This window comes from Martes martes (genome assembly GCF_963455335.1).
Source record: "Martes martes genome assembly, chromosome: 1".
Classification (NCBI taxonomy): domain Eukaryota; kingdom Metazoa; phylum Chordata; class Mammalia; order Carnivora; family Mustelidae; genus Martes; species Martes martes.
Window position 1 is genome coordinate 126,790,634 of NC_137888.1, and position 144,179 is coordinate 126,934,812.

Consider the following 144,179-nt stretch of genomic DNA (forward strand, 5'->3'; position numbering starts at 1 on the left):
ACTCATTCGGGTATTATACACTGAGTGTGAGGCACTATGCTTGACACACACATGGGGACATACTACCTCTGCTGCCCGGAGCTGTGCAAGCTGTGTACTGTCAAGAACTGTTTCCTGACCGTCTACTGGTCTACAGCAGAGGGGAGAGGGTTGGAGAATACTCCTGTCCTTGCACCACATGCACTCAACCATTTACACGCTGAAGCTGCTCTGCGCGGATGTGGAGTCTCACACAGTCCCTCGGTTAATTCTTCTCCTTCCACTTCTCTGTTTTCTGGTGGTGGAGATTCAATTTCTCTTATTGCCCATGGTCCTCATCGTTATCCTCCCTAGAGAACACTCACTCATTCTTCCACCAAATGCCAAAGCTGCCATGTACATCAACTGATATATACACATGCTCATGGAGAGGCACGTCCCCTAATGCCACCCGCCGGGACCATTGTAGACTCATGGCCTCCAGGTCATCCAGAACCCCCTCAGAGGTCAGGAACACTCAGTGGACATCACCAAGAAAAGTTTCTTTTTTCTTTAGGAGTATTTATTCCCGGAAGTGGGATAATTGGGCCAAAGGATTAAAAATTTTTTATGGCTCTTAATTCAAGTTGACAAATTGTTTTCCACAGTTTGGATGGTGGATAAGCACACTCTGTAGTAATATCAGTTTCTTGCCCTGTCACCAGGATGAGGAATAACCATTGTTGTAAATTTTATCACTGTGATGGATGAAAATCATACTTTTTCCTTGTTTTAATTTGCATTTCTGTGATTACCACAGGCTTTAATCTTTTGCCATATGTATTTCTAAAAATGTTTTTACTTATATGATTTATTAGCACAGACGTTGGTTTATTTATTGATTCAAAACATTTTTTATAAGTTCTTTATATAACAAGGATGTTAGTCTTCTGGCCATGGTGGTTGCATCTTAGAGCCTCCACTCCACCCTACAACCCCTGTTCTGGTCTATTTGCCTTTTTATTTTGGTTATTTTATTTTCATTGTTTTTGTTGTGGTACAGACGTTTAACATTTTTTTTTTTTAATTCAAAGTTGTCAGTCTCTTCCTTTGTGGTTTCCTCTTTCTTTCTTTCCTTTCATTTTTGTTTTCATTTCATTGATTTTGTTTTCATTTCAAAGCTTGCAAATATATTACCTGTCCGTCAATAGGGGACTGGATAAAAAGTAATCAGAAATATCAATATATTTTGCTTTTTTATATTGGGGTATATTGTTAAGTGAAAAAAAGCAATGTGTAGAACAGTGTGTATAGTTTGCTACCTTTACTTTAAGAACAGGGCAAGAGAAATATGGAGATGGATAACTGTATCTATCTATCTACTTAGATAGATAGATTTGGTTGTATGGTATTTTTTAAAAAGGAAAAAATGGAATAATAAACCCAAAACTAAAAGAAACCAGGGCACTTTGGAGAAATGGCTAGGGCAGGAAATTATAAGACAAGTCTGAAATATCTTGTGTACCAGAAAACAAGGAAACTGTCAGAGACTGTTGGGTTTGTGCCAAAAGCACACAATAGTCAACAGTAAGGACTTTCCACTAATCAAAAATGGAGTAATTTGAATATTAAAAATAAACAAACAAAAAAGTCTGAGAAAATAATGACATATGTATGTACTTGATTAAAACATAATAAACATGTTAAGATCATGAGTTCATAATGATACTAAAAAATAATTCACTGGCCAGGTAAGTGGATGCTAGGACATCAACTCATTATTTTGAAAAGTAGTAAAGAAAAGAATAAAGAATTTATTTTGCTTCTTCTACACGAACTCTATTCCAGAGTAACCGAGTAGTTGATGAAGATGAGATTTCCATTATAGATTTCCAGCTAATACATGCAAAGGAATGTGGTAGCCAGTCTCCAAGATGGCCCCCAACGATCCTGACTTTGGGAATTCACACCCTGTGTAGTCCCCTCCCACACTGTACCAGGGCTGACCTGTTTGACCAACAGCACACAGAGATAATGATATGCCACCACTGAGATAAGATTATAAAAGATTTTGGCTTCCATCTGGTTCTCTCATTTTCTTCTCTCTCTCCTTTTCTCTCTCACTCTGTCTCTCTCTCTCACTACTCATTCTGGGGCAGCTGTCATATTGTGAGACATTTAAGTAGTCTATGGAGAACCTCACTAGATGAGGAACTGAGTTATTCAGTTAAAAGCCAGTAGAAACTAAGGTCTGCCAACAACCATGTGAGTGAACTTGGAGGTAGGTCCACCAGCCCCCAAAGATTGGAGTCCCAGTTAGCAGACTGACTGCAATGTCATGAGAGACTCTGAGGCAGAATCACCCGGCTAAGTCACTCTTGGATTCCTGACCCACAGAAGTTATGAGATAATGCTCATGTTTTAAGCTACTAAATTTTGAAGTAAGTTGTTATGCAGAAACTGCTAACTAATAAAAGGGATGACAGAGTTAGAATATAATAGATTTGTACTGCCTCATAATTGGATGTAAGCAATGCTCATCAGTGACTGCTGAAACCATAAGGTGCATACTAAAGGAGAACTTTATAAATGATGGGTCTATAGGCTGTCAGTATCTGAACTAAGGAATGAAATTTTAAAAATATTTATTTTCATACTCACAATTACGGTTTATTATGGTAAAGAGTACAGAACAAATTCAACAAAGGGTGAAATCCAGAGGAAACCGAGCACAAACTTGCAAGAATCTCTCTCAGTGGAGTCACCCAAGACACACTTAATTTGACCTGCAACAAATTGTGACAACCCCTGCAAAGTGTTGTCAGTCAGGAATACTGACTCCTGAATCTAGGAGTCTAGGGTCAATTACTGAAATTTATGCTGCCTATGTGACCAAATGTATCACTGGAGTTCCAGACCCCGAGAAAGAAACTGTTTTTACAAAATATCCTCACAGTGTGAGTGATCAAATTTTTAAAAACAACTTATTAAATTTTTGTTTAAACAATTTTTTTGTTTAAGAATTTTTTATTATGTACAATTTCAAAGATATAAAAAGTATAGACATTAATTGGCTGGATTCTATACGCCCATCACTAATGCATGAACAATTACCAGCTCACGGCCAATCCTGTTTCATCCATAACAGCACCCAACCCCCTCACTCCATCACGGTACCAGGTACCTTAAAGTAAATCCCAGACACCACATCATTTCAGCCACCAATCAATCTTAACATTACAAAAAGAGAGACAAATAGACATTACTCATCTTCTGGTGTGATGTAATTAGATGTCTGCACCATTATCTATGAAGTATTATTGCTAAAGAAAAAAAAAAAAAAAAAGGAAGGAAGGAAAGGGAAAGACCTGAACTTGAAATCAAGCCCCAGCTACAAACTTACCAGAAATACAAAGGATATGTAGGAAACTCTACATATAAGTGACCTAATTTCTTCAAAACACAAATGGCTTGAAAAAGTGCAAAAATAAAATTCAGAGATATATTAACCCCCGCGATGTGTGGACTATATTAGTCAGGGTTCTTCAGAGAAACAGAACCAATGGGATCTATGTAAGAGAAGCTTTATTATAGGTATTGGTTCACACAGTTATAGAGACAGGCCAGTCCCATGATCTGTGTCTAACATCTACAGACCCAGGAGAACTGGTGGTATAATTCAGTCTGACTCTAGAGGCCTAAGAATTGGGGATGCCAATGGCATAAGTCCCGGTCTGAGTATGAATGCGCTGGAGTCATGAGTGACAACGTCTGATGGCAGGAGATGGACGTCTCCATCCAAGCAGAGAGAGCAAATTTGCCTTTCCTCTATATTTTTGTTCAGTGCAGGTCCTCAGTAGATTGGATGATTCCCACTCCAAACTGGTGAGGGTGGCCGTCTTACTCAAGTCTACTGATTTAAATGCTAATCTCTTCTGGAGACAACCTCGCAGACACAGCCAAAAATAACGTTTCACCAGCCATCTGGGCATCCACTAACCCAGCCAAGTTGATAACCAACATTAACCATCACATGAACCCTATTCGGAAATCAATTCAAACAAGCCATCTGTAAAAGACATTGTGAGACAATCAAGGAAAAGAGAACATGAACTAGATATAAAAGGATATTAAGGAATTATTAGATTTCATAAGGTGTGATAATGGAATTCTGTCGTTTTTTCATCGTTATTATCTATAAGGATACATATTGAAGAATTTATGGATAAAATTAAGCTGTATGATGCTGGAATTTGCTTTGCTCTTCATGATTTTTTTGTATTTTTACTTTCTAAAATATCATATTAAAATATTACTTATCTTGATTATGGAGTTTTCCTTTAGTTTTGGGCCCAAGGCAAGTGTCTCGCTCGACCCGCGCTAGACCTGGGCCTGAAGAGACCCAATGTAAACACAAAGGTCAAGAGGTAACCAACGGAATAGCAGAATGGGATGAACACTATAGAGGCAACTGTGGTAGAGAATCGCTGGGGAATGAAGAGAGAAAGACTGGGAGAACGCGTGTATGTGTGTGTGAGCATGTGGATAGTGGTGGATGGTGGAGGCAGGGTGGGGAAATAGGGAGCTTTTCAAGGAGTGGTTGAAGCTAGAGAGAAGTAGAGGGAATTCAGAATATGTTTTCAGGATGGAAAAGATGTGCCTTGCTAACGACTTAGAAAGAGGAGGGGAGCGAAAGGTAGGAGATTGGATTCAGCTTCAGTAATGGCGAACAGGGGGGATACCTTTAAGTGAGGTGAGCGACACTGGGGAGGAACAGCATTTGAGGGAAACCAGGTTTGACTTTGAACCATATTAACTATGAGCTGCTTATTAAAGACACACATAGAGCTGGAAAAGCCACTCACAAAGACAGGTAGGAAGAGATGAGCAAGAGATACAAATTTAGATGAGATCACTTAGGGGAAAAAGAAAAATGGACCAGGCAGACAGCTGAGCTCTGGGGCCACCCACACCTAATGGTCAGGTAAGAAGGGGGAGTCAGGAAATGAGGCTGAGAAGGAGCCTGTCACTGAGGTAGGAAGCGACCAAGGAAAAGATTTCCTAAAGAATCATGTGATATACTGCTGAGGAGTGAAATAAACTGAAAAAAGAACAAACCATTGGGTGTGGTAACAGGCCACCAAGATGTAGACAGTTTCCAATGAGTAGGGAGATGAAATCAGAATGAACTGACAAATGAATCTGAGAGAGTCAAGGAAATGAAGACGGCGAACCTGATAACGCATTTAAGCAATTCTTCAAGGAGAGAACAGAGAGGCGGCTTGGAAGAATCAAGTTGGGGCATAATCCACAACCCTCAGCTCTACTCCCTACCTACAGTATTTTGTATTGAGTACAGCTCTGGTTCAGGAACCTGCGGAGATTGATTTCATGAGTATGGAGTACTTTGTGAGAAGATTATCAAAAGGAAGTAATTCGTTTTACATTTTGCACATATTTTTTATATATTGTCTTTTAACCAGCTATGACAATGGCAGAGAAGGACATTAGCTAAAAACGTTAGGTCTAAATCAGGGGCTGAGTTTTTAAAAGCAAGAATCATTTCTTGGGGCTCCGGGGTGGCTCTGTCAGTTAAGCATCTGACTCTTGCTTTTGGCTCAGGTCATGATTTCAGGGTCGTGAGATCGAGTCCCATGTAGGGCTGCACTGGGCTGCACTGCTTAAGATTCTTTCTCTCCCTCTCCCTCTGCTCTCCCATCCCTCAACATGCTCACCTTAAAGAAAACGAAATCATTTCTTAAGGCAGGGATCTAGGGTACAGGTAAGAGAGGGATGAGGGAAATTGAGCCCCATTTCTGAGCAGCGCATCTGATGGCTGAGATGGGGGTCTGCCTACCACCACCCACATAGTGAGTGCCCTAATTGAGTGGACAAACCCTTAAAGTAGCCTTGAGAGGGAGTAGCCTCAGTGACACTTTGCACGTCAGAATTTGTAAGCAGTGTGCCATTGTCCCTTGTCTTTCCCACAAGAGTAAAGCCAGAACTATCCCTGATGGTTCCAGTCACCTATGGTGGGTGGGGAGTCCTTCCCTCACCAACAGAAGCACCAGAGGTGCCATGTCTTCTCCCCCTCCCCGCAATTCCCTTGTTCTCTAGGGAAGACAGGGGGAGAGAGGAGAACAGTAAACAAGCCACAGACCTCACCTCTCTGATCCACTTCATTTTCATTAAGCTCAGAGGGAAAAATTGCCTGCTTTGAGAGGTAAAGAAACTTATTGTGGGTTTTGAATTCTAAACCCAAGACACCAGGTAGTATGCTCTCCTTGATATAGCCACACCTGTGGCTCTTTTTACATTTCCTTCTCAGACTTGGGGCGATTGCTCAAATGGGCATACATTTCTGTATTTTAGACAAGGAAATGCAACATTCATGTAGTCAGCAACTTTGGCGCTCTGTGGCCACACTTTGCCCAGAGAGACATCCAGAAACACACAAATCCATCTCTAAAAGCTTATAGAGGGTTGCCTGGGTGGCTCAGTCGTTAAGCATCTGCCTTCAGCTCAGGTCATGATCGATCCCGGGGTCTTGAGATCAAGCCCCATATTGAGCTCCCTGCCCGGAGAGCCTGCTTCTCCCTTTCCCACTGCTTGTGTTCCCTCTCTCACTGTCTCTCTCTGTCAATAAATAAAATCTTTAAAAATAAATAAATAAATCTTGTAGAACAAGACAGCTTTTACTGAATGTTCTCCCCAAAGGGGCAGTGAAAGGAGAATTATGTCACCCAACACAGCAATCTGTCCCAGTACCTCCTCTTGAGAAGTTATCTCTTCCATAAAATGTCCTCACTTTTTCCTCTGGCCACTGGCTCCTCACTGCACTCTCTTCTTCCTCGCTTTCTCAGGAAGGCCTGCTGTCAGCTTCTGCCACCTTCCTTTCCACCCCTCACCCCAGCAGTCCTGACGGTTCCTGACCAGAGATTTCCTGCTCTTGAATATTATCAGTCAAAACAGGTGTATGGGTACACTGTCCCTTGTGATAGGACTCTCATTTTAATCACCCAGGCCCTTGGAGTTCAGATTACTTTCCTATTGTTGCTGTAACAACTTACCACAAATTAATAGCTTGAAACAACACAAATTTATGATCTTCGGTTCCATAATTCCTCACTCCTAAATGGGTCTCAAGGTGTCAGCAAGGCTGTGACCCTTTCTAGAGGCTCTAGAGCAGAATCTGGGTTTTGCCTTTTCCAGCTTCTAGAGGCTGCCACATTCTTGGTTCTTGGCCCCCTGCCATCTTCAGAGCCAGCAACCACATCACTCCGATCTCTGCTTTCTTCCCTATATCTCCTATCTGACTCTGGTTGTTCTGCTGTCTCCCTTTTTCACATTTAAGGAAGCTTTTAAGTATTTTGGCCCTGCCCTTATAATCCTGGATATTCCCCCTATCTTCAGCTGATGAGCAAACTTAATGCCATCTGCAAACTTATTTCCCCTTTGCCCTATAACAGAACATATTCACAGTGTGGGGGGATTAATGATATGGACACTTTGGGGAAGCCATTATTTGTCTACCACAAAGTTCAAAGGCCAGTGTGGCTGGTGGTAGTTTGTGGGGGAATGGTCTCCTCTTCCTTTAGCCAAAGGCTACACAGGTGAGATGTTGTGCTGAGCCCTAAACTCAACTCAAGTGAGTGGCTAAGGGCTTAGCTAAAGTCTTCCTCCAAGTTGAGCATCATGTAACCCTCTCTCAGTTTTAGCTCTGCTGCAATCCTTGTACTTTACCCCCATGTTAAGGGTGGTTGGGCAAGGATGGGTGGTAAGTGATCTTCAGAAGAAACACAGATAAGCAAACACTTGAGCTCTAGTCCAGAGACATTTTCTCTCCATGACAGCTTCCATTCTCTCCTGGAAACCTCTTGGTTCACAAACACTGAATCATCCAGATTTTGGTGGACATCCTGGCATTTGAACATTTAGCCCATCCCAGGTTAATGCCAGACTAACATTAAATTCTTCTTATTGTATCAGGGAGGAGGGGAAGCAATGTTTCCCTGGGGCTCTGATTTGCAGATGAGGAAATACAGGATGGCCACATATTCTGATCTGGGAGTTATCATCACTCCAGATTCCAGGTTTACACAGTATGAGAAGATAGTCTCTGAAGATGGCTGTCATTAATTCTTTATCTCCCTGAATGCACCTGCTGCTTCTCACATCAAGATGTGGAGTCTAATTCCCCTGCCTGGCTGGCCTTAGTGACTTCCTTGACCAATAGAATGTGATGAGAGTGATATTCTGGGTCTCTCATGGCTAAGTTACAAGGGCTTCGCTCAATCATCTTGGAATCCAGCTATAATTATGTGAGAGCCCATGTCACGCGGAGACGGCAAATGTAGGCTCTCTGGTTAATAGGACCTGCTGACCTCCCAGCTGAGAGCAGCCTCAACCACAAGCCACAGGAGTGAGCAGTCTTGAGCATCTAGCCCAGCCAGGCCCTCAGCTGACTCCAGCCCCACTTGTTGTCTGAATGCAAGAGCATTCAAGGCCTTCAGTGTGAACCATCCAACTGAGACCAGCCAACTCTTAGAACTGCGAGCAATAAAAATAGTCATTGTAATCCACTAAGTTTTGAGGTGGGTTTGTTACAAAGCAATACACATTTAGGGTACATGTATACCCTTGGGGGAACCCAGAACAAATCTAGGTAGTGTGATGCTGGGGAAGCTGTTGAAAAATGCCAGATACTTATAGAGAAGATATAAAATGTGTGGTCAATAAATAATAAAGACAAAGTGCCATAGGATTTTGGAAGAGGAAGATATCACTTGTGGGGAGCTTATCAAGGAAGGTTCCCTGGAGAAAATGGGATTTAATCTAAGTCTTGAATCCTGGGTAGGCTTTAACAGGTAGAGAATAGGGATAAGAGAGAATATATTCCTGAAAGAAGTAATGTGGATAAAAACGGCCAAACAAAAGAATTAAGAGTAGATGAGAAACCCAAGCAGATTTGCTAAAAACATTCGTCTTTCAAGATTCAGGGCAAGGGTGCTCCCTCCCAGGCAGCCTCCTCTGCTTCCTCTAACTTTCCTGCCTTTGGCCTCACTTGAACTGATTTTTCTGGTTTTGTCATAGCACCAGGAATACTCTGGGCTCCACTTTTTTTTTTTTTTAAAACACTCCAATTATGATTAGGCTAAAGGTTAAGTGTCTATAACAGAGTTCCCCAATACAGTGGCTTAAGCCATGAGGATAGTTCTTTTTCTCTCCCATATAACAGTTTTCAGAGGAGACCTGCCCCTCATGGTCATTCAAGGACACAGCCCTTCTAAGTCATTGCTCTGCTATTCCCTTGGGCAATGTCATTAGCTTGTGCGGTCAAGACTTGGTCACCAGCACATCCAGGCTCCAGACAGTCTGAAAGTGGGAAGAGAGGTAGAGAGGCGGTAGGCCTGACATTCCTAACCCACTACTGGTGTATATTACTTCCTTCACATGCTTTTGTCAAGAACTTGGTCACATGGCCTCACGTAAGCCCAGGGGAGGCTGGGGATGTGGGGTCCAGCTGGACAGCCGCATGGGACAGTTATTCTATCACTAGGGAAGGAAGGGATTTGGGGTGGGCAGTAGCAGTCCGTGCCACAGGTACTCTTCTTTCTCTGAGTCTAGGAGCTCTTTCAGGACACAAGCCACACTTTCTTCATCTCTGGTCCCCTCGCTGAGCCTCCTGGCTAACCCACAGTAGTATTCAATCCATACCTGCTGAAAGGATAAAGCTATCACAGTGAATGGCCTCTGCTGGATGTGATAAAGGAGCAGGCGGCATGGGGACCTGAGAAAGAGAGGACAGATGTGGAAGTATTTAATAGAGAAATGCACAGGGCTTGATGGAGCTTGCCAGCACAGAGAGCTTTTAATGTTATGATCTTTTGTGATCTGAGTTGACAGCTCTTTGGCACAGGTTTAAAGAGCTTGAACTGAATACCTCACTTAACAGACATTTATTGAACCCATTCCAAATTTAAGAAATTCCTCAACTGTTTCAAAATCCCTTTAGGAAGAAGTATGCCTCGAGCTTGAAGACTTTCAGGGTTCTTTCTCAATACTAGCCTCTGTTACAGTGACTGGGTTCGAGCGTCTAACCACACAGCAGCGTTTTTACCGGGCAACCTTTCCATGCCATCGACCCTACCTTCCTGCTCCGACACCACCTCTCTGGGGTGCTCACAGACCCCCAGAAAGTGAATGTGTGTGCTCATTCACGGATGTCCGGACATTTTCTCCTTTCTAGAAACCCAGGCTCTGTGGCTGAGGGCAGTCTAAACATGTTATTCTTCAACATCAGCCCAGGTCTTGGAATCAGTACAGACTGAGTCTGAATTCTGGCTCTGCCCTTTACTACTTACATTGGTGGTAGGTTCAAGTTATTTCATCTGTTTAAACCCCAGCTCCTTCACCTGTAAAATGGGGATTGGAATGGGGCCATGTCACTGGGTGTGTGAGGATTTAATAGGGTTCTGGGTATAAAGCACTTGGTCCTTAGTATTGCACTCAATAAACAATAGCTCTTCCACTATTATGACAAGTAGGTCTTCAGGCCTCCGTGGCTTCTCACATCAAAGGCTATAAACAGGTGTAACAGAAATAATAGCCGGTTATGGCTGTGCACAAAACTCAAGGGTGCAAATTGGAATCTTAGTAATTTCTTGACCCAGCCCTAAATTCTGACCCCGTGGCTCTGTCCTAGCCTCTAGAGGACAATCTGATCTTGGTGCATGCTGTCCCAACCCAAGATTTCTTGGCCACACTTGGAATGATTATCAAATTGGAGCTGAGAGTTCCATTTTTATTTTTATTTTTTACATTTTACACTCCTCCCTGGTGCAGCATAACCTGACAGCCTTACTCCTCAGCATAGTCACCATGTAGAGGGAGAACTGGGAACTCTTTTTGGTCTTCTATGCTTCTGGGACCCATGCTTTTTGTTGGTTACTGATGTCCTGTGGTTGTGGTGCTCCCTCAGAGATGATACTCTGAGAGAGGTGGCAGCTCTAGTCACTGGCACATTTGGTTTCATCCCACGGACCAGGACTGTCCCTCTTACCTCCTGGGACAAGCTGAGTTCACTCCCCATACCCTGCCAGGCTAGCTGTCTCCCATTCCTAGCTAACTTGTGGCTCATCGGAAGCTCATAGAAGCTCTCTAAGCCATACTTGGTTCTATGAAAAACCGGGTCCCTCTCATTGTCCAGACGGACAATGCCATTTTCCCTCTTGCTTCCTGTAATCAGAGGTGCAAGACCCATTCGAGCAACTGCAGCTGGGAACCTGAACCCCTATATCTTCCTTCCTGTTCTATCCCCCTGCCCTTGAGGACATCCCTTCTCTTTCTCCTCTCATGAGAACTCATGCTGAGAGGAGGTTCCCACCACTCATCATCTTGTTCTTCCTATATAGCTCTGCTTCTCCATCTCTGTCCTCCCCAGCACAAAGCTCCTTCTACATAGGTGGAAGGGACTTGTACATGCGCGCACACAGAAACCAATTCTCTGAGTTTGTGCATACTTTCCAGACTGTCTCCCGTCCATCAGAGAACAGAAGTTCTTTGAAATGATGAGCCAAGGAGAGTCTACTATTCCTGTTACCAGAGTGGTTTTTTTTTGTGGTGGCTGGGAGGAATGAACATGCCATTTGATGTCTCAGCTATCAGTCTGTCACAAAGTAGTACTTCATGTCTTATCCTGTCTCGTGAGTTACACAGGTTTTTACCAGGTTACTGCAATTGCAAAGGAGCGCCACCGGCCTGCTCAGTTCTCGGAGCGGGCTGAAGCCCCTTCGTGGTGCGCCCCTTGACCCTTCTATTTCCCATTCCAATCTTTTCATTTAACTTTTATCAAATCGAAATTACACATATAATTTTAGAAGTCAAAAAATCTTCTAGACCATTAGAAAAGCGGCAGTCTTCCTGGGCTGGCTTCCTCTCCTGTCCTCCTGTCCTCCATTCCATTCTCCCCTTAGTCCTTTAGCTGGTTCTTTTGATATTTGCCTCTATGTTCCTAAAATTGGGATCATATGGCTGCTGCTCGACTTATAGGCATTATTTACAGATTTCAAAGTAGGGAGATGAAGATAGCACTTCTTTTAAAGACTCCCACACATACTAATTTGCCCTCCTTCTATCAATACTTAAGGTTTACTTTGTTTTCACGATATAAATGCTAGTCACCGGTGAGCCAGATGGTAGAGTTTAATTGCCTTTCCCTTCTCAAACAACGGTTTGTTTTCCCTGGAGCTCATAAATGCCCTTTTCCTCCTCTGCTTAGTTTTCTGTGTAGTTTTCTTACATCTAAATTCCTGTCCTCTCCTTGGGGACTTGGCTCCCAGATACTTCCACCTAACCCTCTGGACCACAGCCTTCTTGGCCTATAGCACAGCTCCCATCTCTTATTTATTCTCTCATCTTCTCTTATTGGCTACCTCTACATGTTTATTCTACTTTCTGGGATATTTCTTTGGCCTTTTATTTCAACTTCGCTATTGGCCTGTAAGTTTTTTTACTGTCATGGTTTATTTTCTGAGTGCTCTGTGCTTTTTGACTTTTTTTAAAAAAAAGCAACCCATTCCTATTTCACAGATTCTATGTTATCTTTAATTTCTCTGGAATATGATTAATTATCATATTTAAAATATTTATTCTTTGCATTGTCTCTATTAATACAGAGTCCTTTTTTTTTTCCTGTTTATTTTGGTCTTTGCCTTTCATGTTGAAGGACTACCTCAAATGTCTAGTGGTCCTCACCTTAACCTTTCATGTTTGGGAGTGCCGTGCTAAAAATCTGATTGTTGACTAGCAGTCTTGACCTGGAGTAATAAAGGTAGAGGGAGCAGTAGGTGTCAGTATCTTTTGTTGGTTTTTCCTGGCCTGCTCAGATTCCCTGTGGAATGATCTCCGATCTCCAGCCAACATCAAGGGAGCTGAGTGTAGGAAGAGGGCTGGAGAAGAGAGCAGAGTGGGGAGGGGGCCATCTTTTCTGGTCAGTATGCAGACTTGGACTTTATCTTCCTGTTTTTAGTACTGTATCTCAGCTCTCATCAGTGCCTCGCGTCTTCTAGTTCAAAGGCCTCTGTTTTATCCTTCCCAGATATAAACTTTTAGTTTTGTGCTCAGACTGGGACTAAGACCCCAGGATCTATATGCTCCTCCATCAGTCCTCCTGTTCTTGGCCCACCCTGCATTTCCCCCTTCCTGAGCTACCTGATGCCTCAACTCCTGACTTAGGTCTTAGTGAAGTCAATTGCCACTGATCATCTGCTGTCAGCTTCCAGAATGTAGTGAGCATTGTCCCTACCCCCGCTTTCCTTTGTCATTTTTTTACACCCTTAAGAAAAAATCCCTTTCCTGCCATTTTAGTAGGGTTTGGGGAGAGTGAAAAGATAAAAACTGTGTACAATCTGCCATCTTTAAGCAGAAGTGTCTCATTCTATTTTAGTCCTTTCTGCTTTCACTTGGGAACCATCCAAGCTAGATGCTATGATGTAGCATTTTAAACATCCTCTATAATCCGACTCCTTTTTCCTTCCACTGCTCTGGATCTGCACCCAAATGGGGATTATCCCACAGGCCATCTTCCTTCCTCTTACAAACAGACTGCTCAAGACACAGATCAGCATGACCTCAGACACGCTTGTCAGTTTCAGCCTCACTCTCAACAGTTGCCCAGAAGAGCTTAAAGATCCCTGGTCAGTACCATCTTCCATCCACCTTAACAGCAATTGCAGACATTCAACCCTTTTACCAATCCCCCAATTCTATCCTACTTCTCTGTGCTTGATTTTTTTTTTTAAAGATTGTATTTATTTATTTGACAGAGAGAGATCACAAGCAGGCAGAGAGGCAGACAGAGAGAGAGGGGGAAGCAGGCTCCCTGCCGAGCAGAGAGCCCGACGTGGGGCTCGATCCCAGGACCCCGGGACCATGACCCGAGCCGAAGGCAGAGGCCCAACCCACTGAGCCACCCAGGCGCCCCAAGTGCTTGATTTTTTTTTTAAAGATTTTATTTATTTGTCAGAGAGAGAGAGAGAGAGAAAGAGAGCAAGAGAGCACAAGCAGGGAGAGAGGCAAGCAGACAGAAAATCAGGCTTCCCACTAATCAAGGAGCTAGGTGCGGAACTCAGTCCCAGGACCCTGGGATTCTGACGTGAAGGCAGACACTTCAATGACTGAGCCACCCAGGTATTCCTCCTCTGTGCTTTAATCCAAAAATGACTTTCCTTCATATTTCAGGAAAAAATGGAAGCAACCAAATGTTGATTTCCTTAACTTCCTTCCCCTATTCGTCTACCCCATGAAGGATCTGTGTCTGAACCCATCCACAGCCCTCTCTTCAACACACTTAGGGCCAGTACTATAACAGGTTCTGCTTCCAAGGCTGCCCGAGGCATTCCTCCCACCATGCTGACCACACTGTGGCTTTCAAAAACGCAGCCCCGCCTGCATCTTTGGGACTTACCGCCTCTGTTCTGTACCTCTTTGACTTCTCTCCGTGTTTTGGCACATTCCTTTCAGCTTAGAAACAACTTAAATGTTTCCACTTTAGAAGAATCTCTGTAAATCCCCATTTAGATACTGTACTCTCTTTCTCTCCTTACCCTTTCACTGGGCTTCTTGAAAACACTGGTGCTCATTATCTCCATTATCTCCACTTCCTTATCTTTCCCTACTGCTTAGACCTTTGCACTCAGCCTTCCGCCTGCCAGTCTCCCTCACCGATGCCCCCTTGGTGGACACATGTGTTGGGCATCCCGCAGTTCTTGGCTTACTTGGCACTATTTAGCAGGCTAGGCCAACGCCTCCCTGATCCACCAGTTTTCCTAGACTGCACTACTTCTCTCCTGGTTCTCCTCACTCTCTGGCCACTCCTCCTCTACTGTAGTTTCTCTTCCTCTCCTGTCCTTGATGTTCATGTGCCCAGTGTTCCATCTCAGTCCTCTTTCCCTCTCCTTCTCCATAAGCTTCCTACATTCATCCCATACTAACCACCTGGTCTCTCTTAGCACCTCTGTGTGGATGGCTGTCTCTCTACCCTAGTTTTTCTGCTGAGCTCAGACATGGATTTCCATCTGCGGGCAGGACATTTGTTCCAGGATAGTCCACGGGAACCCCAAACTCAGCATACCCCAAGACAAAACCACTATTTCAGAATCTAAACTTGCACGAAGTGCTTTTTGCAATCTGTGAAATCTTGGAGGAAGTTACTGCATTCTCATCTGGGAAACTGGGTGATAATACATTCCCTATAGGATTAAATGGTCTCATTATGTCTATAACGTATGTCTTAGCAGTCATGAGAATCATTGACATACTGTCCTTGCTCAACAAACGGTCTCATCATTAGTAGTAGCAGAAGGAGAAGGAGATGGTGAGGAGGGTTAGGCACCGCCATTACCTGTTCCCAGTCCAAACACCTGGGATTCACCCCCAGCCCCTAGCCCTCACCCACACCTCCACCTCACTGCCTCCTGCCAACCTTACTCAATCTATCATCAAGCCTACTGATCTTATCCCATAAATATCTCTCATACCAGGTGCCTTGTTCCCATCCTCACTGCCCTGGCCTCCCTGTTCAGTCCCAATCCTCTCTCACCTACGTACTGAAAAGTCATGCTGCCTAGTTTCCCAGCCTCTGATCTTAACCATTTTCCCTCCAGTCCATCCTCTAAATCTTCACCAAAATTATACACCTAACATGCCTGTCTGCCTGTCACATCTCTCCCAAGCATGTTTCAGTAATACTTATAATCATAGCAAAGAGGGAGGGAAGCTAAATATTTAAAATCATAACTGACTATACCTGCATCGTCTCCTAAGGCATGCATTTCTCCTGAGCACAGGGCTCTGGTAAAACACCTGAGTGGATGCAGAAGGTGAACAGTTGAGAATGTAACACAAAGAGATAGCTGAACTCTTCTGCAGAGGAAATAGACTGGAATTAGGAATTTGGAAGGCAACTAGAAGGGAAAGAAAGTTGAGGAAAGCCTTGGGGATGGGGAGATCCCAGCTCACTAACTCAGTGGGTGGCTGGAGAGAATTGGGCTATGCTGAAATGGGGCTGCCACATAAAGATTAGAGGTGTTGAATATATCCTCTCAAGATACGGACGGTTCTGTGCTGCTCTAGAACCCCTCCCATTCTGCCCTCAACCCCACTGCGCTTTGGTCTGCCTGGAGGCAAAGTTTTGGCTGGAATGCCTGGGAATGGGGAGTTGGGGTGGAGATTGGTGTATCTGGGGCTGAGTTTTCAGCAACCAGGGCCAAGAGTTTAATTAATAATGGAAAGATTGAGCAAATAAGCAGATATATGCAGATAATGGGAGTCAGGTTTCTTACTGTCGGAGAAGAGTTACAAATAGGTAATGAGGAAGGAATGGTGTGGGATTGGAATCATGAGTACTGATATGAACTCGTGGATTTTATAGATCTATATGTGTATGTAGGCATGTAAGTACACAGAATATACATGCATAAATATGTTTATTTCCATACTCTGTCTCCTGAGAGGGCTTAGAATCAATTATATCACAGTAGCAATTTAATCACACCTAGCTCCCAAATCTTGGTTTCTAAATACCATTCTCCACTAAAGGGAACTGGGGCACCTAAGAAAAAGCAATGATTCCAGGCTGGGACAGAAATGTGTAAGAGAAGACAGGAATATTTTATTGTTTTGTAAAGAAAGGAAATGTTCAATGAATGCTAGAGACCTGGCAAAAGAACACAGGAATGAGCTGAATGAGTTCTCACTGGCCAAATCTGAAATATCCCCCAATACATTTTTTTTAATAAAGTATTTTTTTAAAAGATTTATTTTATTTATTTGACAGAAATCAGAGCTAGGCAGAGAGGCAGGCAGAGAGAGGGGGGGAAGCAGGCTCCCCACTGAGCAGAGGGTTCGATGCGGGGCTCGATCCCAGGACCCTGAGATCATGACCTGAGCCGAAGGCAGAGGCTTAAACCACTGAGCCACCCAGGCACCCCTCCCCAAATACATTTTGAGGATGAACACATATAATGATAGTAACAGTTTATAATCCATTGAATAAAATAAGAATCCATACTGATATAAATAAATGAAAAAGTAAATAAGAGAAAAGAAAAAGGCCTCCCTATGGTTAAATGCCAAGTAAATATGAAAGGAATAGTTAAGTTAGGAAATCATCAGTGGGTGATCAAACTAGTGGACAAAAGTTTGAGGAGGAACCAGAAATGTACATAATCTCAAAGTATCTCCCCCCAAATTTCTTATTAATTACAAAGGGAAAAATAGTAACTTTACTGCAAGAAATGTATCAGACAACATATTAATGAAGTGGTCAAAGATAATATCACCAGTAATGGCCAGAGTGAAATCATGTGCTGCCTTCTTTTTTTTTTTTTTTAAGATTTTATTTATTTATTTGAGAGAGAGAGTATGGTAAGGAGGGGCAGAGGGAGAGGGCGACATAGTCTTAAGAAAACTCCACACCGAGTGTGGAGCCCAACGCAGGGTTCAATTTCACGAACCTGAGATCATGCCCCTGAGATCAGGACCTGAGCTGAAATCAAGAGTCAGATGCTTAACCAACTACACTACCCACACACTCCAACATCATGTTCTGACATGATATACTGAGAATACATAATTTCAATGATATTCCTGTTGAAAATGCATTACCTGAATCTAATCATGAGGAAACATTTGGCAACATCAACGAAGGGACATTTTACAAAATAACTGGTTAAAGTCAAGAACTTCAGCAAAAGAAAGGTTGAGGGAATTTTAAAAGAGATGGGGGAAAAAAAAGAAAACTATGGAAAGAAACTAGATGTCCATTGACAGATGAATGGATAAAGAAGATGTGGTGTATATACATGCGTGCGTACACACACACACACACACACACACACACACACACACAATGGAATACTATGCAGCCATCAAAAAATGAAATCTTGTCATTTGCAATGACTGGATAGAACTAGAGGGTATTATGCTAAGCGAAATAAGTCAATCAGAGAAAGACAATTGTCATATGATCTCACTGATATGAGAAATTTGAGAGGCAGGGTGGGGGATCGTGGGGGTAGGGAGGGAAAAATGAAACAAGATGGGACTGGGGAGGGAGACAAACCATAAGAGACTCTTTATTTCACAAAACAAACTTAGGGTTGCTGGGGGGTGGGTGGGAGGGATAGGGTGGCTGGGTGCTGCACATTGGAGACGGTATGTGCTATGGTGAGTGCTGTGAAATGTGTAAGACTGATGATTCACAGACCTGTCCCCCTGGGGCAAATAATACATTATATGTTAATTAACTGCCCCCACTCAAAAGAGAGAGATGGAAAAAAATACCTAAAAAGACATGACAAAAAAAATGCAGTGTCTGATTCTAGATTGGATCCTGGACCAGGAAAAAATAGTTATAAAATACTTTATTGAGACAACTGATGAAATTTGAATATGGACTATGGATTAGAAAATAGTATTGTATCAATGTGAAATATTTGTATTTTGAAAATTTCACTGTGGTTATGAAAAAGAAAGTCTTTTTTTCTTAGAAAATGCACAGTGAAGCATTTGGGGGAAGGGGGCATTAACCTATCAGGGGTAGGTAGGGGTCTCCAACCTATTCTCAAATGGCTCAGAAAATTGCATATCTGTCTATCTATCCATCTAACTAACTATTAATGATTAAGGAAATGGAACTGAGAATTTCCTGGAATTTTCAAAAGACACCAGATCCAGGAATCTCAATAAATTTCAAGCAAGTAAATGGAAAGATAGCCACATTCACATATATCCTGATAAAACTGCAGAACAACATTAAAAAAAAGCTTAAAATAGCCACAGAGAATAAACAGAGAGATAATGTGTCGAGGTGGCAATTAGACTTACAATTGACTTTCCAACTGAAATAATGGAAACCAGAAGACAGGTAAGGAAGAGTATGTCTGGATGACATGAGATCCCTTAAGGGGTCTCTTAGTTTATCATGCCCTGCTAATTAAGGTTAATGGCAAACTATGACAATTCAATCCAGGTAGGATCAGTAATGGCCAGACCCGTTAGGAAAAAAGATTTGGGTCACGCCCACCAGGTAAAGAACTAGGACCAATTGTGAAAAGTGTATATCAGCCTTTAGGAGGGCAATTCAAGAATCTATCAACATTATAAAGTAACTCTCTTTGATTCAGCAGTTCCACTTCTGAGAATCTACCCTTCCAAATATATACAATATGCACAAAGATGCCTGTGCAAGGATGTGTGGGCCATCTCCAGAACCATGAAATCTATCACGGTCCATCCCAACCAAAAGAATACCGTGGATATACCGCTCTATACTATCATGCAAGCATCCTTAAGACCTCAACTTATTTTGATCAGTGAAAATAGCAAATCATGCAGACCATTACCTTTTGTGCAATTTCATTTCTATAAAACTGAAAGCACGCATAAACCCATAGTTGCATGTCTAAACACATATACAGATACGTGTGTGTGTGTGTGTGTGTGTAAATACCGAGAGAAAGGCCTATAAGAACATACACCAGACTGGGAGGTGGGGAAAAGACATGATGATTTGTATCAAGGAGGATGTTATCTTACTTCATGTAGTTCTTTTTTTTTTTCTTAAGGTTTTATTTATTTATTTGACAGACAGAGATCACAAGTAGGCAGAGAGGCAGGCAGAGAGAGAGGAGGAAGCAGGTTCCCTGCTGAGCAGAGAACCCAGTGTGGGGCTCGATCCCAGGACCCTGGGATCATGACCTGAGCTGAAGGCAGAGGCTTTAACCCACTGAGCCACCCAGGTGCCCCAACTTCATGTACTTCTGTGATGCCTGAGTCTTTCACAACACAATGGGTTAATATATTACTTGTGGATGGAGAACATTTAAAAGTAAACTGCTCTAAAGTAGACAGAGCAGCATTCCCAACAGCTCCTTGCAAAGAAAGGGGATGTTTTCAAAACTTAGAGCCATCCCTTTCTAGAGCCCTTCCCTAGCTGAGTGAACTCAAGGCACAGGGAGAAGTATTGTTCTCGGGGTTCTGTGAGCAGGCATCTTTCCTCTTGGACACGAGCTGGGACTCTGCGTGGAGCATCAGACTCCATGTGTGGAACAGCCCAGTCATTTCCATTACCTGGGAGGCCTCATCCCAGCATGCCCCATCCTCCCAGCACTGGCCCAGGGCTCCCATTCACCCACCCTGCTGCATATCAAGGCCAAGCCTACCCTTCTTTAGGAATAGCGAAAGAAGCCCTGATGATAGTGTTTTCCAGCCCTCTGAAATTTGTCTCGTGGGGTAGAATAAGGTCAACCGCAGTGACAAACAAAACCAAGAACGAGGCAGTGTGTAGAGTATGGTGATGATTGCGGTTTTCATTTCCTCTAGACAGAGAAACCTCAGGAGGCTGAAGTCAGGGCTTCCCAGCATTTTTATCCTGAGACTTACTAGGAAATTTCAAAAGTTTAGCCCCACACTTTGGTGGGGGACAGTTGGGGACAGATGATTCCTTATCCAGGGATGGGATGGGGATTGTAGGGAGAACTTTGTGTGAGACCAAATACCCTGTAGAGACAGGAGAGACTGGGAATTGGTTTGTTCTCTAGGGAAGTTAAAAGTGTTGGGATGTTTACAATTTTAAACTTATTTAGAAGTTAACATCTGAATACAATTTTGAAGAGGTAAGAGATGCAGCCTTGTGAAAGTCAGAAGGACTAGTACTCCAGGTACAGAGCCAGCAGGGCAAAGGCACAACAAAGAAGTCCTTGTGGGAGGGAGAGTAAGAGATAAGATCAGAAGGGAAGGAAGGAAGATGGAGAATGAGAACTGCCTTGACAGCTTGCAAGGACTTTGCTGTTTATTCTAGATGAATTAGGGAGCCCTCAGCAGTCTTACGAGCCAAGTAGCAAAATGATTTGGTTGTGTATAATAGGATAGTTGTGGTTGCTATGTTGAGAATGGACTAGATGAGTAAAGGAGTAAGGGGAAAGCAGGGAGGCCAGTGAGGCCTACAACCCAAAGGAGAGCCAGTAGAGTTCAGATTTTCTTGACAGAGTGGCTAGTATCACCTGGAGGGCCTGGGATACTCTCTGGGGGACAGGGACTCCTTAGAACAAATAATGAAATGTATATACCACCTCTCTGTGTTTCTACCCCCTGAGATTGATACTTTTATTAGTCAGGGGTGTGGCCAAGGAATTTGCATTTCTACACATTGCCTGGTGACAGTACCGCTGATCTGGGAATCATACTTTGAGAACCATCAACTTTTTCTTCACAGCCCTGACGAAAATGTGCAATGAACATGTGTTTATCACCCTTACTCAATGAAGCATCTTCCTTACCCCTCTGTCCGGTTACCAAGCATGATGCACTGAGCTCAGCTCTAGGCCAGGCATAGTGATGTATGAAATGAAGTTCTTGAGCATCTCTGGTTTCAAAGGTTTTTTGGTAACTGGTGATTAAACTTTTCAGGAAATGGTCATTATAGGGAAGGGATTCATTGTAATAACAATAACAATGGGTGTGACACTTTGCCTAGGGGTTTTACTCACATCTTCTCCAGTTAAATCCTACCGAAAGCCCTGTGAGTCTGGCATTATCGCCCCTCTTTTATGAATGAAGAGACCAAGGCTTGGGGTTTAATTTTCCCAAGGTCACACGATTAACAAGTACCACAGCCCAGCCAGGCCTGACTGACCACTCTGCTGTGTTTACATCGCAGACTATAGTCATGAAGTCACTGATACGAGGAGATTGCCTTCAAGACAGGAGCTTCCTCCCTTGGGGACTGTGAGCCATTTTGAAAAATGCAGGGAATATGCCATCCTTTAAAAAAAATGCCTCCTGTCTGAATTGACATCCTTGTTCACACAGCACATTTCCAGCCCCAAGCTCTTCTTAACAGCGCTGGTCCCCCAATAGGTAGCAGCGGCTGCCCCAACGTAAGGCTTTTTCCTGACCTTTGTGATTTTTTACCGTTCTCTGGGGCAGCACGTTTCCTCAGCTCTCACTTTCTTCTCAGCCTCCTCCTATAGGAAGATGGACACAACTCCGGGACTGAAGCTTGACAAATCAAGGCTTGCCGATCTCTAAATGGAATCCATCGCTCTCACTAGAGAAGGAGAAAATAAAGTTCCAGGACTTTCCCGCCTCATCAGTCTCTCTCTTCCCCCACCCTCCCGGGAGGGTAAAAATAGCCGCCTCAAAAAAAAAAAAGAAAAAAGAAAAAAAAAGCCGCCTCCCGGGGCCTCCCTGCGCGAGCAGCAACTGCGCTAGGAAACTGGGCCTTCTCCACGAGCAGCCGCGCAGTGAGGCGCAGGGCCGGCGGGTGGCCAGGGGTCAGGGCGCGGACCTGCCCGCAGGGGCGAGGTGAGCCGGCCAGGAAGGGACGCTCCGAAGTCCCAACCAAGAGGGGGAGCACCTGGAGCAAGTGTGAGCGCGACGGTGGGTGCTCACATAAGTGCACCAGAGACCTGGAGGTCCGCGCATGGGCTCGCTCATTCCGCAGCCTTTCGAAAAACCGAGGTGTATCCGCGATTCTTACCCTCTTTAGGGGGCCAGGACTCGGTAGAACAAATGATGAAACGTACCTAGAGAAACACAGACACACACTACAGCACACCACAGGTTAACAACCCCAGATGAGGGTTGATAATGGGGACGCAGAACGACTATAAAAAGTAACGTGTAAGGGTAAGGTTACTGAAGTTTGCTGAGCAGGATCTCTTTGGAGAATAAATGCATATTTACCCATGGAAGTGACACAGAAATCTTAACGGTGACCTCCGATGGTGGGATAAAAGGTGCTTTCTATTTTCCACCATTTTCTCAGTAAGAAAAATCAGGTTTCTCTGTTGCTACCAGAGCGGCTGCATCCAGGCATTATCCTGGATCTGGGGAGCCCACTCAGTGGCAGCCCCGGCCCGGGCCTAACTGTCTGGACTCTGTGTCGCGCGCGGGGAGAGGCGTGTGTTACAGACAACGGGCGAGCAAACATCAGGCTGGTGACAGCATGGGACGGGGACGGGCTCCTTTTAAAGGGTGCCCACGGAGCCCTCGGCCGACACAAGCACTTGAAACCCAAACCGCTCCCATCCTGGTCGCGGCCAGCAGGGAGAGGACGGTGCGTGCGTGCGCGATCTCGGGGCAGCGGTGGCGCGCACGGGCGCGCCTCCGCGGCCAGCCCCCGGTCCTAGACGATGCCGCCGAAGAGGCGGCGGCGGCGGCGCGCTCCGGCGATCTGAAGCGGCGTCCGGCTGCCACGGGCCGGCGGCGCGATGAGCTGGGCGGCCGCCCCCGGCTCGGGGCTGTGAGAGGCTCGGGGCCGGGGGTGGGTGGCGGCGGCGCGGCGGGCGGCCAACGCTCCTCCTCGGCGGCGGCGGCGGCCATGCGCGGGGCGGCGCGGCCGGGGCCGCGGGGCCGGGGCCGCCTCCCTGGGACCCACGGCCTCAGGGCCCCGCCGCCGCCGCTCCTGCTCCTGTTCGCACTGCTGCCGCTGCTGCCCGCGCCGGGCGCCGCCGCCGCCCCGGCCCCGCGGCCTCCCGCGCTGTCGCCCGCGGCCGCGGGGCCCAGCGTAAGCCTCTACCTGAGCGAGGACGAGGTGCGCCGGCTCATCGGTGAGTGAGTGGGGCCGTCTGCTTCGGGGTAGGCAGGTCGGGCCCGACTCCGGCTGTTTCCGGCCGTCCGCGGCCCGGCCCGAGAGCGGGGACCGCGGCCAGGTAGCGTCCCAGCACCCGGGGTCGTCTCGGGGCCCCGGCCTTTGCCCCGTCCCTTGCCCCGTCCCAGCACCCGGGGTTGTCTTGGGGCCCCGGCCTTTGCCTGCCTTGCTGGCCAGGAGGTGTGGTCCCTGCCCGGCCCCCGGTCGGGGTCAGCCTTCCGGCATACCCCCTACGTCCTCGCTGTCCCGCCGCGACAAACCGGGAATCCACCCGGTTCCGTCTTCCCCGCAGCCTCTTAGCTTTTCGCTCTATTCCCTCTTCAAAGCGCCCCAACTTTTCTTCGGTGATGCACCAAGTTCCTTTGACCCTTCCTAGGCGTGTCATTGTAGGGCCCTGGATTTTAGATATCTCGAAGTCCACGTTTTATTTAGACCAAGCCTGCTAATCCCTGGCTGTGGTTTTGATGCCCCAGTAGAGGCCACAATACTGTGCTCTCACTTTCTGGTTATCATACTTGTTTTTAAAATTGAGGTGAGGGGAGGGGAGAGGTTAGAGGGGCACTGCATGTTCGTGGCAGTCTCCAAGTCATGTGACGGATAAGCATATTTTTAAATGGAGAATGAATCTCCGGGTAGCAGATCTGCTAACTTCTTCAGTATCTTTTCGGTTCTTGTCTTGGATGTGCTGGACTGTAGACCGATTTGTATTTCAGGGCCACTCTCCTACTCTGAATACCTTGTAAGGAAAGGAGAACTAGCTTTGGGTCATTTGGTTGTTCTGTTCCACCTAATTAGCTTTGTCGTTTGGGGAATTAATTTGAAAAATAATGGTGTTTTTGTGCTGAGGCTGTGGATTCTGGAAATGAGCCCTTAGAGGAAGGTCTGATAAAAATGGCCCCAAATGGGAAGTCTTTGGTAGTTAAGGATACCTAGATATTCTTTCTGTATTAGGCTTTCTTTTGTGTGTTGTGGCACAAAATAACATTTATTTAATCTCAGGTTTGTGGTACATCTGAGTGATGGTTTTTTTTTTTTTAAATCATCCATTATCTGTCAGTTTTATTTTTATTTTTTTAAGTTTATAAGATTTTCCTGAAGTCGACTCAGTGTTGGAATGGTATTGCTTTTAGCAGTCTTGTTTAGACATTGTTACATATATGGTTTGTAGCCTTTAATCAAAGAAGAATGCTGTGTTTTTGTAATGTTCTGCCCTTCTTAATCCTCTTTTTAGTCTAGTTGAATTAGCTAAATTTAGTTGAGATGAATTAAAACTGAAAATTATATTAATACTTGGAGCACAAGACTAAAGTTAAGGAAAAATAATGAATGCTTACAAATAGACTCCTGTCACATAATTATTTTAAAAATATTAATGCATTCTGCATGGTTTTTAAAGGTTTTTTGGTTAAAAGCATGTATATAATTTGTGACTTTGTTTACATAAAAGAGTACATGTTAGAAACCAGCCAGGTGGGAGTAGGGGTTAGGGAACAACCAGAGGCTGACAGTGATTGAGTGCCTGCCATTTACTGGCCCCTGCATGTTTTATACACATCATTTCCTCTAATTTTCTTGTGACCCAGTTAAGTAGGTACCATTACTCCCATTTTAGAGTTGAAGAAAGTGAGGCTTTAACCTTTTCAAGGTCACACAATTTTTAATCATTAAAAAAAAATTAAACATAGTGTTGACATAGGCCACAAAGTTTTATTAAATTTAATGAAAACTTTGTTTATATAGAAGTTTTGTCATTGCTAATTAATACTTGAAATAATGTATATATATTTGTCACCTGACTGATGAGCATCCACCTTTTGCCCAGGAATGGGCAATTGGGAGGCAGAGAGGGACGGGCCCTTCACCGATCAACTTCTGGGACAAGAGGGACTTCCAGTGGTATTTTTTCTAATACAAATAGAGTTGACCTGTTAAATTTTGATTCTTCTTGCCAGATCAAGCTGGGGGAGTGGGGAGAGGGAGAAGCAGGCTTCCCACTGAGCAGGGAGCCCGACTTGGGGCTGGATCCCAGGACCCTGGGATCATGACCTGAGCCGAAGGCAGATGCTTAACCCACTGAGCCACCCAGGTGCCCCTTTACCAGGCATCTTGAGTTCTCAGACTGCAGTTTCTCATAAAGTGTTTAAGACTACTTGATATAATAGTGTGTACTGTGTGTTTGCATCATTATAGGTTAAATGCCTCTGAAAGCTGGTCTGGGAAACTAAACATCATTTTATAACATTTCTAAGACGATGAGTTTGGAATTCCAAGTAAGAAACTTATAAATAGGGGCCCCTGGGTGGCTCAGTGGTTAAGCCTCTGCCTTCTGCTCCGGTCATGGTCTGGGGGTCCTGGGATCGAGGCCTGCATCGGGCTCTCTGCTCAGCAGGGAGCCTGCTTCCACCTCTCTCTCTGCCTGCCTCTCTGCCTACTTGTGATCTCTCTCTATCAAATAAATAAATAAATAAACAAATAAATAAATAATCTTTAAAAAAAAAAAGAAACTTATAAATGAACTTGATAGTGACAGGTTTATAAATTGAACTAATTGCCCTTGATATAAGAATAAGTTGTTTTAATCCAATTAATACGTGTACACAGTTTAAAAATCAAATAGTTCTAAAAGGCTTAACATAAAACACAGCAGTATCCTACCTTTGGCCTTTTTATCCTTCAGGTGCTACTCTCCAGTGGAAGTGACCATCTCATAGGTCTGTTTATTTATTTATTTTCCTGTTTTTTACTTTCATATTTTGAAATTAATGTAGAATAAGCATTTGATTGCCTAATATCATAATTGAGCACTTGCCCTTTTCTCTGGTCCTCTCGGTATAGCTACATAACAATTTTTGGTAAAACCAACAATCAGTATTTACATTGTTGCATATATTCTTATTGCTCACTTCTTTTTTTTTTTTTTTAAGATTTTATTTATTTGACAGAGATCACAAGTAGGCGGAGAGGCAGGCAGAGAGAGGGAGGAAGGGAAGCAGGCTCCCTGCTGAGCAGAGAGCCTGATGCGGGGCTCGATCCCAGGATCCTGAGATCATGACCTGAGCCGAAGGCAGAGGCTTAACCCACTGAGCCACCCAGGCGCCCCCTTATTGCTCACTTCTGAGTTAAATAGTGATACCAGGTTATGGGGTTTTTTTTCCCCCTATACTTTTATGTTTTCCCTGGACCAAATAATTGCCTCCAACTTTTTGATTAGTTTTTCATATATCTATGGCTACATTCCTCAAATACCCCGAGAAATAAGTTCAATGCATTTTGATGTTTTTTTTTTCCAGGTAGCACAAATCATCTCTCAGTTCTCCTTGGTTTCATCTTAGAGACTCCCTGCTTGGGAGCCTTCCATCCTCTTATTCCAGTCTGGACAGTAGGATTGTTTTTCTTGTGGTGTTTGTTCCCTTCTCTCCTGCCTTGGAGCCTGTTTCCTGAATCACTTGTTTTCTTTTTCTTGGTTTGCTTCATGTTGCTAACAGGTATCCTCAGTAGCTTCCTAAGAAGGGATGCATGGGAGGTAAATTATTTGAGGCTTTGCGTGTCTGAAGGTATCTACCCTAGATGCTTTATAGATGATTTATAGGTCCTTTATAGATAATTTGGCTACACTTAGAATAGTAGGCAAAAAGTGTAGTTTTTCCCATAATTTTGATGGCATTTTCACACTGTTTTTGGATTTAAGGGTTTCTGAAGAGAAACTCAGAGCCATCTGATTGTTTTTATTTTTCTGTTTTTATTAAGGTCAGGGTCTTTTTCTCTGGCATTCTGAAATTTATTCTTAAAAAGATTTTATGTATTTATTTGAGAGAGAGAGAGCACAGAGGGAGAGGGAGTAGCAGACTCCTCACTCATCAGAGAACGCAATAGGGCTCAATCTCAGGATCCTAAGATCATGACCTGAGCTGAAGGCAGACGCTTAACTGACTGAGCCACCCAGGCACCCCTGGCATTCTGAAATTTTATAAACTTTTGTGTGGGTCCTTCCTTCTGTTCGCTTGTTGTCTATCTTGTTTTAGTAGGCCCTTTGGATCTAGAGGCTCATATTCTTCAGTTTTCCAAAATGTCTCTTATAACTTCCTACGCTTCGTTTTTTGTTTTTTCTTTCTGAGACATCTATTGGTTTGATTACTGAATCTCCTGGAATTGATCTTCAAATACTCTTAACCTGTGTTGCCTCTTGTTTATATCTTTGTATTTGGAGGTAGAAAGTATGTGGGTAAGAATTGTCTCAATTTTGTCTTCTAAACGTTTATTTTTCAAGTTTAATGATGATGTTTTTAAGTTTCAGGGGCTCTTTTTCTGTTTTCATTTCCACTTAATTTCATTTTCTGTTTACATTTTATTCTTTATGGATGTATTGTCTTTGAGGTGTGTGTATTTTTCATTTTTTCTGTGCGCTTAATATGTTCTTAATATTTCTTCTCCTTCCTCCAGTGTGCTTATTCATTTCAGGGTTCTTGTTATGGTTGTTTAGATCACAAACATCTGATCATCCTTGGCTGTCTGCAATTAAGAGTGAGATGCTGAAAAGTTGATTAGGAGAGAGAGTGTGTGCTGGTGGTGGTCTAGTGACTTTCTTTCGAGTACAGGTAGACTTTTCATTGCGCTTCTACCCCATAGATCCGCGCCTTCACATCTTACCTGAGAACAGTGTCTGCAGAGAAGATACTTCGAATAGTCTGCCTCTGATGTGTTTGGTAATACACTGGCTGCCTGGGTTTGGGTTATCTGGTTGAGGAGGGATGCCACCATTCAAGCTGTAGACTTTGACTTCCCTTTACAGTTCTCCTGCCTCTGTGGTTCAGTTTCTTCAGAAAAAACTTAGGGTCTTCTGTTGGATCTGGTGGCCCACCCCTTTTAGATGCTCCCCTTTGTCAAGCCTGAGCCTCAGGCTGGCCTTTGGTGCCTCAGGGGTCCTGAGGTGCAGTGACTCCCCTCTTGGAAAAGTTTGTTGAAGTGTATACTATGTTGTCTTCTTTCCCTTTCAGTTTCTCTTTGTGGTTTAATGTCTTTGTGATTTCATTAGTATCATTCAAAGGAGTTTGGGGATGAAATGGGGATAAAGGTCAGTGGTCATTCTGCAGTATATAAATGACAGTTTAGGTAGGGCTTTGAGTATTTTTTAAAAAATATTTAATTTATTTATTTAACATAGAGAGAGATCACAAGTAGGCAGAGAGGTAGGCAGAGAGGAGGCGGAAATAGGCTTCTTGCTGAGCAGAAAGCCCGATGCGGGGCTCCATCCCAGGACCCTGAGATCATGACCTGAGCTGAAGGCAGACACTCAACCCACTGAGCCACCCAGGCACCCCTGGGCTTTGAGTATTGAAGAGCTGTTGATGTGTAGCAGGTTTTTTGGTTTTTTTTTTTTTGTAATAATATTTAGAAGAGTAGTAGTTGATAACTTTTTAGAATGCTACTGGCAGGTAGCAGTCTTTTGCCTTTCTTTGTCAGGCACGAAGGTAATTCCTGTTTTAAGTATATATTGTTATTTTAATTTTATAGATGAGGAAACAGACTTGGAGGAAGTATGTAGCTAACCCAGTTCCTTGGTTGTGGGGCATATAGTCCTGATGGAAGTCTATCTGTACAGAGGCTCCAAAAGCCACAGAGGCTTTTTACTCTCCATGTGGCATTACTGTGTCCCCAAGCCCAGTTTCACTGCTCTCATTTAGTCTTCTTAACAGGCTGCAATGTAGTCATGTATTTCCCCATTTTTACTGGTGAGGAACGTTGATTTGGGAGCCTTTGGGCAGTGAGTAAAGGGTCCCCTCTTGACTCAGTCCTGCTTGAATCCAGAATCGATCTTGCCTCTTTGTCAGCTCTGGAGGAGCCGTGATTAACCAAAAACACTCGAGAAGCAGAATCTGAAAGCCCGTGGCCACATGTTCGTGCTCTTGACCATAATCTGCATCTTCCCATGTTCCCGCTCTAATTGTATTAGATAATAATACGTAATCCCATGTATCCTAATAATAGTTCTAATAGTATTGAGTTCCCTGGAATCCAGGGCTTGTGAAACTTGTATGTGGCTGGGGCAGTGCTAGGAGTTTGCTCCAAGTGAGATGCTGAGGGGTGAGGGCTATTGTATAAACTGGTAATGGCAGCAGTGGTGGTAGTGATAGGGACTCTGTAAGGGTCAGAGGTCTTCTAAGAATAGACTATGCCTCCTGCCCATTATGCCTCACTTGGGGTAACTTGCTTTTCTATTAAAGTAAATACCCTCTGGAAGTTAAGCATTGTTCACATCTTATTTAAAATCAGTTAAATACAAGTTGAGATCAATGCTCCTCAGATCAGTCCAGTAAAAATCTTTGAAGCCCAATCATATTTTGTCGTAGAAAATGGTGACTCAAAATTATTAAACTCCTTTTCTTGAGGAACTCAAAATTTCGGAGGGGAGACTAACAGTTATAATGAGGACTGTAACAGTGAGAGAAGAGTCACACTGCTGACTGACATAAGTAAGTTATTGTAGGAGTGATGACTTTGGACTCTAGAAAGGGGAAGGGGAAAGAGCCTTAGAGCGTTTAGGGAAAGTGTTCCAGGAACGGAGACATTTGAGCCTCCTCTTGAGGATGAGTTTGATAAGCAGAAAAGAGGAGCAGTTCTTGCCGAGGAGACATTTGAGCCTCCTCTTGAGGATGAGTTTGATAAGCAGAAAAGAGGAGCAGTTCTTGCCTAGTGAGAAAGCAGCATGAAAAAGCTACAGATGTATGAAAGTAGATGGGTGTGAAATCAGGAAGTAGGAAAAATCTAATGTGGCTAAAATGAGAAAAATTGGCAAAGCCAGGGCGTGGCAGAATGTAAAGCTGGGAGGTAGGTTGAGATTGGATTAGGAGTTTGAATTTCATCTCTTAAGTAATGAGGAGCTGTTGGACGAATTTAGGAAAGGAGAATGTACAAACAGGACTGGGTTTCAGAAAAAGATGACTTTTGGCCCCCAGTGGAAAGGGGGTTGGAGAAAGACAAGCTGGATTTGGGAATGGGACAAAGTCAGCCTTGTGCTGATAAGAGGGATCAACTAGGGTAGTGAAGGAGTGGGATGGATTTGTGAGGAATGTGCAGAGAGTTTGGAAAAGACTTAGTGGAGGAGACCTGACGTTAAAGCAAAGAGAGGAGTTAGAACGCCAGGGTTCAGATTTGGGCTGCTGAACTGAGGGACTCTTTCCATTTGGGAGGTGGTTAAGGAAAAGAAAAATAAAATGAGCCATGTGTTCCTCTCCTCCCAGCACCTCTCTCTCCTCTTAAACCTCAGGCCAAGTGCTTGATGGGGGAGGGCAATGAGAGTGTTCTCTCTACTGATGCGTCTGGCATAACCTGAGAGGTATGGGGTGCTTGCTGGTGGAGTTGGTTAGCACCCCGCAGCAGACTCTTAACCCTGGGCATTTTGGGTGTGGTTGGTGGCATTAATGCAGCATTAATTTGAGTCCATGTGTTCTTCATTGGGAGAGCAAGTCTGAGACATTGTGCAATTGTGGGTTTTGAGTTTTTTTTTTCCCCTTCTTCATGCTACACATGCGGGAGAACTCTGTCCAATTATGGCTAAACCTGTCCCCTATGAGTCACATCCTGAGTTGACTCGTCAGTTCTGAAGGTGCTGCCTAAAATACTGTTTGGATTTTAAGGGTCACTTTAGAAACAAATGAAATCTGAGGGAAATTTTTTGAGCATCCTGAATTGAGAAGTTGTATGGCATTACTTTTGTGGCCTAATGCAGTTATGCCAGTGTTGTGAAAAAACTTGCCAGCTGTACCTACTGAAACAAAACAAAGCAAATACTTAGACATGAAACACAGCCTTTAGCTACTCTGAAATTATATTATACTTAAAAGTGCTTTTTTTGTGTCACCCTTGTTGATGCAAATCAGGTATAATATTTTCTGATCAAAATGTTATTAAACAACTCTCACTTATGTGTGACCTCTTAAGATGTGATGTGCCAAAACAAGTGTGTGTATATTGCTGAGTTACATAAAAAATACTTAGTGAACAATTCTTTTACTGTGCCCAGCAAATGTTACTGCTGAGTGGTAGAATATTTCTGAAAAGTAATTTCATAGGTCTCATGCTTGTTCATGAGATAAATATGTTATGTCTTGTTTATAAAGAAATACATTCTTATATAAATATGTGTGTTTTAGTATACCTCTTGCTAAATGCCAAGTACTTCACATGTGTTCTCTTTTTGTTATATCAACCATACAAAGTAGGTGGCATTGACTTTTTTTTTTTTTTTTAATAGATAAAGCTGAGGTTCTGGGAAATGACGGAATTCACGAGAGGTCACAGAGATGTCTGGGGCTTTGTGACTCCAAAGTGCATACTTTCTCTCTATGCTGCCTCTGAAGGTTAGCAGTTTACTTAGTCCTTATCTCTGGAATCATCTAAGGGGCTTAAATAAAATATGGATTCCTAGACCTTTCCTGAGCAATTTATTTAGGAGATCAGAGATGGGGCCCAACTCATGACCTTTTTTGAATGTTATGTTTCACTGATTATAAGGTGTCCAGTTTTCCCATGTTTGAACATCTCTGAAATTGGAACCATTTTCCAATCAATGGTGAGTCATCAGTTAATTGACAGTTCTTTTTTATCTTTCTTAGTGGCACAAAAAATAATGGTGCAATTTCGATTAAATGAAATATGGTATTGTAAAAGGATTGCCACCTTCCTGTTTTGGGGGCTGTGGGGGGATACCTCTCAGAACTCTTTCAGAGTTGTAAAATTCACTGAGGGTATTTATTACTTGCTTGTGCTAATGGCTGTGTAATAATGTCCTTGCAAGGAAAGCAGATGATGGCAGTGAAATACTACCATTTAGTTTACAAGCAATAGTAACTCAGTTATCAGCTAGGAAGTTGCTGGCAAAAGAAATATCAGTGGTTCTCAACCTCATTTTGTCAAAGTCTTCTGGCCTTTCTCTAGACAAAGGCATGGATACCCAGCTGTATTAAGTTTTGTGTACTGTGCTGACTTAGACTTTAGGGGCTTATGATGAAAGTTTATGGTTGTATCTTGTGTCCCACAAAAGCTGTTTCTGGAAGTGGGCATATTACATTCTGTATTTCATCCTGGTATTCCTTGACATCCTCCACAAAATTTTAAAGATTTGCATACATTAAGATTCACTTAATTGTGTTGTATGAGTTTTATTTATTTATTTATTTTTAAAAATTTTAAAAAGATTTTATTTATTTATTTGACAGACAGACATCACAAATAGGCAGAGAAGCAGGCAGAGAAAGAGGAGGAAGCAGGCTCCCTGCCGAGCAGAGAGCCCGATTCGGGGCTCCATCACAGGAAGGCAGAGCTTTAACCCACTGAGCCACCCAGGCGCCCCTGTTGTATGAGTTTTAACAAATGTATAGTATCATGTACCCACCATTGTATCATATAGAATAAATTTACCACCCCAAAATCCCGATTTATTTGAAATAAATTTGCTTTTAAAAATGTATTTATTATGGAAAAGTTCAAACATTCAAAAATAGAGTGATAGAATGAACCTATGTGCGCACCCATCATCCAGCTTCAACAATTATCAACTAATGGCCAATTTTTTTTTTTTTTGGCCTGTATCTCTCCACTTCCTAATCTACTCCTTTGCCTTCACTGCCCTGATTCCTCACTTGGATTATTTGAAGCAAACTCAGACACATAATTTTGTAAAAACTTTTTAGTGTGTATCTCTAAAAGATAGGGACTTAAAAATTTATAATAACCATTATCACACCTAAGAAATTAACAGTTCATAAATATCAAGTATCTATGCTGTTCAGATCTTTCTGATTAAAGATTTTTTATTTTATTTTATTTATTTATTTGACAGAGAGAGAGAGAGAGATCACAAGTAGGCAGAGAGGCAGGCAGAGAGAGAGGGGAAAGCAGGCTCCCCACTGAGCAGAGAGCCCAATGGGGGGCCTCGATCCCAGGACCCTGAGATCATGACCTGAGCCAAAGGCAGAGGCTTAACCCACTGAGCCACCCAGGTGCCCCCAGATCTTTCTGATTTATAGATAAATGTTTATATGGAGACTCTTGCCTGCCACCTCTTTCCTCTTTTATCCCCCTTTACCTCCCATGTGTTCAATTCCTCTGGTGCCAAGCTCTTTCTCACCCTAGGTTCTGCATTTGATGGTTGCTTTGCCTCGCACACTTTCTCCTTATCTTTACAGGCCTGGAGCCTTAAATGTCACTGCCTCAGAGAGCCCTACCTTCCTGGGGTTGACCCCCAGTGCCACTGTGTTCTTATCACCCTGTTTTATTTTAAGCATGTCATACTTTTGTTGTTTCTGTCTCTCCGTATACAAAAGTTAGTTCTGTTTGAGTAAAGCCCTTTTATATTGTTCCACTCTATATCCCCAGCACTTAAAACAATACCTGGCATGTAGTAGATGTTCAGTAAAAGTTCAGTGAATGAATAAATCATATTTCTTTTAGGGGGAGATTCACTGTCTTATGCCTTATGGGGTCTTCATTCTCTTTATCATTTCCCATTGCCTTCTGAGTTATTATCTAAGAGGGGAGTTGGGCTGGACTTAACTTGTATTTATGAATGGGAGTTTAAGTAAGTTAGTTTTTAATACCTTATTTTCTTTGAGGTTGCCTAATCTTCCCATCTCTGTTCTTTGTAGCCCTCTCTCTGGGTGCGGTGTCCCCCATCTTGCCTTCCATAGCTCTACACTCTGTATAAACAAATCAGTATCACTATACCTACCACGTTCTGTCTTTCCCATATACTGCACTTAAGGCCACTCCAAAGCTTGACTAGCAACTCCTAGCAGGCTTCTGGTCTGCAGGACATTTGAAGGATGGAAAGTATTCAAGAGAGATTCTGGCAAAAGCCTTTTCCCATTATTAAAAGCTGGGAAGTGTAGTTTCTCATCTTCTCTTCTGAAATGCTTAAGCTACTCTTAATTCTGTCCAGTGCATTTTTTCATCATACACATTGCAGTTTTTACCTGTAGAAGATTGATTTGGGTCCTTTTATATCTTTCATGTCTCTACTTTTGACCACTTGAAGTACAGTTGTAATAGTTCTTTAAATGTTCTTGTCTGCTAATTCTAATGTCTGTGCCAGTTCTGGATTAGTTTCAATTAATTTATCTATCATCTATCTATTCATTTATGTATTTTCCTTTGGGGGGAGGGGCATGTCTGGTAGCTTTTGAGCAAATGACAGGCATTGTGATTATTAGTCTGGTAGGTGCTGAATATTTTTGTATTCCTATAAATATTCTTGGGTTTTGTTCTGGAACTCAGTTGAGTTACTTGGCAGCAGTTTGATCCTTCTGATCTTGCTTTTTTGACTTGTTAGATAGGACAGGAGCAATGCTCAGTGTAGGCTAGTTATTCCCCACTACTGAGTTAAGACCCCTTTGTGTACTTTCTCTGGTAACCTGTGTGAATCATGAGGTTTTCTAGTCTCACTGGTGGGAACAGGTGATATTCCAGATCCTATGTAAGTGGGTTTGTACATTTTATCCTTTCTTTGACCTTGTATAGCTTCCTTATCCATCCTCTGATCAGTACTTAGCTGAAGACTGGAGGGCAACTGTCTGCAGATCTTGGAAGTATTCTGTGCTGCTTTCTCCTCTGTGGTACTTCATCCTGCATTCTCTAGCTGTCTTTGTCTTTCTAAACTCTCATATTTTCTATGGTTCTTGGCTATCTCAGAAAGGGAGTTAGTCTGGTCCTAATATTCTATCTTATCTAGAAGTGGAAATAGTCAAGGATTATCTTTATGATTGTTTGTATCTTTTCTAACATTATTTGTCAAAAGAGAATTTAGTCCAAATTAAAGAAAAATATTTTATGGTTTGTATATGTATGTATGCACATGTGCACAAATATGGGAGTATAGTAGATAATGTGGTGTGGGACAATACTGAATTCTGCATTTTTAAGTTTTAATTTCATTTTGTGGCATATGTATTTAATTAATGTGAGTGTTGGTTTCTTTATATATAAGACGAGATGCTTTTCAACTACAATAGGATATCTGTTATCACAGTTGGTATAATGTATGTGAAAATGCTACATAATCATCAAAACAATTTATTTTAGTTATTGGTGAGGATTTGCATGGTTTTAGCTGAAAACTAAAATCATAGAGTGTTTGAAAGAGAGGTCACTTAGACATTAACTTGGTTGATTGATTATCTTTATTAGCAACACTTAAAACTCAAGCTCCAAACAATTATTTACTGATGCCAATTTACTAGGCCTTATTTTAGGGGCTTAATATATTTTAATAAATAAATAATATTTTAATAAAACAGATAAATATCCCTCATGGAACTGACTTCTAGCAGAGAGCTAAGTGACTTTCTTGAGAAGAGAATTTGTGTAGCTTTGTAACTGGACTTCAAGTTAGCACTTTGCAATGCAAGTCGCTGGCAGGGAGAAGTGACTTTTGTGAGTTCTCCATTGTGCTTTGAGCCCTTTGACTCTGAGTTATTAATAGGAGTTGGCTATGAAGTATGTTGAATGATGGTCACATCAAACGGTAATTTATCCCATCTCTATTACGGAGCTGTACCTGCAGTGCATGTTTGAGCTGGTCAGAGTATTTTCTTTTTCAAATAAGACAGGAACCAATGATAAATTATTTTCTAAAGTATCTTTTGACCAGATACTGGAACATTGTAGTGTTATGGCAGGGCATGCTTCATATGTTATGCTATAGTGCTAGAGATTATGGGTTGTTTTTGTCTCTTGTTTTCCTGGGATAGGATTTGGGAAGCACTTTTATCACCTCTGCAGTTGTGGTACAAATCACATCTTTCGAGGCATTCTTTTATGGATTTTTTTTTTTAGATGACAAATATGTTGATTAGACCCAAAATCTTGTCCTTTATCTTCTATTTTAGTGTCTACCTCTTTTTATAATTTCTTACAGTATTTTCATCTACTATAGTATTTTCAGATGGGGAAGGTGACATTCATCATTTGAGTCATCCATTTGAAATCAAAAGTGACCTTACTCTACCTTTGATTCCACACAGGTGATATCATCACAGATACGGGAGAAATAAACCTGAGCACAGTATTTATGATGGATAGCTTTGGGCTTCCATTTTCAGGGATCATGGAATTATATTGAAAGCTACTTTCCGAAATGTAATCTCTGGAGGAGAGGGGAGGAGAGGTGCTTAGTAAAATACATCTTTGCACCCTGTAGCTTCCTGATCTGTTAAATCAGTGGCAACAAATAGCCACTTCAGTGGATTGTTTTTAAGTAGACTGTTGATTTTGACCATGTTATCATGTTTATTTTCTGAAGTGGCAAAGTAAGGAAAGGTGCTCTATGATTGCAGATGCTTGGCTTTTCCTTGGGAGGACCAAGAGATTCCCTTTTGTGAAGTTTACTCCTTAGTGATACCTCAGGGACCAAGAGGGCGGGCCTGCTTGCCTTTCCTCCCAGGAGGCCAGTTTTAGGCAGGAGATGAGGAGGTAGTCTGGAGGAAGGGAAGGGGGGGAGCATATTTACTATTGGCTTCTATTGTTAATCAGGCATACCGTTTTCTCTCTTCAAAGCTCACTTTTATTCTTTTTCTACTCTCTCTGTGTACGTGTATATGCTCTCAGTTGAGTTCTGTGGAGATGCTTAAGGTTGTAGAAGAAAGATTGGAGGAAAACGATGAAGTGGTAGAGGATTACATGAAAAATCTTATTTAATCTATAAGAGATTATGGTATAAACAGTTACAGAGATTGAAGATTTATATGCTTTTTCTTTTTAAATTATGAGGAAAGGATGCCCTTTTCCTTTAGTCTAATATTTGTAAATTCCTAGTCTTATGGTATAGTTAAATATTAGGTCTCGGCCAATTTCCTAGTTATAATTTGACTATAGCTAGATTTATTAGATTCTAATGGGCAAATTATTTTATTGTATCTATTTCAGCTTATTAGTTTCCATAAACCAGGAATATTTGAAATAAGATCGCCTTATTTATTTTCTTCCAGCATTGATTAAAATACAGAGTATTTAGGGGTTTCATACATAGTAAGTGATGTTGGCTTTTTTTCCTCTGGCTCATGTTCTACACTATACTCAGAACTTAGATCAACTTGACTAAATAAATTTTTTACTTGAGTTTTGACTAGCATTTAGAAACTGGATGATATCATAGAATTTAATAGAGGTTTTGCTGACATTTGGAAATCATAGATGATATCATAGAATAATAGAATTTTGTGGCTGGAGAGGGACATTAACCTCATCTGGTTTAACTCTCTTGTTTTATAGTTGGGAAAATTGATGCCTAGAGAAAGTGGTTAAATAATTGATTGCCAAAGTTCACTCAGTTACTTATTTGTAAAATCTCTGCTTTAGCTCTGTTTCCACTACATCACTTTTGTTTTCCTCCCTTAACTGATTCCGGATGTTTTCTTTAAAATATCATTTCCCTTAAAGTTCATCTTTGATGTAGTTAATTTTTTTTTATTAATTTTTTTTTAATTTTACCTATTTATTTGACAGAGAGAGAGATCACAAGTAGGCAGAGTGGCAGGCAGAGAGAGGAGGGGGAAGCAGGCTCCCTGCTGAGCAGAGAGCCTGATGTGGGGCTCGATCCCAGGACCCTGAGATCATGACCTGAGATCATGACCAGAGGCTTAACCCACTGAGCCACCCAGGCATCCCTGATGTAGTTGATTTTTATCAACAGGCTGCCATTTGTGCATCTAACATTTGAATAGCTACAAATATTCTAAGACCCCAGCCCTGCTTGTGAGGTGTACAGGGTAATAGGGAAGACAGATGCATGAACAGCTCCTTGGAATGTATTTTATTAAGTGCTGTTAAAGGTAGCTCTTTTTATAAAGGGAGGTGGTTTCCTCATTGGCACTATTCAGCTGTTGTTGTGGCCTTGAGAAACTAATAGTTAACTTTTAAAATCATTTGGAAAATTTTTTGAACTGTTGAATTATTTGAACTTGAGCTAGACAGGCCAGATCATGTAGGACACAGGACTTGAATTAGAGTTTGGACTTAAGGGACACCTGGGTGGCTCAGTCACTTAAGCACCTGCTTTGGCTCAGATCATGATTCCAGAGTTCTGGGATCCAGTCCTGCACTGGGCTCCTTGCTTAGCTGCGAGCCTGCTTCTCCCTCTGCCTGCTGCTCCCCCTGCCTGTGCTCTCTCTCTCTCTGACAAATATGTAAAATCTTTAAAAAAAAAAAAAAAAAGTTCGGACTTAAGATTGTATAGGGAAAAATGAAATTTTCTTAATGAGAGTTGAGAGTTTTGGGAAACAACTTTGGTTTCTCGGCTTGGAATTTAGGTTGTTTAAAAATAAAATTATGAACAAATGCCATAATTTCCAATAAGAGCAACGTTTCTACTTTGCTGGAATTGGCAGTGAAAAATTTAAGTCTGGTTATTGTAATCAAACAGCTGAAACGTTCTTTGTTCTTTATTAGAACAGAAAAATTACACTTACTAAAATAAGAAAGTGCTACCTCTTCAGTCTGTGGCTGTCCATTCTTACTCCTGTCCATCTTCCAGCAGCCCCTATATCCTTCAACCCACTCTACTTTGCCTGCTCTGTTCTCTTTTCTGCTGGCCCTTTCACTTTATCTTGCAGAGCTCTATTCAGTTTTGAGCTCCTTTCTGATTCTTTTCATAATCTCTCTTATCTCTTCAGCTTAACTGAGATCTGATTTTCTCTTGCGATAGTTTCCCCATAATTCTTTCCAGTCACTGAAAGCCAATTTTATTATACTCCCTCCCCATTTGTGCAGGAAGAGGCCAGCTCTTTTTCTTTTCTTTTTTAAAAATAACCGTTTATTGAGGTGAAATTCACATAACATAAAACTAACCATTTCAAAGCAAACAATTCAGTGACATTTAGTACATGTACCATGTACAGCCACTACTTCTTATTCCAAAACATTTCCATTACTCCAAAGTAAAAACTCCTTACCCATAAAGCACTCTTCTCCTCCCCCTTCCCCTAGCCCCTGGCAACCACCAATTTTCATTTTGTATCTATGGATTTATTTATTCTGGGTATTTTATATATTGTATTTCATACAATGTGAGAGTTTTGTGTCTGGCTTCTTTTATTTAGTAGCCTAATGTTTTGGTGTTTCATCCACATATAGCATGTACCAGTACTTCATTCTTTATGTGGCTGAATAATACTCCATTCTGTATATATATATATATATCAAAATTCGTTTATCCATTTGTCTGTTAATGGACTTTTGGGCTGTTTTCACATTTTTACTATTATGAGTAATGCTGGTATGAATGTGTATAAATGTACTTGACTGTCTTCAATTTTAGATATATACCTAGAAGTGGTATTGTGGGCTATATGGTAGTTCTATGTTTAACCTTTCTTTTCTCTCTCTCTTTTTTTTTTTTTTTAAGTAAGCTCTACACCCAACCTGGGTCTTGAACTAACAACCCTGAGATCAAGAGTTGCATACTCTGCTGACTGAGTCAGCCCAGTGCCCCTATGTTTATCTTTTTGAAGAACCATCAAGCTGTTTTTCACAGTGGCTGAACCATTTTGCCTTTCCACCAGCAGTGTATAAAGGTTTCAGTTACCCACATCTTTGCTAACACTTCCTATTTCTGGTTTTTTGTTTGTTTGTTTTAATTAAAGCTGCCCTAGTGGGTCTGAAATGATACCGTGTTGTGGTTTTGATTTGCATTTTCCTAATGACTAATGATGTTGAACATCTTTTTATATGTTTGTTGGGCATTTGTGTATCTTTGAAGAAATGTTTACTCAAGTCCCTTGCCTATTTTTTGAGTTTTGTTGTTGTTGTTGACGAGTAAGTCCTTTGTATATTGTAGATACCAGACCTTTATCAGACACATAATTTGCAATTTTTTCCTCCATTCTATAAATTATCTTCACCTTCTTGATAATGTCTTTTGATGTACAGAAGTTCTAAATTTTTATGAAGTCTAGTTTATCTACTCTGTTGCTCATGCTTTTAGTGACATATCCACTGACAAATTCAAGATCATGAAGATTTACCCCTATGTTTTCTTCTAAGAGTTTTATAGTTTTAGGGTTTGTATTTAGGTTGCTGATCTATTTTGAATTGTTTTTATATATGGTATGAGGTAGGGGTCTAATTTCATTCCATTGTGTGTGGCTATCTAGTTGTACCAGCATAATTTATTGAAGAGGCTATTCTTTTCTCATTAAGTGGTTTTGGCATCCTTGTCAAAAATCAGTAAGCTAGAAATATGCAGGTTTATTTCTGGATTCTCAGTTCTATTGCATGGGTCTACATGTCTGTTGTTATGTTGATACCATACTGTTTGGGTTTCTGTGTCTTTGTGGTGAGTTTTGAAATCAGGAATTGTGAATTCTTCAACTATGTTCTTTTTCAAGATTGTTTTGGCTGTTGGGAGCTATGTGCAATTCCATATTAATTTGAGAATCTGCTTTTCCGTTTCTGAAGAAAAAAAGATAATTAGAATTTTGATAGAATTTGTACCAGTAGATAGATCCCTTAAGGTAGTATTGCCACCTTAACAATAGTGAGTCTTCCAATCCATGAAGATGGATGACTTTCCATTTATTTAGGTCTAATTTAATTTCTTTCAGCAGTGTTTCATAGTTTTCTTTGTTAAACCTTTGTTCATATTTATTGTAAGGTACTTCATTCTTTTGGATGCTATTGTAAATGGAATTGTTTTCTTAATTTCCTTTTTGGATTGTTATTAAGGGACCAGTTTTTTTTTGTTGTTTGTTTGTTTGTTTTTTAAAGATTTTATTTATTTATTTGACAGACAGAGATCACAAGTAGGTGGAGAGGCAGGCAGAGAGGAGGGGGGAAGCGGCTCCTCGCTGAGCAGGGATCCCCATGCGGGGCTCGATCCCAGGACCCTGGGATCATGACCTGAGCCAAAGGCAGAGGCTCAACCCACTGAGCCACCCAGGCGCCCCTAAGGGACGAGTTTTTATCATGCATTACATCCTTCCTTTCCTATTTTGATTGTTTTGCCCAAAGACCCTGACGTGACTCCGCATACTCTTCCTTTTTGAGGTCAGTGGTATTTACTTATATGATCTTTGACCTGTTAGGGTTGTTGGAATCACCTGACTTCTATAAGATGATCCTTCATAACTTCATACCCTGAGTTGTTCTTATTTCTCTCTCTTATCCCAAAGGACATTAAAACCTGCCCAGATTTTTTTCTCAGCTATTATTCCTTTGACCATGTTGGTGTTCTAATTCCTAGGTCTATTTTCCAAATAAGACACTGAAATATGGCCACTTTAGACTTGGTCCAGGTCTGCTTCTTAGCCCTTGGAACTTCCTTTTTCTCACCAGGGCACACCAACCTTCTTTCTCAATCTCTCCCTTCTACTGAAACCAGGCTCTGTGTCCCGGTCTCCTAGAGTTACATATTTCCTGGCTTGCTGCAGACTGGCTTAATAAAGCATTACTGAATAGATTGTTTCCCTTGTTGCCTATCTAACTATTCCCCATTGCCCACTTCGCCTCTGTGGAGCCTACCACACCTCTTGCAGACAGTTGTAACTCCTGTCATCTGCTACTTTTGCTTTGAGACTGAATTTAATTGCTTTTGTCATATTTGACAAACTAATGATTGGTAGCAGTTAGAAAAGAGTTAACTATCTAGATCCCATCTTCATTTGTCTTTTACTTTTTTTTTTTTTTTTAAGATTTTATTTACTTATTTGAGAGAGAGAACGTGCACAAGAGAGCACAAGCAGTAGAGAGAAGCAGGTTGCCCATTGAGCAGGGAGCCGGATGCAGTGCTCAATCCCAGAATCCTGGGACATGACCTGAGCTAAAGGCAGCCCCTTAACCAACTGAGCCACCCAGGCGCCACCCTCTTTCACTTTTCCTTCAAAAAAATTTTTTGTAAGGGGTGCATGGTGGCTCAGTCAGTTAAGCGTCTGCCTTCGTTTCTGGTTGTGATCTCAGGGTCCTGGGATGGACCCTGCATCAGGCTCTCTGCTCCGTGGAGAGTCTGCTTATCTCTCTCCCTCTATTTTTGCTCTTGCTCTCTCTCAAATAAAAAAACTAAAATATTAAAAAAATTTGCAAACATATGATGGGGAAGGAAAGAGAAAGAGTATATTAAAAAATAAAGCATGATGTTCTCCACAGATTTTATCTTTTCCAAAAATCAGCTTGTTGAAAATTCTTCTATTTCATTAATTATATTTTCTGATTATCAAGGTAAAAACATACTTTGTTATTTGGAAAGTGTATAAAACCATAAAGAAGAAAAATACACATTATTTTACCATGCCTTGGTAATCTTTGGTAAATATCTTTTCAATATTTTTTCCATGTTCTCATTTTTTTTAATGTAGTTGAACTTTTATGTAATGGTTAAGAATATAGGTAACTTTTTGAGGTAGAGAATACTTCAAAATTTGTAGGGTTAAATTTTCCCTTCCTCCTTGCCTCCTTCTTAATGCCCTGTGGTCAGATTGGGGCCTATACATTTTCTGCTTTAAAAAACTGATTGTGCTTTCCTTATGGCTGATCACTTTTTCTGAGTCTCTTACAGATCCTTTGAAAGAATTGAATTTCCTATAAAGTGCTTTCTTGGTGTGTCTATATACCTACCATATTAATTATAGCTGTGTGTGTGTATATATATTTATAATAAATATATATATTTAAATATAAATATATATAAATATATATCTATAATATATACACACATATATTATAAATTATGTACCCTATATGCTAGTATCAGTCATAGACTAATAGTTTTGTACCATGATTATACTTAAATTGGGTTCTCTCCATATTTCTAATATTTGGGGAAGGTTTTACTTCCATTGGGTTCTCTTTGTCTTTCTAATATTTGGGGAATTTTGGACTCTTCTTTTTTTCCTTTTTTAAGATTTTATTTATTTAATTGACAGCAATAGAGAGACGGTGAGAGAGGGAACACAAGCAGGGAGAGTGTGAGAGGGAGAATCAGGCTTCCTGCTGAACAGGGAGCCCGATGCAGGGCTCGATCCCAGGACCCAGGGATCATGACCTGAGCTGAAGGCAGATGCTTAACAGCTGAGCCACCCAGGTGCCCCAGGATTTTTGGATGCTTGACATTGTGGTTTAGAGCTGTAAAGATTGAGGATTATAATACTTTTGCCATGAATTATACCTCTTCTCAGTATACAGTGCTTCTTTATCTCCTGTTTAAAATAAAACTGTTATTAATATCTCAGTGTTTTAGAGTAATTTTTTGCGGGGGGGAAAGAATGTATAATTGGTCTATTTTCTGAGGGCTTCTCATAATCTGTTGCCTTTACATCTGATGAAAATTTGTCTGGGAATAGAATTTCCAGCCTGCTTGTTATTCCCCTGAAAGATAATGCTTTATTGCGTTCCCTGTCATGTTCAGAGTTTCTCATATTATTGTCATTCAGATAGTGAGCATGGGTATTCCAAGGATTTTCTTCTCATTTCAGCCCCATTGTTAGTGTTGCATGTGAAAACTCTTTGATCTTCTCTTTCCAGTTCTTAGTGCTTTACCAGATTTTACCTTTTGGTATACCTGGGTATTTTAAGGGAAAGAGGAAGGTGTTTTAGTCACTAATAATTTATCATTACTAGTGTTATATTACTATATCAGATACTATCTTTGCCAATGTGGTTTTTGTTGAATTTCATTTCTTGAAGGCTTTCTCTCTAGTTCTTACTGACCTTCATGGATTACTTTAGGCAGTAACTGGATTTTTGTTCAGTGAATTGCTACAGATGTATGTGTATTTCTTTAAACATGTTTTTAAAAACCAATTTTTTCCCATTTTAACTTTCATAGGAAATTTAAGAAAAGAAAAAGAATGAAAGTATACAATAAATAATCCATAATCCACCATTTATAATCAATCATTATTAATATTTATTGATATTTCCCTTCTTCTCTGAGAAATGGAGTGCACACATCATTTGTATACATATACATTTAACTTTAGTTCACTGAACATTTATTTAACGCTTATTACATGGATGACGTATTCTAGGTGCCACATTGTTAAAAATGTGCTGTATATGGTTTGTGTCTTTCCTGTTTTTTTTTTTATGTTGCAGTCTAAGCAAAACCCAATTTATTAAAATGTATTTGTAACAGTCCTGTTCATGACTTCTTAGTGTTTTTTAGCCACTAAAACCTGTCTTCAAAGGGGAAGCCTAATATATCACATAGATGAACAGGGAGAGATTTGATTGAAGGGGTGTAATGGCTTGGGGTACCACCTCTTTCCTTCTCCAAAGAAAGAGAAACTCGGGACGCCTGGGTGGCTTAGTTGGTTGGGCGGCTGCCTTCGGCTCAGGTGGTGATCCCAGCGTCCTGGGATCGAGTCCCACATCGGGCTCCTTGCTCAGCGGGGAGCCTGCTTCTCCCTCTGCCTCTGCTGCCACTCTGCCTGCCTGTGCTCGCTCTCTCTCTCTCTCTCTCTCTCTGACAAATAAATAAATAAATAAAATCTTTAAAAAAAAAACTTTTAAAAAAAAAGGAAAGAGAAACTCTTGAAAACTATTTTCTGTTATGGATAGCATTATAGTTTATTGATTGCTGCTCTGTTGCTGGTCATTTGTTTTTGTTTTTTCCATTTTATTTTATTCTTTTTATTTTTTATTTTTTTAGATTTTATTTATTTTTTTGACAGAGATCACAAGTAGCAGAGAGGCAGGCGGTGGGGTGGGGGGACAGGCTCCCTGCTGAGCAGAGAGCCCGATGTGGGGCTCAGTCCCAGGACCCTGAGATCATGACCTGAGCCAAAGGCAGAGGCTTAACCCACTGAGCCACCCAGGCGCCCCGTCTTTTCTTCAATTTTAAATACTGTTTTGATTAATATCTTCATACATAAAAATTTGTATCTGTATTTGGTTTCCTTAAGGTGGATTCTTAGAAGTGGAATGACTGGGTCCAAGAGCATAAATATTTGTAAAACTTTGATATATATTCACAAATTGTTTGCTTGCTGTATGCTAACATTCAGAATTATAGTTAAAGAATATAAACGTTTCTGTTACAACATCAAATGCATTCCTAAAAAAAAAAAAAAAACAACCCTTCAGGATTGCCTGTTCACTAAAAATAATAGGACTTACGGGAAAAATAAGGTTAAAGGCAGACCATTCAAGACCTCTGCAATTTTCAAACCAAGTACTAACAAAAGTATAATTGGTACCTTATGAGATAACTTGGACAGCCCAGTCAAACCACTTCGCACAGCTGAGACTGCCTCAGAGGAGAGTTAAAAGATATTAAAATGTAATAGGTTGGAAATCGCTGGTCTGTATGGTCTTGAGATAGTGCAGATGTAAGTAGATTTCTAAGCCAGTGGAGCTGCCATAGAGGTAGGCACAAGAGGAAGTACAGCTTGCTGTGTTCCAGGAACTGTGTAGGCTGGCTGTGCTCCTCTGAGCAGGAAGCCCTGGGCGCAGGTACTCATTTTTAGTTTTCTTAAAATAGGGCAGAGAGGGCTCCTGCCTGGCAGTAACTGAGGCTGATTGAGGGTCTTTTATTTTTCCACAGGAAGTTGAAATTTTTACCTCCTAGCTCCATTCCCCTTGCCTGGGAAAATTCAAATGTGAACCATCATAATTTTTGTGTTATACTGGCATTGTTATTTTATTTAATAACCACTTACAAGCTAATTGGTGTTATAGGAACCTATCTTATGACAAAACAGACTATTTTTGTTAATTTGATAAAGAAATGTTTTCAAAATCTGTAGTCGGAAAACATCAGCTCTGTTTAACGATCACATTAGAATTTAAATACCTTAATCTAGAGTAGTAAATTTCAAAATTTCCAATTTATTTTGGTGGCCATTAAGTGTTTATAGATATGGATCCCAGAACTCCAAACTGTCAGCAGTTTGTGGATATTATTTGTTGAGGGGAGAAGATATGGTTTTGTAGTGACTTTCATGTGTGGGAATGGCTTTATCCGGGATTATGCAGCACTCAGTTACAGCAACAGAGAAGACAGAGGGTAGGGAAGTCAGGTCAGTTCAAGAATGGCTGTTTTTTAGGGTTGGGTATGCATGTCTTACATAGGTTGGTGGGGGAAAATTGAGAATACTACTGAGGAAGTAATTGAGGTAATTGGGGTTGAGGCCATTAAGAAGAAAATGAAGAAACAATTGGTATAATAAAATGAGAGAAAGAAAAGGATTTTGGATACTGGAGAACTTATGAGCCCAGAAAACAGCAGTTATGACAATGAAGGGAAAGAGCTGAAGAGCTGCTAGTTATTGAGATGTTACGGTTCAAGATTTTAGAGGTAGAGCAATTTACATATTGCTACTGCCCCTATATGGAAATGGGTTGCTTTGTTATAGCAGAAGGTTGTTGGGAGTTGAGGAACAAAAGGAACATTGAAGGACAGGTTGAAGAGTGCATTGGTCTCAAGGACAGTGGGAACCTGCCATAACAAGTCAGAGAATAAGGAAGCATAGAAATTTTATAAACTGGTTCCAGAGTCCTCAATGAATGAGATCGCTAAAATACTAGGAAGACTAGAAGGTGGCATAGTTTGGTGGTATATATCTGAAAGGTAACAGGACTTTTGATAAGGGTACTTAAGTAAACATCTGAAGTGGTTCTAGAGATTCAGGGCAATGCCCACTGAGGGTGGGAGAATGAGTCCTTCAAGGCTCTACAGGGTCAGCTATGCCTGCCTCAAGGGGAAGAAGTTGGTGAAAGTCCCAGTGGTTTTAGGGGATGACGGTATAGAAAAGAGTCAAGGGGAGGGGGGGAGGGTCATGGATGGATGAATAGGGTAATAAGCATGCCAGCACAGGTTGAGGTCCAAATAGGTTTTTGAAGCTTGAGAAAGTTAGCAGACTCTAGTCTGAAAAAACCTTCTATTGCAGTGTTGTGTAAAAATCGTTCTGGTGTCTTCAAAGAAAATGTTTTCTAGTTAGGAACCTTGGTTTCTGTCTAGAGTTTGAATTGGTAGAATTGGAGAGACCTTGAGCGATTTGGGGAGAACAGGTGCCCCTAGGATGTTGGAAAGGGAATTGGCCATATATATCCCTGTCTCATCTTATGAGAGGTGAGAACTCAGAGAATTTTTAGTAGGTCTAAAATCATGAATTATTAAGGACTGCATGCATGGCTTGAGGATGTATTTGCTTTCTTGTTTTTTATTTCTTTTCTGCTTTTATAGCTCTTTTTCATCTGGCTTTATAGGGAGTTGAATTTACAGAACCCATAGATGTTTTTGATACTTTGAACGGTGTCTGGAAAACTTAAATATTTATACATTATTATTGTGATGATTACTATTGTTATTATTACTACTACTACTACTGCCACCACCAGTAATAGCATTACAATTGTTATTTATTAGAAACAGAGTTCTTTATTTCTCTGTGAAAGATGTATTAAGTTTAAATTCGGAAGTTGTTGATCACTTTAAATTATTTTTTAAAACTTTTTACCTTAGTGCTACTGACATACTGTGGTATGCAAGCTTTCTGAGATTAGAAAAAAGGAATAATTTTTTTCTAATTTTATTACTATTATTTTATTTATTTATTATATTTTATTTATTTAATTTATTTTTATTATTTATTAATTTTCTAATTTTTTCTATTGTTTATTTATTGTTAATTTTTTTCTTCCTCTTTTGGAAATTTTAGGTTAACTTTACATAATGAAATGCACAAATTTTAAATGTACAGTTGACTGAATTTTGGGAAATGCATACACCTATGTAAACACTACCCCAGTTAGATATATAGAACATTTTGATTACCTGGAAGTTCCCTGATGCCCCTTTGCAATCAATTCACCTGTCTCTCACCCCCTTTCCCAGGCAACCACACTGCCTGCTTTAGAATTTTATATAAATGAAATTATATAGTATGTAGTCTTTCACATATGGCTTGTTTTGCTCATGTAGTCTGTGAGATTCATCCCTTTTGTTACAAAGTCTCAACAGTTTATTTTCATTGTCAAATAGTATTCTGTCCTATGAATATACCACAGTTGGTTGTTCATTCATCTGGTGATGGACATTTGTATAATTTACAGCGTTGGCTCTTCTAAATAAAAGTGCTGTCAACATTCACATATAAATTTTTTTTGTGGACGTATGTTTTCATTCTTTTGGGTAATGACCTAGTTTTGGAATTACGGGTTCATAGGGTATATGTATATTAACTTTATACAAAACAGCCAGTTTGGGGATCCTGGGTGGCTCAGTCCGTGAAGCGTTTGCCAGGTCCTGGGATCAAGCCCTACATCTGTCTCCCTGCTCTGCCAGAAGCCTGCTTCTCCCTCTCCCTCTCCCCTTGCTTGTGTTCCCTCTCTTGCTGTATCTCTGTCAAAAAAATAAAATCTTTAAAAAAAAAAAGTGCCAGTTTTACAAAGTAATTTAACATTTTCATGCTCCCAGGGATGTGTGAGAGATAGAATAGCTCCAACATGCTCACCAACCTTTAGTAATTCTTATAGGTGGAAATAATATCTCCTTGTTTTAATTTGTATTTTTCTGATGAGTAAGATGTTTGGCACTTCTTCATATGCTTATTTTCCATTTTCTTTTATTTTCTTATGTATGTTCACATCTTTTGCCCAATTTATTTAATTGTATTATCCCTTTATTTTTGGTTTGTAGGAGATCTTTATATATTCTAGAAACAAGTCCTTTTTTAAAGAAAGTCGTGCTATGGATATTTTCTTAGTTTTTTACTTAAACTTCATTTTCTTAACAGTGTCTTTTGAGGAGCAGAAGTTTTAAATTTTGATGATGGGAAATTCATCTTTTTTTCTCTTTTGGCTCATGTTTTGTGTGACCAGTCCAAGAAATCTTTATTTACCCTAGGTTGTGAAGATATCCACTACATTTTCTTTTAGAAGCTTTATAGTGTCATTTTTTATATTTAGGTTTATAATCTATCCCAAATCAGTTTTTGTGTGATATGTAAAATAAGGGTCAAGATTTTTTTCCCTTTACTTTTATCAGTTGCCTTAGCATCACTTTAATTGAATTGCCTTAATACTTGTTGAAATTCCATTGGACCTATATCTGCAGGTTTATTTTTGGGTTCTGTTCTGTTCCGCTGATATGTCTGTCTTTTTATCAGTAACCACAATCTCTTGATTACTATAGCTCTAATCATGTTATGAAATAAAGTCATGCAAGTCTTCTAACATTGTTTTTCCTTTTTCAAGGTTGTTTTGGCATTTCAATTTCGTTTTAGAATTAATTTGTTTTTTCAAAAAGGTCTGTTGGGATTTTCACTAGGATTACTTTAAATCTGTAGATCAATTTGAGAAACTTGACATCTTGACTATTGAGGCTTATCTAAAAGAATGATTATCTCTACTTACTTAGGTCATCTTTAATTTTTCTTAGCCGTGTTTGGTAGTTTTTAGTGTAGAGGTCTTACATATCTTTAGTTAGATTTATTTCTAGGTTCTGGTGTTTTTTGTTACAGTATTGATTTTAAATTATATTTTCCAGTTGTTAACATGTAGAAATACAATTCATTTTTTTATATGGGCCTTGTAGTCTGAGACTTTGCTAAATTCACGGATTGGTTTTAGTAGTATATAAGTAGACTTTATAGTATTTTTTACACACATAATCCCATGATCTGTGAGTTGTATTAGTACATCCACTCCAACTTTTATGCTTTTGTCTTGTTCTTATACATTGGTTAGGACCTCCACTTCAAGGTTAAATAAAGGTGGTAGAAGTAGGCATCCTTGCCTTGTTTCTGATCTTAGAAATAAAAATTTAATAATTTACCATTGAGTATGATGTCAGCTGTAGGGTTTCTTATGGATTTTTTTTTACTAGACTGAGAAAGTTTATGTCTGTTCCTAGTTTGTGGACAGTTTTTGTCATTAATTTTACCAGATGCTTTTTTGCACCTACTGGGATGATCTGGGTTTTTCTCTTTTATTCCTTTAATGTGGTGAATTAGTTAATTTTTTTGAATTAGTGATTTTTCAAGGTTAACTTCTCATATACATTTAATCATATGTAATTATCCTTTTTGTATATTGCTGGATTCAGTTTACTGATGTTTTATGGAGAATTTTATGTCTCTGTTCATGAGGGATGTCAATCTGTAGTTTTCTTATGTTTCTGTCAGGTTTATTATCTGTGATGCTGGCCTAATAAAATGAGTTAGGAAGTGTTTTCTTTGATTATTTCTGAAAGTTTATGCAAGATTGGTATTATATCTTCCTTAAATATTTGATAGAATTCATCTGGACCCAGAGCTTTGGGTTTTTGGTTTTTTTTTTAAAGATTTTATTTATTTGACAGGCAGAGATCACAAGTAGGCAGAGAGGCAGGCAGAGAGAAAGGAGGAGGAAGGGAGGAAGGAAGCAGGCTCCCTGCTGAGCAGAGAGCCCAATGCAATGCGGGGCTGGATCCCAGGACCCTGAGATCATGACCTGAGCTGAAGGCAGTGGCTTTAACCCACTAAGCTATCCCGGTGCTCCTTGGGGGGGATATTTTTATTATTTGGATTTTTAACAACTTCTTGTCAATTTTGCTAAATTGTGTTTTACAAGAATTCTTCTGTTTTACCAGAGTTACTGAATTTATTGTCATAAAGTTGTTCATACTGAGATTCTATTTTTTTAACATCTGTAGGATTTGTAGCAATGTTTCCTCTTCATTCTTAATATTGATAGTGTTTTCTTTCTTTTTTTCTTAATCAGTTTTGCGAAGGGTTTAACTTTCATCAATCTTTTAAAATAATCTTTTGGCTTTATCCTTATCTTTAGTTAATTTCTTTATTATATTTAAGAAGGTAGCCTGTATTATGTCTAGTTAGAATCCATTTTTTAAAGATGTGTATGGTTTAACTCATGATTAACAACCCCATGAGTGTTAATCAGATGAGGGGCACTAACTGTGGGGTGTCCCAATTGGGTGGGGGCTGGCAGTGGGGGCAGTGAAAGAATTCATCCAAGGCAGAACAAGAGATAGAAGTTTATGGAGTATGCTGCAAGGAAATGGCCAGGCAGGACCGCAGAAGAGAAACTGCTGCTTGGCAGTGGTAAGGAGCCACAGTGGTGAGGGCAGAGTGAGGGAGAGTGGGGGCAAATGGAATTTTCCCTTTTAGATAATCTGAGGAACTGTGCCTGTTTGCATTTGGTCACTTACGGCCTATGGCTTTTTCAAGGTGGGTCACTTAATGAGCCTGTCTGCTCTCAGCCCAGTGGTCTCTGTGGGCCATTTTGCCTTGCTCAAGTTTCCATTGCCCAAACCTGTTGCTTAAAAGAGCCTCTACAACCCCTTTGTTTTATGTCCCATAATTACATTGTTCAAAGAATATTGTAACCACAATAACTTGAGTTGGCACCTTGGTGAGGGAGAGACTACACCAGGTGGAGTTGTCACACAAAGGAAACTATTTGCAGCAAATAAGGAGATCACCAGGAATAACTTCCAAAGTGGATTCCCCAAGCAAGACATGCATGTCATGTTAATGAGGCTTGTCCTCCTCCTGGGGGGAAGATTTCAGCATTCTAGTGAGGTAAAAGTAACTGTCACTCCATGTTCTGTCTGTGCCGGTGTGAGTTGGGGTTTGAGCTCAAACTGGTCTGGGTGGTCTGGGCCTGCCAGAGCTTCGGCTGAGCTGTCATTTTTGCTTGAGAGGTAAGTTTTGGTTTCCATCATGGGATGCTGTGCCCGTGGGTTCTTGGCTTGAGTTAAAAGATAAGCTGGAAAGAAGAGCTTAAAAATGTGAAAGAAGGTCAGTGAGTACATGTAGGTGAGCAGTAAAGGTCAGGTTTCAGAGTCCAGCTGGTGACAGAATATCCACACTAAATTTCTCTTTTGATCTTTTGTTTTCTGAAATAATATTGGTCTCCAACTATGTGAGATCTCCTTCTTGACCTCTTCATACCATAAGGTTTCAGGCTCACAGTATAGACTCACTAATTGGTTGATCTCCCCTGTACCCTTTCCCTCCAATGTGTGAAATATATATGTCATACATTACTAGAGGGACACCTAGATACAACTTTATATAACAGCAAGTCGGTTGAGAGAAAGTAACCATGTTTTTATTTATTCAGTTCTTTTGGATTATCGTGGAGAAAGCTTCTATTTGATTCTTTACATATATCAAATACTTGCTTTTTGTAAGTAGTGAACTGGACTCAAGCCCACTCACTGCGTTGCTAGGCACCAGTATTTAGCTAGAATTTAGTAATATTTTGTTTTCCCTTTAAGTAATTCTTTTTGCTACCTTATTTTTTCACAATAATTACTAATTTTCCACTCAAGATAGTAATTAAACTTTGCCTTTAAAATTTTTGTTTTAAGGAGCACCTGGGTGGCTCAGTGTTAAAGCCTCTGCCTTCGGCTCAGGTCATGATCCCAGGGTCCTGGGATCAAGCCCCGCATCGGGCTCTCTGCTCAGCAGGGAGCCTGCTTCCCTTCTTCTCTCTCTGCCTGCCTCTCTGCCTACTTGTGATCTCTCTCTGTCAAATAAATAAATAAAATCTTTTAAAAAAATAAGATTTTTTGTTTTAAAAAAAATGAATCAGTGTTAAAGGAAAATGTTAAATACAGGTAGGATGAAGGGGAATGAAAGAATTGAAGAACGTGGTGTATGTTGGAGGTTGGATGTGGCCCTGATGGAAAAGATAATATGGGAGTGAGTGAAATTTGGAAGTTGCTTCTCCAGCATTTCTCAGGTGTCTTGGTTATTTCAGCTTTATCTGTGGAACTGACTTGTTTAATTGGTGTTTTCTGAGCATCTGCTTTGTGCAGATAAGTGTCCTGAGAATATGAGGAGAAATCTGCTGTTCTCCACCTTGTAGTCTAGGTAGGGGAGAGGGCATGTGTTGGTGTGGCTACTAGGGTGAGTGTATGATGGTAAATGCTGTCAGAGTGAGTGGCCAAGATGTCTTTGCCTGGGAGGAAGGGGAGGTCATCTCCGGCTGGGGTCTTGAGGCCGTGGCTCAAACTAATGTTTTCACAAAATTACATGTCTTTCTTCCTTCTGTTTTGAATCTCTTTTCCTAAATCCCCATCAATTCTGAGGGGAGAAGGGGCTCTTGTTTGTAGGAAGGACTCTGAGAAGAACTGTGTCCAAAAGAAAGTCACGTTGATTCTCTGAAGACTGAGTGGCTCCCAGAGTTCTGGATCTAGCACACCTGTGTTTAGTTGGATAACTACTTAATTGTTTTGAGTCCCAGGTTCTTCTTTTTTATTGATGACAGTGTAGCCCAGTGTCTTACCTGCTTCATTAGACAGCATATGTGAGAGACATTTATGATGTACATTTGTACTTCCATATTATTTCCACTCTTACTAGTATTTGAAATACTGATGGTTAATGATTTTGAGTGCATTTTAGGTGTTTAATTCTTTTTTCTCTTTTTTTCTAGGTCTTGATGCAGAACTTTATTATGTGAGAAATGACCTTATTAGTCACTATGCTCTATCCTTTAACCTGTTAGTACCCAGTGAGACAAATTTCCTGCACTTCACTTGGCATGCAAAGTCCAAGGTAAGAGAGTGGTCAACCAGAGATGCCAAGACAGGACCACTCAGGCCCAGAGGCCCATGTATGGGCTATATCTTAGGGATGGGCTACCATCTAAGGGCTAACTATATCTTAGGGATGGGCTACCATCTGTATAAAAGGGTCTGTGGGTGGTTGGCTATAGCAGCACTGGGTCTTTTCAGATTAATGTTTTAAATCTTTAGCCTATTCCTTTTTTTTTTTTTTTAAGATTTTATTTATTTATTTGACAGAGAGAGCACAGCAGGGGGAGTGGCAGGAGAGGGAGAAACAGACTCCCCATTGAGCAGGGAACCTGTTGTGGGACTCGATCCCAGGACTCTGGGATCCTGACCTGAGCTGAATGCAGATGCTTAACCAACTGAGCTACCCAGGCATCCCTCTGTATCCTATTCTGTTAGACTTTCTCAAGTCCTTTTAAAATGAAGGTAGCCATCATTTATGTGACTAGCTAATGATAGAACATTTACATCCTTTCAGGCTTTTCAAGCAGGGATGCAGATCTAGTTTGAAGAGGGAACATTTGGACCTGCTAATGACTGCTGTTACTGTGAACTGATAGGAGTGTAGGATGGGGAAATTGATGGGATAGGTGCTTTGGACATGTTTGATGTAATGGCTAAAGTTCTGCCATCTATGGAGAAATGGTAAAAATGAATATAGCAGACACAGGCACCCATATGGGCTGTGGCTAAGCTCCTTTAATGGTAAGGGTCTTTCTGCTTGCCTTATTGTTGCTAAATTCTTCACATTTTCTCTGACTGACTAGACTCCCTGAACATGATAAATTTTTTCATAGGTCAAAGAGTGGGGGCTGAGGGTAGAGCCCACCTCCTCTAATCAACTTTATTTTATTAACATTATAATAAACAATAGGATTTTATTTGGGAAATAAAAATAGTTTTGCTACTAAAATCTCTTTGAGTTTTATTTTTTTAAAGAATTATAAAGTGGTGTCTGTCCTGATATCTGTTGCATAGTTGTTTAAATTTGATGACTTTAGTATAGATCTTTTTATCTAATTAGAAAATATTAATGAGTATTAGGAAAATTCAAGTATTAGTAGAATTATTTTTAGAACTGTTGAGACTTTGTAGATCTACACCCCAAAGTAATCATTGTTTATAGTTTGGTATACTTCAAAACTCATTTAAAAAAAATTTTTTTAAACAAAAAGGGGATTTTATCATACCTATATTGTATGATATTTTCCCCCTTACACTATATTTTGGCATCTTTCCATTTCTCTACTATTTAACTTGTCTTTAATGGCTTGATAGCATGATATTATATGGATATATGATTATTTCTTAAGTGCCTCATTGACACATAGATTTTTTATAGCGTTTCACTATTTCAAACAATGCTTCCTTTCACTGTTAGAGATAGTTTACTTCACTTCATCTGGCAGGCAAAATCCATGGTACAGGGTTGGGGAAAAAAATTGGTAGTTCATCTTTTCTTGCTGTTTCTACTTGTTATTGATGAATATAGAAACAGAAAATATATGTGTGCGAATGTGTACTTGGGTGTATGTGTGTATGTATATATAGGTGTGTATGTATACATACATTGAAAAATTTTTGTGCACTTGTAATTATTTTCGAGTAGTAATTTGTCACCAAGTAGTGAAATCGCAGGGTCATAGTGTGAGTGTTTAAAATTTTGGTAGACATTGCCAAGTTATTTCTCTCTTCCCTCTCTCAAGATGGTACCAGTGAACCAGCACTCCTTATCAAATGAATAGGGGTGCTTACTTCTTTAATTCACTTGTTAACACTAAATATCTTAAGTATAGTTGTTTGCTAATCAGATGAGTAAAAATGGTTATATAACTATTATTATTATTACAGTTGACCCTTGAATTACATGAGGGTATATTGGGTACTGATAGGGTACCAATGCCCCCCCATAGTCGAAAATCCATGTATAACTTTTGACTCCCCCCGAACTTAATTACTAATGGTCAGTTAATGCATATTTTATATGTTATATATATTTGTAATTCATGCAATAAAGTAAGCTAGAGAAAAGAAAATGTTAAGAAAATCATAAGGAAGTAAAAATCCATTTAGGGTATTAAAGTATAGAAAAAAATCCATGTAAATGGACCTGTGCAGTTAAAACTGGTGTTACTTAAGTATCAACTATATATATATATAGATTGAAGCATACATTATAGAAACATTATACGCATATACATAGAGGCATTAAAATATAGCTGCAGTAATGCGATTAAAGTTGACTTAGCTTGGATTCTTGGTAAAACATATATGCCTCGTGGTCTGGAGCACCTGAATCACCCAACATTGTTGCCTTGGGGTATCCAAATATGGGCCTACTTTTTTAGTGGTGGGTTGATCTCTTTATGGTAAAAACTGCAAAAACAGAGGTCAAGAGTGAAAATTCATGTGAAACAATTAAGAACATTTAGTAAATGGAAACCTGGATATGCTGAAGTGCCAAAAGGTGCAGATAATTCAGAAAAAGTTCACATGAGACATTTAATCTGAGATACGTTGGTTTCAATGAGTAGGCACCTGAGCTCTTCAAAGAAACTGTGCTAACACATTTTCCAGTGTTCTTATATAAAACATTATGTGACCTTATTATTTAGGGGTGGGGTGACTTTTGATAATTTGATAATTTTTGATAATCTGATAATTTCCAACATAAAAATTACAAGAATAATAGAAAGAATTCTCCTATATCCTTTATCCACATTCACTGATTGTTACTGGTTAGCTTCATTTGCTTACTCTATCATTAATTTTTCTCCCCACCCTCATGTACACACAGTTTTTTTCTTGATTTGTATGAAAATGAATTGCAAGCATCCTGTCCCTTTAGCCTTAAATAATCTATGTATATTTTCTAGGAATAAGGGCATTCTTTACATAACCAGAGGACAGTGATCAAAATCAGGAAACTTATTAATATTGATATAGTACTGTTATTTAATGTACAGTATTCACATTTCATCAGTTATCCTGATGATGTTCTTTATAGTTCTTTTTTCTGTCTGATTCAGGATCATGCAGGCAGTTGATGTACCTTTAGTCCTCTATTAATCTGGAACATTTCTTTGGCCTTTCTTTGTGTGCCTTGACCTTGACATTTTTGAAACACACAATCCAGTTATTTTGTAGAATGTCCCTCAGTTTGAGTTGTCTGAGGTTTTCTTGTGATTAGATTCAGGAACATCTCTTCGTTAGTAACACCACAAAAATGCTGTCCTTCACAGTGCACATGATGTCAACTTGTCCCATTATTGGTGATCTCTGATCACTCAATTCACAGGTTTCTCCACTGTAAAGTTTTCTCCTTAATAATGAATAAGTAATTGTAGGGAGATTTTGTGATATTATATTAAAAAATTCCATTCCTTATGCTTTCAACTACTAGTTTCTACATCTGTGTTTAGAATTAGTTTTCACTTTTTAGCCAGTGTTGTCGAAGAGATTAGTATGTTCCTTCTCACTGGAAGAGTCAGATCCACATTTGGTAAATATTTGGTGGGAATGTTGTAGAGGGAATGGAAATTCAAACATTTGTGGAGTAGCTGGTCTTGAATTTTAAGTTCCCCTGCTGCTCTGAGATCCTGTGTTCTGTGAACATCTTTCAGTCAGAGAAGCTTCTTACAGCCTCTAAAAAATTGATATTTCATCCTTTGTTACTTTTCCTACTTATAACGTTGATAAATATAGAAACAAATGATACGTATATTTTGAAGTAGTGAAAAATCTAATGAAATAGAAAATCTACTATTCTACTAACCTTGACTAGGGTGTGATTATTTCTGGGCCTACTTAAGGAAAAATAATGATACATCATGAGAATGGTTCCTGGGCAAGTATATGGGTAGTAACTTGTGAAGAAAAAGGCAGTGTGGCATGTGGCAGTTAGAATTGAACAGATTTAAACCTTCTCTTAATCATTCCTTTTCAGGTATACACATACATTGGATGTTTTTATTTGGAGTGAGTTTCAGGGATCTGATATTGCTGATAGTGGATGTCTGAGGAGTTTTAAGAGCCTGTCACAGGAGGAAGTTGGAGTGGAGGAGAGGAGAGAGGAAAGGGTTCAGATGAATATATATATATTCATGTATGTATGTATATATACATATACACATATATACACACACATGTATATGTATAATATGATGTGTGTACACACACACATACACACATTTGTACTGACTTGGGCACAGGTTGGGTCAGGAGGTGCCCTGGTATAGCCTATAGTCTTTCCAAATTCTTTATGAATAATTTCTAAACTACTTCTGTGTCAGGTTTTAAATATCATCATTAGTGCACATTGAACTACCGTTGCTGGTATGATATTCCTAGTAAGGCAGAAAGATATTCCCTGACTTGCTGGAGGGCATCACCACATATTTACACATCTAGCCAGAATCCTAGAAGGGGTCATACAGTTCCGCTATACCTGCCAAGTCCATTTGACTATCTGTGATAATTATACCTTAAATTCATCTCCTTCTTTCTGGACCTGATGCCCCATGTGTAGTTTGGGCCTTCATTGTTTCTTAACAAGAGATGGAAATAGTTTTCTAACCAGTCTCCTTGCCTCTGGATTGACTTCTTGCTGTGCTGCTGCTTCACCTCACTCCACATGCCCTACCCACCCAAACTACTTTAGGGCTCTCAGTTGCCACCAGAATAAAGTTCTGATTTCTTAGGAAGCCTTTATGATCTTGATTCTGCCTTTCTTTTCTACTTCCTCTTCAGCTAGTTGACTAGTGCCATTTTGTTTGGTAATTTTTTGAATGTCCCGGAAGTTACATTGCTGCTGTTTGCACTGCTAGAAATGCCTTTTCCCCATTCTTTACCTCATGAACTCCTGTTCATCTCCTAAATCTCAGACCTGGTGTCACCTCTCATTTGGCTGTGTCAGGTGCTCCTTTCTGTACCCACGGCACCCTTGTCTTTCCTCCCTCATAGCCCTTGTCATACTCTAAGAGTATTGTAATGGTTGATCTTCTTTTCTATCTCCCTTCTAGATGCAAATCACTTCAGAGGGAGGAACTTCTTGTCATCTGTCTTTGTGTTCCCTGTGCTTGGTGTATAGCACCTGGCACTTTGATACAGGTGTTCTACTGACTACAGAAGAGATGCGTAGGTAGAAGCCACAGGGCACAGCTCAACAAACGGGGGTCTTCTGAGTAGTTAGAGCTTTTTAAAGTTGGAATGTATGAGGAATGGGGAATTTCCCGTTTCTAGATGTGTGAAACATAGGCTGGGTACACTTGACACCAGTTGTCCAGCTGCGATTTGTCAGGTATTTCACTGTGAATAAAGTTATAAATTTGGAGACATGAAGGGAATTCAAAGATTGAGTATATAGCTAAACTAATTTCACAAGTTCATCTGTAACAGGATTTACAATTTAGGGGAAAGTAATCATCTTCTATCTTAAAATATTTTATAATAAAAATCTAAGGAATATGTTTGTGTTAATCCAGTTTCAGGCTTTGGCCGCCATTGCAACTCCTAATCCCGACTTTAAGTCATAATCTCTTTGGTAATTTTAGCACAGTTGAGTAATTGAACTTCGTTTGTTTTAAAAATTGATTTTTTGGGTAATGATGTATATGTATGGTACAAAATTCAAAAGGCATAAGGTGTATACAGTGAAAAATAAGTCCTCTTAACTTTGCTGGTACCATCCCCAGCCAATCTAGACACTGAGTTGCCCTTCCATTGGCAACCACTGTTACCTGATTCCTGTCTCCAATTCTAAAGATAGTCTGTACACAGATAAGCATCTTTGTGTGTGTGTGTCTGTGTGTGTATTTTAACAAGTAACATACTGCATACTTTCTACAGTTTGCAGAGCACTGAACAACATATCCTGGTAAAGTTTCTCTGTCACTGCAGATAGAGTTGAATTTTTTTTTCTTTCAGATCACTAAAAAATACATTATATGGTTATAATTTAGTTTATCGATCAGTTATTATGAGAAAAAAAAATAAGACCCAGATTTGGGAAGGGACTTGCTTAAGGTAGTAGAAGCAAAAGACAAAGGACGTAGAGGTGTCTTGAAATGGGAAGGTCTCACAAGGGACAAGAGAGACCTGGCTTCTTCAACTGAGAAGACACAGAAAGTTCTTCACCTGATTCCGTTGGCTCTGGGATGCAATCATGAACTTTCTGGAGGAAGGCCACAGCTCCTAAGTGCTAACACGTTATCAGAAATTCTCAGTTCTTACTTTTTAAGGTATGCCGGGAGGTAAAATATTTGCTTCCAAAGATCTCCAGGCTCTCCTTGATATGTCCATTCACACTGTTGATATTTTAATATTAGTTTTCACACACCAAAGCTTTTGCCAATAGTGTTGTTTTTCAGTGTTTACTTGGTTGTTTTGTCTTGCCAAATAGACTGTGGTCTTCTGAGAGGCTGAAGCTGTATCTTATTCTTGACATTTGTGTCATATAGCCTTAGTGAGTAGTTGTTAAATACTATTGGTTAATTGCATTTGCAGGTGGGATGAGAACTCTGGTATTTCTTCTCTTTCACAAGACCACATGATCAAAAAAAGCCAAGACTACTAGGTGGTTTTAACAAATAATTAGTTTCTTGTATGGTCCAGAACATTCTCTGATATCTGGGAAAGAAGCATGCCATTGGATCTGTTAAGTGTCAGTAGATATTTTAGGTATCTGGAAGGCAAAAATATACCAAAATATAGCAGAATATTCCCCCAACTCACATCCACTCTGTAGCTGTTCTCTGGTTTCAGGAATTCTTCATCCTTGTCAGGACGGTCTGCAGGGAACTTGTCCAGAGTTCCTACAGCAGCTCCAGGGGCCAGAAAGCAGTATCTCCTGCAGAGTGGGATTTCTGTGAAAAAGGTAGCACTTCTGGTGAATTCAGAGAAATTAAAAAGCTATATGGCTATAGGCAAATGTATTCACTTTAAATCTATACCATGTTCCAGAAGGAAATCGCTTTACTTATCAGCTGCCTATTTGCAATTGCCATTTGTTTCCAAGTAAGGGAAGATTACCAAAAATGTTTATTTTTTAGCTTATTCAAATATTTACATTTTCTCCGGCTTCTTTTCTGAAATATTTTGGCTCACTCTTTTTTCTGATAAACAACTGCTGTTCAGATTTCCTTTGTTCCAGCAGATTATGAATGTTAGCTTTAGAATGGATCTGTTCTTCAAAGGATCACTGGCAAGTGAGATTCCACACAGATCGATATATGGCAAAATAAAGAAAATTGGACAGTGATAACTGGCAGTTTGTTCTCTGCCCCCCAGAAACTGCAATTTAAAAATTAATATCCTAAGGATTTCAGAGAGAGGAGAATCACCTTGTGAATGCCTCACATGTTAGGTAGTCCCTCAGAAAGGGAGCAAGCAAAGGGTAGTCTTCCGTGCTTTCATACTCCTTATTCCTCCAGGCTGCTTTTCTAGCCAGAGGGTCAGCCTTCTCAGACCTCCTATCCAGCTCCATTCACAAGCTCATTTCTCTTCCCCTTGCCTCTCTGAGATACTCGGGTGCTAATCTTGTCCCCTGCCCTCTGCATTGCCATTAGGGCCTTTGACCTCGTTTGCCAGTCTCTGCTTTCCTAGAAGTTTTGGTCCCTGGTCAGCTGTACATCTGCTTATAATAACTGAGACCTAGAATAAAAGAATAAATGTAGGGAAACATGCATTTGGCCTTGAATCTGTTTGAGAGCTATAAGATTATAAAATATATGCGTCTAGTAGGTAATTGGGCATATTGGAGAGATTGAAGGTATAAGAGAGTGAGGGACCAGTGGGTGATACGAGATCCCATCAGTGATGAAATGGACTAGAACCTAGTATACTCGGAGAAGAGAGTTCATTTGGAGAGGAGGCTATAGCTTTCCATGGGACTGGAGTACAGAGGTTGAGTGCTCTGACAGACCTCTGGTGCTGAAAGAATGACAGAAAGGAGGTTCCTGTGGGCTAGCTAAAGGAGATGAGGACATTGTCTGAAGAGTGAGGAAGTGGTGAGGGCAGCAGGTGGTGAAGTGGTGAGGTCCTGTGATATTTGAAATGAGTTGACTAGGGAGGGAGAAGAGTCTGTGAAGAAGGGCTTGCTGACAGGTTTAAGGGCTAACCCTGAGCCTGGAGGTCATCTTTGTGTAGAAGCACCCTTCTCTTCAGGGAAGTGATTTCCTTCAGCAATGGGAGATATGATCCTCCAGCAGTGCTGGGCAGGAGTAGAGTTAGAGATCGTTAGGGTGCTGGTGCACCCCTCTGAGGTATGAGGGTGCCAATATGAGTGTGTCAGTAACATAGTCACCTTTGGAGCCCAAGCCCTGGGAAGGTGAAACCAAGTCACTGGCTGAACTGGAGAGGAGGGAAATAGCTGAATTGGCCATTGCATTCCAGCTCTGAGCACAGCCCTTGGCTTACAGATGTGCTTCATAAATGTTGGCTGAATCAGAGTGGTGGAGACAAAGGACTGGTTTTGTAGGGATCAGAAATAGTGATAGGATCTTTGATTGGGTGGGATTTGTGCATTTGTTCTGGTTCTGGAGTAATTCTTTATTATGTAGCAATACTGAATCCTTAATATTGAAGCCACCAGGAAGATGCCAGGAGACAAAGTGAACCAAGGGCCAAGGCCTCTAAAAAAGTTTTTGTCTGTTGTTGATGTTGATGCTATGAGAAATAGCCATTTTGAGTAGAATTTGTGAGCTTCAGGATATAGGGAATTTTGTCTAGACCTAATGATCCTAAAAGAATGCTGACCCTACTGTCTGGGCCCTGAGGGGCAGGTGTTGTAAGAATTGAATGATAGGGGAAGAGAAGACTTCTGAGGAAAGCCAGGTTGCAGGAGAAGGTGGGGAAGACAATTTTGAAAAGCCCAAGAGTGTAGGAGGCGGTTCTAGAATAGTGAGGGCCCTGGGATGGAAGACAGAACAGAATAGCTACAGCAGTGTTCTTGTCAGAGCACAGGAGGCTTGTGTCAGAATGTTGGATCAGTAGTAAGCTGGTATTTATGGGGAATGCAGTGGGGCCATAGGGTAGCTACTCTGGAACGACTGAGGACACTGGGGTCTGCGGTTATCAGAGGGACCTGTCCCAGAGTGATGGGCGTGTTGTATTAATTATCCTACTTGATCCTCCTAATGCATTGTAGTAGCCCCATTTTACAAAAACTGAAGCTCAGAAAAGTTCATTTATGTAAGGGTCGCACAGTCTCATGGGTCCAGTCCAATCCTTGCCTAATTTCTTTTGTGCACTTGCCCTTCATGTGTTGTCCTATTCAAAGATAGCATGGATTTAGGAATATAGTGAGTCCATTTTCTTAGTCGTTGAGTATTGCTGCAAAGCCTGCTCCTTCTTGGGCCAAACTCAACCAGGGTGTAGCTAGCTCTCTTGCACCCCCTGGTGGCAGTGACAGTGTTGTGACGTACTAAGGTAAGTGTGAACACTCTCTAGCTCAAGGAACCACTAAGTCAGTGATATGCAGCACCAAGAACATTTTTCATTGTTGTGAACGTGGCACTTGAACAATTGTTTGTATGTGTATCTTACTGCAAAGTAATAATATGATATTTGTATACCCCTACAGTGTTCAGGGACATTCAAGTATGAAAGTGTGAAAAAAGACCCACTCATACGGGGAGTTAAGTTCGTTGGCATGAATGCTTCTTATCCATGGGTGGACACCCTTTGCCCCAGCCTATCCCTTTCTCTGTAAACTAGGCTGATACTCTTTTCTTGTTTCTTTTCATCTTTGTTATGTCCCATTTCTTTGGCTTTTTTCATTAGCATAGAAGCATTCATTTATTTACTTATTTATTTATTTACTAAATTTATTTATTTGAGAGAGAGAGAGAGAATAAGAGAGAGAGCATGAGAGAGGAGAGGGTCAGAGGGAGAAGCAGACTCCCTGCCGGGAAGGGAGCCTGATGCGGGACTTGATCCCAGGACTCCAGGATCATGACCTGAGCCAAAGGCAGTTGCTTAAACCAACTGAGCCACCCAGGCACCCAACCCATTTTAATACCTCCCATTAAAGAAAGAAAGAAAGAAAAGGCTCAGAATCTGTCCTCACCTCCCCCCACCCCAAAACTGGTTCTGTTTTTCCTAGTTAAGTTTATTAAAGAATGGTTTCGTAAACCTTCCTACCACTCTTTTCCCAACCCATTCATTGCTCCTTGGCTTCTGCCAATTCTAGCTCTTCGCCAAAACCAGCCTTGTGACCACTGAATGGGAGAGGGGTGCTGTTCTTATCAAGACCCCAGCGGGTTGTACAAAGAGTAATGTTAAATAAAAGTCCTTATTGAAGGCCGTGAAGGTGGCAGCTGTTCTGGATTTCAGCTATTGTTTTACAGTCTGAGCTGTTTCTTCCGTGACCATCAGTCTAGCAATAGGACAGTATTTGTTGATGCTGGTTAGTTTTTTTTGTTTTAAGATTTTATTTATTAATTTGACACAGAGTTAGTGAGAGAGAGTGAGCACAAATGGGGTAGCTGCAGGCAGAAGGAAAGGGAGAAACAGACTCTCTACTGAACAAGGAGCCCGATGTGGGACCCATTCCCAGGACCCTGGGGTCATGACCTCAGCTGAAGGCAGACACTAAACGACTGAGCCACCCAGCCACTACGTAGGCCAGGTATTGATAGTTAATACTGGTGTTCCATTTACATCTTTGTAATCACCTCTTTTCCTTTCTGGATTCTGAATTACTTGAGAAATAGATGCAGAAATTAGATGGGTATCCAAACATAAACTTTTTTTATGGTGAGAGCTAGACTAGAGATATTCTATGAGAAATTTGTGCTTTGTAATCTGTGGAGTGGGTGGATCTGCAGAGTAGAGCCTCATCTGCCAGCCATGTGGAAGCCCTCAGAGTCTGGCATTTATCAATCAGAGACTGTGTTGGTGACTTGTCAGTGGTCTGTAAATGACACATCTCAGCAACTTGGCTCTTCATATCTATCTCTCCAGGGCTGATCTGTCAGTGGCTGTGTAGTCGTCAGCAAGATTTCTGAATCCTGCCTAGAATGCAGATTCTACAGGAGAGTGATAGTGCTGTTCTGGACATGAAATAGAGGGTGACTTACTGGGTTGAGTTTTGATCCAGTTGAAAATTCCTAGGACTGCTCCTGACAATTAGAATTTTGTTATAGCTAGATTATTTGTACATATGAAAGACTCGTGCATCTACTAGTTCACGAGCTAATAAGTGAAGTCAAACTGTTAGTGTCCTTTCTATTATCACAGATGCAGTTTGTTTATTTCCACATTTTACAGGTTGAATATAAGCTGGGATTCCAAGTAGACAATTTTGTGGCTATGGACATGCCCCAGATCAACATTTCTGCTCAGGGGGAAGTTCCACGAACTTTATCAGGTGAGTCTGAAAGAGTTAACATACTGTCTTCAGTTGCGTCCCCCATATCCCAAAAATAACAGTTTAATAATTGATGTGTAGTGTATCTTACTTGGTAGGTTTAAGATGTGTAAATACTTTGGAAAGTAATTTTTGAAAATCCTGATTATTTGCAGTGTGTTTTAAACCATTTTGTCTTTTCCATCCCTTCCAGAGCTGTCTGTGCTCACTTCTTCCTTGTCTCCTTTTCTGCATTGCTGGCCTTGGCCTCCACATGGGTCTCTGTGTCTGGTCTTGTTCCTCTTCGACTAATTGCCACACATGGCATGAATCATCACTGAACACTCATGTCTGACCTAATGACATCAGGCCCATTAGGGCCCCTACCCCCATCAACTGAGTACATTGCAGACTCTCTGTCCAGCCAGTGTGCTGTATGTTTATCCTCTGGCCCTGTTGTTGCATTTGCCCCAGCGTTCCAAGGACACCATACTACATGCAGTTTTGACATCCTTGCCTTTGCTCTGTGTATTTGGAACCACCCTTTCCTCTTTTCTGCTTATTAAACTCATTATACTAAATATTCTTCAAGACTCAAAATCTGTGCTGTCCTTTTCTTGCTTCTTTCTCTCCCTCCAGTTCTTAACTCTTTCTTCTGTTCTTCCTACCCTGTAGGATCTTGTAATTTGACTGTTTTTGAACTGATTCCCATTGTAATTCTTTGTGCTTGTCTCTCCTTGCTGGCCATTGGCTACCCTGAGGGCAGGAGCTGTCTTTTTCAGCCATCTGCCCTTGGTGCCCAGCACTGCCTCTGCACAGGATAGTCATGTAATACATGTCTGACTAAATGATTTAAGTGTCATATATACCCCAGTTTAACTACTGTTGAGCTAGCCTTTTGAGAAAGGCTCCTAAAGATGTGAGATTTTAAGGAAAGCCAACTGAGCTTCTTCAAACTTGAAAGTGTAAACTGTCATCTGTTATTAGTGACATACACTAAGCTTTAGGAAAGTATAGGGAGGCTTGCTCATATTTATGGGTCAGTTTCTGTTTAGATTATTAAAGCCAGTTTCTGTTTAGAGAGGTTTTTTTTTTTTAAATTCATAGTTGATTAATTTATCAGGTTTATCAGTTTACAGGTTTATATTTAATCTCTTAATTAAGAGCAATACATAATTGCATTTTGGTGTTAAATTGTCTCTCCTTTTTATTAAGTAATTGTTGTTTCTGTTGCTGATGTGACTGGTAAGGTAGCAGGGTTTGCCCTACTCTGTAGCTTTACTGTATTATAATAGGACTTATGAGACAAAGTGATCTATTAAAAATCATGAGCAGGGGCGCCTGGGTGGCTCAGTGGGTTAAAGCCTCTGCCTTCAGCTCAGGTCATGATCCCAGGGTCCTGGGATCGAGCCCCACATCAGGCTCTCTGCTCAGCAGGGAACCTGCTTCCTCCTCTCTCTCTGCCTGCCTCTCTGCCTACTTGTGATCTCCATCTGTCAAATAAATAAATAAAATCTTAAAAAAAAAAAAATCATGAGCAAAAGTTGAAAATAATCTCTTCCTTTATGTCTTGGCTTCTTTAATGATAACTTTTATATCTATAATAAATGAAGAAATAATGTCTAAAGCTGTGTAGTCTGAAGGTAAGTTCTCTGAAAATTTCTGTTTAGTATTATGTAAATGAATTACTTTTAGTTTTATGCAACAAAAATAGAGAGTTCTAAAATACTTAGTAGGTATTAATGTTGATTTTTAGGAAAGTAAAATACCTTTTCTTTTTTGTTTTTTAAACAGTGTTTCGAGTCGAGCTTTCCTGTACTGGCAAAGTAGATTCTGAGGTTATGATACTAATGCAGCTCAACTTGACAGTAAATTCTTCAAAAAACTTTACAGTCTTAAACTTCAAACGAAGGAAAATGTGCTACAAAAGTAAGGCATTTATTTACCAGAGTGTGTGTTTTATATAGATGTGATGAGGTAAAAAATACGTTTTGTCATCTTTCTACAGATTTGTGACCAAATCTTGATGTTAGTTGCCAAGTGAGAAAACAAAGAGCACTAACAGGAAATACTGAGATAATTGCCAGGTAGCTTGTTGCCAGGAATCTCCCTTGGGCCCCTCATTCTCAAAATCTTTTACCAGAATTGCTAATTTTCCATTAGGGATATGAAATTGTACTCAAGTAGCTGGTCACGTAATTGTGGTAGGGGGCCCCTGAATAACTGAGTGTTCACTGTGTTTTCCTTATAGAGGTGCTCTTGTACAGAAGCATTCCCTGGGGCCAGATGGACTGGGCCTGAGATGGGGGGGCAAGTCACTTAACCTAAGTCTTAGTTTTTGCATTTGTAAACTGGGTATAATAACCTGTTTCAGAAGCTGTTCTTTCTTTTTTGTTTGAGATTAATTGAATCAAACCTAAATCTTAGAATGCCATGTGTGGGTACTTAATAGATGTTAGTAGCTTTGGTTTTGAATAATCGGTTACTCAAGAAATTATAGTGGCTATGAGAATTCCCAGCACACAGGCTGTAGGGGAAAGAATTTTAGAGTTTCTCCTTAAAGGTCATCTAGTCCAGCCCACTCACTTTAAGTTGCACAAAGGTAAAGTGACCTGAGTTTGCATGGTCACTGAGGTTACTATTTAAGATAGGGAAAATAAAGCCCTCTAAACATACTGAGAGCCTACTATCTGATGGGCACTTTACTTCTGTTGAGCCTAGTTAATCCTTACAATGACCCTAGGCAGTAGTTCTCTCATTACCTTCTTTTTCTTAGGAGTCAACTGAGGCTCAGAGCATCTGAGCCACTTGCCGAAGTCAGACAGCTAAGTGGTGCAGCTGGATGCAAATTTGAGCTCTTAGCTCCATTGTTAAACTCTCTCTTAATACATTTCGTAATTGAAGTTAGTGCTGAGTGTTATGAAAGTACTTAAGGCCAGCAAGTGAGTTACAGTGGGTGCTGTCCAGATACATGCCAATCAAAAAGCTCTACTGCATTGGAATGGACATTTTTTTTAAGTGGGAACTGAGCAAGCACCTTTTAGCTTCACTGTTTTGTTTTGTTTTTTTTTTAAAGATTTTATTTATTTATTTGACAGGGAGAGAGCGTGCACAAACAGGGAGTGGTAGGCTGAGGGAGAGGGAGAAGCATGTTCCCCACTGAGCAGGGAACCCGATGCAGGGCTCGATGCCAGGACCCTGGGATCATAACCTGAACCAAAGGCAGCCGCTTAACCGACTGAGCTACCCAGGCGCCCCTAGCTTCAGTGTTTTGATACATTTTTCAGTTCTAATATATTCAGTTATGTACCTACTTTCATGTGACTTTAAAGCCAAAGTGAACTTTAGAGTCTCTCTAGTTCAGTCTAGTCATTATATAATTGATACGAGGAGACTGGGCCTAAGTTTGCACAGCCAGTCAGTGAGGAGTATAGAAGGCCTGATTCCTGATCCCTAGGGAGGGGATATACCTGTACTGTGGTGCTTCGCTTAATACCTAAGGCAGGATGATGGCAAAGGTGATGTGATTGATGGAGCCCACCTCTTAGTAGCCACTGAGGTTAAGGATCAGCTGACATTCAGAATGATCCCATACTTTCTCCATTTTCTTTATGTGTACATGAAAATTAACATTAAAATACAGTTGGTGTAATTTTCTGCTGTTTTAGACTTAAGTTTTATATAGTGCCCCCTTTTCATTTGTTTGTCATACTTCTGGCCACCCCAGTCATCCAGTTCATGACTCTTACTTTAGAATGTGATCCTAATGGTTTTCTATCCTATTATGTTTAGAAAGTTACAACAGAAAATATATCTGTACTATATCGAATGTTAATGAGTGTTACTGGCAAGAAAATGTTCCTTTTTTTTTTTTTTTTTTAAAGATTTTATTTATTTGGGAGAGAATGAGAGAGAGAGAGCACATGAGTAGGGGGAGGGTCAGAGGGAGCCTGATGCAGGACTCGATCCTGGGACTCCAGGATCATGACCTGAGCCGAAGGCAGTCGCTTAACTGAGCCACCCAGACACCCCCCAAATGTTCCTTTTTTATGTGAGAGTGGGGACTGCTTGATCAGGTAAGTTTCATAACTTAAGAACTCCTTAGAGCCTTTATACTCTGCTAGTATGAATTATGCACCTCCATAGAGATGAAAATATATGTTTTCCCCCAAACTTCTTGACCACAGAAACCCTTTTTCATTGAGCATCTATAAGCAACACCCATAGACTAGAGATTGGTGATTATAGTGATGATTATCAGAATAGTTAATGTAGCATTAATTATCTTGTAACAAGTACCTTATGACTTACTTCAGGCAGTGTTCTAATAGAACACAAAACTATGTTAGAGAAAATCTCAGAAAATGTAATTAAAGTATTTAAGGGTTTTCATGGGAAAGGAAGAATTTCTAAAGCATCTTTTATCTTCTTTTTTAAATTCAGAACTTGAAGAAGTAAAAACTTCAGCCTTGGATAAAAACACTAGCAGAACTATTTGTAAGTGTTACTGTGTTACCTTTCTCCATCAGAGGGAAGAAAAATGGCTGATTGCAAATGCATGGAATTATATGAGGCTCAGAGGCCTTGTAGTGTCCAGTTTGTCAAAGATACGTGAGGTCTTGCTATTCACTGATGTTTTGTAGATTGGTATGTAGTCAGGGGAAATGATTAGAATATTGACATTTTTGTGAAGCAAAATTCGTACATATTTTATAACAAGTGATCTAAAGCAAGACTTTATATTATGTCATTTTGAATGGTTATAATTCAAGTGTGAACATAAAAACGTGTCAGATTCTCATTTCAGTAGCAGAAGTTAAGAAAATCTGACTTGTGACCTGGACCGGTTAACCCTCAGCTAATTTTATATATTGTCAACTTTTTTAGAATATTTCATTTGGATTTATCTCTGAGAAGAAAGAAAAACTATTAAAAAAAATCACTGCTCCCCAAATTTACTTTGAAAATTCTGGTGATTTTACCCATTTCTTTTATGCTGGTAGGTTATTATAAAGAGACTAGAATACTGCGTATTCTTGGTCTCTGGCTGTCTTTTCCTCAATACCTCTCTCCTTCCGTCCCTTTCTGTCCATCCATTCAACATCCGTTGAGAGTCCGAGATGTGTCAGGTGGTAAGATTAAAGCAGAGGGTTAAACTGAGCCAAACAGACCCTGCCCTTAAGGGCTTGTACTGTAGTGGATGAGATGGACAAGGCACTAACACAGTGATAATAACATAGTATGGCAAGCTAAGATAAGGCAAGTGCAAGGTGCTTTGGGAACCCTGCAGAGGGCCATATAATCTCTGAGGGAGTGAGGGACAGCTTCCTGAGAAAAGTGTATCTCATCTGAGACTCGAAGGGTGACCAGGCGGTGGCAGGTGAGGTGTCCAAGTGAAGGAGTGGGAACAGTGCATTCACAGGCCTGGAAGTTGGAGGTAAAGAAGCAGGATACAAATAGGGGGATCTTCACAGCAGAGCAGTGTCCTCTTCTCTGCCCTGGTGTGTGCTTGGATTGATACTGCCAGCCCCGACCTTTGGGACCTCCCTTTTCTGTCCCTCCCAACATTGAACAGCCCATGTTATCCTTGAGGAAAGTCAGGCCTTCATTCAGGCTGTGTAAAGTCTAGCTGCCCTAGAAGCTATTTGGTCTCTTTGCTTTAATTTGTTCTGGTTTATTGTTTGTTGATTCAGTTTAAATTTTAGAAAGCAATTTTAAAAGTTTTTGAAAGCTTTAGCTTTTCTTTTTTGTCCTTAGCTATCCCCAGAACTCTACATTTGTATTTCTGTCAACCACGTAGATGTGTACTGGGTACTCGTAGATCTAGCAAAATTCTTTATCATCTCGCTTTCTTCCCCCAACCTGCCTTTTTTCCCCAATCTGTATAAAGGTACCCTTATCCACCTAATTCTTTAAGCCAAAGTTAGCAGAGTCTGTTGACAGTGCTTCCAGTCCATTAATTTACCTTCAGTAACACTCTTGCCCACACCACTGCTGTCTCTTTTTTGGACTACTGTAGTAACTTTCTAACTTGTTCCCTGCCCCTGTCCTGGTGCATTCCTCAAAGCATTCTGTACACAGTGTGCAGTCAGCTTGGTTTTTTTTTTTTTTTTTCAAGTCTCATCATGTGTATCATTCCTTTGCTTAATAATGATTTCCTGTCTTACGTAGGATAAAACCCAGATTCCTCAGGTTTTATTCAATAGAATTATGTGAGTACTCATTATCAAAACTTACTTGATGCCTTGGTTACACCAGTTCTGCTTCTATTTCTCTGTCTTCTCCTGTGCTTGCTCAGATCACATGTATCTATCTCTGTGCATCTTCTCCTCAGTTTGTGTGTGTGCCTGTGTGTGTGTGTGTGTGTGTGTGTGTGTGTGTGTATCTGTCTGTCTCTCTTTGAGTTATTTCCCCCATTGCCAAGGTTTGCTTTCTCTCTCCCTCTGTGTTTTGAATAATACAAAATTGAACACTATATTATGAGTGGGGTCTTATTATCCTGCCCTTACCTTTGAAAATAAATAAGCAAAACAATCTGTTACTCTTAGAAGAGAAAAAGACTAAAAGTTTATTTTTTTTTTTAAAATGTGTGGGTCACTCTGTTGTATATTCCTTCTGTGAGTCAGTGGTTGGCAAAAAGATGTCTCATCTTTCCACTTTAGACGTCACTGTTGAAGAAATATGAAGGATATATAGATCTGTGCTGTCCATTGTGGTAACTGCTAGTCATGTGTGACTATTTAACTTTAAAGTAATTAAAATGAAATAGAATTAGAACTTCAGTTCCTCAGTAGTACTAACTACATTCAAGGGCTTCATAGCCACAGGTGACCAGTGGCTACTGTATTGGACAGCATACTGTAGAACATTTCCATCACTGCAGAGAGTTCTTTTGGGCAGCACAGCCATACATACATGTAAAACTTGGGACTTTTGTACTCATCAATGGAAATTTTTGTTTAAAACCCATTTTAAAAACTTAAACAACATTTAAAGAATTTTAAAAATTGTAAGGACTTATCCCAACATACCACTGGTGACTGATCTTACCAAAGAGGGGCACATGAAATGAAAATATTTTTTTTTACAAAGAACAGGATACTCATTGTTTATATTGGGTCATAGAGCAGTTGATAATATTGGTTTAAAAAGCTTAATATGCCTTTCATTTTTATTTTAGATGATCCTGTGCATGCAGCTCCAACCACTTCTACACGTGTGTTTTATATCAGCGTGGGCGTTTGCTGTGCAGTGATATTTCTTGTAGCAATAATATTAGCTGTTTTGCACCTTCACAGTATGAAAAGAATTGAACTGGATGACAGGTATTATACCTATTTTGGGAAAGGAAAAAAATTAAAGTGGTTATCTGCATTTACATGGGAGCCCACACACACCCATGTGTTGCGGTGCACAGGGGAAGGAGGGAGGATGATCAGGTCTTGCCAAAAGAAAAACTGTTGTTCTTGTGATCATTGTCATTGTGTTTTTCTGAGTCTATTTAAAACATTTTTTTGAAGACAGAAATTACAGTTCTAAGAAGTGAGGATCACATTTTTGTTCCTGTCCCCTTTAACGTGACTCTATTCCAGATTCCTTGTACCTTTTTAAAATAGCCCTGTTTCTTCCTCCTAATTCATCTCTCCATTGTTATCCATCCATCTTCCACCCATCCATCCATCCAGTAAACATTTATTGAGAACCTGCTGTGATTTAAACCATTGGTTCTCAACATGGTTGCACATTATAGTCGTGGGTAAGCTTTTAAAACATGGGTCCCACCTTCTAGAGATTCTGATGTAATTGGTCTGGGGTGGTGTATGGGCATCACTATTTTTCTTTTCTTTTTTGGGGGGGGGGGCATCACTATTTTTCTTAAAGCTTCCTGGATGGTTCTGATGTGTAGCCTTGGAGATATGCTGGGTTAGATTGCCCAGTGCTGGGAATATTAAAAAATTGGTGGTATACCTTATAGCTTCAAATATTCATCTTTGACATTAACCTGTAATTATGAAAGTTTAAAAATTTGATGATAATGATTTGTGTAGTATACACACATTTTTTTCCCGGTACCTAATTCTCACTTTCCTCCTCAGTGATTCCCACTTGATGATTGAAAGATTTCCAGCTTTGTGACTTGGCTTTCTCCTTTTTGTGGAGAGGTATCTCCCATATTCGTTGAATTTTTCTTGTTTTATTACTGTACCCCTACTTATGCTGCAGTCACATGATTTTGCGTTCTGCACTTTGGCCCTATGTTTTGCCCGTTGGGAGTTTAGTTCTTGCTTTCCTTTTGCCCACAGGGGTCCCTGCATTTTCCACCAGTCCAAACCTGTTCCTTCTTCAGCTCTCACCTCCCCATTGCCATTTCTTTCATGAAGTCTTTTCTAAGCCTCCCAACTGTCCATTTCTCCCTTCTTCGTTTCTCTCTCTCTCCTACCCTATGCCTCTCCTCTTCCCTCCTTCGCTCTCTTTCTCTTTGGTAGCAGTTACTGTACTTTTTTCTCCTATAATAATTTTTTGTGTACTTGTCTCTCCCACTAGACTGTAAGCTTTGTCCAATTAGGGAGCAGTATGTCTTACTCATTGCTGAATCCGCAGGCCTACATGTTGTCATACACACAGTGGATAGGCATATTTGTGGCATAAACAAAAACACAAGGGGAGAGGGAACTGGCTGAGTTTGATATCTGCCCCTAAGGTTTCTCTGTCCCCTCTGTTGTACTTGCTTTATCTGAGTAGAAAAGGAAGAGGAAGGAGGTAAGAATGAGAAGAGAAATACATGGGTGATGTGTTTCAGATTTTGTGTATATGGTGATGTTGAAGTTAGAATTACAGTTGGAAGCTTCTGAGTGGGAGTAAAGTAACAGGAACATTTAGATAAGACTTTGAGTAGAGTTAAAGGAGTTAAAGGAGTCATTGAGGAGCATGGCATTTAAGAGTCTTAGTCCACACACTTTCCTTGAATGGTTACATGTGTACTAGGGCTTTGAACACACATTGGACAGAGTTGTGCAGAAACTGTCAGATTATATAGGGCGTATATGTTAGTCTGCTAAAATAATCAGTTACCACTCATGCTTTGGGTGTTCCGCTTCTTTCCATTTTCAGGCAAAGTTTTCCAGACATTGAATAAAAGCAACATACATTATTTCTTGTTTTCAGAGTTTAACCTAGCGGTTAAGACCATGGACTCTGGAGCCAAAGCATCTCTGAATTCTGGCAGTTCTACTTAATTAGCTTTGTGGCTAATGTACTCAGCATCTTTGTAGGCTTTTCAAGAATTCTGAGGTGGTACAAGAGTGCCACCTACTGTTCAGTTACTGGAGAGAAACAACCAGTAAATAATTTTGAGGCTGGCCCTTTATTTAACCATCAGGGTATGTTGGTTGCAGGTATTATTTAAGTAGTAGTTTCACGTATATTATACACCTGGAGCCTCACAAAAATCCTGGGAGGTAGGTTTTCTTAATTCCATTTTATGGGTAAGTAAATTGAGGTCCTTTATTTTCCCCTTTTTGGGGATGGTGATGTTTCTCTTCCTTCCTCTGGACTTTTAACAACATTGATTTTCAGTCTGATCTTTGAGTAGTACTTAGAACTCCAAAAACAGGTGCTCTGTGGTTACCCACTGAAAAGGCAGAAATAAATGCTTAAGTGGTATTAATTTGTAGTAATCTTGAGTACAGAGTTAGCATTTACTTGAGCCTACGATCTTCTGGATCTCCCATATTATTTAAAGAATAGTATGGTGTAATGGAATGCTTCAGGTACTAGAAAATTTTGGTAAGTTCCATAAATTCTAAAAAGGTTAGGATTGAGGAAGAAGGAAAATGTATGTGATTCAGTAAATGATATGATACCCTTCCCAAGCCTTGAGCATGTTAGTATATTTGATTTGCTTTGATATTTCTTATTTGATATAGTCCATTTGATTTTGGACCATTAGTGAAAGAGGCCTTTCATTCCACTCTTTAAAAAAAAAAAAAAAATCTAACTGAATGGCATGGGCTCTTTTCCTGAGAGATGACCCATAGGTCCCTAACATGTCTTTCTGTGAGGTTCAGGACTGCTGTCTGTGGTGTCTGAGGATAAATACATGCATTTCTGAATGACTGATAAGATGAACCTGCTTGAGACTGTGAAGATAGAAAAGAGAAATAGCTCTTCATTATGAGATTAAAATTTCAACATGGAATGTTTGTGATGGACATCCGTACATTATTGAGATTGCCATCAGGATTTTGAGCTGGTTATAAAGGCTGCATGCTTTTTTTGTATATATAGAAAAAGGAATTTTCTCATTGAAGCTGACTTACCAGTTATTTCTCTTTTAAAAATTGTTTGCAGCATCAGTGCCAGCAGTAGTTCCCAAGGGCTGTCCCAGCCATCTACCCAGACAACTCAGTATCTGAGAGCGGACACACCCAACAATGCAACTCCTATCACCAGTAAGAGTTAATTTAATTGTAAAGATGATTTACTGAAGTTGTCTCTGGTCTCTCTGCCAGTGGTACCTGTGTGCTTCGTTATTTGTGTACATAGTATCTAACATGCACAGAACTGGGTTTGACCTTCAACTTTTGCTTTCTAGGGCATTGAGTGAAACATTCTAAAATTGGAGTAGTAAAAATAATTTTTAAAAAATTTCAGTTTAATTGCTAGAATTAATTTTGGGGGAAATTTCCATAGATTAATTACATCAAAAGGGATACTGAATTACTTCTGTAGAAATTCAAAGGGAATATTTTCAAGTAGTTAGATAGAATAAGCCATTGAGCTGTATGAAAACAGAGTCTTAGATTTTAATGAATTGTTTGATAATCTTAAGGGCTGTAGATTTTACCTTTTTTTTTAAGATTTTATTTATTTGCAAGAGAGAGAGAGCACTCGGCGGGAATGGAGGGGCAGAGGGGGCGGGAGAGGGACAAACAGACTCTGTCACTCTGCGCTGAGTACGGAACCTATCCCAGGACCCCAAGATCATGACCTGAGCTGAAACCAAAAGTCCAGTGCTTAACCAGCTGAGCCAGCCAGGCACATTGTTTTCTAATCATAATAGGAAACTAGCTGCCATTAGAATTGAGAACATGAAATCTGATTTCCTTTTTCTTTAAATAGGATTTTGATGAAAGTTTTTATACTGTAACATGTTGATGTTGGAGAATATAATCATTCTTAGAATATAATTTAGACATAATGAAAAATCAGTCTCCACACAAATAAAAAACCAACATAATCATCAGCATAAACAGTGGACCAAAAATCAGGTTTCAATTCATTAGTGCTGTTGATTAATTAGGTTCTTATATTCCTGCTGCAGTCTTTCAGTACTGTTTCCCATTCAAAAGAAGTAGAATTCTTTAGGGAAGTGGCTGATTTCAGGACTGTCAGGATGGACAAGATAAGCCTGGGACAGGTTGAGATGGGACATTGAGCTTCAAAAAGAATGACTTTAGTGAACTGAGACATTGAATATATAAAAATCCATGGGTTTGTAGTATGTTTGAAAAATTTGATCATCATGAGAGGTAACTGAGGTACCAATAATGCCTCATTCTGATGACTGACTATATGAACTGTATTTCATATTTCAGTGGTTTCAGAGTAACCAGGTAGTGTTGGTTGGTGAGGGAAAATGCTTCTTTACAGAAGAATCCTGCCTAATAAATGTGAAAGGAGTGATGGAATTAGAAAATCATATTTGCAACCTCAATTAAAATATTTGATTCAGGAAAAGATCATTAGTGCATAAAACGTTGTGAACAAAGGGAAATGGGATCATTTGAGTGATCAGACTGTCACAGCCTGACTCCATTAATGAAACTTTACATCACTAACTGTAGGACAGCTAGATATTTTGTACTCCCACGTGTGATACACCACCCATGCTGTATTTTTGTCTCCTCTCCCTACCCCAAGAGTTAACCTGGATCTAATCACAGCTGTGGAACTGACTGGAGGTTTACAAGAAGTACAGGGATAGAGGAACAAGTTAAATGATACTGGAAGAAGCAGATGCTGGACATTCTCTAGGATAACTGAACTGGTTCCTTTTTTTTTTTTTTTTTAAGTTTGTTTATTTATTTATTTATTTATTTATTTTTAAAGATTTTGTTTATTTATTTGACAGACGGAGATCACAAGTAGGCAGAGAGGCAGGCAGAGAGAGAGAGAGGAGGAAGCAGGCTCCCCGTGGAGCAGAGAGCCCGGTGCTGGGCTCAATCCCAGGGGCCTGGGATCATGACCTGAGCCGAAGGCAGCAGCTTTAACTCACTGAGCCACCTAGGCGCCCCATGAACTGGTTTCTTTAACAAGAGTGGCAAGAGAAAGAAAGGGGGAAAAGGGAATGCTCAAGATTAAGTGAAATTTAAAAGAAATGACAGTTGTTATCATCACTACCAACAAAAGAAAGGATTATATGTCCTTCAGAAGATATGATGACAATTATGAAAGTAGTTCAGACTATTCAGAAGAAACACATAGCTTTTAATGTTTAGATGACAAGCTTTGCTCATTAGTCAATTTTTTATTGTGATTGTAACCTTGAAGAAGTAGAGATTCAATTATTATATGTCAAAAAGAAAATACTTTTTAAAAGTTCATTGAAATTGTTTATTAAAAATATTTTTAGTTACTATCGATAAAAAATGTACTTATTTTTATGGACATTATCTTAAGGAGATAGATGGTTTATTATGTATGGAAAAACAAACACTTTTAAAAACAATGGAAATTCATTTGAGTATAAATAAAAAAAGGCAAAGAGAGGAGCAAAAAATATTTGAAGACATAATGGCCAAGAATTTTCCAAAATAAACACAACAGATCCAAGAAATTTCCAAGAACTCCAGGTAGGATTAAGCATATACAAATACAGACACACACCTGCATATATCCTATCTGTTCAGACTGCTGATGAGTGGGATTAGATGTCAGCCTAATCCGTTGGTCACAAAGCTCCCAGGCCTATCATCTAGATCTTGCAGCAGCCTTTGGTGACTGCCATCCAGATCTGCTAACTGATCTTCAGGGACTTTTCTTCCCATGCGTTTACCAAAGTGCATAAATCTTAGAGATACCATTCTAATTTTTACTTGCTGACACTGAATCCTTCTTTTATTCTAACATTTTTTTCTTGAAATGAAAGTTTAAGTTATGGCTAAATTTTGTTTTTGCTGCCATCATAAGAATGGTAAATATGGGAACTGAATAATATATATCTCACAGTGATAGGACTAGGCTGTATAAAATGAGATTGATTAGATGTTTTGTTAGAAAAGATAGTTCTATGACATCTCTTCATTTGAAAAGTTTTTTTGTTAGGAGACTGTATTAGAAAATTTTTGGAAAAAAAACAGTCCATAGAAGGGATAAAATTAAGCACTGTTGAGTCAAAGCTTGTTTCATTTGGCTGAAAGGCAGTTGAAGTGGTAGTAATGGTAATACTCATTTTAGTGTTTCTTGTTTTAATTACTCATTTTAACATTTTGGGGTAGATGAAAAGTGTTTTCTTTCGAATTTAGTATGGCTTTTATAAGTAATTTTCCCTGTTCATGTGTGTGCCTTTTTCCTTGTATGATTCTTCCATTTATGTATTCCTGTGACTTGAGTCCTGAGGTTTTGACTGAACTAGTTTGACCCTGATGGCATAATAAGGGTATTTATATTTCTTGGTTTGGCTTTGTTGGCTCCTCAGGTTATCCTACCTTGCGGATAGAGAAAAACGACCTGAAAAGTGTCACTCTTTTGGAGGCCAAAGCTAAGGTGAAGGATATAGCAATATCCAGGGAGAGGATAACTTTAAAAGATGTACTCCAAGAAGGTATTTATTATCTCAAAACCAGTTTCTCAAAGGAGATTTAGTGTTAGCACTATAAATTTTTTTTTAATTCAAATTTTAAGAATTTCATCTCTTTGTGTCTAAGGATAGATAGAAGTGCACAATTTATTTCCTTTATAAAACTGATTTTTATTTTCTCTTTCTTTAGATCTTTAATTTGCCTTGATACAGCTTTGGTGTAATTATTAATTTTCAAATATACTAAGGCATATATTTTATATTAGCATTTATTACCTTTAAATATATTTTCATTTTTGTTTAAAGATGATATCATCACCTAGCAAGCCAGTTTGCTGTGACAGATAGTATAGAGACTCTAGCAGACAGAGCAAGCATGGGCTTTGGAGTTACACCCAACTTCTAATCCCGGTCTCACAATTTATCACCTGTGTGACCTTGGAGAAGTCATTTACTGTCTTCCATGTCCAATTGCCTCTTCTATAAATTGGGACTACATTGTCTGTTCTTGAACTAGCTGTGGAGATCAGATAAAATGATGTACATTAAGTGAGCTGACACAAAATAGATATTTTATAGGTGTTATTACCCATGCCTTCCCCACTTGGTGGTCCTTATTTTCTTTCTTGAGTTATAGGGTATTAATTGGGGAAATGCTGATGGAGGAGTATAGAAATTAATAATAAAGTACTTCATTGAGCTCCTCAAGTTGTTAAAAAGAGAATTACATTTTTCTTCCCCTTTTCCACAGTCCAGCTTGGAATGTTTTAAATACATATGAGTCATTCTGAAGTCATCTCTTGGCTGAGGTGCTTATAAGTCAATCACAGCTAAGAGAGGGGCTTGAACTGCCCCCAGTGACAAATAGTAATGAGAAGAAGCAAGTATTTTAGGTCTGTCTCTGAGTATATGAGGGGAGTTCATTTTTTTCCTTTGTTAGTTATTATTCCAGAGCTAAGCCTAGAAATTCATAAATGCCTCTACTGATACCTCATTATGGAGTTCCAGTATTCCAGGCTATATCATTAGTTTATTTAGGATAATTCAGAAAGAATTCACATATACTTAATTTAAATATGGCATTTCTAAAAGCTGTTAAAATATTTCTTAATTATAAAAAATTTCTTTGCTTTTAAAAATATATGTATTTTTTAAGATTTTTATTTACTTGAGAGAGAGTGGAAGAGGGGGCAAAGCATGAGCAGGAGGGAGGAGCAAAGGGGAGGAGACAGGTAGACTCACTGCTTGAGCAGGGAGCCCATTGCAGGGGATGATTAGTGATCTCCTTAATTACTGTTTTTCTTTTAGGTACTTTTGGGCGTATTTTCCATGGGATTTTAGTAGATGAAAAAGACCCAAATAAAGAAAAGCAAGCATTTGTAAAAACAGTTAAAGGTAGGATTTTTTTTTCATACTATTTTCAGAATGCTTTCCTAAGGTGGATCATGCCAGTGAAATTCTGTCTCAAATTCTCAGTCTGTGCCAGACCTTTCAGTCAGTCCATGTTAATTTAGCTCATATGAAACTAACTTCTGAGGAAATATGTATTTGTTCTCATAAAGTATAAAAAATAGAGGTTTAATAGTTTAAGATGTTAAAACACTTATTACCCAGGTTTGTAGTTAAACTACATCCATTTGACTTCATTGTTGCTATATCTAATACTGTGTTTTTCCTAGGTAAAAATTTTGGGTTTTTCCTCTTAAAAACGTTGTTACTAGTTTTCCCTCCTTTCCTCCTTCCCACTCCCAGTTCTGCAGTCTATAATGAATAAAAAATTGACCCCCAGACTCAAAGTACTTTATGTGAATAGCCTTATTCACTTTCCCCACACTCCCCTTGCTATAATGCTGCAGAAAATATCCATATGTGTATGTCTACTTCTTGGCTTAGTTTTATAGGTACAGCTGTAGTTGGCATTGCTGCCGTAAGAAGTGTTTACATTTAAAATTTTGATAGATATTGTCTGATTGTTTGCTAAAGGGTAGCACTAGTTTATGTTATCATGAACAGAATACCTATATTCACATAATATTTTGGATAAATTTAATGCTGAATTTTTCAGTTTATAGTTCATATTTATAAAAGCTTATATGTTAAATCTATTTGCTCATTTTAAGAGAAAGAAAAAAGTGGTAATTTATAGGGTACCTAATATCTGACAGTGTCTGATATAGACTGAGATGACAGGGTGTTAATTTTGAAAAAAACAAATTTAGCATTTTGATGCAGAAATAGAGGGGAAAATTAAATTCAGTTTTATAGGTAGGAAGTGGCAGTTTTATGAAGTTTTCGAAGTTATAAGAACTTACGTTTCTAAGTCTTCTTAAATGAATTCGTAGAAAGTTTGAAGGATTTATGTTTATTTTTCTAAAAAGCTGTACTAACCTAACAAAAAAATGTATAAATTTGATTTCTCTTAATTTAGCAATATTACTTGCTTAAGGATCCTTCAAATACATACACACACATTTTATGTTTTCTAAAAAAGTGGTATAACTTACTCTACTGTTCAGTATGTATTTTATCTACCTACCTCTCCTAGCCCCAAAGCACTTTTAAAGGGTAATATTTAAGTTAGGTCCATTAGATTTCTTGACTAGTTTTGAAGGATATTTTACATATTACTCTTTGTAAATGTAAAATTTGAAGCCTAAGTTTGGTAACTATTGACATTTGTTACATTTTCCCCACTTTTTTTTTAAAGATTTACTTATTTATTTGACGGACAGAGATCACATGCAGGCAGAGAGGCAGGCAGAGAGGGCCGGGCGGGGGGGTAGTGGTGGGAAGCAGGCTCCCAGCTGAGCAGGTAACCTGATGCAGGGCTCTATCCCAAGATCCTGAGGTCATGACCTGAGCCGAAGGCAGAGGCTAAACCCACTGAACCACCCAGCCGCCTCCATTTCCCCCATTTTTAAGGAGATATTTCTCTAATTTTAATATTTTTCTGAGGTTTATACATAATCTGTGGGCAGTTTACCACTGGGCTGTTACTAATTTATTCTGAATGAATCTTGAATTAGCAAAAGAGCTTTCTATACAGAATTGGATTGATTTAGGGTTGGAAGCAGGGGGAAGGGAAATAATAGTGATAAGAAAACACAATGTGGATACTGGGGCTGTTTCACAAGATAAGATTTCTCCTTCCGGACACACTTGAAGTTGTAGGCACTTGGTTGTTTCTATGCCTTACCACTGTAATTATAATGTTCCTTCTGAGCTAGCCGGAAATAAGTGAAAGCACAGTGAGTCCTTAGCCAAGATGTGGTCATGGTTTGCATTAGAAATGAAGAGGAAATCCCACTGACCACAGTCCTTGCCTCTAAATTATTAGATAACTCCACACGATTGGGTATCTCTGAGATTTACTCTTTTGGAATGTTATGATTTTTTTAATTGAAGATATGTAGGGATAACCAAATTCTTTCACAAATCCATATGCTTTGTTACATGCCACACAATTAGAAGTGCTTCTTAAAATGCAAGAAGTAAGCTTTTAAAAGATTTTGTCCTTTGCCTTTAGGCGTAAGCAAGAAATTGCAGTTTGGCTTCTTAAAAATTTCATAAATTTGCACAGAGACTTAATGGATATTCTGATATAAATTTACAGAAATTAAAAGTAGGAATCTGAATTTCACACAATGAATATTGTAAAATTGAATTCCATAGAATTAATTAATTTGAGGTTATTGGTGTTAGGGTCTTGTTTTATAGCTGCTAATATTTTGTAATTTTGAAATAAATATTTTTTATCATTTTTTTCTTGTAATTTTTTAGAATATAAGTATTTTAAAAGATTTTTTTTTCAAATGTATATATGTTAAAATAGACTTTTCAGTATTTAAAATTAAAAGATTTGGACGAGACTGGGAAAGGAATCCAGGAAAATGATTTTTTCTTACTAAATGGATAAAATTATTTTTTCCCCAACTCAGAGTTTTCTTAAATCCTTTTCCAGTTCAAGTGTCCCTTGCTTAATAGAGTATGCTTATTAAAGTTAAGAATTTGAAAAAAATTATGTATAAAATGACACGCCTTAAAATATTTTTACTTAGATCTTCATACCCTTGACAGGAAAGTAAATAGTTATTAACTCGGTGCAGACCTCCAACTGTTACTAGTTTGCAGTCTGAAAAAGACACTACTGGTCCCCAAATCATCCTGGCCATAATTTAATTAAAATTTATTTAGATTACAGAAGGAAATAAAGGCACATTCTGCCATTCCTAAATGATCCTAAATTTTGAGCAGTTTTTAGACAAGGAGTTTATTCCATTGGTGTGAAGCACCTTTTTCCAAAGAAGTACGAAGTGTTTCAAGTTTTTGGCTCTTTGTCTACCCATTTTACATGCCTACAAAGGTCTTAAACTAAATGAAGCTGTCTGGAAATGTGGACACAACTAGCAAGTGTGGAAGAGGGAGTGATTCTGCTTGGTTTTGCTTTGACAGCTCTACTTTTAAGGAGCGAATGTGACATAGACTTATAGTGCCTGACTTCAGTGTTCTGGATTTTGCTCTTGGTTCAGTATTTTACTGGGTAGAGCACGGATGTGGATCTTGGCTTTGTCAATCTTTCTCTTTCTCTCTCTTGTTGCATTGATTAGAAGCTTTATAAATTATTATGACTATTTTTACTGTTGATATACAAATTAGTCTTTTTCTTTATATAGATCAAGCTTCTGAAATTCAAGTGACAATGATGCTCACTGAAAGTTGTAAGCTACGAGGTCTTCATCACAGGTGAGAGAAGAAACCACCCAGCATTTAAGGGTTAAGCATAGTAACATTGTATGCTACATTTTTATTTTAAGAATGTTGTGATATGTTCTGTATTGAAAGCTTTTTGGAATAGCTTATTTTTTTTTAGAATATCAAAGTGAAATGCATGCTTAGTGTACAAAATTTTAAAATGCAATAAAGTATAAAGAGGAAAATAAAGCAGAGTATATAAGTTCACATCTGGATAAACATAGCTAAGATTTCAAGAGGTTTTACATACTTTTATGCATATTTTTCTTTAAAAAATTGAATAGTGATATATATATATGCTAAAAAATATTTGCTAGGAAATTTTTAAACAAAGAATACCAAAGACAAGCATAATTAACACCAGTGAACATTTTGCCTTTCTTGTTTATGTCTGTTATCTATCTAGATGATATGTAGATATTTATGAGTGTAGAAATATTTTAAAGTAAACTGGATATCTCAACACTTCCAGTTCATTTCCAACATGCAGTTCCACCCCCCCCCAACAAGAGGATGTTTTCTTAAATAATCATAACACCATTACTATCTTTGATAAGGTTAACAGGTTTTTTAACATAACAAAATGTACCTAACTCTTTGTATAAGTAACTATGAATTTATTTCCACATTTTAAAAGGATATGTAGCAGCTCATTGAATGGATGTACTGTGTTTTATTTAACCAGTATCTTCTTGTTAGGTCATAGTATGATTTTAAAAAAATACTTATAATTCTATATAAAGAACTTTTTCTTAAAAACCCGATTATCAGTCTTTTTCACAGAGCTACAAGGAAAGCTTCTACGTTCTGAGACAAAAAGGGCTTCTATATAGTATTGCGCTGTGCTGCAGTATCAGTATTGGGTTGAGGGCTTTTTTTTTTTTTTTCTTTAAAACAGCATGTAAGGTCAACTTCATTTGTATGCCTCTTGCAAATTTGGTTGTATGTGTTTACAAAAATGGGACAGTGACCGTCCCTGTTGGTAGATATTTATGGACTTCTGGGGGAAAAAACACATGAAAGTGATGCATGCAAAAGGCAGCATGCATTTTAATTTCTGGGTACTTTAAGCAGTTACTTGGGTTCTGCCAAAAAATAAGATGACTATGCATAGTTTTATTTTTGAATATCATTTATACTTCGGTTCATATTGGAAAAAATTTGAGAACCTAAAAAGAAGGCAGCAGTAGTCAGATCAAGAAAATGGTTATGAAAATCAAACTGAGTTTTACGGCATTGTAATGGTGGAAGAAAAAACAAATAATCCAACAATAAAGATACAAATATTTTTGCTGTGATTGAACATAAAACATCTCTTAGCTTCTGGGCAGCCAAGCTGAGGAACCATTAAAAGTTCATAAATCTCAATATTAGAAGAGAAAGAAACATAAATGTTCCTTGGGGAAGAAAAAAGATTTTCTAGTTTCAAATTCTGAGGCAGCTGCCTCATTAAGCTTATCATATACTTGGGGCATTGATTAATATAATGAAGAGATAAACTTTTTAGTTTCACTGAGTATAAAAAAATCCCAGGGAGCTTTGAAAAAAATGAACATACAGTACTGAGGGACTGAAGGGTTAAAGTCAAGTGGTTGAAGAATGTTATTTTCCATTGGCCTGATTCAGTCCAAGTGTAGAACTTACTTACGGAGGAATGGATGGATAACTCATTCCTGAGACCGTATTTTCTAAAAAACACATTTTGTTTCCTCTGAGTAACAAAACAAGAATTGGGTAATGGTCATTTGGAAATGTCCTTCTTGGCAGTGTTGGAAGTGCTTGATGTTCTCTTACACTGACTCTACAGGGAAGAGTCAAAAGTGTTTAATACTAGTATGTAATGTTAATCTAGTACTTTGGTACCTACCTTGTATTCTTAGGTAGAAGATCTACACCACTTCAGCATAGAAGTGGGAGACAAAGCTCGGATTTTCTAAGAAGCAGTATTATATCCCGTGTAGCCCAAATATGCTTTTGCAGAAAAATGTTCAGAGCAAGTATTTGCAGCATTTCTCATGTGGCTTTCAGCTGTAGGGTTTTCCAGCAAGCATCCTGTCAGGATGAATTAGCAGCCCAGGACACCCTTAGGTTATGGAATTCCACATGCTGAATAGGGTTGATACTGGACACTCAGTGTTTAGGGAAAGTCTTCTAGAGGCAGATTGTACAGTTTGGTCATAGTTAATTGTTCTTTCTGGCTATACAGTAATACTAGGACTCCTAGGTTTTTTGTGCTTTTGTGGTTTTTGTTTGTTTGTTTGTTTGCTTTTAGGTAGGTGCCACACCCAGCAGGGAGCCCAGTGCTGGGCTTGAACTCACAGCCCTGAGATTAAGACAGGAACTGAAATCAAGAGTTGTATGCTTAACCGACTAAGCCACCTAGGAGCCCCAGGACTCCTAATTTTTAATGAGCAAAACACATTGTTAATATGTAGAAAGTACATTATTGTTCTTTCCACTCATTGTAGCAGTTTATTTCATTTTTAAGGGGATTAGGGCCTACCATGCTTTTCTTTTTGATCCCTCGTGTCGTGGGTGTCTGTGTGTTTCTTCGTTCATTTTCTTATTCTCATTCATGAAGTGCCAGTTTTGCATTTGCAGCTCTGCGAGGCCTGAGGAATAAAAATGAACTAATGAGTTTCAGTGTTCATATTACAGAACTTATCAAGCAAACAAAATACACTCAGTAAGAAATGATGCCTTGTTTTAGAATTTAACTTTTTAGAACTGGTTGTGGTATATAATTCCACATGCAAAACATGTTTACTTTATGTCTTAACATTCCTTGAATAAGAATTGTAAAGCATTGAAATATTTTAAAACATTTTGAAAGTCTTTTTATTCTTTTTTCCACTGGACTTTGTGAGAATAATTTTTACTGTACGTTAAAATAGCTGTAGGAATAAAATTTATTTAACAACAACTTATTTTAATTACATCAGAAGTACTTCCTAACAGAGTGCTCTTGAATTCTTTTTCTGCTTGTAGTTTGGCTTTCCATTGGCCTAAGTTGCCTGTTGGCGACCTTCTAAACACTGAGTACCTCCGAGCTCTCACTCTGCGAGCACACTGGGCAAGACTGAGAATTGGATGCAGTTCTTGTCTTAGGTCCCCACAAAACCTTCCCTTCGTCTGCCTTGTTCTTGTCTACAGAACCAGTTTCTTCTCTCATCCACTCTTCCTCTAGGTCCCAGATCTTCCTCTTTATCCTTTCCTTTATAAAAGGGCAGAATGAAAACCAGCCGTTTGTACTTTAAAACATGTTCATGCAGCTTGTTACCTCTTCTGGAGGGATTTTAATGATTTTATCAATGAGATAATTAAGTAAAAAGTTACGTAACCTTGAAGAAAAATAATTTCCAGATACCAGTGGAAAGAGGTGTCATTAGGCAATAGGATAAAAGTATTTATGTGTGCCATGGAAATTTAAAGAGAAACAAGACTGTTACTCTGTGCTTTGGCTTTATTCATAACAGCATTTTGTGGTTGGTGTGATGCCATGTTAGAGATAATGAAACTAAGGTCAGGAGAGAGAGTCGCACAGTCTATCCGTAAGTGGTAAATTTAGTATTTAGAAATCAGATTCTAAGTCCCATGTGACCAGCTAAGGACATTTTGGCTGTTGTGGCAGTTCCAGCCTCTTCGAGGTCTTCTTGATTATCATATTCTGGTCCATAGTCTGCCTTTTTTTTCTTTAATGTTTTGATGGACTTAAGGGGATGTTATAATACACTCATAATGTGTCAAGTCATTTTTTAAATGTCTCTGATTACCTCTTAAGAGTAAAGATTTAGTGTATATATGTAATGTTAGAGTGTGTCTTCAGAAAATCCAGTTCACAGGAAACAACTTCGAATTTACTGCTTTTCCCTATCAAGAAAGTACATATGTGGAAAATACTGACGTCTAGTTTCAAAGGGCATTTGTTAATTTTACTACATTTTTAATGGTAATCATGTTTTTAAGTATGTTTGAGATTTTCTTGTTTTGTTTTAGGTTATCTTTATTACTTTTTATTAAAAATAAGCCCTTGAGGATTTAGATTTCACTTGTTCTCTTGATTTCTTATTATTTTGTAGAAATCTTCTTCCTATTACGCATGTGTGTATAGAAGAGGGAGAAAAGCCCATGGTGATATTGCCTTACATGAATTGGGGGAATCTTAAATTGTTTTTACGGCAGTGCAAATTAGTAGAGGCCAATAATCCACAGGTGAGAAAAATTTGCCCATATATCAATTATTTACCAGGAATTTCTGATTGTATCTTTGAAAGTAGATGTTAACCTTCTTAATATAAACTGTGTAAAAGCCTGCAAAAAGAAACTCAAAATGTGCCAGAACATATTTATAACCTGTTGATTTAGAGGAAGATGGTTTATGATTCCAGTCTTGAAGGTTGCACTTTACTGATGGTAAAGTTTTTCCTTTTTATCCATTGTGTGTTTATTTATAATCACCTCAACTATAATACCATCTCAGTCATTTTCCTGATAACTCTTTAAAGGTACTAGTACTAGATCTCCCTTCTAGGAATGGAAACACATTTGACTGAGTCATTTGGTCCGTATTGTATCAAAACCTGATGGTGACTGGAAGTCTGGATTTTGGAGATAATCCACTTATTTTTAATATGCTTGGCTTAAGATGTCAGTCACCTAAGAGTTTCCTTCTCTTCAGTGCCTGTGTACATAGCTGTGAAGCATTTGGCTACATTCCAGATGCATGATGGTAGTTGTCCTAAAGCCTAGCTGGTGTTTTGTTTTACTGTAAATTGTAGCCACATTAAGTTTGTTTTAGGGTTTATAATAATGTACTTACTACAGTTGCCAGGAGAAAGTGGATTCAAAGGCTGCATTGGATGTTTGACTTAATATGTCAGGATTAAAGCCAGGGTTCCAACAATTTGTTGGAGGCTGTAGCCCATCAGTATCACCTGAGGAAGAATTTCATTCCTCAGCCCACAAGACTGGCATCCTGGCTCTACAGGAGCACATCAGTAGCAAGAGCTATAGACTTCTATTAGCTTGAAAATGGTCCTCAGAGATCATCTAATAAAATATTTTTTTTTGAGTTTCTAAGAAAAGAACAGGTTATTAAATAATAAGCATTTGAAATTTTACCTTGAGAATCCTGCATTCATGAAACAGATACTTATTGAGCAGCTATTTTATGTGCTGGATGTTGGGGAGCTATACCTGACAGATGAGAGGGGCAGTGAAGTAAATGGTAAGTTACATTACAGAATGGTAAGACTGTAGTAGATGCAGATATTAGAGAGCTATGGGAACATATTCTTGGTCAAGAAGTAGCTTTTTAAAACTCCACTGTAGGTGTAAAGAAGTATTTTGGGATTAAGAAGTATTGTGTCTTTTGGGATAAAGAAGGATTGTGGGATAAAATAAGTGGGATAAAATAAACCATCATCATTTTTGTACTACCTCCAAACGTCTTTTTTTTCACCCCCCACAGGCAATTTCTCAACAAGACCTGGTACACATGGCTATTCAGATTGCCTGTGGAATGAGCTATCTGGCCAGACGGGAAGTTATCCACAAAGACCTGGCTGCCAGGAACTGTGTGTGGGTGCCATGAGCTTGTCACTGTCATTTCATGTTTAATTTTCTCTGGATTTGGGGTTTTGTCCAGGAGTCACAGTGGGCATCATATGGTATTTTAGAGTAACTGTGATCCATACGTTTTAAATACACCAATTGTATTTAATGTTGATGTCTTTACTTTCCAGCATTGATGACACACTCCAAGTTAAGATCACAGACAATGCCCTCTCCAGAGACTTGTTTCCCATGGATTATCACTGTCTGGGGGACAACGAAAACAGGCCAGTTCGGTGGATGGCTCTGGAAAGTCTGGTTAATAATGAGTTCTCCAGTGCTAGTGATGTGGTAAGTGCTGGGACTCCTGGACATCAACAGGTTTTATGTTTTAATTTTTTTGCTTTTTTTTTTTAATCTGGTAATTGTTCCCTGACATGTTTCATTGAGAAAGCAAGTGTCGTTAGCTCTGTTCAGCCAGTTTATGGAAAGAAGCTGTGACCTGTACCATGATCTCTCACTGTGTGTAATCACGGTTCATCCTCACAATGGCCCTGTGAGGGAGCTGTGAACAGTAAGAAGTAGCTGGGTACTAATACCCCAGTTTGAAAGGTGGATATTAAGGCTTAGAGAGGTTTCCAGAGCTGATTATTTTTCTTTTCTTATTTAAGTCTTAGAATGACCAACTGGTTGTCAGATGATAAAGATTTATTGTTTTCTTCTTTTCAAACAGCTTTTTCAACATTATGACCTGTGTTATTTATAATTCCCCAGATGTCACTCTCTTCCCTTTTGTCAGTTTCTGAGTGGTTCTGCCCACCAAAGCAGATCATAGACTGGATCCTTTATACTTAGTGATGAATAGTTTCAGAAGCAATGTTTACTTGTAGGTAATTTGCAGATATTTTAAGTTGCTTTTAACTTCTCACTTTTTAGTCTGATTTGAAAGATGGATTTATTTTCCTTTCTCTTGCTTATTGCAGTTTGTTATTGTAGCTGAACAGGTAGAGATTAGGTAAAACTTCTGCTTATCAGAGAGAGTCAATTATCATATGGTTTCACTTATTTGTGGAGCATAAGAAATAACACGGAGGACATGGGAAGATGGAGAGGAGAAGGGAGTTGAGGGAGATTGGAGGGGGAGATGAACCATGAGAGACTGTGGACTCTGAAAAACAATCTGAGGGTTTTGAAGGGGTGGGGGGTAGGAAGTTGGGTGAGCCTGGTGGTGGGTATCATGGAGGGCACATATTGCATGGAACACTGCGTGTGGTACATAAACAATGAATTCTGGTACACTGAAAAATTTTTTAAAAATTAAAAATTTTTAAAAAATACAAAAAAAAAAGAAAAAAAACTTCTGCTTATACAGTCCCCCTCTGTGGCCACTCAACGATGTTAGTTAGCGTCATCACATAAAATCTTATAGAATTGTTTGCTTCAAAGTTTCAACTGTAAAAATTGGGCTTATTATATCATTGTATTTTGTGTCTCATCAATATATTTTACTTACAGTATGGGGTTACCCTTTTACTTCTAAGTTTGGATGCTCTAAAGATCACTCTCTTAATACAGTTATTTCCTCGGTGTATTAGTGTCCTCTGGATGCTATAACAAATTATTGCAGCCTTGGTGATAAAACAACAAAGATTTATTCTCACAATTGAGTTCTGGAGGCCAAATGTCTGATGTCAAGGTATAGACAGACCATGCTTCCTCCAGAGGCACTAAAGGGGAAACCTTCCTTGCTTCTTTGGCCTCAGGTGGCTGTTGGCATCCTTCTTGGCTGGATCGCTCTGCTTCACGTTCATATCATCTTCTCCTCTGTGTATGTCTATCTCTTAAAACTCCTGCCTCTCTCTTACGGAGATACATATGCTTGCATTTAGGACCCGCCTGTATAATTCAGGATAAACTTTTTTGAGGGGAGGGAAGGGTTGCATTTTTGTTTTTGATTTTGATTTTTCTCAAATAATATGAAAAGAGAAAGCAGAGTTTGATTTTAAGCTAGCACACTGCTGCTGTATTGAGTATCATTAGGGGCCAATTATATTCTTATTGATATAGTATTAGTTTTGAGGGATTGCTAGATCTTTATTTAGAAGTTCTGAATTATAGCTGTAATTCTTTACCAGCTTTTACATTAAGCAAAATTGTTTTCACAGGGGTGCAGATGAGTTTAACTTTGGTTTTAGCACATAGCTTTAAAACATAGTATCAGTTAAACTTAGTACTGTATGGTTTTCAAATCTACCCCTTTACTAGAAAAGCTTGTATCTGAACATTTTTGAAAGCAAGAAAGTAAAGGAAACTTTGTTGAATATTTTCTTTAAAAATCTTACTCTATTGTTAATTTGAAATATTAAGTCACCCGTCTCTTTAAGATCTTTTTATTTTTCCAGTGGTTGATTTTTGGAATTTATGATTTTGTTACTCATTGAAATATAGCATAATTGCCTTAGCAAAAATGAAGGGGCAGTGGTGGTGACTCAAAACTAGTTTAATGGGCAGGAAATGGATGTTTCTTAAATGACAGATATGCCATGTAACTTCAAGAGATTGGGGATTGTTTGATTATTCTCTTAGAAAAAGGAGTATTGGTTGATAGCTATTAATTAATTGACAGGTAATAATTCAGGGGGCTGTACAAGATGGCCAGTAGTGCTGTTTGCTTGCACATGGAAGCCCCCAAAACACACTTTGCTTAATTTAATGTATTTGTTTATTTCTATGTCAGCATTCCATTGTATATTTAAGCAGTAATTGGAATTGTTTTTTTACAACATTTATGATTAAATATTTCACAGGAACACCTAAGCAAAAATTAAATTAGATAATACAGTTTCAACCAGTGAGACTGTAGTTAATAATACATCCCTGAGTAATGTGGTCTACATCTCTTCAGCCAGGTACACTGTCCTGTGTTAGCTGGTAAAGTTTAAGTTTGAGGATACATGCTGTAGTTAAGCAAATATTTCAAAATTATACTTAGAATTACTTTCATGGTTATGGTATTTTATTTGTTTTTTAAAGATTTTTTTTTATTTATTTGACAAAGAGAGACACAGTAAGAGAGGGAACACCAGCAGGGGGAGTAAGAGAAGGAGAAGCACGCTTCCTGCTGAGCAGGGAGCCTGATGCGGGGCTCAATTCCAGAACCCTAGGATCATGACCTGAGCTGAAGGCAGACGCTTAATGACTGAGCCACCCAGGCGCCTCTGGTTATGGTATTTTAGAAATTTTGCGAGAGTTCACATATTTTATGTAAGAATTTGTCTTCTCTCAGAATGTAGTTGTACTAGATATCTTGTTGCTGTCTGAGTATTTGACAGCTTTATTTTTTTTTTTTAAATCTCTGTGAACCTAATGGTGAGCAACTTAACAGGAGACTTACTTTAAAATCATAATTACTTTTAGTGTGTCTTGGCATAAACTTCATAGAACTCTCTGTGTGACCCCAATGCATCTTGCTGTACTTAGAATGTGATGGTGAGAGTACCCATTGATTTACATTTAACATGGTTAACCCCTAAAATGTTCAGATTTTTCTTCTTTAGATTCTTAGTAATTCATTTCTTTTTAAGTATATGTATGTGTTTATATATTTTTCCCTAAATATCTTTGGCCTTGGATAATTAATATTAGAAAGAATAGGAACACTGTTCTGTTTTCTATGACTATGATACAGGTATTAGTGTAAAAATCCATTTTTCAGTTTTCTGGGATTGAATACTTTCAGAGGTTTGTTTTTTTGGTTTTTTTGGTTTTTTTTTTAAAGATTTTATTTATTTGAGAGAGAGAGTGAGAGGGAGAAGAAGATTCCCCACTGAGCAGAGAGCTGTACACTGGGCTCAGGGCTCAATCCCAGGACCCTGAGATGGTGACCTGAGCCGAAGGTAGATGCTTGACTGACCAAGCCACACAGGCGCCCCTACTTTTTTAATTCTTATATTAAAACACAAACATTAAAGATTGCTTTTTAATGTTTGTATTGAAAATATGTACATATAATCATTCTCTGTTCCTGTTTTTCCTTTATAGATGGAGTTGGGGGTTCAAAAGCTACATTTAATATGGTACTTTGGGGCTGAGAAACTTTATACATAGTCATATGCAGAATAAGTAATGTAACCCCACTCTCACCAGAGTCTCCATACATGTAAAATCGTATTTCAGGTATAAATGTAACACCTATTTCTGCCTTGGAGAGGGCATTCTCTTTGTCCTTTAAAAGATCCTTAACATTTTTGCATTTTTCTTGTAGCTTTAAGTTCTGTGTGATTTGTTTGGAAATACATTGTTTTCCATCTTAAAAATAATACATTGCATCTCTTGCTTGTGTTTTCACAATTTTTACTGGAAGGATTCAGTACTTCAGTATGTTAAGATTCTTATAATGTTAATGTCAGCTTTAACTGTTAAACTTAGGAAATATGCACAACTAGATTTTGACTAGTTATAAATCTCTTATTATTTTCAAGATATGACATCATCTTAGGCATTCTTAAGAATTTCTGGATATTGTTTTTATTCTGTTTTCATCAGATGTAGATACCACCATAGATTTTTTTTTTTCTGTAACTTTCTTTTCCTTTATTTGAAAGTAGATTTCTTGATTTATATCTTCTTTCAATTATTTAGGTAATTATAGTAGCTAACATAATTCTGCTGTTAAGAGACTACATCCTACTAAGAAACTAAATGCAATCAGAAATGCACAATTAAGTTTCTTTCTTGGTGCTTTTTTTGTCTTTACAGTATTACATTGTGTTTAAAAAACATTTTCTTGGGGAAAAACAAGTCAAGGAAATGACTTCCATGCTAATCTTATCAGTATGGCTTATAGCACTGAGGAGACTCTTTAAGGTATCTGAACAGTTTTAGGGTGTGGAGTAAATTAAAATGGGTTCCTGTGCCTTTACAATATTTTTTTGTGAACTTTAAAGATGACCTAGAAGGAGGGAAATCTGCAGAGTTATCCAGATACTGTATTTATAGCAGAGTGCTTCTTACTGCTCTTGTTTGCCCAGTGTCAGGGAAAGTCATCGCCACACTCTGAGCAGGTTTGAGCAGGAGAAACTCACATTCATAATATATCCATGAAGAGTGGGCTTCTGAACTACTGTGGTATCAAAGAGAAAGGTACAGTTTTCAGAGAATGCTTACCATTTTTAGAAGTATGGAAAACTTTCTGTTTTATATATTTTTTACTGCTAATTTTAGAATAGTGCTTAGATTCCCAATACTTATTCATTTCCATTATGATTGTAGATTTTACACATCAACAACCTTTGACTTATTATTCAAACATGAAATTCACATTTTAAGAGGAATAGCATTATAGGTTGACAGATTGTAGCTAACACTTGTTAGCATAACGTATAAACTTGTTGAATCACTGTGTTGTATACCTGAAACTAGTGTAATTTTGTGTGGAACTATACTTCAGTAAAAAATAACTAAATAAATAAAAATTAGCATTAAGTGGAATTGATATAAGATATAAAGACATTAAGGAAAAGCTGGAGAGGTGAAAGGATCATTCAGATTTTAGGAAATAAAGATTTAAAGTTTAATATTATTAACATTAAGAAAATATTTTTTAGTTGTATTTAATAATATATTAATAGTCCTGGTATTTTCTGGAAAAGAGGAATAGTAAATGGATTTACTTTAGGAACAGTTGTATTTTCAGAGGTGACCGGTCGTTGTCTTGTGATCAACTATTGCCCTTGATGTATTTTCTGTATTAGACTCTACCTAAGAATAGATATTTTCCTCAAGAGATCTTGTGAACATCCTTTGCCCTTCCCTTCCTTGTCCTTACCATTCAGTTTAACATTTACCTCCACATGGTCTGTGTTCTGATGGAGCAGTGTCTAAGCATCTAGTACACTAGAGGGAAGTCTCATCAATAGCAGATATGTGTGATGGCCTAGTAGGTATCCAGTATTCCTACTCATGGATTCTAGGGCAGATTCGTAGCAGAAGTGGTCTCTTTTCAATCATATATGATACTCTGTGCCTAAAGATTGCTGATTTTTTTAAAGTTGAGTTAGTAGCATGTACTAAATTTGATACCTGATATACAGTGCATTTTATATAGTCATTGTATGTCTGGGTTCATTTGAAGCTGGGTAAAAAAATGGTTGCTCAGTGATAAATCTGGAGGAGTATTAAGATTTTTAGGTGATAGTTAACCTTGAAGAATTACCAAAAGTTACCCTTTAAGGGTCACATATATAAATCTATTAATGATATCTTAAATTTTAAATAGTAGAGCTTTTTTAAAGTAATATACTCCTTCCTATAGATGTGTGTTTCAGTTATGGTTATTGAAAAGGCCTAGATACCATGTCTGAAAATTTAAAATTCATAGGATACTGAAAACTTCAAAAACTGACAATTTTGGAAGGGATATATACTAATAAAGCCTGTACATTTTGCACAGTGGATGCCAGTTTTGAAAACTTGTGAAAAATCAATTAATGTTGGTAAGTTAAGTGAACTCAGGCTTTCACTGCTAGGAATATTCCTCCATGATATTTTGATCTTCAAATTGAACTCTTTTTTTTTTTTTAAGTTCAACTTAAGGGGCGCCTCGGTGGCTCAGTTGGTTAAGGATCTGCCTTCAGCTCAGGTCATGAACCCAGGGTCCTGGGATCAAACCCCAATTCAGTCTCCCCTCTCCGTAGGGGTTCTGCTTTTCCCTCTCCATCTGCCCCTTCCCCAGCTTGTGCATGCTCCCACTCGCTTGCTCCCTCACTGTTTCTTTCAAATAAAATCTTTTAAAAATTTTCAATTTAATTAACATATGCTGTATTATTAGGTTCAGAGGTAGAGTTCAGTGATCATTAAGTACATACAATACCCAGTGCTCATTACATCATGTGCCCTCCTTAATGCCCATCACCCACTTACCCTATTCCCTCACCTGCCCAGTTCCAGCAACCCTCAGTTTGTTTCCTGTAGTTAAGAGTCTCTTATGATTTGTCTTCCTCTCTGTTTTCATCTTATTTTATTCTTCCTTCCCTTCTCCTAGTTCATCTGTTTTGTTTCTTAAATTTATATGAGAGTGAAATCATATGATATTTTTCTTTCTCTGGCTGATTTATTTCGTTTAGCATAGTACTCTGTAGTTCCATCCATATTGTTGCAAATGGCAAGATTTCATTCCTTTTGATGGCTGAATAATATCCCAGTGTGTGTGTGTGTGTGTGTGTGTGTGTGTGTGTGTGTGTGTCTACACACCACATCTTTATCCATTCATCTGTCAGTGGACATTTGGGTTCTCTCCATATTTTGCTTTTGTGGACATGGTTGCTATAAACATTTTTAACTTTTTGAGGAACCACCATACTGTTTTCCAGAGTGGCTGCACCAGCTTGCATTCCCACCAACGGTGTAAGAGGGTTCCCCTTTCTCTGCATCCTCGCCAACATCTGTTGTTTCCCAAGTTGTTAATTTTCAAAATCAACTTTTTTTTTTTTAAAGATTTTATTTATTTATTTGACAGTGATCACAAGTAGGCAGAGGGGAATCAGGCTCCCTGCTGAGCAGAGAGACTGATGTGGGGCTTGATCCCAGGACCCTGGGATCATGACCTGAGCTGAAGGCAGAGGCTTTAACCCACTGAGCCACCCAGGTGCCCCGAAATCAACTCTTAATTACAGGGAGTTGGTAAAGAAAGATCCACACTCCTTCCCCTGGTTTTCAGAGCCTTCTGTTTCTTGCCTTATCTTCCCTTTTTAGTTTTATATTTTCCATTTTATGTTTCCTAATATTCTGCATTTCATCCAATCTGGAATTCCTCTTGGGTCCAAAGACATAAGGTACTTTAATGCCCTTTGATGTGGTCTTCTTTGGATCCCCAGAGAGTATTGTACTTACCTAATGGCACCTACCACTGCTGCCTTATATTTTTATGCATTAGTCATTCTTCCCAGAATGGGCAGTGGAGATTCTGCTTGATGTACATATGTATACCTTTTGGGTCACTTATTTTAAGAACATTCACCGCTGGCTATGTTAATCTTAGCTCCGGAGAGCTGTGTTTTGAATGTGTGAAAGAATCCTGAATGGCTCATACAGACTTCTTACCCTCTTTATTTCCATGCTGAATCTCACATTTCTCCTTGTCTAACTCTCACAGACTTTGCTTCAAAGATTTCATCTCTTTTGACTACAGTTGTTATTTATGAGTACATTTAATTGACCTTTGTGCACTGAGGTTCCGCTCTTAACTGTCAGATACGTTGCATAGCTGTCTACTCTGCTTGCCTACCTGGGGCCCTGAAAGGGGCCCATGTTTCTGAAAGCTTCAGTGCAATCTTTGATCTGTACTTTTCTTTAGTTCTGCTGTTGGAGTAAATCTTAAGTCAGTGTGAAGATACAACACAGTTGAAGACGACAGGTAGAATATCTGGTTTGGGGAAAACATGATTGATTTGATATGAGTCATGTTGAATTCAAGGTGCTGATGAATGGGATGTGGATCTGGAATTCTGAAAAACAGAAGCAGGATATTAGAAATTGGACATGAGCTTCATTAAAGTGGAGATTGAATGAACAGGAGGGTTTGATCCCAGAGGTAGTGAATACAGAGAGAGAAGAAAGCCAAGGGAAGAATATAGGGAATATGTAGTTTCAGTTAGTGAGAAAAGAAAGATGAACAAAGAATTAAAACAGAAATTGAATGCTGTGTCATAGAAGCCAAGGAAAGAAATAGTTTCAGGGAGACTTTCGTTTATAAACATACCTGCAGTGGTCAGAAAGGATTAGGAAATCATTGAAGGCATTTGAATGAGTGGATTTAGTAAATCATTAAAGATAGATGTGATTGTTGTGGGCTCTGTGGGAGATGTTAAAGAGGGGGCAATATGTAGATTATATTTTGAAGGAGTACAGCTATGAAAGAGTGAAATGATCTTGATTTGATGGAATGGCAGGATTAAGAGAGGCTTTTTTTGTGTTAACTTTTCCATTTTGCTTTTTTTTTTTTTTTAATTTGGTTCTTTTTAGGCCAGGGAGAAAGATTGGACATGTGGTTTTTCGGGGGAGGTCCAAGAGATGATTGGTGAATGGGCTCAGGAGGGCCCAGTTAGAGGTATACAGGTCTCGGCATGGGAAGAGGAGTACCTTTCTTCTGGGATGGGAGTAAAGCAAGAAATAGAAGGAGAGAAAAGATGCAGGAAATTCTTGAAGGAGGATCTCTCATTGGGGTAACTTCACTAGGGTTCACAGAGTGAAGGGAAGGGACAGAAAGAGTAAGAAAGACTGAAATGTTTCCACATTTGGTAAAAACTATAAAACCACACAGATCTAAGAACTGAACAAACCCCAAATCCAAGAAGTGAGAAGAAACTAAACCATAGTGCATTATAATCAAATTGCTCAAAACTAGTGATAAAGAGAAAATCTTAAAAGCAGCCAGAAAAAAAAACAAAATACCGAAACATGTTACTACACAAAGGAACCAAGAAAAGGATGGCAAAGGAATCAAGAAAATTGGAAGCAGTGCAAGGGAGAAGACAGTTAAACATTTTAAAAGTACTTTTCAGAAAAAACCCTGCGAACATAGAATTCTGTACCCAGTGAAAATATCTTTCAAAAGTGAGGGGGAAATAAAGACTTTTTTAGAAATACCAAAGCTGAAATAATTGTCATCAGCAAACCCATATTACAAAAAATGTTAAAAAAGTCCTTTAGGAACCAACGATACCAGATGGAAATACAGATCTATACAAAGGAACAGAGAGTACCAGAAATGTTAACTATATGCATAAATATATGTCTTATTGTTTATATCTCTTTAAAAGATAATTGAATACATTTCAGTGCCCCCCCATTGATAAAATAGAAAATACTTAAGGATTTAGATTTGAATGATAGTATCAACCAACTTAATCTAAATGACAACTACAGAACACTCCACCCAACAACAGCAGAATCCATATTCTTTTCAAGAGTACATGGAATATTTACTAAGATCATATTCTGGGCCATAAAACTAGTCGGTGAATATAAAAAGATTCAATTCATACAAATAGGGTTTTGTGAATACAGTGGAATTAAATTAGAAATCAAAAATAGGAATCTAGAAAATACCCAAATATTTAGAAACTAAATAATACACTTCCAAATAACCCATGTATCAAAGAAGAAATCAAAAGAGAAATTACCAAGTATTTAGACTTGAATGAAAAGAATACTATATTTCAAAGTTTGGGGGAATGCTGCTCAAAGGGGAATATGTATACTATTAAACATCAATATTAGAAAAGTCTCAAAATCAGTGACCTTAATTTTTACCTTAAGAAACTAGAAAAAGCAAATTAAACCACAAGTAGGTAGATGAAAAGAAATAATATAGATAGAAGTCAGTGAAATATGAAATACAAAAACAGTATAGAAAATCAGTGAAACCAGTTCTTGTGAGAGTACTATTTATGATAAATCTCTCACCAGACTAAGCAGGAGAAAAGACATATGTTGCAAATTAACCATGTAGTGAATGAGATAGTTGATAGCATTACAGATCTTCACAGGTATTTGGTAGTAAGAAGATTATAAACAACTTTTTCCCAGTAAATTCACACACTTAGCTGAAATGGACAAATTCTTTAGAAAATAACTTTCAGAGCTCATTTAAGAAGTAGATGATCTGAATAGCCCTTTATCTATTAAAGAAATGGAATGTTTAGTTAAAAACCTGCCTGAAAGAGAAAACTCTTAGGGCACTGGCATTCCAAACATTTAAGGAAGAAATAATATAAATTCTGCACACTCTCCTTCAGAAAACTGAGGAGAGAATACTTTCTAATTGAGTCTGTGAGGTCAGCACTACTTTGAAATAGCACCAGACAGAGAGAAGAAGAAAACTATAGATCATTATTCCTTATGATCATAGATGCAAAAATCCTAAACAAAAATTTAGCAAATAGAATCCAAGGTTTATCTTAAAAATCGTATTTTGGCCACATAGGCTTTATTCCGAGAATGCAAGTTTGTTTTACCTTTTGAAAATCAAGCAGTGCAATTTACTGCATTAATATACTAAAAAAGAAAAACTATATGATTATCTCAGGAGATGCAGAAGAAGTATTGGGAAAAAATCCTCAATTCAGTCCTAATAGAAATTCTCAGCAGTGTAGGAATAGAAGAGAGCTTTCTCAGTTTGATAAAGGGCATCTACCAAAACCAAAAACACCTATTGCTAACATTATACTTAATGCTGAAAGACTGAATTATTTTACCTAATAACAGGAACAAGACAAGGATGCCCACTCTCTATCACTTCTCTTCAGTGTTGTATAGCAGTTCTAGCCAGTATGCTAAGGCAAGAAAAGGTGGCGGGGGAACCCGACAGAAAAGATTGGATAGGAAAAAGTATTTGTGGACAACGGGATCATCTATGAAGAAAATCCATTGTGATATACAAAATGGTTACTAAAACTAATAGAGTTTAAAAAGATTATAGGATACAAGATCAATGTTTAAAAATCAGTTGTATTTCTATATACAAATAATGAAAAGTCAGAAATTAGAAGGTTTTTTTGGATCATTCTTATTGCATATATTTGACATATAACATTGTAAATTTAAGGTTACAGCATGTTGGATACATTTAAATATTGTAATGTTTGTTGTAGTGATACCACACTACAATTATAGCACAGTATTATTGTCTATATTATATTATGCATTAGATCACTGTGGCTTATTTACGACTCATTGCAAGTTTGCACTCTTAAACAACATCAGTTTTATTCTTGCATTCCTCATCCCCCAGTAACGACCATTTTACTCTCTATTTTTCATGAGTTTGACTTTTTTAGATTCCACGTACAAGTGATACCATATATTACCTGTCTTTCTCTGTCTGACATCTCACTTAGTATAATATATTCAGGGTTCATCCTTACTGTTGTAAATGGCAGGATATCCTTCCTCATGGCTGAATAATATTCTGTTGTGTATATACCACATCTTTGTATGCATTCATTAGTAGATGGGCATTTAGGTTATTTCCATATCTTGGCTGTTGTGACTAATGCTGCAGGCTACATAGGGTTACATTTATCTCTTCAAAATACTATTTGTATTTCTTTTGGGTATACCTAGTAGTGGAATTACCAGATCATATGTAGATCTATTTTTAATTTTTTGAGGAGTCTCCATATTGTTTTCTTTCCCTAAGTTTTTTAAAAACATAAAAGCATCCAAAACTATTTCTTAGGAATATATCTGACAAAAATATGAAATATCTACACAAAGAAAACTATAAAGCATTATTGAGAGAAATTAAAGACCTGTATAAATGGAGAGCTATACCATTATTTATTGATCAGAAATCTCAATATTAAGATGTTAGTTTTCTCCAAGTTGATCTATAGTTTTTAACATAGTCCCAAAGAATATTTTTTGCAGGCTTTTAATTTTGGGGGTAGAAATTGATTGACAGATTGTTTCTAAAATTGATATGGAAATACAGAGGACCTGTAATAGCCAGAACAGCTTTGAGGAAAAAAGTTGGAGGTCTGATTTAAAATTCCACTAATCAAGACAGTGTAATGTTGGCATGAAGGTAGACCAGTTAAACAGAACAGAATACCTAAAAGTTGACCCACGTATGTATGGACAGTTAATTTGCAAAAAAGTGCAAAGGCAGTTTGGTGGAGAAAGGATTATCTTTTAAACAGTCCTGGTGCACTTCAATATCCAGCTACAAAAAAATGACCTTTGATCCAAACCTTGCTCCATATATACAAAAATTAACTCAAAATAGGTCAGAGATTTGAATGTAAAATCTAAAACTATAGCACTTTTAGAAGATAACAAAGAAGAAAATCCTTTGGAAGTTTGTGTTAAGCAAAGATTTCTTGGGCCATCAAATCAAGATCCCTGGAAGAACAAATCAGGCTATCAAAATTTAAAACTTGTGCTCTTTGAAATATAGTATTCAGAGAATGAAAAGACAAGTCACATTCAGAGAAAATATCTGCAAATCATATACATTTGATAAAGGAAATACATGCAAAATATATAAGGAATTTTTAAAACTCAGTAACAAAAATGGACAATATATTTGAAGAGATGCTTCACCAGTGAGGATATACAGATGGCAAATAAGCACATGAAAATATCAAATTCCTTAGTCATTAGGAGAATGCAAAGTAAAACCACAGTGAGAAAACATTACACACCCATTTGTATGGCTAAAATTAAAGACTGACGTTCCCAAGGATATGGAGGAACTGTAGCTTTCTTATACTGCTTCTGGGAGTCTAATATATATGGTACGTTCACTTTGGAAAACAGTTTGACAGTTTCTTAAAAAGTTAAACATATCTGGAGCACCTGGGTGGCTCAGTCAGTCAAGCTTCCAACTCTTGATTTCTGCTAGGGTCATGATCTCAGGGTTGTGAGGCCCAGCATGGAGCCTACTTAAGATTCTCTCTCTCCCTTCTCCTCAGCCCTTCCTCCCCCCAGAAGTTATATCTGCCATACCCAGTTATTTTGCTCCCAGATAAATGAAAGCATAAACCCTTACCAATACTTGTACACAGATGTTTATAACAGCTTTCAGTAACTAAACCTGGAGATAATCAAATGTCCATCAACAGGTAAAAGGATAAACGAGCTGCAGTATTCATATAATAGACTACTGTTCAGCAATGAAAGGGACGAACTCTCAATGCGTGTTGTGTCATAGATGAATGACAGAATCATTATTCTCAGTGAAAGAAGCTAGGCAAAGAAGTGTACTGTTTGAGTGATTCCAGTTATATAAAATTCTAGAAAATGCCAACTAGTAACAGAAAGCAGATTAATGGTTACTTGGGAATGGTCGAGGTGGCAGTGGGGAGGAGCTGAAGGAAATTATTCTAGAACAGGAAGAATCTTTTGGAGGTGATGGATATGTTCATTATCTTGATTGTGGCAGTGGTTGCAGGAGAGTATACATATATCAGGTCTTATCAAATGGAGCACTTTATGGCATTTTATTGAATATTAGCCATACTAAAATAGAAATAAGAACTATCTTTGTTTTCTGACCAGTACTGCTAACATATCTAAGATTAATTTCTAAATTTTCTAGGTCTTAAGACAAAACAAAGACTCTTGTTTAAATATTGAGTTCCAGGCTTCAGAATTACTAGGATAGGACTGAGGAATCTGTACTTGTAATAGACACTCTAGATGATTCTTCTCTTTTTTCAAGCTTGGAAAACACTTACCCAGATTAAATTAATTGCACTTTGGTCATCTGAATCCCATTTCATATGTGAGTAGGGGGTGTTAGGTTTCTAGTATTAACAGAAAGGCCAATCATAAAACACCTGATGGTGCTGCTTTCATTGTAGTCAGATGAGACCTTTTAGAAATGGACAAAATTCTTTTCTCAGCAGTGTGTAGTACACAGAGGTCAGCCTTGCCTGATAAATTCCTGAAGAAACAGAATGGAAATCTCTTACAGCCCCAGCATTAGTTAATATTACATTAAAGAGTAGAAAAGAATCTTATTTATATACTTTGACAGCTGACATCAGTGTTTGTTGTTAGTGAAAAAAGTTTCATATCCTATATATTTAGAACCTATAAAATAACACAAATTGGGAGAAAAATAGTAAGATTAATAAAAGAACATTGTTATTCTCTAAATGTTCTTTAAACGGATGTAACAGCAGCCTTTCATAAAACTCTGGAAAAAACAGCTTAACCTTATTGCCCCCTTTTCAACAACGTCAAACAAAAGGAAGTTATAGAATAAGTCTGTCGAAATTTTAAATGGCTTAGTTATCAGAAGACTTTAGAGAGCAATTTTTCCACAAATCATCCTCATACTATTTGGTCTTGATTTTTTTTAAAGAGTTGGTGAGCCAACATGTAATTAATCACTTTTGTTGACTTTTAAGGAAATGAAACAGCAGTGTACCCTGTGGCTTTATTGTTCTTCGTTTTGGTGTTTTTTAGTGTTGCAATATGTAATATGAGAACCTTAGGTGGATGCTTAGTGTTAATAATGTAGACAAAACAATGTGAAAGAAGTAGTTTTTTAAAGTCAGCTTATACAGATTATACTGTTTTCATACCTGGATACCTTCCATACCTCACATATCAACAGCATTACTGTGAAGGCCCCTTACAGTCAGAAGTTGTTAGAGTGTACCTCCCTTGTCATTGGATGGGTTAGTCCCTGTGTACAAAATGGCAGTATCACTTATTACTCATTCCCATTGTTTCTTCCTCCAAAATCTAGTTTGGATTGATTATTCGTTTTCTACAGCTGCTGCCACAATTGGTGAATAAGAACAGATCCATCTCATTTGTAAAACCAACCAGTTTTACTTCTTTGGGCTCTGTTCCATCAGAGTAGTGAACTACCTTTCCGTATGGAAATTAGACATGATTTTTAAAATCATTTTAATTACTAAACTAAAAATTACTAAAATGCTAAATAAGCATTACTAATCACTGTCATTATTTTTAAAAGTTTACCTAGAGTACACTTTTAAGATAGACAGATTTAAGATAGACAGATACCTGGATGTATGTAGGCACCTTCCTTTAACTTTTATTAATTTGAAATCATTTTTCCATTTTTAAACCATTAGTTTTTTGTTTTTGTTTTTAATTTATTTGACAGAGAGCACAAGCAGGGGTTGCCGCAGAGGGAGAGGGAGAAGCAGACTCCCCGCTGAGCAGGGAGCCCAATATGGGGCTCCATCCCAGGACCCTGAGATCATGATCTAAGCTAAAGGCAGACACTTAACCGACTGAGCCACCCAGGCACCCCTAAGCTAGTAATTTTAAGGAAAGTTCTAGTAGATTCTGTCTCTGTGGAGATTTTTTTTTTTTTTTAAGATTGATTTATTTCAGAGAAAGAGAGAGCATAAGCAGGAGGGACATAGGGAGAGAGAACCTTAAGCAGATTCCATGCGGAATGCAGAGCCCACTATGGGGCTCCCATGACCCCGAGCGCACAGCCTGAGCCAAAATGAAGAGTCAGACGCTTAACCAACTTGGGCGCCCCTCTATAGAGATTTTAAAACTACACATGCATTTGCATCTGTTCCTCCCTTCCTCTCCCCCTACCCCCTTCAAGAACACAGACTTCTGGGATGGGCATTGCTCCACCCTAATGATCTGTCAATGAAAATGATACTAAGTTCCAAAGACTTAACTTTTTGGTTTTGGTATTTAAGGGAATGCTGGCTTCAAAATGGATTGGGAAATACTCACCTTCCTCTGTTTTTTGAAAGGGTTTGCATAGGATTGTGCTGTAGGTTGAATTGTGCCCCTCTGTAGAACAGTTTGAATTCACCTTAGAATGTGATATTATTTGGAAATAAGGTCATTGCAGATAATAATATTAAGATGAGGTCCTACTCAATTAGGGTGGACCTTAATCCAGCATGACTAGTATCCTTGTAAGAAGAGATACAGACATGTGAGGGGAGAATGTCCGTGAAGGGCAGAGCGTGAAGGGCTGTGTCTGCAAGCCAAGGAGCACCAAGGACTTGTGGCCACCACCAGATGCTGGGCATCTGCCTTTGGTTCAGGTCGTGGAACCAGGGAAAGATCCTTCCGCATGAGTTTTAGAGGGAGCAAGCCCTGGTACATCTTGATTTTGAACTTCTAAACTCCAGAACTGTGGGATAACACATACGGTTGTTTAAGCCATCTAGTTTGTGGTACTTCATTATGGCATCCGTAGGGAACGAACATAAATTTGTCCTGTTTTCTTCTTTCAAGTTTGATTGGATTCACCCAGTGAAACGAGATGCAGTTTTCTTCGTGAAAAGATTTTTAACTATGGTTCAATTTCTTTTCTTTTCTTTCTTTTTTTCTTCCTTTTTTTTTTTTTAAGATTTTATTTATTAATTTAAGAAAGAGAGAGAGAGAGAGAGAGAACCAGTGGAGGGGCAGAGGAAATGGGAGAAAGGAGAAGCAGGCTCCCATGCTGAGCAGGGCTCCATCCCGGGACCCCGAAATCATGACCTGAACCAAAGGCAGACGCTCAACCCTCTGAGCCACCCAGGCAACCCAAATTCAATTTCTTTAATAGATAAAAGCTACATAAGTTTTCTATTTATTACGCCTATTGGTAATTTGTGTCTTTTGAGGAATTTATTCATTTCATCTAAGTTATTAAATTTAACTGTTGTTGAGTTTGTATTTTTTGATGTAATGATGGTCCCTCTTTCATTTCTGATTATCAGTAATTTGTGTTCTTTATTTTCTTTGATTAGTCTAGCTTAGTGGTTCTCAACTTGGGACGATTTTGTTGTTCTCAACAGGGGGCAGTTTTGTCGTTCCCACCAGGGGACATTTGGAGGTATTTTCAGTTATCACACTTGGGGCATCTAATGAGTAGAGATCAGGGATATTGCTAAACATCCCACAACGTACAGGATAGCCTCTCACAACAAAGAATTGTGCATCCCACAGTATACATAGTGCTGAGGTTGAGAAACCTGTCCTAGAGTTTATGATGTACCCCTCTACTTTCAAATAATATTATACCATTTGTGTTTAACATAAGCACTTAATATTTCCATTTGTCATCTTCTTCTACCCTTTATGCTACTGTGGGCATACATTTTGCTACTATACACATTATAAACCGCACAATACATTGTTACTATTTTTCTTTAAACAATTCATTAAACTTGAAAATAAGAAAAAAAATCTAATTGTTACTCATGTTTTTAATACTATGCATTTTCTTTGTAGATCCAGATTTCCATCTCAGCTTCTGTTTGTCTAAAAAGTGTGTATTTTTGCCTTCGTTTTTGAAGTATATTTGGTTTGGTATAGAATTCTCCACTGATATTTTTAAAATACCCTAAAAGATATCTGTCCGCTGGGTTTTTGTTTTGTTTTATTTTCATAGATTATAATAAGAAATAAAATTTCTTATTATTGTTCCCTAATATAAGGTTTTTTAAAAACCTGTGTATTTTAGGAAGTATTTCTGGATTTTGTTACTATTGAAAAATAATTACTTAAAATTTAATGCACTATGCTCAGATCTTGCAAACAGACTTGTTTTTAACTTGTGTTTTTTCCTTTTCTCTATTTCTTTCTCCTTCACTCATTAAAAAATTTTGGTTTTTGGACCAATTACCTCTCTGAACCTCAGTTTTCTTACCTGTAAAATTGGGCTACCAGTTCTCACAGGTTTGTTGTGAAAATTAGATGGAGATAAAGGATTCAAAATGTCTAGAACAGAAGGGACTCATAAAAATGTTATCTTCCTCCTCATCCAGTTTAGCTGTTCTCATCTCAGGGTTCGTGGGTGGCAGCAGATCAGCAGGAGTCCCTGCTCTGAGTCCTTTCTGGCTGTATGGCAGTAACTGTGTAGACATGTTACCTGCCCTCTGCATAATCCTTATGAGCCAGTGTAACCATAGCTGAGCCAAAATGGGGAGCTCTGGTTGGACCATGAATGAACTCTCTAGTCACTGCTTTTGATTTCTGTTTCTACCAGTAGTTCACATGTTGATTTTGAACAAATCTGATTTTTTACTCAAGCAAGATTAGAAAATCTTTTTTCAGGATACCTTCATCTGTTAATTTCAATCATTTAAGTATAGTAAAAATCCATGACATTTTATATTTTCACATAGTTTACATAGTTAACTTATTCAGAATTCTCTTCCCTCCAGTTAGGCTAAAGTTAAATTTATTTTCCACTTCTCAATTATGTAGATTAACAATACTTATTCAGTGTAACATTTTTCATATTAAGAAAATTTTAGACATAATTAGCAGTTTGGGGTGGTTGGTCTTGTAATCTGCAGTAAAAACTGTTCTTTCCAAGGGATCTAATTACCTTAGAATATATAATATATTAGAATATATAATAATGGTATTCCTATTAAAGGGTGCATTCATTAAAATGCTTTTTTCTCTCAGCAGGAGAAACTAGCTATGGTAGACTTCTTTTTGTAGATAATATTTTGCTTTCCTTAAGAGTCAGGTGCTATTTTTGTTCCATACCTGGTCACAGGCAACAGCACTCTGACAAGTATTTTGCATTTCCTTCATTGTGTTTCTCCTTTTTTCCTCAGTGGGCCTTCGGAGTGACACTGTGGGAGCTCATGACTCTGGGCCAGACACCCTATGTGGACATTGATCCCTTTGAGATGGCCGCATACCTGAAAGATGGTTATCGAATAGCCCAGCCAATCAACTGTCCTGATGAGCTGTGAGTTTCTCTGAGCTTGAAGACAGGGGTTTCATTCCATTTATGATACTGGGATAAAAGAAGAAGAGCAGGTGTTCATATTCATACAGAGACTTCCCTCTGGAGAGTAATGACTCTTTGGACTTGAATTAAACTCATAGAAAACCACAGAGCCAGCCAGATTCATTTACTCTTTAATGCATTGGACATCAGAACGTCTTATAGTTCTTTTACTTGTAGTGCTTAGTCTAATCTGAGAGTCCAATAATGTACATGGTAAGGAAATACTGTATCAGTTATTCTGTGCAGAGTGAGTATCCGAGTTTTATTTATACAGCCTTAGTTACAGAAAGCCTCTCTCATTGTCATCTTGCCTTGCCATTTGGTATCAACTGATACATAAGGAAAATGTTCCAGGCTGAGATAGTTCCTGTTTCCTGCCTTCGTCATGTAGGTAATGTTCCCATATAAAGGGAGTAAGGTGGGCAGGAGGCTATTCAGGGGTGACTGAGTACACAGATGACTGTGGTCTTGCTTCCTGAATCCCCTGAAAGTTTCTATACCATGGTGAGGTGGCAGCTTTTGCACTGATTTTACTGTAGATCCAGGGTGCTTAGAGCTTAATCTTCCTCTTCTTCCAAGTTCTTTCTCTCGGAAAATACAGGTTATTACTTTGTCTGTGTTTTAGGGATTTACATGAACTCTCTATATTTGCTGATGTATTTTGCTATGATGTTATGAAGAGTTGAAATCCACACATAAATTCAGATAACTCATTTTAGTTTCTTTTCATTTTAGAACTGCTAACATAGAGTAATATCATTGATTTTTAGTATGTCATTCTCCCCATGCCCACCTTTAGACAGAAAACAGCTGGCATCGAATTGACCAAAAGATTAGGAGTACTGTTGCATCATTAGCCCAATTTTCCATTTTTGTCATTGCAGGTTTGCTGTGATGGCTTGTTGCTGGGCCTTAGATCCAGAGGAGAGGCCCAAGTTCCAGCAGCTGGTACAGTGTCTCACGGAGTTCCACGCAGCCCTGGGGGCCTATGTCTGACTCACCTCTCACAGTCCCACGGCATCAGGAGCACGGTGCCTGTTGGGGCTCCCTTGGAACCAGTCATGGATGCTTTGTACGTCATGCACCACCAGCAGAAGCACATATGCCTTCCGGAACACTGTGCCTTAGGAATGCTTTAGGATCGGAACTTTTAAAGACAGACTTAATAATGTGGAATATTTTCTAGATATCATTTTTATTAGGTTGAACTGAAAGGGTTTTTTATAAATTTTTTGGCCCCCGATTTTTTAAAACATAGTTACTTTGGACTAGGGGTACATTCTTACAAAATAAATAAACAGTTTTTAAAATTGTTTAAACACAGATACTTGGAATAGCTATCTTAGTGCCAACTGCTTTTTTACTGTTTTACTTCATCAAGGTAATGTAGGTGATTCACCTTTAAAGTTTGTTGTTGGGTTTTTTTTTTTTTTCAATATTTATCACTAGTCCTGGGAATGGTTTGTCTTCAAGATATATTACTTTTTCTTAGGAAAAGGAAAACAACACAAAAAGATGTCTGGTTTGCCTTGTATAGGAAAAGGCAATATTGGAGGAAGAAAACTTAAAAGCTAGGGTAAAAAAAATAAAAAAAAAACCTTAGAAATTGTCCTTTTATGGGAAACTGTTTCTTTTTTATTTTTTAAATGAAAATTATTTCTGCCTTCTTATTTTGGGGAAAGTAGAAGATGAATTCATTGAAACACTTAAATTTGACAGGAATTAGCATTTCCATCAGCCAGAAGTAGTCTGGGGGCAGGTCAGTCAGTAAGTAGTAAACGATGGTGATTTTATTTATTTTTTACTCTCTGGAAAAGGAGATGATACTATTCCAGAAAGTGAAATCGTGTTTCTAAGGTTAAGAATCCCTTTTATTGCACCTAGAATAGTGCTGTGCACAGAGGGGGTGTTTCAGTTGTTCTGGATAGTGTAAAAAACAAAAAAGTAAACTGGTGAATTTTGTGCTTCAAGGCTGGTTTAAGTATAAAGTTGTTTCTTAAAACACTTGAAAAATTAAAAGATTTGTTTTATATTATAATAGTATTGAAAATATTGTTCCTAATGAATGATTGGTTGTGTTTGGTAAGTCTTTGAACATGTACCAGCTAGATAGATACCCACGTAATCAGGCTTCTAAGCCCTAACAGCTGACTCTACTCAGTCTCCTAGTTCTAATAACTTGGGATCATTATTACAAGGAAGTATTACAACATTGACACTTTTCTCCAGAGCCATTAAATGAGGGATATATATGTATTTATGCTTGGTTGTAGTTGACCTAAGGCAGAGTTGAATGAGCGTCCTAAATTGTTAGGCCTATGGGTGCCTGCCTGTACTCCTGTCCTCATAGGTATATTAGGAAGAATGTATAGCAGTTGGAGGTTTTTGCCATTGTTGAAGTTTTATGAATCAGCACATCAGGAAAAATAGCTCGCACAACACATGCTCTGCCAAAAGCAACCTAAGAACATGATTTTACTGAGTACCATTTATTAATAACACTGGTTCTTTGGTGTTATGAAATACTCAGCCCCCTGAATGTCCAGTTTTCTGAAAGCTCTTTGAATTCTTCAAAAGTTACAAATGTTTTTGTTCACAACCTGTAATCTTAGAGGGCATTCAGTCAACAAATACTTTTTTAGTTCTTATATGTATTATGCACACAGAATGGTTCAACTCTAGCATCCCTCTCAACATTCAGTGCGTTCTGTTTTGTGTTCACATTATTGCATTGTTTAGAAATCACAGTTCTTTGTACAAGATTGGTTCAAAAGAAAAAGTGCTGACATCTGACTTTTATCCCAAATTAGCAGGTACTCTCAGAGGTGCTCTCAGTTTGCTGGGATGTGTGATGCCTTTAACCTTATCTTTTTGTGTTTGTAAGCTGTTTTATTTTATGTATGTGCATTTGTTTTGGTAGGTGGTTTAAGACTTCAAATAGATTTTTCTTGCTGAGCTACTTGGAGTCATTGACTTCGATGAAAAGAGCAGTTACAAGATTTCTGTGGCTGGTCATCTTCCAATTGTTTTTTGTTCTAGGGTGTGAATATGTACTGAAGACATTTTGCAGAAAATACACTTTTTTTTTTAAGGAAAGAAGCAAATTAACAAAGTGCTGATGTGATATTATAAGCTGGCTCTAATGACCTAGAGCTCTATTACAGTCTGTCCTTTCTTATAACACCCCATTGTAAGAAAATTTTATTTGTAGAATCAAGGAGGATTGGGTTATTCATTCAATACATATGTATTTATGTATGTCTGTATGTATGTCTGTATGTCTGGCTCTCAAGCTATGCAGGGAGTAGGACAGATGAGGTTCCTCCCTTTACAGATTTTACATTCTGGTTGGGAGAAGCAGATAATGGACATAAGTAAGATTTTGGTAAGTGCTATGAAAAGTAAAAAGAACAGTATCATAGAGAAGAACATGAGGTGTAATATTTAGCCAGGCTTCTCTGAGCAGGTAGCATTTGAGCTGAGATCTGAATGACAAAACACCAGCTATGAAAAGATCCAGGCTGAAGGGACATAATTGAAGAGGCCTTAAAGCAGGAACAAGCTGTCCTCTAGATTTGGCCCTACCTGTTCATCTTCCAGCTGCTGCTGCTGGAAGAAGAGAACAGAGGCCCATGTGACTAGAATGTAGTTAGGGATGGGAGGGTACCAGATGAGGTCTGGGAGATACAGTAACAGAGAGTAGCAGGGCCTTGTAAGCTGTGGGGCACATATTTTATTCTAAATAAAATGGAATTTTTCATTCAAGGATTTTTTTAAATAAGGGAGTGACATGATTTGACTTGTCATTTAAAAAATATTATGCCAGGTCTTTTGTAAAGATTGAATTGTAGGGAGGCAAGGGGGAAAGTAATAAGAGTCTTTAAGAAACTGCTGCATAGTTCAGGAAAGAAGAGACACCGGTTTTGGAGCAATTTGGGTAGTATGGGTGTTTGGAAGGGGCAGATTGGAGACATGTTTTGAAGGTAACAGGACCTACATCCTTTGGCTGTTGGAGGGTCAGGTAGAGAATGAAAGAGAGTAATCAGGGATGACTAGTTGGTTTGGAGCTTGGGCATCTGGTTGTGTGGCCAAGAATATATACTGAGATGGAAAACCTTTAGAAGGAACAGGATTTTGCTTTGGCAGATGGAACGAATCAGTTATCTGTTTAGGCCATGTTTGAGGTGCCAATTGGTTATCTAAGTAGACAGATGAGAGTCTGCAGCTCAAGGAAGAGTTTTCATTGAACATACTGATTTAGGAGTGTGACATGTAGACTATATTTAGAGTCATGGTACTGGATAAACTTAACCTCTGGAGAGAGTTTAGATGGAAGGAGGTTTTAGGACTGATTCTTACACTCTCTCAACATTTAACACTCTAGTGAAGAAATAAAAGATACCAAAAAAAAGGACTAAGCAGAAGCCACTGTAGTTGGAAACAGCAGCAACAGTAACAGGAAAATGAGGTGTCATGGAAGCCCAGGAAAGTAAGTATTTCAAACTGGAGAAAGAAGCCTCTGTGGGATTTGGCATTGTGGAGGTTATTGACAAAAGCAGTAGGGATTGGAGCAAGCTGAAGTATGAATACAGTGTGGGAAGGTGGAGACCCTGCTGTAGTCAACACTCTTGGAGAGTTCTGCTGTGAAGGGAAATGGGGCAGTTAACTACAGGAGACCAAAGAAGTGTTTGTGGTGCAGGTTGGAGGACTGGGAGGAGAGCGTGTTTTTTTCCAGGTGAAGAAAGAGTACTGCGAGATGTTCCACAGGCTAATGGGAATGATCCAATAAAGAGAAGAAATCCCTTTGGGGTATGGGACACTCTTTTTTCTTGTCATTTGGTCTACAGGCATGAAAGACTATCTAGTCCAGCCCCCAGTCCTTTTGGTTGTGGTAAAGGCTGTGTTTTTATTGGGGAGAAAATGTGAAGGGACGGGGAAGTAGCACTTGAAATGTTTTGAAACTTGAACTTGAAATGAACTTGAAAGCAGAACTTGAAATGTTTCCATTGTATGAAAATCAGCTTCTGTTGAGTTCACTTCCTTAGGACTTCAGACCCAACGTGGTCATCTTGCTTGTTGCCATCATCTTTTGCCCCATCACCTCCATAACTTCTGGACTGGCCTTGGCCCTTAACCCACCCAGCCAGTCAGTCTCTGCTAGAGTAATGCTTCCTAGCATAGAGCTGCTGTCCCTGCTTAAACCCTTCAACACTTTCCCAAAGCCTTCGGGATAGAGTTCACAAGTCCCAGGTACACAAAGTCAACCACTCTTCTCTGCAGTTCACCTCTTGCTTCTTCACCAACTCACTGCTTCCAGTCTGCATGCATTGTGTCAATTCATGCGGCCTTTCCTTTGCATATGCTGCTTCTCTTAGAGTGCCACACTCCATTCCAGATCACCCAGGCACCCAGGAGAGGGCTCTGACACTTAACCCTGTTCCTTCAGGCTTTGTAGTTGCTTTTCAGCCCTGTTCCCGGGTTTGCACTCTGATAGAGGTAAGATGCAGGCTAATTTTTACCACTTGGCTGTGTATTCTTGAGGATAGCAATTTATATGTCACGCACATTTGAATCTCATTTGCTTAATTAGTGCTTGACACATGGCATGGTTGAATATTGAATGAATTAAGTAAAAATGATCTATTTGCATGAGAGCGATTTGGCTTAAAAAAGTCTGCTGGTTCTTGAAAAGCATTATCTCACTTAAAATATTGTTATGTTGTCAATGTGATGTTTATATTTGACTTTGAAGAGATCAAGTTTTGTGTAATATAAACCAATACAGCATAAAATAAAGAAGCAGATTAGTAGGGAAGACTATATCCCACCCCAGTGGTGGCTTAAAAGCACCGTCCTCCCCAATCCCTTAGCCACCTTTTCACTTCATTTTCCCTGCTTTTTTTTGGTCACAGAGATAATTAGCCCAATGGCATATTGTTTCATGCCTCCACAAGGTCAGCTTTATTTGGAGTTGTACATGAATAATTACCCCAAATGAAGTAATTCATTGAGTTTAGTGGGAGAATGTTTTCCAGGTCTGCCCCTTACCACTTCATACAATAAAAAGGAGGTGATATTATTTATGGGACTAGAAAGGAAAAATACAGACAGTTGCTTATTAAGTTAATAATTTTTTTTCTACATTCATTTTTATGCTTAGAGTAACATTTTAGAATAACATTGAACTTTATTCTTTGGGACACGAGAACATCCTACATCAATGTATTGAATATATACATTTTATGTATAAGTTAACTGAATCTACAGGCCCCTTTGCTCTCTGAGTGCTATTCTTTAAGGGCCTAATGGGAAATGTCTCTTAACCCTTCAAAGAACAGATGTTAGAAAAAAAATTTTCCCCCAAATACTCTATTTTTATTAACATATAATGTATTATTTACTTCAGGGGTACAGGTCTGAATCATCAGTGTTACACAATTTACAGCACTCACCATAGCACATACCCTCCCCAATGCCCATCACCCAACCACACCATCCCTAACCCCTTTCCCCTCCAGCAACCCTCAGTTTGTTTCCTGAGATTAAGAGTCTCTTATAGTCTATCTCCCTCAGCAGTTACATCTTGTTTATTTTTTCCCAGCCTTCTCCTATGATCTCCTGTCTTGTTTCTCAAATTCCTCGTAACAGTGAAATCATAATGATAATTGTCTTTCTCTGATTGACTTATTTTGCTTAGCTTAATACCCTCTAGTTCCATCCACGTTGTTGCAAATGGCAAGATTTCGTTTTTGGGGTTTTTTGGGGTTTTTTTGATGGTTGCAGAGTATTCCTTTGGATATATTTACCACATCTTCTTTACCCATTCATCTATTGATGGATATCTAGGCTCTTTCCATAGTTTGGCTATTGTGGACATTGCTGCTATAAACATTTGTGTGCATGTGTCCCTTCAGATCACTACATTGGTATTTTTGGGGTAAATACCCAGTAGTGCAATTGCTAGGTGGGTTAGAGGGTAGCTCTATTTTCATCTTTTTGAGGATCCTCCCTACTGTTTTTCCAGAATGGCTGCACCAGCTTGCATTCCCACCAACAATGTAGGAGGTTTCCCCTTTCTCCGCATCCTCACCAACACCTCTTGTTAGAAACTTATTTTAAAAAAAAAAAATGAGAATTGATATTTGAAATTATTCTTTGAACAAATAATAGTATGCCATTTGTTCATACTTGGTTTATCCCACATTTCAAAACTAAAGCATTTCTTAATGATTTATTTTTAGAGAGGGATAAGTACTCCTGCGGGAATATATCAAGCTTGAGGAAAACATGTATAGTTCGAAAATAAAGTAACTATTTACCTTAAAAAAAAAAAAAGAAAGAAAGCTAACTTCCTGGTGCCTGAATGTTATATTTGGAACCAACTTTTTGCATCTTTCTGAGTCTACTTTTTTGCCTTTTGCCTTCTTGGCTTCAAGATAAGCACAGGCTAATATTAGATGGGCATGCGTCATGAGGGATAGCATTTGGCTAGAACTGATAGAAATCTAGCTTTAATCACTTAACCAAATAACAGGTTTATTTCTTTCCCATTACAAATCCAGAGAGAGGTAAACTGGGCCTGATATAGTGATTCCAGGGTATCATCCATTACCTGGCTTCCTCCATTTTTGCTGCTCTGCCATTTTTAGCAACTTTTTGCTCTCAGCGACAGTCACCCCCCACCCGTCATCCCCCACTCTTCACCCCCGACCCCAAGGCCTAGACCTAGGAAAGGGATGAAAGACAAAAGGCATGAGTTAGCTGAGTCCTTTTTATGAGACTCTTAACTTTCCCATAGTGTATTTCCACCAACATCTTACTGGCCAGAGCATATGGACAGCTGTTAGGCATTGTGGGAAATTAGATTTTATTGGGTTTTTTATCAACAGCTTTATTGAGATATAATTCACATGTCACCTATTTTTTACCATTCCAAACAGAAACCCCGTTTCCATTAGCATTTCCCACTCTCAGCCCTAGGCAACTACTAATTTACTTTTTTCTCTACATTTGCCTATTCTGGACCTCTTATCTAAATGGAATCTTAAAATATGTGGCCTTTTGTGTGTAGCAGCTTTTACTTAACATAGTGTTTTTGAGATTCATGTCGCAGTATGTATCAGTACTTCATTCCTTTTTATTGCCAAATGATATTCCATTGTATGGATATTTTCTATTCATCATTGTATGGGTATATACTATTCATTTGTGAGTATATGCATATTTGAGGGCATTGTTTTTTTAGTTGAGCATATTCTTACCCTGAGTAAAACTGGGTTTGCATTACTAAGGAAGTATCATCTAGCTGTTTGTTGATAGGCAGCTAGCAATGTCTCTCTCTGCACAGAAATGGAGTAATGGACTGGAATCTGGTCTCCTGTAGCAATATAGTTAATGCTTCAGAAGTTTTCAAGTATGAGAGGAAGTGCAGTGATTGTGAAGTTTTAATGAATGGAGGCAATGCCCAGTCAGCTTCTTTTAAGATTGGCGTGGACCACCGTGTTTGAGGAGAAAGCCTCATAGGGCTTATTACCTAAACTTTCAGCCTCTAAGTCTTTGTCCTGAAAACCTACTGTTCCCTGGTGTTTGCCGTTACTTTGGTCTCTGGCCCTGCTGTTTTCCACCAGTCCATAATTCTGCTACCGCTTTATAGATTTGAGCTTGCAAGGATATTTATTTCTTCTCAGTATTTGGCCTGCAGTATCTCCTACCAAGTGCCTTTCCTCTAGTTTCACGGTCTGATTACCTAGGGCCTTTGGAAATAAGCCAGAGATTGGCTATATGTTTCCAAAAAATTCTTACTAAAAGAGCTTAAATAAGCATTTATTTATTTAATGCTATATCACCTGAATCTATTGAACTATATTATATATGCCTTTATTTAGGGTATTTGCATCCATATAAGGCTTGTTAATTTTTGAAGTTAAACTATTTGGCCATGGTGTTACTTAGTACACACCTAAAGAATGCCTTAGAAGTTGTCTGTATAAGTCTGGGAACAGGATACTCTGGATATTCTGATGGACTTAAGAAATTGGTCTTGGGTCCTGGCTGCAGAAGAGCTCCAGAATTAGTATTTTGAATAAAGTTCCTTTAACTCTGACTTTGCTCGGAATAGGCTTGACTTGACCATAATCTCTTCACAAGGAAATGCAGTGTCTTGGTAGAGCTGTGTTTTAGGTTTTGTGTTGGAATCTCTAGGCAGTGCCCTTCTGGCCTTTGCTCTTTCTATCCCCCCAGAAATACCTACAGATGACATAGCCGAAGGAAGGGCAGCTTTATTTGACCTGACAAGCATTCTTGGTCAGCTAAGCAGACTCCTGTCTTGTGATAAATATTCCCTAGAGTTCTTCTTGTTCTTCTGGGAAGGCAGGAAAAGGAAAAGACAGGAGGCTGCAACGTGGTGCTGCCAGGCTTTGTGCAAACCTGGGACTGGCTCCTCCCTGAGGACCTTCCCCTGTCTCCACTGTCCTTTCTGGCCATTTTGGACCTTTTTCCATTTTCAGCATCCCTTTGTTGCCAGCCTCACCATCTGGTTCATGTATCATTTGTCCCTCTCAAAAGAGCCTCATTCCCTTTCCACAGGATGCAACATTTCAAGTGCATTTAAACAATATAAGATTTAAAAATAGATACAGATTGCTTTTTTCCCCACAGCCATTTTAGGATAGCATCACATTTTAGAGCTAAAAAGAGGGTAACCTAACTATATTATTTTACAAGGAAGAAAACTGAATTCAGTATCATTTCCCAGCCACAAGATGAAAAATAGACTCTTTTTCATGTTGGTGATTTTTAGGGAAGTGGGTGTTCTTTTTCAGGAAGGGGATTTACTTTATTAGAGTAGTCATTAATACTGCAAAGGTGGGCCTTTTAATATAGATATCTGTCAAAGAGTAAACATTTATTTTATTTTATTTATTTTTTAGACCTGTGGGCAGTTTGGTATTGGAGCACAGTGTTCAAGACAGAGTAGGGGCACCTGGGTGGCTCAGTCAGTTGAGTGTCTGACTCTTGATTTCAGCTCAGGTCATGATCTCTGGGTCTTGAGATCAAACCCTGCACTGGGCTTCATGCTGGATGTGACGTCTGCTTGGATTCTCTCTTTCCACTGCTTGCTCGCTCTCTAAAAAACAAAAAAGAGAGAGGCAAGAGAGAATATTCAAGGGGTAAATGGCTAATGTTGCATGAAGGGCCTCACATTGAGAGGTTTGGATTTTGTTTTGAGTGAATGGCTTCCCTGAGGTAGTGATGTGGTCACCTTTTTTTAGCAGGATTAGTAGCAGGTGGCCATTGCTTACTGTATACCAGGTATTGTACTAGTTCCTTTATATGCATAATTTAATTTGCTCTTCACCATCCTGTCAGGTAGTGTTGTCATCATCTCCATTTTACTGCCGAGGAAAGGGAGACTGAGCTAGGTTGCACAGATAGTATATAATGGAGCTGTGATTTTAATCCAGGGAGTCTGACCAGAGCACAGAGAGGACACCTCTACCATTGGGTAATAGTAGAGGATTGCAGGGGTGGCTGGGAGATGGTGGGAGACCCTGTTTGGTGGTCTTAGTGTCTATAGTGCCCTAAGAGACAGTATTATTGATTGAAAGTGAGAGGTTGGACAGAGCCCTGGTAAATATCATGAGAGTTTGTAGCCTTCACTGGGTGAATTTGCAAGGTTGCTGACCAATAACAAGTGAAAGTAGAACTCGACTGAGGTTGGGAGACAAAGGATTTTGGTGGTACTGTCCTGATTGGTGATGGCATTTTTATTCACATATTTGACTGTAATAAAATCTGCTGTAACAAGGAATGGATTAAATAAATGTTTGTTTCTCTCTTACATTACAGTCCAAAGGGAGGGAAGTGGCCTAGGCTAGTGGAGTGGTGGCTTATTTTCTAGATCCACTCAGTGTTCTAGATCCCTTCTATCTTGTTCTACCATTCTTTTTTTTTTTTTTTTTTTTTTTAATCAGAGAGAGAGAGAGCACAAGCAGGAGGAGCAGCAAGCAGAGGGAGAAGCAGGCTCCCTGCTGAGCAAGGAGCCGGGAGCGGGACTTGATCCCAGGATCTTAGGATCATGACCTAAGCCGAAGACAGATGCTTAACCAGCTGAGCCACTCAGGCGCCCCTTGTTCTGACATTTTTTTTCTTTTTTCTTTTTTTTTTTAAGATTTTATTTATTTATTTGAGAGAGAGCATGAGAGGGAGAAGGTTAGAAGGAGAAGCAGACTCCCTGCAAAGCTGTGAGCCTGATGCAGGACTTGATCCCAGTGAGCCGAAAGCAGTTGCTTCACCAACTGAGCCACCCAGGCACCCTTGTTCTGCCATTCAATAGGCTGTGCTCATATGGCTGCACGGCCAAGGCTAGGTCTTTGTCCCTTCAGTGTTCCAGCTCCTGAAAGGGGCTAAGAGCAGAAGTGGAAAGCAGTAATTTCTCTTTAGGTGAGTGAAAGAGAAGTTGTGCACATTACTTCTGCTCTCATTTTATTGGTGAGAACTTAGGCACTGCAAGGAAGTCTGGGAAGTGGGTCTAGCTGGGTAGCCATGTTCCCAACTAAAATTCTGTTACTATGGAAGAAGAGGACAGATTTAGGGGCCCAGATGAGAGATGGCTGAATGGGAGTTTGATAAGAGAATTGGAGTTTTTCTGGATAGGCGGGAGAACAGCAGTGCAAGAGATTTTAGGGTGTTGATGAGCTATAGTTCGGGTGGTCATTTGAGATCTAACTGATGAGGTTGTAGTTAGACCAGTATATCAAGGGCCTGGAGTCCTTGAGTCTAGGAGGTTGCAGGATAGATGTGAAAGTAAAAGAGTGAAACTAAAAAATAGGAGTTCATGGTCTGGTTAGAATGGGATCTGGGTTTGGGTCTAAAGGTAACTTAGTTCTTGGAGATGATAGGACCTGTGGTAGAGCCAGGGGTTTGGGAGGTTGACAGGGTGAGATGGAGGGTTCACAGAGTATGTTTGGTGTTCCCTGCACAGTGCTCAGACTTCCCATCTTAGCACATGGTACCCTTCACCATCTGGACCCTAGGTCTCTCTCCCCTACACACCTTCTTTCTACCCAAGAATCTGTTTTTTTTTTTTTTTAAACAAATACTCCACTTCCCAGAGGTAAAAAACAAAAGTGACCATCTTGTGGAAAGCTACATCATTGTATATCCAAGCACTAGTTCCTCTTCTCAGGTTTGTGAAGAGTCTGGCCAGAGACTGTCATGCAGCCCAGGCTGCCATGATTGTACCCAGGCTAGGAGGTGAGAGAGGTTGGGGGTTCAGATCTGAGGTGGTCCTACCAGACTGGACCTCCCACTCCTTCCCAGAGCTGGCTCAGAGTCTTCGGCCCTGGATCTTTCAGGGAAGTCCCTGTAGATGCAGGCCATGAGAAGTGGCCCTCTCATGCTCCCATCCAGAGGCTCTGCCCACCCTCCACCCCCTCTCAGGAAAATGGTACACTTCTCAGGAAGTGGTATACTTGGAAGCTTGCTGTTCAAATGAGAACATTCAGTGCCGCTCAATATGAGACCAGCCTTGGTTCCTCTGTTCCTCACCCCCATAGTCCATCCACTCCTTCTAAATGTGTCCCTGCACCACCCCCGCAACTTCACTTTCCTCCATCACTGCCCTTCTGGTCCAGGCCCCCATCATTCCTCCTGGATAACTGTGACCCCTTCCTAATGGGGCTGCCTTCTAGCCTTCCCAATCCATTCTCACAGCTGCCTGAGCCATCCTGTGACGGGGAAATCCTCCCAACCAAGGGCCTGTCTGCATCCTCACAGTGGCAAATATGGCATGGGTTGATTCTCCAGAACAGCTGGGAACCCTATAATCCTGGACAGGAATTTCAGAAGGAATTGCACTGGAAACATCACTTTCCTCCCATGGAAGATGTGGGTGAGGGGAAGAACCTCTAGAAACAGACAAAGGCCATGGTGGTTATACCAGACAGAAGGACTTCCTAGGCTACGGGTGTGGAAAATGTTCCCAGAAGAGAAGCCATTGCTGTGAGGTGGTCACCTATAGACCTTGAGGTCCCTGGGGCTCAGGAAAAAGGAGGGCCGACCCCAACATAACCTTGGGCTTATTTTTTCTGCAGCAGACTAGGCCAGGGACCCTCTCAGAAGCAACACTGTTTGCTTGTCCCAGGTTGACTCTGTACTGTGGCCTGGCCAGTTGGTATCCCACAGACTGTCTTCACTGTCCTCGCTCTCACTCTGACCCTCCTGTCCCCTTCGTCTTTGTCTTTAGCCCTCTCCTGATTCAGCCCTATTCAGCAGCTCTTCTTTCTTTCTCAAGTGCATTCTGGGCTCTTGGAACAATCCTCCCCTTTTTCAGAGGAGCTTTCTCATCTTACTTGCCCTCTTGCCAACACTACTGTTCCTTCCCACCCTGGATCCCCTAGGCTGTGTTCTATTTATGGCCCTCCCCTTGATTTTCCCATCTTTGGTGGCTTCCTCCTCTGTCTATGTGAACTGGACCATGACTTCCCTTTTCTCTCCATTCACTTTCTCCCCTGCCTGGTGCCATCATACTGTCGGGAAGAGCTGATGGTTCGACCTCCCCTGGTCCATCTCTTGGCTTGCCCAGGGTGTTAGCAACCCCCAGCCTCAGACCAGTGTCCTTTCTGTACTTCGTGTGTTTACTTTCTGGGGCCGCTCCCTCTGCAGGTTCCAAGACTCCCATGGCTGCCAGATTCAGTGGCCTTTTCTGAGTCCTTATTCTCCTGACCATACCAGTCACATCACCCTGCTTGAAAGGCTCTTCTACCAACACTTCTCTCCTGGGCCTTTTCTTGCTCTTACCTTGTACACAGGCTTACATCTCTCTCCCATTCCCCCAAATATGGGGGACTCCTAAGGTTCCTATCCCAGTCTTTTTTCTCCATCTTGCCCCTCAGTGATTCAAACTATGCTCAGATAACTGATCTGTGCCCAGCACCCACACACCTAGATCTCTGGTCCAGGCCTTTTTGAATAATTTCTGGATATCCCCACCAACATATCTTATAGCCATCTCAACCCCAGCATAACCAACACAAAACTCATCACTTCTCAGCCTTCTTCCAGGGCCTGCCCAGGGAGCCACCTTCACTCCTCCTGTTGTGATTCTTACTGAGTTACCTAGGGGAAGAAATTTGGTTGTCTGATAAGGCTTCTCCAGTCCCCCATCCTGAGAGTCTGCAGGGTAGGCTGGACCAGACTAATGTCCCCTCTATGCTGTCCCTCAGACTTTGGCAATAACATCCTGTTTGGGCCTCCTGCCCCCATTTTCTTCCCAGTGATAACCCTGACTGCCAGAGATACGTTTTTTGAAAATCACTCAAGTTTTTATTGCCAGACACTGAAGAATTGTTAGGAGAAATGCTTTCCTTCAACATGTTTGGAAGCACAGAATCATGTGAATATGAAAGATGCGTATTTTTTTTTAATCTGTTCCATTTTAAGCCCCCCAAGCAAAGAAGGACCTTCCACCCCTTCTTTTGCAACTTCTTATAGCACTTAGGGTTTATTAAATATAATGATTTCTTAGGGCAAAGAAGAATTTTACGGAAAAAGGTAATCCTTCCATTTCCCCCTGAAAAATATACACATATGGAATTCATTATTCTAAGAGTTCCTCCTGGCAGAAAGAAACTAGATATATTCAGAAAAAGGCTTGGAGAAAGTTATGTCAAAGACAAGGTTACTTTCTAAGAGACATTCCTGAAAGAAACAGAGAGAGGTAGACTTAATTGTTCATGTCGGTCTTTAGGGTAAAATGGCCATGTGTAGGGAGTTTTTACATGGACCTCACTGATGGGCTGCCTTTTCCACAGCTATGTCCCCATGATATTACTTAGTGTCTAGCTCATATGTTCCTCTATACAGTCAGCCTACATTTATGCATATACATGATCAGCTAAAGTCCCTGGAGTTGCTTTCAGCAGTGGTAACAACTTTGGCCCAATGGACCTGACCTCTAGACCCAGACCTGAGACCATAGGGTGCCTACTGGGGTTGGGCTGCAATCTGTGCCTATGAGCCACTAAGGAAATGACCTATGACCTAGACATCACCAACTCTCTGCTCTAATTCACCAGCACAAACATCACCTAGAATCTCATTCTGAAGAGCTGACACCGTTGGCCAACCTACCATGAAAGGGAGGCCTTGGCAACTGCCCTGGTGACTTCATGACAAATGGCCTTCCCTCACTCCCTCCTGCCCCAGGAATTCAGTTCCTTGTTCTGTTTTTTTCATTGTTATGCAGTGGAATTAGAAAGTACACAGTACTTTTGTTACAAATATACTTTCTCATTTAAGCACAGGATACTAGCAAGTGGCCTTGAAACTATTTTTGAAAATCTAAGGAAAAATGTATTTTTTATAAAAAGTATACTTGCTATATAGTAAGCATTTGATTAGCTTCCTGTTGTCTGGGAGAAAAATGCCAAGTGATAGGTATAGGACTAGGGTTTGTAGTTGGATTAATTAAACCCTAAGATAAGAGGGAGAAAAAGTCCCTTTTTGGGGGGGTAATATTTATTTATTTATTTGAGAGAGAGTGTGTGAGGTGAGGGAGCGCAGAGGGAAAGGGAGAGTCCTAAGCAGACTCTACTGAGCATGAAGCCTGACACGGAGCTTGATCTCATGACCCTGAGATCATGACCTGAGCCAAAATCAAGAGTCGGACACTTAGCCAACAGCACCACCAGGCACGCTTAAAAATGGTCTTTTTGAAGGCTAATGTTGCCTCTTCCTGTTCCATCTTCCATGTCTCTTAATCTCTTTTACTTTTTTCACTTATTTTAATTTTCTGTACTGCATTCTGGGTAATTTTTTTAACCTCCCTTCTGATGCACTAACCCTTTTTTAGTTGTGGTTCTGCTGTTTAATGGATTTGGGTTTTAAAGTTAAATGGATGTATTTTTTTTATTTCTAAAATCTTTCTTTTTTCTTATAAAAAGAATATATCTCTTTTAACCTAAGTAGTTGCTTATGTTTTTTATTGTATCTTTTGTTTCTTTAGCCATTGTACACATGTCTTTTTAGTAATCTAGATCATTAGTTCCATTTCTTGAAGTTCTTGGCAGTCTAAAGTTGCTGGTCCTTTACTGACTCATTTATCATGTCTTCTATTTTCATATGGTCTGTAAGTTTGGGTTGTGACCTCATGTTCTGCTTGGCCTTCTTTATCAAAATCCCATGGGACAGTAAGACATGAACAAGAAATAATATTGGGGGTCAAGATTATAATTGTTTACAGATGATATCATAATGTATCTAGAAAGTACAGGAGATTCAATGACATATTAATAAAACTCTTAGACAAACTTAGAATTAATAAAAAAGCAAAAACAAGCAAAAAACAAAGGAAAGAGGCCTAGTACAGAAAAACACCAAAATCACTAGCCTTCCAATAAGCTAATAATAACCAAAATGTCCAAAGATATAAACAGAAAACTTACAGAAGAGAACATATAAATGGTCGACAAACACAAGAAAGAAGTCGCCCCGTCTGGTCAGATGCAGTGAAATGTAGCAAAAAGGCTCTTTTATTTTTATTAACATTTATCGAGAATTAAACTCATTACAATAGCAGGTGTTGATGAGGGAAATTGGTATCTTCACACATTGTTGGTAGGACTGCAACTTAGTATAGCATTATTTATAATTTTAAAAAAGCTATGAACAAGAGGCAGGTGAAGTACGGATACTATGTAGTAATTAAAGCAAATTTAGAGGAAATGAGAACTTCCTGTTAAATACAAAAACTAAGTTGCATAATACTGTGTACAGTTAGATGGACTTTATGAAAAAAAACACAAGACTATGTTTATCCAGGTATAGAGAAAGGTCTGGAAGGATACATGCCAAGCACAGAACAGTGATGAGGGTAATAACAGTTACTGTGTATTTGCCTTGGGCTATGAGAGCTTACAGATTTTTTACATCTATTAAATCTGCCTGGCAATTCCGAGAGGATAAAACAGGCTCCTCAATCTAAAGGTTTCTTAAGTTGAAGACATTTTTCTGAAATTACATATTTGATTGTGTACTCCCCAGAAGTCCCTGTCTTCCTTTTTCATCGCTCTTCCTCAGCTGGTTCTCTAGATCCTTAAATTTTTCTCTCACATTTCTTACCTCTTTGTATTTCTGTTTTAGTTTAAGTCAGTGGTTCTCACACTTGAGGTGCATCCAAATCAAAGGCTCATGAAAATGCAGTTTGCTGGGCCCCACCCCCAATTTAAGATTTAGTAATTTCAGGCTGGAACCCAGAAATTCTCACTTTAAAAAGTTCCCAGGAATGCTAATGTTGCTGGTTGGGGATTACAGTTTGAGTTCTCAGCTATTTCTTTCATTTGTATGCATCTTTTTTGTTTGACGTTTACATTTCTTAATTTCCAAGAACATTTTCTATTTTCTCTTTTCCAGTGACTTTTTTCTTTTTTTGTCTATGGAAGAAAAACTTCTAGGATCTCACTGAGGATATTAAGTAGATTTTTTTTTTTTTTTAAGTTACTTCCTACTCTTGAAACTATCTCTCCTGGGTTTATTGTTCTGTTTATCTTGATTCCTTCGTGTGCTGTTTTACTCAAAGATCTAGGAATCATTGGCTACCTGTTTATATCTGTGAAGGATTTGTAGTTTAACATAAGTGGTTGGTGCTGGTCTTTGGTACCATCCTGTGGCTCTGTTTCTTCAACAACCCTTTCCTCCAAGTGGGAGCCTTAGGCAGGATGCCATTTAGGGGTCATGGCCGGTATACCATCTACCCCTTGCCCCGGTAAAATGAGAAAGCCTTTTCTTGTGATGCCAACAAAGGCACTAGGAGCCTCAGCCTTCCCAGAGATCCTGTCTAATTTCTTTTCGAGAGTACCCTCTGATTCAGCCTTGGGTAGAAACCATCTTGGCCTATTCTGCCTATACAAAGCAGGCAAGCATATGGTAGTTGTGCTCTTGGACACAGCTCTTTCTAGAAAGACCTAGGACTCTCCCTCATTTCTCCTCTCTACCGTCTCTTGCCCTCTGTGCCTGTACCTTCTGATCACAAATTCTCCCCAGACTGAGCAGTGGCTCTCACCTCCTAGGCATCTAGTTCCATGGCTACTTCCTCTGTTCTTCTTGGCCCATCAGGATAGTTCCATCTGATTTTATTCAAACTCTTCTGGTCGCCCCCTCTCCCATGCTTAGTGCTGTGATTTTTATTTCCTTTTGCCATTTTTAAACTAGTGTGGTCAGTGTTAAAATGAGGCTCCTCTTGCTCAGTTGAGCAAATCATTGCTGTAGTAGACAGATTCCTAGCAAAACTAGGAATGCAGAGTTTATAAAGAAAATGTGCAGGGAGTGTTCCATTTCAAGAATATGGGGGAAGAAAAAGGAAGAAAGCATTTGAGAGATTTTCTTTGGAGATAGTCTTATTCAGAATCCTAACCCACTTGCCTACAGGCCAGCCCTAGAAGGACTGGGGCCACAGTGTGCAAGAGGAAGAATGAGGAGTAGAGAAAGAGAAACTGAGCAGCCTTCTAACCCTACTCCCTCTTTTTTCTTCCTACTGTCAGCAGGAGGCCTGGGAAGCAGCTGCCCCCCCAGCCACTCTGCTTTGCATTTGCTCGTGGGATGGTTATGGATCTGGGGAGCTTGCTCTTTACCTTCTATGCTCCACACACCTGCTCTGTCTCCGGTCTCCACTCTCCCTCTCTCTCCCACCCCACCTCTTCCATTTCCCACTTGCATTCCTTGCCTTTCCCCTCTCTTAAGTACTACAGATAATGCCAACCTCACATTGGTAAATTCTCATGGCCATTTTTAAAGGGCCGTTACATTCCTTTCTCTTTCCACTTTTTTCAACAAACAGCGCTGCAGAATGTGATGGTGGATCTCAGGGGACAGTAAGGACACATAAGCACAAACAGTTTGGTCAAAAGGCCAGAAGGAACGGCGTGAAGGATGGACTCCAGATTCAGCACGGACGTGCCCAGAGGGCTTCCCAGGAGCTAAGTTGTGAGGAAGACCAGAGTTGGTCAGGGGAAGGGGATTTGGGAGGAGTTTTCAGGCCAGAGAGAGCATTGTATGAGAGACACACTACAGGGCCACACATTTGGGAGTGACAAGCTCTGTCACTTTGTCCCCCTTATTTTAAATCTCAACCCCGTGAGATGAGCACTACAGTGTAAAATACCTCTGTTTTAGGATCAGTACATCAAGGCTCAGCTAATCCATTCCAGGAGCACTTTTAGAACACCACTGTTGGCCACACTGTGCAGGAGAAGCTGACAGTAAAGAGAAGGCTGGGATTATTGCACTAGATTGGTCATACTGATTATAGGATTCTTGAGACTAGAAGCTTTCTGCTCTCCAAGAGTGGTCAGAAAGCCATAGGGCCTGTTTGAAGTTTCATGGAGGGGCAGGAATAAGGTGTTTCCTGCTGATATACTCTGTAGTCCCATTTGTTAAAAGTAAAGGAGAAATTCATTACAGTGGATAAAAAAAACCCAGTGAGGTTAAGTGTCTGCCTTCGGCTTAGGTCGTGATCCTCGGGTCCTGGGATTGAGCCCCGTGTTGGGCTCCCCACTCAGCAGAGAGCCTGCTTCTCCCTCTCCCTCTGCCTGTTGCTCTGCCTACTTGTGCTCTTTATCTCTCTGTCAAATAAGTAAATAAAATCTTTTTAAAAAAAATCCACTGAAAAGTATACAACACTCTGAGGATAAAAAATGGAATGATCCCACCTGTGTCAGTGCCAGAATGGCTGGGGGCTACATTCTGGGTGGAGGGCACCCAGGCACTTGCTGTGAAGTTGGGTTCACATAGGTGCTCTTTTCTTTGATCTCACAGGTCCACAAAATAGCCAAGTTTTCTAAAGGCATTTGGAGTCCTATTATACAAAATACTGAGAAAACCTCCACTGTCATATGATTATCCCTGTTGGGGTGGACTGGGTTGGTTTGTAGACGTGAGGAACTTGAGGCCTTCTGTGTACCCTCAGTACTGCCTTGGCTCATCCGTGACTGGGAAAGCAGATGCCAGCAGATGTGCCAGCTCATGCGCCAGTTGTGGGACCTGACTGTGGGTGGCACTGGGGCCTGCCCTGCTGGAAGGAGGCTGGCTGGGCTGGGAGTCATACACACTCATGATTCCTGATAGCTCTGGAACCCTGAGCAAATTCCATGGCCACTCTCAAGTGTCTGCCCTGAGAGTGGGTATAGTGGGCTTATATAGTAGGTCTGGGGTTTTGATAGGCTTCAATGTGATGATGTCTAACAATACTCTTGCACTCTTCAATGGGAGTACCCTAGTACGGTGGAGCGAGGGTCCCTAGAAAGCATGGGAATTCTCAGTCCCCTGCTCTATCTAAATTCAAGGAAGTTTGCTTTTGCTTTATATTACATCTGTGTTTAACATTAAAAAAATATCATATAACCTAATTTTGTCCCCTCCCAAATCTTTGAGCAAAAACTGATGTCAGAATGCCCTGGGCACAGAGATGGAGCAGGGGCACAGGGCCCTGGGGGTGGGCAGCTCAGTCTAGGAAGCCAAGTGATGGAGTGCCTTGCATAGTAAGGCACAAAACACTAAATGCATGTTGCCAACTGGTTTATTGCTACAACCCAGAAGAGAGAAGGTGTGAGAGTGAAAGACTTACCAGGGTTCCCTGAGAAAGTGGAACAGGTGCCCAGTTAGGTGGATCAGTTAGGCTTCCTAGAGACATATGCCCAGACTTTAGGGGATAGTGCAGATCTCTTTTTCTGCCCACCCAGGAGTCGCAGCCCCTCCAGGGCTGACATGGCCTCCCTGTGCTGGGCCTGCAGAGCAACTTGGCAATTTCACTTACTCGTGATGAGAATGTTGTCACATCTGCCAGCCACCAAGCCCTGGGACCAAACTCATGCTGCTCCTTTTTGAGCTGCAGTGGTGTCCTCATGTGAGAGAGGCAGGCTGGCTCTATGTGGCCTAGGATGGCAATATGGGGCAGGGCCTAGTCAGACCCTCAAGTCTCCACCTAGCTTCTATCCAAGCACTGTGGATTATGAGGCCTGTGACTTACGGTAGGACACAGAAGAGGCATGAGGTATTCATGTTTCTTCCCCAGGCGAGTACCAATGATCTCAGTGCAAAGAGTTTCTTTCCCTCTCCAGATCTTTCTCTAAGCCTTCTGGCTAAGAGAGCTGGGTTTTTAGCTGCAGAAAACTGCAGGTGAAAGACACTGGACCATGTAAGTGGAGGGTGCCACAGGGAACCACGTACCAGTGTGAGTGATGACGGAGCCTAAGTGAGACAGAGAGATGGCATGAGGAGGGAGCATCTGCAGGGTGTGGGATTGATTGGATGAGGGAGTAAAGAGGGCTAGTGTTGGAAAACCTCTCTTATTCAGCCACTCTTGCCCAGAGGGTTTTCATAGTAATTCTGAGGACATTGCCCATTAATCCACTTTCATGTTCTTTAATGAGAATAATTAACCTTGCAGTATACAATTTGTGCCTTTACTTGGAACCAAACTTCCCATCCTGTGCTTTGTTCCCTGGCTGTGGCGGGGTATCATAGGTCTTTCTGGGCTTCTTTGTCCCAGCTGTCATAGCCTTGATAGGCCCAGCTACATTCTTTCCATAGAGGATCAAGGACTTTTCATCACCATCAGTGCTACTACTACCACCATCACCAACCACGTCCCTCACTGGCCTCCTCTCCCCTAACCTGCTCCACTCTCCCACCATCGTTGTCATCAATGTTGTCTCCTCCACTAGCACCACTAACCATCACCATTATCAATTCTACCACCACCCACCATGCCACCCCCATCCTTAGGACCACGGCACCATCATCTCATTATACCCCATGCTGTGGGAAGCCCTTTCTAACCTACACCTCAGTTGGCATTTCTCTGTTCTTTTACCTGTTTTAGAATTCTGGGCCTCCTATTGGTCCAAATCCCTGCCAAGAAACCTGCATTTGTCCCTTACTTCCAAAAGTAGGAAACCTCTCAGAGTGTTTGTTTCCCCCCACTTTTAGGAAAAGATAAGAATGTTCCAGATGCATGACAAGTTGCTTATTTGACTGGATTAAAATGCCGAACAACTGGTTCCACTAGTTTCTTTACAGGTTGCCTTGGCATAACTAAAAGAACCATAGCCAGCCTTTCTCTCATATTTCAATTAGCAACAATCATTAATTCATCACACATTTTTTTAAAGATTTTATTTATTTATTTGACACAAAGAGAGATCACAAGTTGGCAGAGAGGCAGGCAGAGAGAGAGAGAGAGGAGGAAGCAGGCTCCCTGATCGATCCCATGACCCCAGGACCATGACCCAAGCCGAAGGCAGAGGCCCCAACCCACTGAGCCACTCAGGCACCCTTCATCACACATATTGAGCAGTAGTCTTTATTAACTGGTTTCCACAGTTCATAAAAGGCTACCTTGTCCTATCTGCCTTCCCCTGTGAAAGGCCCATCTCAGTGCCTGGAGCAAAAGAGGAAAACTTCTTTGGATCCCATGTCAAGAACACTTTGGACACTCTTCATGGAGGCTGAATCAATGGGAGGGAAGTTCAGGCTCTCCACCTTAGCCTTCAGATGTTGTTCCCCAGAACTAGACCAGTTCCTTGAAGTGCTGTTTATACTTGAACTTGCATTCACGTGGGATAACTGGCTCTCTGCAGTTAGGCAGACTGGCTGTAAGCCAGTGAGTTATTCCGGCATGGCCTCGATATTTCCCATCATAGGTTATCACTGTTTATTTGTTTAATATGTATTCTGTTCTGCAGCTTGACCTTTTCATATTCTGCTGAGCTCTGGTGATCTTTCTTTCTCACTGGTCTTGTGAAACTTACACATTTCAACAGCCAGATGGGAGTATAGTGGTATCTCATTGTGGTGATTACTTGTACAGCTTTCTAACTATCGGTTGTTTGGGTATCCTCTTCTAAACACCTGTTCACCACTTCTGCTCATTTTTCTATTATTTACCTGGCTTCTTCTTTATGAATTTTAGGAATTCTTTATATATCAGATACATAGCTCTTTGTCAGTTACATATCTTACAAATAGTTTCTTGTACTCTGTGCTTGCCTCTTCACTGCCTTGATGGCCTGTTTTGATTTTCCTTAATGTAGTCAAATGTATCAATCTTTGCTTTTGTGGTAGTGGTTTTATGCCTTATTTTTTTTAAAAAAATTTTGTTTATTTATATGTGAGAGAGAGAGAGAGAGCAGGAAGCCCAGTGTGGGGCTGGATGCCAGGACCCTGAGGTCACGACCTGAGCCAAAGGCAGACGTTTAACTGACTGAGGCACTCAGTTGCCCCTTTATGCCCTCTTTTAAAATAAAATCTTTATCCTTCAGTTAAAAGATATTCTTCTATATAATTTGCTAAAGTCTTCATTGTTTCGAGTTTAACATTTAGGTCCATAGTCCACCTGGAATTGACTTTTGTGCATGTTTTGATATAGGAGTTCAATTTCATATGGGTATTTTATAGTTCTATTTATTTATATTTATTTATAGTTAAATAAATAATTTATTTAAAAGGCCATTCAATCTCATTGTTCTTCAGGGCGACTGTTGTCTTATAAGCATTAATGAGTTCTGTATTCACACTGTCTATACTACAATTGCTTTTTCAGTGTCTTAATACCTGATAGGGCAAGCTTTCCCACTTTAAGAGATCTTGGCTCTTAGACTTTTGTATTTCTCTCTATATTTTAGAATCAGCTTATCAAGTTCCACAAGGAAAATTCAAAGAAAGACATACTGTACATTTTGATTGGGAATAAATGAATCTAGAGATCAAATTAGAGAGAATGGACATCCTTTTACTTCAGATGTTTCTTCCGTTTCTTCTCTTTCTGGTATTCTCATTACATGTATGTTACACCCTTCATGATTGCCCCACAATTCTTGGATATTCTAGGGTGTTTTATTTTTTATTCTTTTTATTTTCTGCTTTTCAGTTTAGGAAGTTTCTATTAACATATTTTCTTTTTTTTTTTTAATATTTATTTCTTTGACAGACAGAGATCACAAGTGGGCAGAGAGGCAGGCAGAGAGAGAGGAGGAAGCAGGCTCTCTGCTTCACAGAGAGCCCAATGCGGGGCTCAATCCCAGGACCCCGGGATCATGACCTGAGCCAAAGGCGGAGGCTTTAACCCACTGAGCCACCCAGGCACCCCTATTAACATATTTTCAAGCTCACTGATTCTTTCCTTGGTCATGTCCAGTCTACTGATGAGCCCATCAAAGGCATTCTTCATTTCCGTTAGAATGTTTTTGATTTCTTGCATTTCCTTTTGATTCTATCTTAGTTTCCATCTCTCTGCTTACATTACCCATCTTTTCTTATGTGTTGTCCCTTTTTTCCATTAGAGCCTTCGGCATTATAAGCATTGTTATTTTAAATTTCCAGTCTAATAATCTCAAAATCTCTACCATATCTGAGTCTGATTCTGATGTTTTCTTTGTCTTTTCAGACTGTGTTTTTTGCCTTGTACCATGACTTGGAATTGTTTTTGAAAGCCAGACGTGATACATTGTGTAAAAGGAACTGATAGGGCATGAGGTGTTATGTTTATCTGGCCAAGAGTTAGGCTGTATTTACTTCTTGCTGTACTTGTGGGGTCAGAGGCTGAAATTTCTTCTAGTGTTCTTGTTTTTGTCTCCTCTGTTGTCTTTGGGTTTCCCTCGAGATTCCTTTGAAAGGATCTGAGGCTTGTGGTCTTTTTTTTTTTTTTTAAGATTTTATTTGAGAGAGAAAGCACAAGGAAGGGGGAGGCGCAGAGGCTAAGAGAGAAGCAGACTCCCCGTTGAGCAAGGAGCCCAATGTGGGGCTTGATCCCAGGATCCTGAGATCAAGACCTGAGCCAAGGGCAGACACTCAACCAAATGAGCTACCCAGGTGCCCTGGCTTGCAGCCTTTTAGCTGTAATCCTGTTACTGTATGTTGATGTGGTAGTAAGGTGTGAGGAAAGGGAGAACACTTCGTAGTCCTATGATTAGCTCTCAGTCTTTTAGTGGGTCTGTGGTCCTGAGCTTCACAAGTGCATCTTAACTCCCTTACACCCGAAGTGAGATTGGAAGGATAGAGGGACTGGCTTTGGGTATTTCTCTTTCCTCGTGTCAGTTAGGCTTTGGCAAAACTCAAAGCATTAGGCTCTAGCAAAATAGTTTCCCTTGAGTGCAGACCATTTTAAGAACAGAGAATTCTGGGCGTATTCCAGAATGGTTACTTTTCCCCCTTCCCACTGCCAGAAACAGAGCAGGACCCTTCTCCAATGTTCATACTGAGAGCCTGATAAGCTTCTAGGAGTAAAGCTCATGAAAATGATGTGTGGGGATCCGGAGACTGCCCCCTTCAGAGTTCTCAACTCTCCAGCTTGTCTATGCTGAGCTTCTAGCAATTGGTCAATTATTGTTTAAGTGTTCCTACCAGTACTGGCTCCAGCGGTGGACTTTTGCTGCTGGGATTCTTCTGGTAAGCTATGGTTCTATCTGTTTCTCCATTTTTCAGGGCAGCTGTTTGCCCTGTGACCTCAATTCTCCGTGGATCTAAAACCAAGTGTTGATTTTCAGCTTGTTCAGCCTTTTTCTTGTGTGAAGATGGGGTGATGAATTCTAAACTTTCTGCATGCCAAACCAGAAACTGGAAGTCCATTCTTTCAATAGAAGTTTTTAGCCAGTGATCATGACATTTCTTTTTAGGTCTTTTGATATTCTCTTAACAAACTTTTGTCTTTTTTTTTTTTTAAAGATTTTATTTATTTATTTGACCGAGAGAGATCACAAGTAGACAGAGAGGCGGGGGGGGGGCGGCGGGGGGAGAAGCAGGCTCCCCGCTGAGCAGAGAGCCCGATGCAGGACTCAATCCCAGAACCCTGAGATCACGACCCCAGCCGAAGGCAGCGGCCCAACCCACTGAGACACCCAGGTGCCCCTGTCATTTTTTTTATAGAGAGGTCTTCCAAATACTCTGTTGGATTTATTCCTAGGCACTTGATATTTGTTCATGTTATTGTAAATGTATCTTCTCTTAAAATTTAATTTTCTAGTGTGTAAGCATGACTATTCACAGACCTGTACCCCTGGGGCAAATAATACATTATATGTTGATAAAAAAAATTTTTTTAATTTAATTTTTTAACTATTGCTGGTATAGAGAAATATTGATTTTTAAACTTTATTGAGATATTTATATACATAATATTCATCTATTTAAATAATGAATATTTTAACAGTTCAGTGATTTTGTGCAGCTATTACCATAATCTAATTTTAGAACATATCCCATAGTCCCATTACCATATTCCCATATTACCCGTCGTTCCCCATTCTCTTTTCTGCCCATATCAGCAGCCACTCATTTACTTTTGTCTCTACAGATTTGTCTCTTCTTGACATTTCATATATATGGGATCATACAACATGTGGTCTTTTGTGACTGGCTTCCGTCTCGTAACATATTTTTAAGGTTCATACATGTTATATCATGTGTCAGTATCATTATTTCATTCCTTTTTATAACTGAATAGTATTTCATTGTATGGATATATCACATTTTGTTTATTCAGTCATCTTTTGGTAGACATTTGGGTTATTTGCACTTTTGGATATTGTAAATAGTGTTGCCACAACCATTTCTGTACAAGTTTTTCTGTGGACATTTTATTTCTCTTGAGTAAATACACAAGGAGTGGAATTGCTGGTCATATGGTAACTCTTTGTTCAGCATTTTGGAGAACTTCCAAACCATTTTCCAAAGTGACTCCATCATGTTACTTTCCCACTAGCAATGTATGAGGGTGCTAGTTTCTTCACATCCTTGTTATTATCTTTCTTTTTGCCATTACTTTATTTTTTAAATTTTATTCATTTTACTTAAAAAATTTTAATTCCCGTTTAGTTAACATACAGTATTATGTTAATTTGAGGTGTACAATATAGTGATTCATCAATTCTATACATTACTTAGTGCTCATCATGAGAAGTGTATTTTTTTTTAACTTTATTTATTTATTTGAGAGAGAGAGTGAGAGAGCATGAGAGGGGAGAAAGTCAGAGGGAGAAGCAGACTCCCCATGGAGCTGGGAGCCCAATGCGGCACTCGATTCCGGGACTCCGGGATCATGACCTGAGCCGAAGGCAGTCGCCCAACCAACTGAGCCACCCAGGCGCCCTGAGAAGTGTATTCTTAATCCCCTAAACCTATTTCACCCATCCTCCCGCCCACCTCCCCTCTGGTAACTATCAGTTTGTTCTCTATAGTTAATAGACTGTTTTGTTTTGTTTTTTTGCTTTGTTTCTTTTTTTTCTTTGTTCATTTGTTTTGTCTCTTAAATTCCACATATGAGTAAAATCATATGGTCTTTGTTTTTCTCTGATTGACTTATTTCGCTTAACATTATACTCTTAGATCCATCCATGTTGTTAGAAATGGCAAGATCTCATTCTTTTTATGGCTGAGTAATATTTCATTGTGTATGCAATAGTGTATATAGATAGATAGATCTGTATCTATATACACCACACCTTCTTTATCTATTCATCCATCAGTGGACACTTGGGCTGTTCCCATAATTTGGCAACGCTGCAATAAACACAGGAGTGCATACATCTTTTTGAATTAATGTTTTCGTATTCTTTGGGTAAATACCCAGTAGTGGAATTAGTGGATCATGTGATAATTCAATTTTTAGTTTTTTGAACAACCATATACTGTTATCCATGGTGGCTGCACCAGTTTGCATTCCCACCAACAGTGCATGAGGATTCCTTTTTCTCCTCGTCCTTGCCAACACTTATGCTTCTGATTTTAGGCATTCTGACAGGTGTTAGGTTGTTTTGATTTGCATTTCCCTCATGATGAGTGATATTGAACATCTTTTCATGTTTGTCAGCCATCTGTACGTCTTCTTTGGAGAAATGTTCGTTCATGTCTTCTGCCTATTTTTTTATTAGATTGTTTCTGGGGTGTTGAGTTATAGTTCTTCATCCTCACCAATACTTGTTATTTTGGTTTTTTCCTCTTTTTTTGATAGTCACCATTCTAATGGCTATGAGGTGATATCTCACTGTAGTTTTGATTTGCATTTCTCTGTGATTAATGATGTTGAACATCTTTTCATATGCTTGTTGGCCATTGTGCACTATCTCTAGAGAAATGTCTATTCAACTTCTTTGCCCATTTTTTAATTGGGTTATTTGATTTTTTTTGTATTGAGTTATAGAATTCTTTATATATTCTAGATACTAGACCCTTATCAGATATTATGATTTGCAGATATTTTCTAACATTTTGTAGATTGTCTTTTTCATTCTGTTGATTATGTCCTTTGATGCACAAAATTTTAAACTTGAAGGTAATCCCATTTGTCTATTTTTCCTTTTGTTACCTGTTCTTTTGATGTCATATTTAAGAAATCATTGCCAAGTCCAATGTCATAAAACTTTTCCGTAATCTTTCCTTTTGGAATTTTTATAGTTTTAGGTCTTACATTTAGGTCTTTACTCCATTTTGAGTTAATTTTTTATCTGACATAAGATAAGGGTTCAATTTTATTTTATTTGCATGTGGAGATTCAGTTTTTCTACCACCATTTCTTGAATAAACTATTCCCTTCCCCACTCTCTGGTCTTGGCAGCCTTGTCTAAGATCACTTGACCGTATATATGAGCATTTATTTCTGGGATCTCTATTCTGTTCATTACTTTATGTATCTGACTTTATGCCAGTATCACACTTTTGATTAATGTAGTTTTGTAATATGTTTTGAAATCAGGAAGTGTGAGCACTCCAACTTTGTTTTTCTTTTTCAGAATTGTTAAGTTATTCATGGTATCTTAAAATTACATATGAGTTTTAGGATGTATTTTTCTCTTTCTCCAAAAATGCTGCTGGGATTTTGATAAGGAATACATTGAATCTATAGATTGCTTTGGGTAATATGAACATCTTTTTTTTTTTTTTTAAGATTTTATCTATTTACTTGAGAGATAGAATGAGAGGAGAGAGTATGAGAGGGGAGAGGTCCGAGGGAGAAGCAGACCCCCCGCCAAGTAGGGGGCCTGATTTGGGACTAGATTCTGGGACTCTAGGATCAAGACCTGAGCTGAAGGCAGTTGCTTAACCAACTGAGCCACCCAGGTGCCCGGTAATATGAACATCTTAACAAGATTAAGTTTTCTAATTCATGAGCATGGGATGTCTTTCCATTTGTTTATATCATGTTTAATTTTTTCACCAGTGTTTTGTAGTTTACGACGTACAAGTCTTTCACCTCCGTGGTTAAGTTTATTACTAGATATTTTATTCTTTTTTATGGTACTGTAAAATGAATTGTTTTTTAAATTTCTTTTGAGATGCTCAATATATAGAAATGCAACTGATTTTTGTGTGTTGGGGTTTGTATTCTTCAACTTTGCTGAATGTGTTTATTAGTTCTAAATTTTGGGGGGAATGTGTATGGAGTGTTTAGGGTTTCTACATATAAGAACATAATATCATCGGAGAACAAAGATAATTTTCTTCTTTCTTTCCAATTTCTATGTCTCTTATTTCTTTTTCTTTACTACTAATTGCTCTGCCTTAGACTTCCAATACTATGTTGAACAGATGTGGTCAGAGTGTGCATGCTTGCTTTTTTCCTGATCTTAGAAGAAAAACTTTAAGTTTTTCACCATTGAGTATAGTTTGCTGTGGGCTTATAATAAATGGCCTTTGTTGTGTTGCAGTAATTTCTTTCTATTCCTAGTTTGTTGCATATTTTTTTATCATGAAAAGATTTCAAGCTTGCCCAGTGTTTTTTCTGTATCAGCTGAAATACCAAGTGATACCTTGCTTCTGCTACATTTGGGTTTAGTTGTTTTTGTCCTTCATTTTGTTACTGTGATGTATTACATTGATTGATTTTTGCACGTTGACCCATCCTTGCATTTAAGGCATAACTCCTATTTGGGCATGGTGTATAATGCTCTTAATGTGCTGTTGAATTCAGTTTGCTAGTATTTTGTTGGTCAGGGATATTAGTCTGTACTTTTCTAATAGTGTATCTGGCTTTGATATCAGGCTAATGCTGGCTTCATAGAATGAACTTGGAAGTGTTCCCTCCTATTCAGTTGTTTGGAAGAGTTTCAGGAGAATTGGTGTTATTTTTTCCATAAATATTTGGTGGAATTCTTCAGTGAACCATCTGGTGCTTGGCTTTTCTTTTTGAGAAAGTTTTTGATTATTGATTTAATCTTTCTACTTGTTATTGGTCTGCTCAGATTTTCTGTTTCTTCATGACTCAGACTTGATATGTTGTGTGTTTCTGGGAATTAATCCATTTCTTCTAAGTTATCCAACTCATTGATATATGATTGTTAGTAGTATTTTTTTAATAATCCTTTTTATTTCTGTGGCATCATTTGTAATATCTCCCTTTTCATTTCTTGTTTTAGTTATTTGAGTCTTCTCTTTTTCTCAGTCCAGCTAAGATTTTGTCAATTTTGTTCATCTTTCAAAGAACTAACTCTTAATTTCATTGATTTTTTTATTACTTTTCTATTCTCTATTTCATTTATCTCTTCCCTAGTATTGATTATTTCCTTGCTTCTGCTGGCTTTGGGTTTAGTTGTGGGATTTGTTTGTTTGCTTACTTTCTTTAGGTGTAAATTTAGGATGTTGAATTGCAATATTTTATAATGTATACATTTAATATTTAAAATTATATGACTTCCCCCTTAACACTGTTTTCATTGGATCCTGTATGTTTTGTTATGTTGTGCTTGCATTTTTATTTATGTCAAGGTATTTTCTAATTTCTCTTGTGGCTTATTCTTTGGTAGTTTAAGATTGTGTTAATTTCCACACATTTTTGAAGTTTTCTGTTTCCCTTGGGCTCTTGATTTTTAGTTTCATTCTATTTGTGATTGGAAAAGACATTTGTATAATTTCAACTTTGTTACAACTTCTTTTGTGACCTGATATGTGGTCTGTTGTGGAGCATGTTCCACATGCACTTGAGAAGAATATACATTCCCTTGTTATCAGGTGAAATGTTCTGTGTATGTCTGTTAGGTCTAATCAGTCTACAGTGTAGTTCAAATCCTCTGTTTTCTTTTTGACCTCTCTATGTCATTGCTTTTTTATTTTAAGCCAGATAATCTGCCAATTTCTAAGAAATTTGAGAGAAACCAATGAGTATCTTTGGGCCTTTTATATCAACCAGTTTTTATTTCATATATGGCAAAACATCTTGTTTAGTGCTTACAGTTTAGGTCATGACTGCCATGTTTTCTTTTTAATAAGAGGTATTATCCTCATATCATACCTCTTATCAAATATATTTCTCTATCCCAGTTTGTGATTGTTACTTTGAATTCTGTTTTGACTGATACTAATACTGTATACCTACTTTTATTTTATAAGCATTTGCATGATACATCTTTACCCATACTTCTACTTCCTGCAATGTTTTAGTATGCTATATTTTTATTTTTTATTTTTTTTAAATAGGTCTGTTTTTTTTTTTAATTTTTTATTTATTTGACAGAGAGAAATCAGAGCTAGGCAGAGAGGCAGACAGAGAGAGGGGGAAGCAGGCTCCCGCTGAGCAGAGAGCCCAATGCGGGGCTCGATCCCAGGACCCTGAGATCATGACCTGAGCCGAAGGCAGAGGCTTAAACCACTGAGCCACCCAGGCGCCCCAGTATGCTATATTTTTAGAAAGAGTGTCATTTTTTAAAAGTAGACTCTGACAGGCCTTTTAAAATAAGTGAATTTATCCCTGTTACATTTATTGTGATTATTGATAACTCACCACAGTTATTGATTTCTACCAGCCAAAGACCACCAGAAGCACTTCTGTGGTCAAACAAATTGGTATTTGTTGGTACTTGTTGCAATAGGGCCAGTGCTTCAAAGGTTCCCCATGATGTGTAGTCTCCCTTGTTGCAACTGACCAATAACTTTGTTCAACTAGCAGTATGTTCCTGGTGATCTTTGCCATCAACCTCGTAAAGAGATGTGTGTGTGTGTGTGTGTGTGTGTATCTTTCTCTCCTATCTCTATCCCTATTTCTGTCTCTCTCCCAAATCATACTCTCTCCAAATGTGTCTTGCTACCTAGATACTTTGAGTCTGTTTCAATTTCTTTATCTCTATCCCCATAACTCTTTGTTTCTGTCTCTGTGTCTGTCTGTCTGTTATGTGCATGTGCATGCACACACACACAAACCCTTAACTTGAATCTACCACATTTACTTCAGCTAGATTTACTGGCCAGAACAATGACTGCCCTCTGAGCTTGGGACTGGGGAGTGAACAAAGATGTTTCAAGAGTTTTGCTAATGTGAAAGTAAAGAATGGTCACAAGTGCCATCTCCCATCTTGATTGTTTTTGATAGTTGATGAGCCTGTAACAATATGGGTTTCATCACATATTTATTGCTTGGATTTGATTAATCTGTATAATTAGGATAAAAACAATACTGTTTGTACTTTCTTTCCTATCTTCTCTTCCTTCTACAGCCCTAGACCTCATGTGTTACAGAGCCAGCACTTTGATTTGTGATCTTTGAAACACCCTTTGCATGTCAGGTAGTCAAGAGTCATACTTGAAGGAAGAATGTGGGGATTTGGGGGAGATGAGACTAGGCCTTGGACCAGAAACCAACATGGAGTGGCTTTACTAAGCTCTCCCACCAATGTCCAGTCATCATTGAAAATGCCTTTTATCTACACTGTGCACTCACAAATACTGTCTCTTGCTTATTGAAATAACTGTGAGAGGCAGATAGGGAAATACCAGTATACCCATTTTATTGATTAGAGAATTGTGATTGGATGCACACCTTGTCCTTTCAGTATGCATGCTTACTGTGTGCCTCATTATGTGCCAAGCTTTAGTGTTCAGGGATGAATTGAGTATACTGGCTGTCTGGAGGAGCCAGGTGTGGTAAGGGAGGCAGACTGTCAAAGGTCCACAGGAATGATCAGGACTAACACAGACAGCAGGTGATGCTGGGAGTAGGGGGATGGTGGTGGAAGATAGGAGGGTGGACAGACTGACTAAGCCCTAGTCCCTCCCTGAAGGATCCAGGGGGGCTGTGAGTGGGACCTTAAAGGGTGATATAGTGTCACAGGAGAAAGGGAGGATGGGCGGGAAAGTGTTTAGGTGGAGGGCACAGCAAATGTGGGATGGAACAGGAGGTGGATCCAGGTGCTTACAGGAAATGGTGGGAGACAAGGCAAAGAGAGGCTGAGGTCACCAAGCTGGTGAGCTGCAGCTAGTGCTGGAGCCTGGCTGTCTGTCCCCATTCTCCTGGCCTGCACATTCTGATTGACTCTGTCTTTAGGTGTGTTCGGAAAGATACCGGGTGTTTTCTTCACTCAATCTCCATCCCCTTTTCTGTGCTCGCTCCCCCTGTCCTAGTGCTCTCCCCTAGTTCTAGAGCCAGTCCTGCCCCCTCGACATTTTGGGTTAATGTATAATAAAGACCCTTGGATTATTTAAGCCCCATGAGTCCGGTTTTTGTCTTTGTCACTTTCTACCAAAAGAGTCTTGAGAAACCTCTGGACAAGCACTTTCTAGTAAGCCATTTTGAGGCCAGCTGCATGGAGAAGGAGGCTTAGGCCTCAAGGTCCAAGTGACTCTAAGATGTCTGGGCATGCAGAGCAGGTCCAGGCAAGTCCACAGGCCCACTGCAGGGGTGGAAGAGGTGAAACAGAAAGCAAGGTGTGGCCAGGCCCACCTGAGGAGGAAGAAGTGCCTGGGTTTACATGCGGGAGTGGAGTGCGGAGAGAGCAGACAAAGTTGACCTTGAAGACCGATGAAGAATCCGAGTTCGAACCAGTCAGAACGGTAAGTCTGTCTCTTTTTGAGGAGTTAATAATTAGGGAGGAGAGGCAGAGGGTTAAAAAAAAAAAAAAAAAAAAAACTCAGAAAGTTCCACAACCAGAATTTGTTTTAAGGGAAGGGATGTTGAGGGGACGCCTTGCTGGCTCAGTAGGTGAAGCGTGCAACTCTTCATCTTAGGGTCATGAGTTCAAGCCCCACATTGGGTGTGGAGCCTACTTAAAATATAAAAAATAAAATAAAATATGTTAAGGAAAGGAGGTTGGACCAGAGAGCCTGAGGGATAGGTATCAGTAGAGATCTGGGTTCTGTGAGCACCAAGGCCAAGCCTCCCAGAGAATACCTCTCTAAACGGAGACCTCTGGCCCCTTTGCCCTGGTTGTGGCCCTGTTGCCACCAGTGGCATTTGGCTAAGCTCAGGTAAGGCCCCGTGAAGTCCCATCTTTGGAGGGAGGCCAAGCTATACTCCTAGCTGCCTGCTTTGCTATCTCTTAGGCATGTTATTCACAGTGTAGCTTGCAGTCTGGCAGCGTCTGCCTAGCCTGGGAGTTCCTGAATCAGAATCTGCCTTTGAACAAGAACCGCAGGTGATTTATCTCCATGTTAAAACCCAGAATGCACTACCCTGGAAGACCTTTAGGTTTTGCTGCTCGCGGCCCTGTTCTTGTCCTTTTTGGATTTTTTATTTGTTTGTTTTAGCTCAGGTTTCCCATGGGAACCTTTTTCACCAGACTAAGATAGAGTTGATCAGTCTCCTCTGTGTGTGCAGGAGGGTGTCTTTTCAGGGGCACCAGGCTTTGAGGTGGGCCTTTGGAGGGAAGCAACAGATGCTTACACAAGAATGAAACTGGCTGAGAGAGGCCAGAGGTGGGTAAGGGGGGATGGTTGTGGGAAAGGGCCATGGTCCCTCGGGCCAGAGCGATGGGCAGTGTCCCAGCTGCCACCTGCCCCTCTAGTAGTCACCCTGGGCCTCAGTCTGAGGACAGTCCCACCATGCCCCAGGTGAACTTTTTCGAACACAACTCCTTACTTTTGTTCAAGATGTTGGTTTGGGCTTGGGTGCCATTCCAGCTTCAAGTTTCCTGAAGAGATTTGACAGGTGTCCACCACGTCACATAGTAAAGCTGTAGCAGAGCTCTCCTCTTAGGGGAGACCCCAAGGCTCCAAGGTTTATCTCTACTACCGAAGCCCCTTCTGCCTCTGAACCGTGTTGAAACCAGTTTCACCTGCACCTTCATCACCACATCCCTTGGGTATTACTGGGGAAATCTGTTAGGTCAGGCTCCATGTGCTAGAAGAGAGATGGGAACACTGGCTCTCCCTGTGATGTGGCCCCGAGCTTGGAGCAATTTACCCTCAGGTGGTTCTTGTGAGTTCTTGGCATCTTGTGCACAACCCAAGCAGTGAGGATCATGGTCTAATCATGGGACTGAGGGACTTACAGGTCAGACACTAGAGAATTTCTCTGTTGACTCCTTGGATGTGCCTTAACATTGGAAAACTTAGAGAAGAATGCATTTCTATGGGGCCTCCTGAAGGGGTAAGTAC

The 144,179-nt window shown here is 39.4% G+C and overlaps 1 protein-coding gene across 3 annotated transcripts; it reads left to right on the top strand.

Moving 5' to 3' along the window:
- Positions 1-23,289: 23,289 nt before the first annotated feature.
- On the top strand, positions 23,290-112,090 carry RYK (receptor like tyrosine kinase). 3 transcript variants are annotated; one of them, XM_080801046.1, is made up of 16 exons: positions 23,490-23,573; positions 31,866-31,971; positions 53,984-54,105; positions 65,391-65,490; positions 67,264-67,398; positions 69,913-69,966; positions 72,650-72,794; positions 75,820-75,920; positions 79,160-79,294; positions 80,579-80,665; positions 83,944-84,013; positions 88,102-88,234; positions 89,493-89,602; positions 89,767-89,926; positions 108,655-108,791; positions 109,718-112,090. In XM_080801046.1, the coding sequence occupies exons 2-16, from the start codon at positions 31,887-31,889 to the stop codon at positions 109,827-109,829; spliced, it is 1,686 nt and encodes a 561-aa protein (XP_080657172.1). In that variant the 5' UTR covers positions 23,490-23,573; positions 31,866-31,886; the 3' UTR covers positions 109,830-112,090. The 3 variants fall into 3 exon arrangements, with proteins under 3 accessions (XP_080657170.1, XP_080657171.1, XP_080657172.1); XM_080801044.1 differs by lacking the exon at positions 31,866-31,971 and having other exon boundaries at positions 23,290-23,573; XM_080801045.1 differs by lacking the exon at positions 31,866-31,971 and having other exon boundaries at positions 23,290-23,573; positions 79,169-79,294.
- The last annotated feature ends 32,089 nt before the right edge of the window (positions 112,091-144,179 follow it).

Bases quoted from the DNA above. Each gene is read 5' to 3' on its own strand.
- RYK (XM_080801044.1), top strand. From the start codon at position 23,345: ATGCGCGGGGCGGCGCGGCCGGGGCCGCGGGGCCGGGGCCGCCTCCCT. The intron at 65,491-67,263 runs GTGAGTCTGAAA...TTTTTTAAACAG, and splicing joins AGTTCCACGAACTTTATCAG to TGTTTCGAGTCGAGCTTTCC. The intron at 72,795-75,819 runs GTATTATACCTA...AATTGTTTGCAG, and splicing joins AGAATTGAACTGGATGACAG to CATCAGTGCCAGCAGTAGTT.